Genomic DNA, 115,155 nt, shown 5'->3' with positions numbered 1-115,155 from the left:
CATTTTATTGAAGACACCTTTTAATGGAACTGCTGGTAAGACCTCCACCATTTTATTGAAGACACCTTTTAATGGAACTGGTGGTAAGACCTCCACCCGCAGAGACGATAGTTACATAAAAACATATTGTACAGTGTGATGAGAACTAGGGATAATCTTAAGGAATTATAACTGGTACCCACGTCATTAAACCATCGGCATTTATTTCTGTCTTTCTACAAGAGAGCTATGTAGTGCAGGCATAGTTTCCGTCACTTTGTTCCCCTATATACACAAAGGAATCTGTTTCTGATGATAGTTAAGTGTGGGTATTTTTATACGTGACATCTGTATCTACATCTATATTTACCGCTCTATTTCGGCAGATGATAGGGCCACTGGAAGATCTTAAATTAGTGTGAAGCCGGCTGCCAACCATAGTCTTATTCTTAAAAATATCCACAAGCGGTGTGGTGTACTGTACGAGTTGCTTTACATTGTGCTTCTTAAGAATTCTATCTTTAGCAAGATCTTCAAACCATCTACAATCCACTACCTACGCCCTGGTGATCAAGGGTGCTTTAATTAGACACCACCCACACTGACTTGGGGTGGTGCGAAAACTGGAACTGGTATAACTGGAATACCCTATAATGTTTATGTTGGCGTACAGGTTTGCCGATGGTCAGGAACGTGTGCATGACATGGATGGTGCGACATCGCGCACGTCCTGTCCGAGGTCACTTACGTCATGACTATTATAATGCTGTTGGGGAGATTTATTCGTTCGGGGTGTGGGTGTGGGTGTGGGGGTGTGGGGGTGTGGGGGGATTTGGGCTCGATTCCTCACATGGGTACAATGGGTGAAGCCATTTCTAGTGTCCCCAGTACTGATATTGCTGGAACAATGCTAAAAGCGGCGTAAAACTAAACTCACTCATTATTTATTCATATACTATTCACCACCGACTGCACATATGTATGTGTTTTGAGTCACTCCTTCACTGTTGTAAGTTCCTGTAGTTTTACCTTGCAATAAATTACCCCTGCATTTTGAATACTTTATATATAATTATGAGGGTATACTTATCTTTAAAATCGGTGATGTTTGAGTCTCTATGATGTCAAAATACTGTATATAGATTCGTTTTATTACGTAAAACGTCTATTGGCATAATTGTATGATGCTTGAAAGGGTATTTTTGCTTTAATTTGTATATGTTGTTGTTGTTATGAGACTCTGAGATCGCTGCCTTGACAACGTCTGGTATAGACACGTCTGTCGCATCATTACTGCGTGATATAAACAAGTATCAACACGATCGATTTGACAAATGAAACCAGTCTGACTGAACTAATGAACCATATCTTTATCAGCTCCTGTTCATCATTAAGTCACTTTAAATTTTAATCTGCGTCTTCAGACAAATATCGATGATTTGCGAGCAACAAAACAACAAAATCTATATTCTGAGGTTTTTATCAGGCGTGTTAACATGCAAGCGTAGGGTCTGTCTCTCTGCATAATATTATGTATTTATGTGAATCAATTCAGAACGTATTGTTTAACAGTACTGCCATTCAAAATCCTTTTCATACTTTTTAATATCTCTCTCTTGGTATGGATTTCTTGGCCTTACAAACCATGGGAACGACACAATGCTGTATCCATTGACGACAATGAAAGATCTTTTCAATAGATAAAGTGTTCGGAAAATGTGCTACAATGCCATTTGTGTCTATACCAGCGTTTGGGCCAGGACTATAATTATAAGACATCAGTCATTTTTGACTGGCAAAACATACACATTATTGATGACAATACACTTGATGACAAGGACAGAGTCAGTTTTCTTATCCAGGGATTGTATAGATGAAAACTTTACCGTATACTAATGCGACCATATATTAATCATTAAGCGTAGTATTTCATGCGTGTGAAGCCAAGTGTCTATACAAACGGGACGAGTTCCCAAACGTTTCCCGACGCTAGGCTTTCCTTGAAGTGCTTAGTAGATAAAACGTACGTATGTTCATTTCTGGTGCGGGGCGGTGGGGTAGCCTAGTGGTTAAAGCGTTGGCTCGTCACGCCGAAGACCCGGGTTCGATTCCCACATGGGCACAATGTGTTAAGCCCATTTTTGGTGTCCCCCGCCTTGATATTGCTGGAATATTGCTAAAAGCGGCGTAAAACTAAACTCACTCAGTCAGTCAGTCAGTCAGTCATTTCTGGTGCACTCCGGTGATAATGCTTTAAAGAGCTGAAACAGATACAGTAACTCATACCTGGCCAGTACACTCAATTTATGATGCATAATTACAAACATTAAAAAAGCAATAGCTGACTTTGCAAATTCTCAGCTATAATTGTTACATGAACATTTAAAACACTCAATAACTCAGGAAATACATAATGTCTATTTCAAGGATTATATAGTTTTTACATTACATAAGGTGCATGCTTCAACCTTAAGGATTCTCCACAAACGTATAGCTTTGTGTAACAAGCGTTCGACCGCGTATACAGATAGCTGACTTTGCAAATTCTCAGCTATAATTGTTATATGAACATTTAAAACACTCAATAACTCAGGAAATACATAATGTCTATTTCAAGGATTATATAGTTTTTACATTACATAAGGTGCATGCTTCAACCTTAAGGATTCTCCACAAACGTATAGCTTTGTGTAACAAGCGTTCGACCGCGTATACAGATAGCTGACTTTGCAAATTCTCAGCTATAATTGTTATATGAACATTTAAAACACTCAATAACTCAGGAAATACATAATGTCTATTTCAAGGATTATATAGTTTTTACATTACATAAGGTGCATGCTTCAACCATTCTCCACAAACGTATAGCTTTGTGTAACAAGCGTTCGACCGCGTATACAGATAGCTGACTTTGCAAATTCTCAGCTATAATTGTTACATGAACATTTAAAACACTCAATAACTCAGGAAATACATAATGTCTATTTCAAGGATTATATAGTTTTTACATTACATAAGGTGCATGCTTCAACCATTCTCCACAAACGTATAGCTTTGTGTAGCAAGCGTTCGACCGCGTATACAGATAGCTGACTTTGCAGATTCTCAGCTATAATTGTTATATGAACATTTAAAACACTCAATAACTCAGGAAATACATAATGTCTATTTCAAGGATTATATAGTTTTACATTACATAAGGTGCATGCTTCAACCATTCTCCACAAACGTATAGCTTTGTGTAGCAAGCGTTCGACCGCGTATACAGATAGCTGACTTTGCAGATTCTCAGCTATAATTGTTATATGAACATTTAAAACACTCAATAACTCAGGAAATACATAATGTCTATTTCAAGGATTATATAGTTTTACATTACATAAGGTGCATGCTTCAACCATTCTCCACAAACGTATAGCTTTGTGTAACAAGCGTTCGACCGCGTATACAGATAGCTGACTTTGCAGATTCTCAGCTATAATTGTTATATGAACATTTAAAACACTCAATAACTCAGGAAATACATAATGTCTATTTCAAGGATTATATAGTTTTACATTACATAAGGTGCATGCTTCAACCTTAAGGATTCTCCACAAACGTATAGCTTTGTGTAACAAGCGTTCGACCGCGTATACAGATAGCTGACTTTGCAAATTCTCAGCTATAATTGTTATATGAACATTTAAAACACTCAATAACTCAGGAAATACATAATGTCTATTTCAAGGATTATATAGTTTTTACATTACATAAGGTGCATGCTTCAACCATTCTCCACAAACGTATAGCTTTGTGTAGCAAGCGTTCGACCGCGTATACAGATAGCTGACTTTGCAGATTCTCAGCTATAATTGTTATATGAACATTTAAAACACTCAATAACTCAGGAAATACATAATGTCTATTTCAAGGATTATATAGTTTTACATTACATAAGGTGCATGCTTCAACCATTCTCCACAAACGTATAGCTTTGTGTAACAAGCGTTCGACCGCGTATACAGATAGCTGACTTTGCAGATTCTCAGCTATAATTGTTATATGAACATTTAAAACACTCAATAACTCAGGAAATACATAATGTCTATTTCAAGGATTATATAGTTTTACATTACATAAGGTGCATGCTTCAACCTTAAGGATTCTCCACAAACGTATAGCTTTGTGTAACAAGCGTTCGACCGCGTATATACAGATAGCTGACTTTGCAGATTCTCAGCTATAATTGTTATATGAACATTTAAAACACTCAATAACTCAGGAAATACATAATGTCTATTTCAAGGATTATATAGTTTTTACATTACATAAGGTGCATGCTTCAACCATTCTCCACAAACGTATAGCTTTGTGTAACAAGCGTTCGACCGCGTATACAGATAGCTGACTTTGCAGATTCTCAGCTATAATTGTTATATGAACATTTAAAACACTCAATAACTCAGGAAATACATAATGTCTATTTCAAAGATTATATAGTTTTTACATTACATAAGGTGCATGCTTCAACCATTCTCCACAAACGTATAGCTTTGTGTAGCAAGCGTTCGACCGCGTATACAGATAGCTGACTTTGCAGATTCTCAGCTATAATTGTTACATGAACATTTAAAACACTCAATAACTCAGGAAATACATAATGTCTATTTCAAGGATTATATAGTTTTACATTACATAAGGTGCATGCTTCAACCATTCTCCACAAACGTATAGCTTTGTGTAGCAAGCGTTCGACCGCATGTATACAGATAGCTGACTTTGCAGATTCTCAGCTATAATTGTTACATGAACATTTAAAACACTCAATAACTCAGGAAATACATAATGTCTATTTCAAGGATTATATAGTTTTTACATTACATAAGGTGCATGCTTCAACCATTCTCCACAAACGTATAGCTTTGTGTAGCAAGCGTTCGACCGCGTATACAGATAGCTGACTTTGCAGATTCTCAGCTATAATTGTTACATGAACATTTAAAACACTCAATAACTCAGGAAATACATAATGTCTATTTCAAGGATTATATAGTTTTTACATTACATAAGGTGCATCATGCTTCAACCATTCTCCACAAACGTATAGCTTTGTGTAGCAAGCGTTCGACCGCGTATACAGATAGCTGACTTTGCAGATTCTCAGCTATAATTGTTATATGAACATTTAAAACACTCAATAACTCAGGAAATACAAAATGTCTATTTCAAGGATTATATAGTTTTTACATTTTACATTTAAGGTGCATGCTTCAACCATTCTCCACAAACGTATAGCTTTGTGTAACAAGCGTTCGACCGCGTATACAGATAGCTGACTTTGCAAATTCTCAGCTATAATTGTTACATGAACATTTAAAACACTCAATAACTCAGGAAATACATAATGTCTATTTCAAAGGATTATATAGTTTTACATTACATAAGGTGCATGCTTCAACCTTAAGGATTCTCCACAAACGTATAGCTTTGTGTAACAAGCGTTCGACCGCGTATACAGATAGCTGACTTTGCAAATTCTCAGCTATAATTGTTATATGAACATTTAAAACACTCAATAACTCAGGAAATACAAAATGTCTATTTCAAGGATTATATAGTTTTTACATTACATAAGGTGCATGCTTCAACCTTAAGGATTCTCCACAAACGTATAGCTTTGTGTAACAAGGCGTTCGACCGCGTATACAGATAGCTGACTTTGCAGATTCTCAGCTATAATTGTTATATGAACATTTAAAACACTCAATAACTCAGGAAATACATAATGTCTATTTCAAGGATTATATAGTTTTTACATTACATAAGGTGCATGCTTCAACCTTAAGGATTCTCCACAAACGTATAGCTTTGTGTAACAAGCGTTCGACCGCGTATACAGATAGCTGACTTTGCAGATTCTCAGCTATAATTGTTATATGAACATTTAAAACACTCAATAACTCAGGAAATACAAAATGTCTATTTCAAGGATTATATAGTTTTTACATTACATAAGGTGCATGCTTCAACCTTAAGGATTCTCCACAAACGTATAGCTTTGTGTAACAAGCGTTCGACACGCGCGTATACAGATAGCTGACTTTGCAGATTCTCAGCTATAATTGTTATATGAACATTTAAAACACTCAATAACTCAGGAAATACAAAATGTCTATTTCAAGGATTATATAGTTTTTACATTACATAAGGTGCATGCTTCAACCATTCTCCACAAACGTATAGCTTTGTGTAACAAGCGTTCGACCGCGTATACAGATAGCTGACTTTGCAAATTCTCAGCTATAATTGTTATATGAACATTTAAAACACTCAATAACTCAGGAAATACATAATGTCTATTTCATAGATGTACATAGTTTGTGCATTGCATAGCATCCTTCAGCCTTAAGTATTCATTATCTTTGCAATCGCTGTATGAAACAAGTGGTTCACCGCGTATACACAAATTCTGAACATATGGTTCTTTTGTCATGTATATAGACGATCGCTCCATGTGTTTCTTTCGACGAACTCTTATTGCTAAATTTCCAACGACAGACAGGTTCACGGCTGATAAATATCTTCATGTTTTCTCAACACTGCCTGTCAGTGCATGAAGATAGGCCATTACACATACTTCAACGGTGTGTCATACAGTGGCCTGTGTCTTCTCAATTGGTGGTACCCTGAAAAGAGCTCGAACATCGACACCCACTGCTGTTTTCATTGCCAACGAGACCATTACACAGTGAAACTAGAGTAGTTACCTTGGTGGGTGACAACCTTTGTTACACGTGTGTTGCATCAGTAGGTTTTGGGAATGTCCTATGTGTACTTTGATTTCGGCGGGTGTAACTGGTAGAGAAGGAGAGCCTTGATCCATTCATGTATTTCTACAGCTACTCTGCCTTTCCCGCCGAATAAAATCTGTCTCGGTATTAATGGAGACTGTGCATCATCTAGCCCTGTAGTTTTTAGCTTGACCTTTTTTGTGAACATATGGTTTCATTATTTATTCAGATGATATTCTACCTGTGATGATCCGGGTTAGAATTGACCTTCAGCAACCCATGCTTGTCGTAAGAGGCGACTAACGGGATCGGGTGGTCAGGCTCGCTGACTTGGTTGACACTTGTCACCGTATCCCAATTGCGCAGATCGAGCTTCATGCTATTGATCACTGGATTGTCTGGTCCAGACTCGATTATTAACAGACCGCCGCCATATAGCTTGAATATTGCTGAGTGCAGCGTAAAACTAAACTCACAAACTCGAATAATTTACCGCCGACTGCACAAAAGTATGTGTTTTAAGTCACTATCAAAGAGTGATTATATCAGGTGTTCCAGAATAGGTGAGCGTATCCTGACTCGTTAATGATTCCCGTCACAAACACATGCAAAGGCAGTTAAATTGTTCACCTGAAGAAACCCGTTATATGGTCCAAGTCAAAGTCTGAAATTGCTTTGGACATCATTTGAACAGTGACCCTACTTGTCTGAATTTAAATGTTTTGAGCGTATTTAGGACACAGTCATCAATTAGAAAGCGATATAAAATCGTCCTTTAACTTGGTCCACCTGTGATGTGTAGAATAAGTGAAAATCGGCGCTGTCTGACAGGTGACAGAACCCGTCCAATCATAGCCAACTGTAGTCGGCACATTTTCATCAGGTATCTTTACTAAGATTTCTATTACAAATCTTTCTGTAGAATTTGAAGATTTGTCTCTATTTTGTTGGAAAATGTAGTGACGATAATAGTGTAGTGAATGGGAATTTAATGTAAAAACCAATCGTACTTGCTTCATTCCTCCCATTATCAATGTTTATTTGCAAAAGTGGTGACTTCAAATTTTAAATGGCGAATGTGTCCTTCATTCCAGTAGCAAAACATGTGAACGTCTTCTCCGAAACCATACCAATCTTGATAAACTGGTGCCCACCTGACATGAACCAGAAACTCTACATGCATATCATGCAAATGCAAATGAATATATACCCCACCTGCGATATTGCTGATTGTGACATAAAACTAAATGCACTTACATATCCAAGATTTACACCAGAAAATTACCCAAAATGACGTGTCATAATCCTCAAGGTAATTGACGAAGAACTGTTTACTGTTAACCACCCCGGTGAACAATAGAGCATATGAGTGAGTGAATGAGTTCAGCTTTTACGCCGCATTTAGCAATAGCCCAGCACTATCACGGTGGGGGGACACCAGAAATGGGCTTCACACGTTGTACCCACCCATGTGAGGAATCCAGCCAGGTTTTTGTCGTAACGAGCGAACTCTTTAACTGCTAGGCTACCCATCGCCCCTACATCATATGATATGTATGACAGTTATATAATGTGCATGTCGTTTTGACTGACTAACAAGCAGTGATGACACCAGGTGTTAACGAAAAGGTGAGCGGATCCTGCTCCATCGGTGACACCACAAACAATGATTAATTCTCCACGAACAATTCAGTGAGTGATATTTTGTCCTCTAGATAAACAGTTCTTTACTACTAACAGTTGTGCTCTTATGTTTGGTATGGCGAGCCTCCGTTCAGTCTAATGATACAATACAAAGTCATGTTGGATGTAATAGGAACATTTTATTATGAAAATAGCGAAACACAAACAGGAAGTGACACAACGTTTACAGCAGTAACAGCAAAATAACCTTCTGAAAACAACTGAGATCCATTGAAATACTACATGAATAAATATTGGAATCGGTAACATGTGAAGGAACAAAATTACTATTCGATCTCGTAATTCATTTGAAGGTGAGAATGGACATAATATGCATGTGCGTTATAGCACTATCAATATAACATACATGAAATCAAGCACAATAAACAGGTAACCTAAAGACAAATCTACAGCCTTTATGGAGGCAAGAACATTTCGATCAACGATGTACTGTACAATCTAATCTCATAACAATACGACACTAATATCACGTGGAACTATTGTGGCACCAATGTCTTTCTCTCGTAGAGATCCGCAAAACAGCTTGTAGTTTCGATAAAGCAATAAGTACATATAACAAGTGTCACATGCCGCGTTTCCAATATATAACACTTGTAAATTTATATCATACGGAATGCTACTATCTATTATCACTGAGCATATGCATGCAGGAATGAAAATTAAGTGATCCTTGTTCGATCAAAGTCACACACTCAATGCACGAATGTTTCTGTGAATGTTTGTCATGTCATGGTAAGGTGCCTTAGTTCCTGTACCTTAGCAGGGGCAAGTTGGCACTGTTCCTAGTAGAAATCTGTAGGCTTACACCTATAATACCGTATCTGAAAGACAATAGAAAATATGGTAAGTGAGTGAGTGAGCGAGTTTTACGCCGCGCTCAGCAATATTCTAGCTATATGGCGGCGGTCTGTTAATAATCGAGTCTGGACCAGACAATCCAGTGATCAACAGCATGAGCAATTGGGATACGATGACATGTGTCAACCAAGTCAGCGAGCCTGACCACCCGATCCCTTTAGTCGCCTCTTACGACAAGCATGGGTTACTGAAGACCCGGATCCAATTCTAACCCGGATCATCACGGGTAAAAGAATATGGCAAGAACAAGCAAAGTGGCAGATACTGTATGAAAAGAATCCCTTGAATCAGAAATTTATTGTCATAACAATAAGACGGTGGGTGGTCTACTCTATGCAGTTTACCGCATATGGTAATATGGATCACCACGTCATAGTATTGTAGAGTAGCTATTCCAAAGATATGCCATACCGTTTAACCGTATTATTTAACAAAGGCATATTGAAATTGACATTCTTTGCCCAGTAAGGAAGGTAAAATCTGAAACAGGTGTCTATACATGAACATATGTTCCAACCAGTTTGCTATAATGACGTCATCTTGCCAACACAAACTGAAAGAGCTGACTGACCCCAACAACGGAATGTTGTGCCCCAGTACTATGAACATTACTGAAGGGTGTAGCTCTGAACATTTATATTGAATACCCTTCATGTAAAACTTCGTCATTCAGTGTCTACGAATTGAAAGGATTTCTTTCATTTCATTCAGATGTCTCGACATGACTTCCATGAATACACTGCTCCCACGACCGCAGAGTCGTACCAGTTCGTGCCTTTTTGTAAAGACTAGTGAAATGGGGGTGTATCACAAAGGTAATGTTAGACCATGTGTATACACGTGTGCGCCCTGTACCTCAGCACTGTAGGTATGTAGAAGCTAGTACTTACGTAGTCCACATCTCCTGTAAAGCCACCCGTGGCAGAGCCATCTGATCCCAAGGTGAAGCCGCACGTCAAGAGAATTGCCTCAGGAGCTGAATATAGAGCCAATGTTTGCAATATGTTTTTGTGTCATTAAAATATTTATGTTTAACCAATTGGCTGTACAATGTATACATTGATGAAATACACAACATGCCATTCAGGCTACTATGTTACATATGTTGTCCTATTGTAACCAACCATGGACATGTTGAAAGATCGTGAATGAAACAGTTAACTATCACTAAATATGTGAAAGCATTCACAAGTGGCTCAAAAGCATTCCTTCCCATTGTAGCATACATACAAAGAAGTGTAGAGTATTCGTTTGTACCGGACCTTCTGATGTATGGCTCTTTGTACGGCGTCCATTATAAATATTTAGGTCCTTACAAGTCGTTAACCCCGAAATGTGAAAGTACTGATTGTAAGTCAACCAAGTGATATCTCATCTAGAAAGACCTACCCGATTCCCTGTTTATATATTCGTAGCTGGCAGTCTTGATCACCACGGTCAAAGTAGAGCCTTCGTACAGAACTGTCACAGTCTTCCATTCACTGGTTTGGAAACCCTGTATGACAATACCAACTGGTTAAGCTTCATCATTTTCCCCAAAATACAGGTTGCACATGTTGGTTGGAAAACACACATTTTGTTCAGTTACATATACATATCGAAGGAAAACGCATTGCATATGTATATTACTATAAGAAATTCTTTGACCTTTCTGTCACGAAAATGTCGTTTATGGGCAGCATTGGTTCAGCTTGTTATTAACACGTGCTAGAATTCAAAGAATGAATCATAACAAGTGCTCATGATATTGTCGGAATACTCCAACAAACATATTTCTGATGATGTGGGGATGTTTTTGTCTCTTATTTATTATGAAACACATTTTTATATATTATTTTATATATTAATAAATATGGCTCTGTCTCACCGAGGTTGAAGCAAGAAGACGGACCACTCCTCCTCTCCAGGTAGACATCTCAACACGCACCGCCGACTGTTCTAGATATATTACAAGTGAGCTAGCATTCCTACAGTCAGCACATTCTACACTTTTTGCAAGCACTTGTCTTGATGACACGGGTACGTTCTCTCTGTACCGGAAACGGATAGCTATACTTGATGCAGCGCTGGTTCGTCTCAGGTCTTGACTGGTTGAAACAAAACTGTTTCCGTTGAACCTACCATACTGATTTACGAATATAGGAACGTTTTGAAGGGTCCAGCCGGTGGGGCTGGCAGTGTTGAACTCCACCCCGAGGGCAAGCGGGCATGCTAAAGGAGAAACATGACCCGATAAACAACTTGGTTAATACATATGTATGTATCTCAGAAAATCGCTAATACAAACAGTTAACTACACAATACTGCTTCATAATTGGAATTGATGATTTTAGTCATCTGTAGGAAACTATCTAATATGTAAATTGGGAAACACGAATCCTTCCAGTGAACTGTAAATTCTACAAAAATATACTGAAACCCGTTTCTGTCTTCAGTTATGTTTTAAAAAATGCTTTGGATTCTGAGAGGCTTATGCTAGTATCAAAGATCAAAACGCGACTTACATGGTGTTTGGGCAACACACTGGCACTTGGCAACGTCATAGACTTGACCAAATGGACAGTCGCTGTTCATCCATCCGATGGAACCAGCCTGGATGACATAGGAGGTCCTCGAGGTCCAGACAGGTCGCTTGTCGCAGGACTCTAGATTGAAATGACCAAACGTAATACATATGCACATAGTGAAAAGGCTATCATAAGTATTTTCGACGCACCTAATCCTTTATATTTCCGTCATTACGATGAAGTGATTTATTTAAGGAGAAGATGGTGATAAAAGATGCATTTGAATTTGACGTTTTGATTCACTTTCTTCAATTTGCATTCCAAAAGAAGGAATGCGTGAAAGCTTGTGTTTTGGTGAGCACACAACTTAAACGCTCCGACAGAGTGGCCTCTTACCAAGCTGTGGCATGCTGAGGTAGCTGGCACTATGACATCAGCACTATAACGGTACAAACTAACAGAATATGATAATCCGGGCTTGTGATTGACGGAGTATTATAGTAGTGTTAACGTGTGAACAGAGAAATGATTGTCACCATATGACAATCTCTGATGGTGATTAGCTCTGTGTAGAAGCTCAAGTGTCGGGTCTGTCATTGTGAGTTTGAAACCAGTAGATTTGTTCAGTATGAGTAACACATTGTGGATTTAGTGAATCTAGTTTCAGCGCTATAAAGCATTATCACCGGAGTGCACCAGAAATGACTGACTGACTGAGTTTAGTTTTACGCTGGTTTTAGCTATATTCCAGCAATATCACGGCAGGGGACACCAGAAATGGGCTTCACATGTACCCATGTGGTGAATCGAACCCGGGCCTTCAGCGTGACGAGCGAACGCTTAAACCAGTAGGCTACCGCTCCGCCCTTCACACATTGTTGAAGATATGGTTGTGGCCTTCCACGTTAACTAACCTGTGCCATCTAAGCAGGGTACAGGACAAGGGTCTGTACAGAAGGGATCCGGCATACATCCTCTCCCTGGCATAAACCTGTACCCTACGCTGCAACACTGGGCCTCTGATCTCCCGTTTGTACATGCCCAATAGGCACGGCAGCTGCCGTCCATGTCGTAGATGGGCTCGCAGTCGGAGTTGCATTTTTCTATGGAAGATGAAACGGATATCGTTAGATCATGATTATTTGTTTGTTGGTTTACGCCCCACTCAATATTCCAGCTCATATGACGGCGGTCGTAAATATATATTTATGAGAGAGTATCAAGTGATTGAGAATCGATCATGGTAGCTTGGATACGATGACATTTATCAACCTGGTCAGCGTTCCTAGTCACATAATTCTGTTATCCAGTAATCGCAACTATTGATTACTAAAATCAAATTCTAACCGTATCTTAGTGGGTAAGATTTGAAATATATTTTGTGACAGTCCCTCCAAAATCTTTTAATTCAATTTTATTTTAGTCTTTTGGAATCACTTTCAACATATGATTATAATATATTTACTGACCTATTCAAATATATATATATATTTCCTAAACTATGTTACCTAAAATATGCATATATATTAAATTCATACTCTCTTATTCTTACACACATTCTGTACATTATAAGTCAGTTTTCTATCATTGTTTTTCACATACATAACACAGCTTAGCGTTAATATATTTATATAATATAGTTTACAATTTTATAAACAATACATAATTTTATTCAACATCATGTATGTTGTAAGGATATTGTTATTTCTAACCAGCGGTCTCATTACAGATTGCTATAAAAGAATCACTTTGCCACAGTAAGTATACTGCAGTCAGCTTACCAAGGGGGCAGTTAACCTTCCAGGAGCGGTCACATCTCAGGTTGATCTGGTCCCAATAATGACCAAATGGACATGTCTTGAAGACAGCGACAACGTCTGATGTAGTGTTGTAGTAACACATGACGTATTTGTCACAGTCTTCCGGATGATAGCGGTAACCTACGCCCATGAAGTTGACTGTGTCCCGACAAATGCCTGCAAATTAGACCATGCAACGTAGTCAACATGCGTTTGTAAACAATTTGTTATAACAAAAGTATTTCATCCAAATATCGAAATAGTTCTGACAATTAAACAAATAATATTCGTTGTCTACTACTTTAAGAAAGGGATAAGGATAATACACCCCGGACATACTAATTGTAGTGTTTTCAGAATCACATATATTTATGACTCAATTATATGCAATTATAAAAGTGCAATCAAATAGTACTCACCTTCAATCAGGCCTGTAACAAAAAGAAATCAAAATACGTTAATCATTTACATAATAGACAAATGAATGACAAAGAGAAGTTATTAAGATTATAACAGTGCAAGATGATACATTCATCCATAACTAAAGAAGATGGGTCAAATCATCAGAATTTAAGATGATAATGCTATAGTGACGTTCGTGGTTGTGGAATCGATGCATAATTTTATGGACTTTGGGCACTACATATGAGTATATACGTAGGACAACAGGCACGTGCTTATAAGTATATATGTAGGACAATAGGCACGTGCCTATGTGTATATTGGTAGGAGAATGGGCACGTGCTTATGAGCATATACGTAGGACAATAGACTCGTTCCTATAATACCGTTGGAAGTATAAATTATTGTAAGGAGTTTGATCCCGTTAAACTCACAGTTATCAAATCAAAATACACCCAAATAACATCTCTTTGTAACTATTCAAGATGTCTAGTAAAGTCCCATAGTTACCACCCACAAAATCATACGGGAACAATTTCTTTCTTTCTTCCTACGACAGGTCTAAATTTATATGAGCTTGTTTTGGTTGGAATTCCTCGTGTGTCTATCCTTGAAGTAATTACAAATTTACCTGGGCAATGGTTCAAACCACAGTTGCGTTGGAACGATTCTCTGCCAGAGCCAGTACAATTTCGTCCTCCGTTTCGCGGGGATGGGTTTGAACAAGTTCGTACTCTGTACATTTCCCGTGTGACGTCAGCACCGCATGTCTGGCGACACCCTGCATCCAGCCAAGGTGTCCACGGTGTCCAGTTGCCGTCAACTGAAATGTGGGTCCCAAAATATATACAAGCTCCCCAAACACCCAGTTACAGAACACGACCTCCTGTATCAATATGGTGTATAGTAATATATGCACATTACATTTTATAACTAAACATAAATATGAAATGATAATTCTGACTGGGACTATATGAGTAATAACGTCAACACCTGAGTAATAATTGTTATAAACTCGAAAGAAACGTCACCTCGCTTTTTTAACATGTCACAAAACAACAAACTCAGATTTTGGAAATTTAACAATCATATTTGGAAAAGAAATGGATTTACAATATTCTGAATGATGAAAGTGTGAACTATAGGTATGAATAATCACTTAGTGTACGATAAAAGATAAAAAAATCATTTTGCTGACGTTTCTTTCGCCCGTTAGTTTATTAGCAAAGAACATGCTAACAGTAAAATTATATTTACCTGGACAATTGTTGAGATTACAACTAGCCTCTTTCGTAGCGATCAAAGATTCAGTGCAAAATGAGCCCCCACTCGTCGGTGCAGGATTTGTGCATGTTCGGAATCTGGTGGTTCTTCCTGTAGCCCCGGCTCCGCAGCTTACAGCACAGGCCGGAGGTCCCCACGGACCCCATTGTGTCACTCCTCCATTCACTTATAGAGAGAACGAAAAAACATTTCATCAATGAAAGAGCAAGACTTAACTCTCTAACGTCGTGAAAAGAATAAAAAGCATTTGTTGTCCATAAAACGTGTCATGTCATGTTCGTCCAACTTCGAAATACCTTTCAAGAACTTTGAAAGTCAGATATAAACACGATATGGTCCACGCTCCCTTAATAACAAGGAATTAATGCTAACAGCAGAATCAGTGGTACGATTCCGACACAATTTACAAGTTTCTGCTTATGACTCATATTATGTGATGTCGAGAACGTCAACACGATTTGTTTGATTGTGGTGATATGATACGCTAATTGCTACAATAAGACCTTTCTTTCAAAATTACGGGAAAATATTGCATATACACATTATCATGAAACTAGTCATTTGAAATTCAAGTAAAATTCCTTAGCATTCATCGAGAAAGAAAACATCAATGATAGAACACACTAATGATAGGAATGGTATTATATCTAATGTCTCCAACGTACCTGGACACAAGGAAAGTCCACAGAGTCTTGTCTGTGTCTCACTTCTAGTCTCTGAACATCCCCTGCCGCCATTTTGAGGAGCAGGATTGGTGCAGGTCCTCACTCTGACAACAGTGCGAGTACGTCCTGGGTCTCCACACGTAACCCCGCAGGCAGGTCCAGACCACTGTTCCCACGGACTGATTCCTCCATTGACTAATCACATTGAAGAAAACAATTTATATATCACCATATATTCAGCACATAGAGTATTTGTAATCCGGGCCAGGGGCTCGATTGTGGCGGGCTTAGCGCTACGGCATTTGTAAGCCTATGGTAAACTGTTACGACAGGTCGTAATGCTACGAATGCTTTGTGGATCGGGTTCAAGGTTAGTAAGAGCGTGTTAACAAAACCGCCCAGACATTTAGAGTTTTCTGTCAAAAATAATTTCGTGTTGGTTCGTTGATATTGTCGTAATTTTCACAAAATATGAATTGTTGGATATTGGAGAAAATGAATTGGATTTACGACGATGTAAGAGTAAGTACAAAACACTAACGACGGGTGGAACCAGAAACTGGCTTTACGAAATATAAGTACGTGGGGAATAGCCTAAGACGGGAAACGAATAGCCAAAAAAGTACATATTAACTGCCAAACAGCAGCAGTCCTGCCACATCGGTACACTATCTACAAACTAGACAATCACGTGATCGACTGACCAGAAAGATCCAGTTTTTACTTTCGTAATATGAGTGAGTTTAACAATATTCCGGCATTATAACGACGGTGACACCAGAAATGGGCTTCACACATTGTACCCATGTGGGGAATCGAACCAGGGTCTTCGGCGTGACAGGCGAACGCTTTAACCACTAGACTTCCCCACCGCCTATGACTACAGTGAAATATGACTACAGCGTACAAGTGCAGAGGTTGAGCGTCTTACAAGTAGAGGAAATCGTATTAAATTAATTTATTTTCCAACCCTGTGGGAGTCTGGTAATAATGTCTCGGTCCATGCATTTCTTTTGTGGTTGACCCAGCATGGAGAAATGACACTCATATAGCTTATGGTACCGTGTGCGAGTTTACTTACTTGGGCATCGAGGCAACGTGCATGGTCTGCTTTCAGTCGAACTTGAAGATCCGAGCAGGGTGCAGTCGCGCCCGCCAAACTGAGGTGATGGGTTGGTACAGACCCTCACTCTGGTAAAGATCCTGGAAGCAACTCCACATGTCCTTGAACAGACACCAGTACTCCATTGTCCCCAGGGGGAATACCCACCATTGACTGAAAAACGAAATGAAAAAATAGTAATAATATACAGTATATGAATTTTATCATCGGCGTTCAGTTCTTAAGGCATTTAGCCTTACAAACGTGTGGAATGATAGGGTCAATATGAACACATTTATGTTTATTGTAGTTTTGCAATTCTGAGTACAAAACAAGCATTTTCCCCGAGTAAATAATGGTAATTTGTTCCGGATACTGCAGAGTATCGATCCACAAAGCATTCGTAGCGCTACCTCATTCGTAAACCAATGGTAAACTATAGAGTTACGAACGCTAAGAACGTTTTATGGGTCGGGACTCATTTCTTTTGGCCCAAATTCCTTTTGTTGAATGAAGATCACTAGAATATACATGTTGGTTCTGGGAACGGTTTGAAAAGGTTCCAATGTCGCTTTTATCATTCCTGTTTCAAGGTTCGGCTCGTTGGGCAAACAGATAACACAACAGTTTGTACACTCTCATTTCACTCAATGAACATCTCTAGAATCGAAGCGATGGACAACTACAAGAAACTAATCGTTTTACTTTCTACTGACATTTCAGTTATGTAACCTCAGCATGTAGAGTAGACTATGGCCACATCGAGCAATAGAGACACGGACATATATATAGGATTAATATAGGTCCGGGCCCGATTTCTCCAAACAAACTTAAGTTTTTACTCAAATTTCAAACTGAGTTGGACAATTTGAAACAGCTGAATTTTGAACCCAGCTGCATTTTTTTAATAAAAAATCCCCAAATACTTAAGTCTTCTATTCACCAAACTCAAGTTGTCTACTATGTTTGAGTTTAATATCGATTTCAGTTCATTCTGGGAAATGCATTTTCTCAAATTTGAGTAAAAATTTGAACTTAAGTCAAAACTCAGACTTAAGTTTGTTTCGAGAAATCGGGGCCAGTGCATACTTGGGCAACTTGACAGTCTGCAGTTTGTATTTTTCGTGTCGCCCTGTGGCCCGACACAGGACGCTCCTCCCAAATGCAGGCGATGGGTTATTACACTGCCGATTTCTGGTGACCGTTTTGGTGGCTGTTACCCCACAAGTGAGTGCACAAGGTGGATCTGACCACGGAGTCCATTGGCTATATCCACCGTTAACTGAAACGAAAACATAACATTATTAGATGAGTATTTTCGCATTTAATACTCTCATTATGTGAATGCTCGCCATGCCCAAGCATAAACATGACAAATCTAAAGGGAAAATACTTCAGTGGTATGGGTTCTATTGCAGTACTGGGTCTTATTGCAAATCTATGTAACTTTCACGCAAGAATTTTCGGTTACTTTGGTCTTTGTAAAACTGGTATGCTTTAGCTGAACGAAACGTGATAAATCAGCGGGACATGTCATTCCACTCAAATGGACTCGAAAGATGAAAGAGTTACATGGGCGTGCAGACATGAATTATTTCTTATTACACAACCCACACTAATGTAAGAAACAATATTTTGAGGGTGAAACCCTTGTGAATGACAGTGAGAGCCTTTTTTACACAATACGGACATATCTGGGAGAGTGGTTTAGTGTGATACCACTGGTTTGGCAAAACCTCACCAGCCTCTCAAACGCGATTTTCTCCTAAAACGGTTTCTGTAATATGTAAAGAGACCTGCAATTTGTACAAAAAGCAACACACACAGAAAATTGTTTTCGTAAAATGAAAAACGTTGTTTCTTGTGTTATCAATGAAAAAAGAGGTGAAAATGCCCAAGGATGACAATACATTTCGAATAAAAGTAGCAACAGAGTATAAAAGGATGAATATTCAAAGAATTTTACTTGGGCATGGAGGAAGGTTGCAGGGCCTCTCAATTGTTCCAAAGGTAGATCCTACGCATTCTCTGCCTCCAAACTGTGGAACAGGCGCAGTACAAGATCTTGTTCTTATTGGCCTTTTGACTGCAGTTGTTCCACAAGTGACTGGACAGTCCGGGTTGGTCCATTGCGACCATTGTGTGAACCCACCGTTTACTGTAAGTAAGAGAACAAACACACAATGTTATATGATTTAGTTAACATTTCTCGGCTCATCTTAATTATACGGATATAATGTGACGGTCACTCATTAATAGCAGCACACCTTTAAACAAATACATTTTGTGTGAAATATTTTCGTACAAAACAAAACCTTTTAAGGGTAATTAATGTACATTTCTTGCACAAGCTCTAATAATTTTGAGCCATGTGTTCGACATATGCATGAATAATTTGTTTGTTGTTGTTTTACACCGGGCACAGCAATGCTTGAGCTTTTCTAATACAAAGACAGTCTTAAGATATTGAGCAGGGCTCCAAAATATTTTCAACATCAGGAGTACGTACTCCTTATTTTTTCAATATAGGAGTACTGGAAAAACTTAAAGAGTACATTTCGATTACAGAATGGAATTTAATGGAGTACCAGTAAGCTTCTGTTTCATTTCATATATGCACCACAACATTGCTACTCTTGTGTAAACAGGTAGGAAAAACAATAAAACAAACAAAATCCGTACACCATTGCTGTGGTGCGTATCTGCTACGTTTTCTAAATTATTTCCTACTGTAGCGTGCATATATTTTATCCGTACATACGCCGATACGGCCCTTATCTGGAGCCCTGATTGAGTCTTGACATACAATCCAGTATGGACACAATGAGTATGGATCTAAACTTCTGGGATAGGATGGCATATATCACCAGAGTCATCAAACACCATCCGATATCGTTAGTCGATATTTACAACAAACATCGGGCACTAAAGACCAATTCTCACCAGGATCTTCATGGGTTAGCAATATCAATGACCTGTGAAGATCCGTGCTAGAATTGTTCTTCAGTAACCCATGCTTGTCGTAAGAGGCGACTAACGGGATGGGATGGTCAGGCTCGCTGACTTGGTTGACACATTTCATCGTATCCCAATTGCTCATGCTGTTGATCACTGGATTGTCTGGTCCAGATTTGATTATTTACAGAACACCGCCATATAGCTGGAAGTGCGCCGTAGCAACAAGTCAACGGCATAGGAATTATGATGACTTACTGGGGCATGGACTGAGGTTGCAGCTTCTTGTGTCAAACTCAACTGAAGGGCCAGTGCAGTTTGCCCCACCGTTACTTGGGAAAGGATTGTTGCAGACCCTATTTCGGACAAACGTCCTGGTGATGCCTGATCCACAAGTGGCAGAGCATGATGGATTGTTCCATGGAGACCAGTTAGAGTATCCGCCATCAGCTGAATAAGAAAGATACAATTACCACTATTCACATTTGTTGTATTATAAGCGCTGATAAACGTTAAAAATGTACGTTTAGTAAGGCAATCAGTTACATTCTGTAAATATATCATTTAAAACTGAAATGACATTTAAGCAATCTCAGTAACATGAACACGGATATGCTTACTTGGACACGGTGCTAAACCACAGTTCCGTGTGGAATCCTCTTGTAAAGGCTGAGTACAAAATAATCCTCCATTTGACTGTCGAGGGTTGGTACAGTTTCGTATTCTGACGACAGGAGCTGTGGCGCCAGATCCACAGCTCACAGTGCACTGAGGAACACTCCATTGCCCCCACTGGGTTACGCCACCATTCACTGAATCATACAACAACCATTTGAGATCATGTTCTGAATGAATCCTAAAGAACTGTTCAAAGCTGTGAGGCTACACCAATAAGAGGACAAAATCATGCCATCTTCATTAGAAGTCTTAATTAGCTGAAGAAGAATCCATTGTGCCCGTTCCATCTTTTAAGAGCATGCGTTTATGTCTCATTGTCACATAGAAATGAAACGGAATGTTTAAAATTGGCCAAAATATTTTATAAACATTTTGTTTGCATCTACCCAGACAGCGATATTATTTTGAGCTGTGAGTGATAATACTGTGTTTAAGTTGTCTGATATTGATCATTAAGGACGAAATTATCATATTTTTGCATTCTAGGTCGTGTAATCACTAAAATCCAGAATTTCTTTCACCTATGACTATAATTGTATTTGAAAATCCTGGGGACCTTCAGTGTTATGCACCCTATTGGCGTGCGCTTAAGAGTCACTGTAAAATCATACATTTTAATCATTCTTAAAGATATAAGGTACTGTTCGTGTAAATTGCACAGCTCTGAATATTTATATGCAAAACTTAGTTTCTAAAATGTTTGCTGAACCTCTCAAACTCTCCACATATTAGGGTTTCCCACATAGCCAAAGCTCCCGTCACCGACTGCAATAACTCACAAACAACTACTACACCCATTTTAATTCCGCCAGGAAGGTTAATATTGGAGTGAGTGAGTGAGTGAGTTGAGTTGAGTTTAACGCTGCACTCAGCAATATTCCAGCGACTAACGGGATCGGGTGGTTAGGCTCGTTGACTTGGTTGACACATGTCATCATATCCCTGTTGCGTAGATCGATGTTCATGCTGTTGATCAGTGGATTGTCTGGTCGAAACTCGATTATTTACAGACAACCGCCGTACAGCTGGAATATTGCTGAGTGCGGCGTAAAACTAAACTCACTCACTAAGAAGACAATCCAGTATGATTCCTACCTGGACAAGCGCTTAGGAAACATGGGACATTTGCCTGAACGCTGATAAAAGGCCCAGTGCAGTTACGACCACCGAACCTAGGTACTGGATTAGTGCATGTCCTCTCCCTAGAAAGACTTCTTGTTCCCGGTCCACAGGTTCTTGAACACTCAGGATTTGTCCACTGCGACCACAGAGTCAGGCCTCCATTGACTGATCAGCGAAACAAACAAGTAATGCAAGTCTTTTTATGTGATTTCTTATAAGGTAATACATTTCACAGATAATCATTATCTAATGTCACAATGACATATCTGACGACCACCGTAAACTCCCTAAAGAACCATTGAACCCGACAGAATATAAGTTTTAAATAGTGCTTACAATACAATATTTCACTTATACTGACTATTTCAATACTAAAGGGAGAGGCATGTGTATAAAACTAAACTTACTTGGGCAGTTTTGAAGACCGCAGGATCTGACCTCTGTGTCTCTGTACAGACCAGTGCAGTTGGCACCACCACGTTGAGGAGATGGATTGGTACATGTTCGTGAACGGGCCAAAGTTCTGATAGCTGTTGGACCACAGGTAGCGCCACAGGGAGGATTGTCCCACGCCGACCAGGGAGAAAAGCCACCATCAACTACAAAAACAAGTTACAATAAATCTTCTGCGTGGTATGAAACTTCTCGTAATTGATATGATATGCTGAGATAGTTAACCTGTTCGTGTACGATTAAGCTAACGATTGTTACTCACGTGGACACGGTGGAAGGCCACAACTCCTCACTAAAGCCTGAAACCTATCTGTCTCTGTACACTCAAGACCATTAAAACGCGGTACAGGATTAGTGCAGGTTCGTTCTCTGTTGACATTCTTGGTCTCTCCAATGCCACATGTTAGTGTGCAAGGAGGGTTTGTCCACTGCGTCCATTCCGAAATACCCCCGTTGACTGAAAAATAAAATGAAAAAAGATGAAAAAAACCCATGACACGAAAAACGGATTGATTTCATTTAAGCATGCGTGTCGTTCTTTGAGGATTTATATATATATATATATATATATATATTAAAATAATATTTAAATACAAATTGTATCATGCATAGATCTAACTTATGTTTGCAAATATACTTGTATAAGACCCACCTTGACACGAAAAACAGGACTGATTTCATTAATACAAGTGTGTCTGTCTTTGAGGGCTTTTTAGAATAAAATATAATATTTAAATACAATATATTGTATACATTTACTTACGTTTGCAAATATATGAGTTACTAGTACTCTTGTAAAGTTATTAATTTCTCTTTTGTCTTGTTACACAGATTGATTTGAACGGTAACAATTGCAAATATGATTCTTTAGTTTCATACTTGGGCACAATGGGAGCGAACAGACTCGAACGTCGGTTTGTAAGCTTTCAGCGAGGCAGTTTAACCCTCCAAATGCTGGTGTTGGGTTATTGCACTGTCTTGTCCGGAGGAACGTGCGTGTAACGTTGGTTCCACAGGTTCTCGGACAGGACGGAGTACTCCAAGGCGACCACTCGTTATATCCACCGTTTACTGTATAAAAAAACCAGAATATAAGCTACTATAAACGAACAACTAAAAGGTAAATAGTACCAAAATGGATAGGAAGTAACATGTATCATCATCAATAAAGGAATACACAAAAAGAAATAATATCTTACTTGGACATGGGTTGTTGTTGCAGCTTGTTGTATTGTATTCTAAACGGTCCCCTTGACAGTCCCGACCGTTATTGCTTGGTACTGGGACTGTACAAGTCCTTCTTCGTATGATAAGCTTCGTAGCGTCACCACATGTGATAGAGCAGGCGGGTATAGTCCATGCAGTCCATTGGGTAAAGCCACCGTCAACTTAAAGCATATGAACATTACATTTGAAACATATCACATGCCCTAAATGAAATTATGAATATTAAATAGTTATTGTTGACCGGGATGGACATGATGGATCTTTTCTAACTTGTCTGACTGGTAACCTACATCACCTTACCAGATCTGTGGAAAAAACATCTGGCCCCTCTCCGTATTCACTTGTTTCGGACTAACGGACTATTGATCATGCCTGTCACATATAACTCTCCATTGTGACGTATTTGATTGACCCATCACTTTGTGCTTCAGAACTAAATGTTCCAAAATATACAAAAACGTGAAGTTATAAAAATTTGAAGTTTATATGCAACTCGTCTTACATAGTGCATCAGCATCTTTTTCCTATTGTTGCATCGCTTAATGTTACAGAATCATATGCTTTTGATACCAGTTACACGCCAGTGTCGAGGTGGCATTCTGGCGGTTTATTGATTTCTATATTTATTGCAGATATCTGCAAACTATTCTGGGGATCAGTCAAATGTATCATAACGGACTTTACATCATTTCACCGTCAGCTCATAGATGACCTTTGTAACATATAATGACTATATGTTTTCTCAGACGCACGTTGCACAAACCAATAACAGAATACAACCACAGCGGTTGATGAAGATCCGTAGGTATGCACTACGAGCAAATGCAACATATTATCATATATGGAATTACTACAGAATTTTAAGCAGAATTTATACGGCCATTTTGTTATAAATATGTCTATGTGTCATATGTACACGTAAGTAAAAGTCGTTTTAACATGAATTGATAATTATACAATAGTTAGGTGTTTCGCTTGCACATACCTGGGCAACTGTTACCAGTGCACGTCTGAAACTCGGATTGTGTTCTTGACTCGGTGCAGTTGTTGCCTCCATTCTGAGGAGCAGGGCTGTTGCAGAATCTGTTTCGAATTCTGATTCTGTTTCCAGGACCGCACGTGGCGGAGCATTGAGGTTCTTCCCATGGGCCCCAGAGAGATATGCCGCCATCAACTGTGGATCACAGTAAAACATCACACATGCTGTTCTTGGGGTATAAGGTGGAAACGGCAAGGTTGAGGGTTGGACCCTTGGTTTTATCAGATATTTCAAATCCACAATGGCACAACCCACAAAGTAATACTTTAAGTTTGATGAAATACAACTGAACCTAAAAATATATTAGCTACATTGTGAGTGAGTGTGGTTTTCGCTGCTTTTAACAATATTCCAGCAATATCACGGCAGGGGACAGCAGAAATGGGCTTCACACTTTGTACCCATGTAGGGTATCCAACCCGGGTCTTCGGCGTGACGAGTGAACAATTAAACCACTGGACTACCCCACTGTCCCACTCACTCAAGGAAGGACACGGGACGAAAAGAGGGGAAGATATTAAATCAGGACTATAGCTAGTCTCACATGATAGCTACAATGGCACGTCTTACCCCTACACACTGGAAGGAAGCAACTCTGGGTTCGTGTCTCTACGTCATCTCCAACACAGTTCAATCCACCAGGAGTTGGTGCTGGGCTGGTGCAAGTCCTTCGTCGCGTTCCACTTCTAAAGGCAGTACCACACGTGACGCGACAGGGACTGTCTACCCAAGTTCCCCACTGTGTAAAACCTCCATTAACTGAAAAAAAAAATGTACAGATAATTTCAAACTCAAGGCTTATTGTCGCACTGCATAGCTTCATATGGTGACCCTACAAACTGTTTAATCAATAATCAAATGCACGCAGCAGAAAATGGATACCTGTCGCGATAAGTTATGTAACTATAACCTTCTAGCGCCTAACAGGCAGCTTGGGTTATCCGGGGTAATAATGTGCTGTGCTTTGATTGTTAGCGCTATGAGCATACCTAGTGTGGAGTTTGGCGCTATATAAATGGACACATTATTATTATTATTAACGGAGATGCAGAACTGATCAAAGCTTAGCTTAGTCCTTGTTCGCCTCACCTGGACACGGTTGAATAATGCAAGGTCGTTGGATTGTTTCAGTTCTTGATTGTGTGCAGTTAGCGCCTCCAAACTGAGGAGATGGACTTGTACAGGTTCTTCGTCTCGTAACAAACTTCACGGCTGAAGTTCCACATGTGACGCTACAGGCCGGGCTGTCCCATTGACTCCACTGGGTAATTCCTCCGTTAACTAGTAACATAAACAAGAAATTATATTATCATGTGCCTTGGGCCTATTAAATAGCTGAATGTATGTCAAAGTGATTGTCCAAAGACAGGATAGCCAACACACAGTTGTCGGAACCTACATATCTACTGAGGGAAACAAATAAGGGAACACCACTTCATGGCAGTGTTCCTTTGTTATTATTTTTCTAAGATTTCCTCCTACAGCGCTATTCAAAGCTGGTGAGGAAAACTGGAAAATATTAAAGGAACACTTGAATTTTCCTATGTTCATTTATTTGTTTCTCTCAGTATATATTCACTTCTATAGCATAGTGAATAGTGATGAATTGAGAGACTATATGCTCATTCGCAAATATACTTTTAACATGCATCAAAATCTAGGTAGGTATTGTGTGTATAATGGATAACATAAAACTAATGAAATCATAAAACTATGCATGATTTGAAGGTGCCTAAATATACTTGACAAAATTTGTTAGGGATATTGGTATTTTTATCATTGATATTTTATCAGTATGTCAATGAATAAATAGATCATTATTCATAATTTTCAAAATGTACATGTATCCCTAACTATATTTGTCCAGTATATAAAACGTCATTACACAAGAACACCCAGCTTCCATTTGGTGTAAAGGTCAAAACAGCTCTGAAAATTATACGAATGGATCCCAGAAAAACATTGAGGACACCAGGTGTTCGCGATGAGTGTAAGCATCACCTTCCTACCCCTAACACCCTCTATTCTCAGTATTTGCCCAAAAACTAGACGCCACACAGCAGTACTCTAACCAGTGGCTTGTGAACGCACCAGGCAATTAAGTGAACGATGAACCAGAATGTTCAGTTGTTATTGTCAATTTACGACTACTGTGAAGAAGTGCAATTTGGGAACGATGAATATTTTACTGATGAATCACTGTCGCCTGATATTGAATCTAAATTTCTGAATCGCTATGTAAACAGCTATTATGAAACCACGCAACCACTCTGTATACGTATAAAAGAAAACACCTACACACACCTAGGCAGTTGGCGCATGGAACATGTCATACTATACTTAAAAGGCATGAATGGGAGAAGAGCTGGTGAAACCGGTTGATCCTGTTTTACAAGCTGTATCACAAGATTCCACAGCAATAATTCCCCATGAAAAGAACTACCTACATAGCTATATCCAACAAATATGCATCTGTTGGATCGTTAGAATAAGAAATTTGGACAGAATAAATTGTCTTTATGATCTATTCCATACAACATTGCATTCTAAAACTATAACGTTAACCGAATTAAATGAAATAATACGATGCCAGTAGATGTCTGCAACTACTCAATCTGCACATTGAATGGGTGGTGCCGCATAGTGCTTGTATTGTCTCGCTGGCATCATATAATGAATGAGTGAGTTGAAATAGGTTTGACACACTGAATCCATGCGGGGAATCGAACACGGGCCGTCGGCGTGACAGCGTTACCCCACCGCCCCCATAGAAAAATAACTAGGTCTGAGGGGTTACTGGTGTTTATCGCTTGGGTAGACCAACCGGTCGTATATCTACATTTATCGCAGTCCTGTGTCACAGTATGTATGTCACACCTGTCCTCCAGCTTTGTTCTTTAAATCGAACCGACCTTTGTCCAGTATCTTTGCTAGGGCTGTGTATTGGCAAATAAATTGTATTGCAATATATACTAGTACCCGTATTCCGCTACGCATTGCGATATATTGGGAGCTTTTAGGGTTGGACAGTGAGTGATATTGATTGTACATTCACAGCCTATTTTCGACATACTAAAGCCCTAAACATAAATGTTATGGTTATGATAACGGAAATCTCGGATAGAGATTTGATTTTAAGGGAATCAATGTATTTTTCATAACATTTATTGCATGTAAAGTAGACTGGTTTGTCGATTAATTACAACGGAAAACTTCAGTGTAAATATAATATGTGTAGATTTTAACTTAAACCATAGAGATAATCACAAAACATATATTTTTATTACTCAATATGTAGTCATGGAGCCGATTATATTTAAATACACCTGATAAATATTATATCAGCAAACTAACACTTCTTGAGGTCATATGTGTATTGGAGCAAGAGAAATAGTGGAAGGTTTGACGCTGGTTTTAGCTATATCTTTGGACACTAGAAATGGGCTTCACATATTGTACTCATTCATCATAACGAGCAAACGCTTGATCACTAGGCTACCTCACCGCCCCAGACGTAGGTGACAGGTGTCGTAACATTAATATACTTGTAGGTTAACAATGCTTTCTTACTTGGGCAAACTGGCAGGTTACAGTCCCTGGTTTCTTGCTCAACCCCGCTGCCTGTACAAGTGGCACCTGATAGGGATGGCCGTGGGTTTGTGCAGGTTCTTGTTCGTGAGGCAGTAGTGGTTTCATTGCGTCCACAGGTCCTAGGACAGTTGGGCTGAGCCCATTGGGTCCATACTGTCCATCCACCGTTAACTAGAGAACAAATGAATTACGTAATGACATTTCTTAACTAATAGTGTCTCATCCAGAACGATGGTTTAAGTTTAACTAACATTACGTAAATAATCCAGAAGACTGATGCACTATCGATAGCGGTGTCTTATAACAGTACATATTTGTTAGATGCGTTTAATAGATATCAACAAAATGTAACAGAAAACGTCCAGGGAATCACAAGTGGTTAAGCACCGTAACTGATTCTGAGAGTGTAAGGTTAAACAGAGATGAAAGTTATATGAGATCACAGATCATGGATGACAGATCATAGATCACAGATTATAGATCACAGATCATAGATCACTGAGCACCGTGCACTCAGACCTCCTGTTCCATCATGAACAACAACATTGCTGTTTACATTTTCCTAAACACTCGGCGTCTGAATTACAACATAATCTACAAAATATAGAACATGTTCGAACTGAAGACCATTGAAATGGCTTGTCAAAAAAGACGCTTGACTTACTTGGGCAGGCGGGAAGCAAGCAGCTTCTGACCAAAGTCTCATTCCGAGATTCCGTACAGTCCAGACCATTATTTTGCGGGAAGGGGGCAGAGCACGTCCGGAACCTGTACACTGGCCTGTTGAGTGTTGGGCCACATGTCGCAGAACAAGGAACCTCAACCCACTGATTCCACTGACTGATGCCACCATTAACTATTCAATACAAAGAGAAACCAATTGAATATGTTGAAGTTCATAGCTTATATAAACTTAATTTCTTATCGTTTATTTTTAAGGAGGGTCATATCATAAGGTATTGATGTTTTTCCAAACTTGAAATGTTAAATTCATATCTTACACACATGAATATCTGGCTTCAGAGTATGGAAGCACGAATCTACAGTGATCTTGAACATGTACCATTTTACCGTACTGCCGTAGTTCCTATGAATACGTACCAGGGCAGTCCTCGAGATTGCAGTTTCTTGATTCTGTTCCAGAGGAAGGGCCTACACACGGTCTGCCACTGCTGCCTGGTGATGGGTTTGTGCAGGTTCTGGTTCTGGACACAAGTTTTGTAGCATCTCGACCACACGTGCGACCACAAGGAGGGTTAGACCACAATGTCCACTGCGTATATCCCCCATCGACTGAAAAAAAACCCATTAATCAATACACACCCTACATCTGGGATACAAGGGACAATAAGTTGACAGTATCTCATCCATAACCTTCCACACTCTCATTTCGATTAAGTGTCGTTCAACTTACTCACGGCCTTATATCTTATATCGCTCCTTACTTTCTTCTGTCATACTGGCATTCTCCGTCTCATGCTCTGAGATATGTTAAACACAGCCATTTCATTTATTTAAATATTTTGCATTTCTCTATAATATTTCCAATTGGTCTGTATGTCTTTGGTTCTTTCCACCTCTCATCCAGCTTCCTCTCATGTCTTTTCCTCTGTCAGTTATAGTGAGCTTGTTGCATCGATACTGCTTCGGTGGATTCCAGCTTAGAATAGATACCCAGCATGTAATGTGTTTAGGTAGAGGATACCTGGCGGTCAGGTGAGTTTGTTGTATGACATCGTGGTTCGATGTTCTCAATATCAATCACTGGATTGTCTTCTCCAGCCTCGAAATCTTGAAAGTTTTTCAAATCTGTTGTCACATAGTTGGACTTAGTGCTTCGTTATACAACAAACACAGTTGTTTACTGAATGACAGGGGTGACTTTTGAGGGGGAAATAACTATTGCGATAGTGATAGTCTACTGAGACATAAAATTGAGATAGCGATAGTCTATTGCGACCAACTATTGCAATACTATTGCAATGTTTTTCCTTGAATTGTCTCATTTGAAATCATTTCCCAAATGAATGTATTGTTTATATGAAACCAAAAATAGGTTGATGTAGTTTCAGTCTCTTTTAGTAACTGACAAGAAACTTGAAACACAGATCAAGTAAACAGTTAAAACATAAACTCAATGAAGCTGCAAGTCTGCACCCAAACATCCTGTATTTCGCGCTGGGCATTTATCAACGGAAGTCAGTTCCTAAACTATCGATACTCACACATACTATAGATAGTTTTTCGTTTCTACCATAGATTAATTGCTATCGGAGACTAAACAATTGCAACCCATCGATAGTTCGATGTATCGTTACAACAGTACTGAATGATAGACAAGCAACAGAAACTCACTTGGACACGCAGGTAGACTGCAAGCCAGGACGTTCGTATCAAGTCTGCTCCCGAAACAGTCTAGGCCCCCGAATGCTCTCGGTGGATTGTTGCAACTCCTGAATCGATACCGACGTTGAGACGCAGTTCCACATGTGAGAGGACAGGAAGTTAAGGTCCACTCTGACCATGGCGTATAGCCACCATTGACTGAAGCAACAGACGAATAGTTCAGCACATTTCTCTATTCCAAGAACATCACATTTACGAAAAACATTCAATCTCTCTTTCGAATTTTTTTAAAAGAATTAGCAACATTGGATATTTCATTTGAAATTTCAGATAAATGGTTATAAAAGTATTAGTGACATTGGTGATAGTGCTGATAGTATCATATCATAATGTCTGTGCAGTATTGTGTACACGAGACGTTACACACCTATACATCCTGGGTTGTTGCAGATGTCGGTTGTTGTGTCCACTTGTAATCCCGAACAGGCGGCTCCCCCAAATGCTGGGCGAGGGTTAGTACACGTCCTGAATCTGTTGAGGACCCTGGTGGCATTGCCGCATGTAGGTGAACACGGGGGATTGGTCCAGTCGGTCCAGGGTGTGAAACCACCATCGACTGGAAAGTAATTTTGTTGTGCAGTAAGTGGTAAAGGTTAGTAAGTAAACACTTTTAACACAGAGGGCATTTGGCAAGTGATCTGAAACACTGGCCACGGAATGAAAAAGCCAAATATCATTGTTACCAAGGGCATGAAACGAAGCGGATAATGTAATATACATTGTATATGTATAAATGCCATTCTAATGGTTCAAAGATGAGTAGATATTACTATGAAGTGGAAGTGCATAATATATATAACACATGTCTGAAAACAGGTATGACACACGACACTATTTTAACATTTCAACCGGTTTTCCCCCCTCTAGTGAATATATACATATATATACCTGGGCAGTTTCGGTCAATGCAGTTGACAACGTCGGCATCTGTCAGCAGTTGTGAGCAAGACTTTCCACCAAATGCTGGTGTTGGGTTGGTGCATGTTCTGCTTCGTGTCCTGGATCTTAGTCCTGGTCCGCAGGTTCTTGAACAAGCAGGGTTGTTCCACTGTGTCCATAGTGTCACTCCGCCATCAACTGTTACATGACACGACACACTTGTAACACATTGTCATTCTGAGTCAATGCATTTATCGATTTAGAAGGTAGTCATTAAAATGTATTCTTTAAAACACACTCACGAGCGACAGTTTAATAAGTGAGTGAGTAAGTATGGTTTTACGCCACACTTAGCAAAATTCCAGCAATATCAGGGCGGGGGACACCAGAAATGGGCTTCACACATTGTACCCATGTGGGGAATCGAACCCGTGTCTTCAGCGTGATGAGCGAACGCTTTAACCACTTTCGTTTAATAAGTGGTAACCTGAGACAATGATAAATATTTTCTGTGAAGGGTAATTAATTATTAGGACAAAAGAACGACATACAAGTATTTAGTTCTTCTACTTTAAATAGGGTGGTAGTATTTCCTTGATGCCCAGGTGCACCGGAAGATGATTGCTTCAGTCTTATTGACATTAACGTCTATTTAACGTGTTAGTTTAGCTTCACACAACGTCAATATCAGATCGTAAATAACATACTTGGGCATTGTGGAAGGCTACAGCTTATCCTCTGAGTTTCTACGAGAGGATCTAAACATCCGTTACCACCATTGACAGGTGGAGGGTTGGTGCAGGATCTTGATCGTGTTCTTGCTCTGGTGACAGCAGGTCCACAAGTCTCTGCACATGGCTCGTCGACCCATTGAGCCCAGAGAGTTACATTTCCATCAACTGATCGTGGAATAAACACAGGTTCACTCTTTCTGAACATTATTTCACGTTTGGTTATGTGAATAGATGGTGATACCAGAGAATAGTTAGTCCCCATGAGGACGCAAAGGCAAAACAATAATGAAACATATATGAATAGATTCCTTAAAATGCCTGATACCAACCACTCGGGCAATAGAGCAATGAACTTAGTGAACGATAAACAATTCATATATTTGAACAGACATGATGTTCCAAAGGTATTCCTGCTTTGATTTTGCATTTATGTAGGATAAATGAGATAGTTTACCTGGGCAATTAGTGACATCGCAGTTTCTTGTCACTGTGTCGATCATCGATTCAGAGCAAAGTCGTCCACCATTACTCGGTACTGGGTTTGTACAGGTCCTGGTCCTTGACAAACTTCTGGTGCTCCCAACAAAACAGTTACAAGCAGGACCTGCCCACTCCGTCCAAGGCGTGACACCTCCATCAACTGTACAGCACAAGCAATGGTCAATTTCAGACAATTTCATTAACACCTGTATCATCCATGTCGAGAAAGTAGGAAATTGTACATGATTATCAGTTGTTGCTTTATTAACAAAGATATTATAACTTCTACAACTATTAACACCAGGAGAACTCACTAGGGCAACTGGGTACAATACAGTTGAATACCGTTGTCTCCAACAGTGGAGCGACGCAGAATCTTCCATTAACACTAGGGGGAGGATTTGTACAAGTCCGGGTCCTTTGAAGAGTCCTTGTTGTGTTTAATCCACAAGTGCCAATACAATTGGGCGTTGACCAAGTTGTCCAAGGAGTGACATTTCCGTCCCCTGAAAGCATTTTAACATTAGTATGACTACAATGTATAGGCAGTTCCTAATCTTAGATTAATCACTTTAAAAGTTCTTGACAGTCATAGTCAGTAAACCACAAACAATCAATATTCGAGAAAGAACAACAATTTTGGGACAATTTTATGAAAACAATTCTAAAGCTGGATGTTTTACAGTCATATTCGATTTTGTTCTAAAAGGAAATGTATCAAACAACCATCTGGCCCCGATTTCTCGAAACAAACTTAAGTCTGAATTTTGACTTAAGTTAGTTTTTACTCAAATTTGAGAAAATGCATTTCCCAGAATGAACTGAAATCAATATTACACTCAAACATAGTAGACGATTTGAGTTTGGTGAATAGATTACTTAAACTGTTTGGACTTTTTCATTTTAAAAATGCAGCTGTGTTAAAAAAATCAGCAGTTTCAAATTGTCAAACTCAGTTTAAATTTGAGTAAAAATTAAAGTTTGTTTCGAGAAATCGAGACTTTAAGTCACTTGTATTTGGATGATGATAGAAAACTTTCTGAAAGCATGATGTTTTGTCATTACTCACTCGGACAAGGGTCGGTTCCACATGCAACGGTTCCTGATTCTTGCGTAGGTCCAACACAGGGTGCTCCGCCACCAGCAGGCGAGGGGTTGTTGCAGAATCTCTGTCGAGTGCGTGATAGTGAGCCTCCGCCACACGAGACGGAGCATGCAGATGGAGACCAAGGACCCCAGTTCGAAAAACCCCCATTGACTGTAAACCAGGACAAGATAATTGAAATAGTTTTGTGTATAATACCTGGTTTGCACATCTATGGAGTACATCATTAATACAATATCCTTGATGTCACTGGGAAGGCTTAAACTCTAATTACGGTTCTCAGCTCCCTGCATTCACTTCAATGCGAAACTAATATAGAAATTTGTTATGTGGGTAATTCATCTCACATCTCTGTGGCAAAGCTAGTTCTACTTAAATATTACTCAAAATGAGCTAAATTGTCAACTTGATATTTTATTACCATACATTTATAAAATATCAATATGCATTATCATATTTATAATATGCTAAAATGGGAATATCATGTTATTGAAGGTGTCATGTGAACTGTCAGCTATCTGGAACACTCTACTTACTTGGGCAAAGAGTATTAATGCAGATGACGGATCTGTCCTCGAACCTTGTTTCAGGACAATCTCGTCCACCAAACTGTGGAGCCGGATTTATGCAGTCTCTTGTTCTTATGTCCACCTTTGATGCCTGTCCACACGTAGCAAGGCACGGAGAATTGGTCCATTGAGTCCAAAGAGATATCCCTCCATCCACTAGAAGAAAGCATGTGTTCACAGTCAGGATAGAAATGTTTGTGAAGCCAAATCCAAATTTGAGATGTGATATATGACTAGCATACGCATGCTGGTGCGAACTGGAGTAGGTCTCAGACGCTTAACGCTCTTGTGAAACCAGCAATCACAGTTATGTCATTGCATGTGTAACCAAGGTGATGATGCACGTGCAACCTGGGTTACTTGACAGGAAACCAAGGCGACTTTACATGTTTAGCCAGGGGCTGAATTTATATGTGTAACCAAGGTGACTTTACATGTGTAACAAGGTTCTATTTACATGTGTAACCAGGGTGGTGATGAACGTGCAACCTGGGTTACTTGATAGACAAACAAGGTGAGACTTTACATGTATAGCCAGGCTGTATTTACATGTGTAACCAAGGTGTATTTACATGCGTACCCAATGTGACTCTACGAATGTAACCAGCATGATCTTACATGTAAGGCCAGGATGATGTTTATATATCTAGGTCGACTTTACACGTGTAACTATGGTATAGTTACATGTCTGACAAAGGAAAGGCAAATTATCATATGCACGTCAAAACGAATGTACACGTTTAAGCGAGATGGGCTTTGGCAAAGGAAAAGTACAAAGGAAACGTTTAGCGCTTTGAGCAAGATATTCATCCTGGAATGGCGCTATGTAAGTGGCGTGTTGTCAAGGCGTGTTGACTCTACATGCCAGTCCCAAGGTGACTTTACACGTGTGACACAGGGCACAGGGAAGTGTAACATGAATTATCATTACCTGATAAAAGTATCGCTGTACACATGTATGACATACCTGGACAATTTGTATTGTTGCAGGGCCGCGTCTCAGTGTCTGACGTTGGTCCATTACAGGCTGCGCCATTGAACTGTGGAGGTGGATTTGTACAGGTTCTTCTTCTGGTCAGGGTTTTGAAGGAAGTTCCGCAGGTTCCTGGACATTCGGGCTCTGACCACTGCGTCCACTGAGTAAAGCCGCCATTGACTAAAACATACGACGGCTATCAATATCAGTTTCACCATTACATAACACTGAGATTTGTCATACACTCACCAAAGAGTGGCTTGCACAGGTGCGATCGGCATTTCAGCGATACAGGTGAGGTGAGGTCAGGTAAAATGGGGTTTAACGTCGTACTTCAGAATATTTCGCTCACATGACGACGTGCATGCGTGTGTATGTGTGGCTGCTTGTTCTAGCCCAGACTTGTGCTGGTTATATAGTACTAGCTCACTGAGATACCATGCCTCAGTAAAGCATGAATACCCCACTCAGACACATACTGACTCCGAGCCGACCAGTCCTTGTTGTACCCATTAATGCCGAGCGCCAGGTAGGGACCAACAAGTACCATATTTTCACGTCTTTTGGTATGACGCGGCCGGGGATCGAACCCGCGACCTTCCGCTCTCCGGGCGGACGCTCTAACCACTTCACCACGGAGGCGGCTTCAGCAATACAAAAATAGGTTATTGCAACGAGTGAGTGGGATAATTAGGTCAAGTGGGAACTTACTTGGGCAAGGTGAGAGTCTGCAGTTTGTAACTCTTGAGGCAAAAAGATTCTCAGTGCAGGAACTTCCGCCAAATGCGGCCGAGGGATTGTTGCATTGTCTGGTCCTTGTCTGTGTTCTTGTTGCACTGACCCCACAGGTAGCTGTGCATTGCGGCACGGTCCATTCCGTCCACGGGCCGGGTTGTCCATTCACTGATATCGTAAGCAGTATTTATAAATAATGCTACCAACTATTTCCAATATTCACTTGTTCGGTCCATGGAGTGAACTATGGGTCAGGCAAACTAGTTCCAAAGTTCTGTGGATAGTCAACTTCTTTATTTTATGAGTGCGACATTTCGGTGTAGGTTAACACCATTATCAAGCAAGTGATGAAGTACAAACTAGAACTTGTTTGACGAAGAACTTAATGAAATTGAAGGTAGAATAGAAACAAGTTGTACTGAAATCTCCTGTCCAGAATGTTTGGAGAAATCTTATACATCATATAAAACATTACGATCTATGACCAACAGGATGCAACCCTTGTATCACAATAGCCAAACAGTTTTCACTAAACAGGTATTTAATGTTTGTGTTTATTTAGTCCCGTACCTGGACATCTTGGTAAATTGCAGGCCTGACTACGGGATTCAACGCGCTGCCCGACGCATGATGCTCCTCCATTAGTCGGTTCTATGCATGTTCTGGTCCTACTTTCCGCCTTCGTCAGTGACGCAGGGCCACAGGTTACTGTGCAGGTCCCAGTCCATTCAGTCCATTCTGTAAATCTTCCGGCGACTGTAGCAACAGAAAATCACACGAATTAAATGACGAATGTCATACTAACATCAAAGTTTCTTATTCTGAGCATTTGATTTTTTTGCTGTGACAGCTATGATAATAACATCACATTACAAGATGATAGTAATCTCTTCACAGGTGTAAAATATCCCTTTCATTTGATCACTGATGTTTCCCTATTATCCATTGTTGATACAGGGTTAGGGGTGGTGGGGTGGTGGTGTCCCGTTTTGCCGGACGATTTTGTTCTAGATAAAAATTCACTGATGCGCGATAATCCTTAAACAATAGGGGATTAACTTATAGTCTTTTTCGGCTATATGTACACACTATAACTTCATCTTCATACATACATACATATAAACAATACACACACACACACACACACACACACACACACACACACACATACATACACACATACATACATACATACATACACACACATCACATCACATCACATACATGTAGAGATAGTACATAGAAAAACTAGTAAGTTAAATTTAATGCGTTAAAATTATTTACAGTTTTCTTGAAAGGATTTTTTGTGGAACATACTTTGCAAACTTTTGGCTAGTTCCTATTGGATATCATCATTTGACAACAACCAGCAAAACTTATCATATAATTGGAGGTCCATAAAGCTTGAGTTTAGTTGGTTACATTTATGAAAGGTCTCATTCTGATGTCGGAGTAGAAGCTACACTCCATCATGAAGTGCACCTCATCTTCTACTGCGTGGCCGTCACACAGTGAACACAGTCTATTTTGAAGGGGGGTCACAGGCTTGGTATACCGTCCTTTCTCAATATTGAGGGGCAGGCTTCCACTACGAAAAGAAGCAAGCAGGCTTCTTTGCTGTCTAGTTATATTTATTCTTGTGTAGTGACAGACACATATTTCTTGTTTATACAGTCTATATGTTCTGAGTTTGTTGACATTGGGTTTGTTATGATCATTGAACAAATCGTGGAGCCACAGATCACTGTCTCTTTGGTCTAAAGTGTCAAGGGCTTTTTGTAGTAGCTCAGTTCTGGTAATATTTAAGCAAAAGACATTAATATTTTCCTGTCCATGTATGTTGAGTTTTTTAATGAAGTCTTGGGTCAAGGCTGCCGTCCGAATCAACCGCGTTTCACTTTGTGTGTGATACCAGTGAAGATCCGGGTTAGAATTGATCTTCAGCAACCCATGCTTGTCGTAACAGGCGACTAACGGGATCGGTGGTTAGGATTGCTGATTTGGTTGACACATGTCATCGTATTCCAATTGCGTTGACCGATGCTCATGGTGTTGACATGACGGTCTGGTCCAAACTCCATTATTTACAGACCGCCACCATATAGCTGGAATATTGCTGAGTGCGGCGTAAAACAACAAACCAACCAACTGTGTATGTGTGGGAGTCAGCGGTACTTTACCTGGACAGACAGGTCCTGTGCATGGTCTGTTGATAGACTCTTGCCTGGTTTCAGTACAGTTACGGCCCAGATAGCGAGGTGACGGTTGTGTGCATGTTCTGTACCTGTTTGCCGTCAGGAGCCCAGGACCGCATGTTACCGGACATGGGTCATTAATCCACTGACTCCATGGAGATATTCCACCATCAACTGTATGAAAATGATCAATATGTTATGAAAATGAATCTTTAAAATAATCAACAATTTTTATGGGATAGTACACTTAAACATTCATGTTTTGAATTAGTTCCATTGTACACTTCAAGAAAGGGCATGCACGTTCAAGATATGTGTCAATATCATATTTACATAAAGTAAGTAAAAGTAAGCAAAACAAGCAAAATGCTTTATGTTGGTTAAATGTTATGAACATAATAATACTATGTTCAATTTATATATACCCGTAGGGATCCGGGTTAGAATTGGTCTTCAGCAACCCACTCTTGTCGTAAGAGGCGACTAACGGGATCGGGTGGTCAGGTTTCCTGTCTTGGTTGACACATGTTATCATATCCCACTTGTGTAGGTCGATGCTCACTGGATTGTCTGGTCCAGACTCGGTTATTTACAGACCGCCACCATATAGCTGTAATATTGCTGAGTGTGGCATCAATCAATCAATCAATCAATCAATCAATCAATCAATCAACATGTTATACAAACTGGTGTAAGTTTTACTCACTTGGACATCTAGGAACATTACAAGCCGTTCTGTTAAACTGAGATGGAGATCCGACACAGTCTAACCCTCCATTAGATGGAGCTGGGTTGGTACAATTCCTGAATCTTGAGCTTTCCTGAAACACATCTTCCCCACAGGTGCGACCGCAGGGTGTTCTTATCCATTGAGTCCATGGGGTATATCCTCCATTGACTGAAACAATAAGATTCTAAATGTTAATATATATCCTAAACAGTATGTCTGTCATACGTGAAGAGTTAGTGGTATGACTGATAAAGGGCATCCGTTTTCTAATCCATACCTGGTTACAATCTATGAAGTTCATTCTTGGTATCCAAGACGACAGTATTGGAATATTGCCACAAGTTGTAAGCATCAATCTTAATCTAAATCTGCTTCTTTAACCACTAAAAAAATAATTCTTCAACTACACCGACTTCTGTTTCTGATTTATTATATCGAGGAAAGTCTTCAGCAGACTACTACTACTACTATTACTACTACTACTACTACTACTACTACTACTAGTACTATCATCAGACCATAGTAGTAGTAGTGGTGGTAGTAGTAGAAGTAGTGGTAGTAGTGTAGTGGTGGTAGTAGTAGTAGTAGTGGTAGTAGTAGTAGTAGTAGTAGTAGTGGTAGTAGTAGTAGTAGTAGTAGTAGTAGTAGTAGTAGTAGTAGTGGTAGTGGTAGTAGTAGTAGTAGTAGTGGTAGTGGTGGTGGTAGTATTAGTAGTCATTGGAGTAGTAGTGGTACATCATTTTTGTGAGTGGGTGAATATGGTTTTACACCGCTCTTAGCAATATTCCAGCAACATCACGGGGACACCAGAAAAGGGCTTCACACATTGTACCCATGTGGGGAATCGAACCCGAGCCTTCGGCGTGACTAGCGAACGCTTTAACCACTACCCCACTGTCCCTTTTCTGTGAATGACATTGCTACTTACCTGGGCATGGAGGATGAACACAGATAAATGTTTGAGGTTGAAAAGTGGTCCCGATACAACCTTGTCCGCCAAATTGAGGAGTTGGGTTGTTGCACTCTCGAGTTCTTGATATTGTTACTGACGTGCTACTTCCACACTGGTCAGGGCAGTTAGGTGAGGACCACTGTGACCACGGCGAGTAACCACCATTGACTGAAATCAAAATATGAAAATGAATTGAGGGATATATTTATAGTAAACGTGGGGATCAGCCCTGGGCCCGAACCACAAAGCATTCGTTACGGTACGAGCTGTCGTAATTCTATAGTTTATCATAGGCTTGCCAATGTAGCGCTACGAACGCTTTGTGGATCGGGATCCTGATGAGTGTAGGAAGTAAGTACAACCATAGAGAAACTCACTGAAGAAACACTTTTGCTGATGATACAACAGCAAATAGAACCATCAAGGAGTACAACTTCCACTGCAGTTAGTCGTGTCTTATGTACAGCTTCCTCTAAGGTTAGTCGTATCTTATGTACATCTTCCTCTGCGGTTAGTCGTATTTTATGTACAACTTTCTCTGCAGTTAGTCGTATTTTATGTACACCTTCCTCTGCAGTTAGTCGTATTTTATGTACACCTTCCTCTGCAGTTAGTCGTATTTTATGTACAACTTCCTCTGCAGTTAGTCGTATCTTATGCACAATTTCCTCGGTGGCTGGTCTTATTTTATGTACAACTTCCTCTGATTGCGGTTAAGACTTGTAAGTGATGACCTGTGTATTACTATAGTTCTTACTTGGACAGTTGGGAAGGTTACAACTTCTAATCAAGGTCTGGTCGGCTGGCCCTTCACAAGGTCTTCCGCCGTTCGTGGGCTGAATGCAAGTTCTCCTTCTGGTGCTGTTCGTTGTCAAGGCGATGCCGCATGTTGGGCCGCAGGGTGCATCAGCCCATTGAGACCATTGGAGGTAAACTCCATCACCTATTTACATAAAAAAACCCATTGTAGTAACCTGTATCAATAGCAATTTAAAGGCAGCTTAGATGGTTGGTTGGGTGGTTTGTTGGTTGGTTTTACGCCGCACTCAGCAATATTACAGCTGTGTGGCGGCGGTCTGTAAATAACTGAGTACCAGACAATCCAGTGATCAGCAGTATGATCATCGATCTACACAACTGGGATACGATGACATGTGTCAACCAAGTCAGCCAGTCTGACCACCCGATCCCGTTAGTCGCCTTTTACGTCAAGCATGGATTACTGAAGATCCAGCCCGGATCTTCAGGGTTAACAAGCAGCTTAGTAACCATGGATAGTTTGTAAAATGTTTTGGCTAGAATGTGCAATTTGCTAGTTACCTGGGCAGTTGGGCAGATTGCAGCTCCTGAGCTCCGATGTTGAGGATTCGCCTGAGCAAGGGGCACCACCAAACTGAGGCGGAGGTTGGGTGCAAAATCGTCTTCTGGAAAATCTTCTGTTGGCTGAGGGTCCGCATGTTGCACTGCATGCACCAATTGACCACGGTTCCCATTGAGTGTATCCGCCATCGACTAAAATATAAACACATAGACCGTGATTAATGAGTAAGTGAGTGGGTGAGTATGGTTTTACGCCGCTTTCAGCAATATTCCGGCAATATAACGGCGGAGAACACCAGAAATGGGCTTCACACATTGTACCCATGTGGGGAATCGAACCGAGGCCTTAGGCCGGACGAGCGAACGCTTTACCACTAGGCTACCACGCCGCCCGCCGTGGTTAGTGTGGAGACACCACTTTAAACAAAATTAAATGATAGCATATCAAAAGGTATGTTATCAATAGACAAGCAGAGACACGATTCATAAATGTTATGTATCTTGTGAGTACCATTTGTATTAATTGCACGTTGCATACCATAAGACGTAAAACGCTTGTAACGTGTGAACCAAAGAAGCTATCTTTCTGCCTTTGGGTGATTACTACTTGTTTGATATGTATCGGAAGATTTCGGTTAACAGTCAAAACACTATTTTTGGACAACAGTAATCAGACTGGCAAATCTGCCCGCACCTCATGCCTCTCTAATCTTCTGACAATACCAGGTGTGATTAAGATCGGTAACTTACTCGGACAAGCAGTAAAATTACAGCTTCTAATCTCCAGAGACACGAAGTCTCCGGTACAGTTTCTTCCATTGAACTGTGGGAAGGGGCTGTTGCACTGCCTTGTTCTCCTTAAAGTCCTTGTGGCAGAGACACCACAAGTTACAAGGCAAGACGGGTTATCCCATGGCGTCCACTGGCTGAAACCGCCATCAACTGAAAAAGATAGGAGAATGACTGTAGCTGAAGAAAACCAACTAAAAAATTCAACAATGTTATACACATGTACGTCTACCCGAGAGTTCACACAAGCGTAAATAACAACTCACTTGGACATCTTGGAATAAGGCAATTTCTTGCTTCTGTCTCCACGCGAGTTTCTCTACAATCGGCCCCGCCATTAGCCGGGACGGGGTTGGTGCAGGTTCGTGTTCTTGATGCACGTGTGGTTATTCCCAATCCACAAGTAACTGGACATGGCTCCACGTTCCACTGGGCCCATTGTGTTATGCCCCCGTCAACTGAAATATATGTGCAATAAAGCATTGTGAAACAAACTAAAATTGTTTTCACCTGTATGTTTTGTAACAGGCTGTTTTATGCTTGCACCATGTGCATGTTTACAAATCAGCTTATGCAGTGTACATCCAACATACATTGGATAAATAATACATTCTGCTTGATATAACTTTCAGTGAGTGAGTGAGTATTGTTTTACGCTGCTCTTAGCAATATCACGGCAGGGGACACCAGAAATGGGCTTCACACATTGTACCCATGTAAGGGAATCGGACCTGGGTCTTCGGCGTGATGAGCGAACGCTTTAACCATTAGGCTATCACACCACCCCTATACGTTTCAACGCCGATATATGTGTAAGATGGTGTTTGTAAGTGGATCTTTGAATTCCATCATTGAATACCATTTGATCAAATTTTTACCAATCATATACCAGATTATATTCGTTAAGGATATCCTGATTCAGAATGATTCGTCCGAAATATAGTTCAGTGAAATGCTTCCTTGTATATTTAATTTGGGACACGTACTCGGGCATACGTTGAGATTACAGTTGACCATGTTGTTCTCTTGTGGACTCCCGACACATGGAGCGCCACCATCGGACGGGGCAGGGCTGTTGCAGAATCTTTCTCTAGAGATCTGCTTCACTGCCTGCGGTCCACAGGTAACACTACAAGGAGGGTTGGTCCACGGACTCCATGCACTGTAGCCGCCATCAGCTGTTACAAACAATACACATTGATCAATAACCATATGACGTAAAGTCGCATAATATCAGACCGAGGATATGAGTATCGAGATACACGGAACTTTCAACCCTTGTACTTGATTCTTTGTTAGTTTAAATCCGCATTCAGCAATATTCCAGCTGTATGACGGCGGTCTGCAAAAAAAATAATCGAGTCTGGACCAGACAATCCAGTATTCAATGGCATGAGCATCGATCTACGTAACTGGGATACGATGACATGTGTCAACCAAGTCAGTGAGTCTGACCACCCGATCCCGTTAGTGACGGGCTGAATTGGCTGAAGACCAATTCGTACCCGGTTCCTCACGGGTTCTCACCCTTGTAAACAGCAATACACATAATGGTAGTTGTATTAAAGGGTGAAGCAGGCAATTCAAAATACTGTGAATTTGTGTGGTTGTTTGTTTTTGTAACGCAGCAACGTGTCTGGGCCATGTCAATAAATCCTTGACAAGACATTGCGGTGACTGGCACCATTAGCATTGAAACTTCGATAAGATGACAATTTAAGTATCGACCAGGTCTTGGATCCTGACCTATTTCAGGGAAAAACACTGTTTCGAGAAACCAAAGAAACTGATTCCACTATCACATCAGGGGGAACACGATAAAGAGAAAGTGAAGAAATTCAAGCAGATTTGTGACAGACTGCAAGCTGTTTTTCGACCTGTATCAATGTCAATACACAGTTTCCTTCATAATCTGATCCAAATAATTAATGAAGGTGTTATACTTGAAGCTAGATTAACTTCACGAAACCAAGACTATGGATTTGACCGTATGTCGTAATGCACTTGTTTCTCTTCCCACCGTCAGGGTAGATTGTAACTCTCAGTGAGTGAGTGAGTGAGTGAGTTAAAATTTATAGTCACTTTGGCAATATTACAGCCAGTTTGTGACTAACAACAGATCATACTTAACAAATTTATAATGTCATGTTATAAACATCTGTCGCCAAAGGACAGTAAAACAACTAGAATATCACAGTTAGAGATATAAAACTAGCATGCAACTTAACATTATATACTTTAAAGGACATTACAACATAAAAATGGTCTATAGACTGAACAGCAACTGAAGGTAGATGACCATACAAGGGACCATGGGGACTTACAGCACTTTTGCTACCTGCATGGACCTAGCTGGATTTACACCATCCCTTCAGTCACTGGCGTAACTCTCAGGACCAACACATCGAATTAAGACTGTAATATCTGTGTGAACACAAGACAAGTCACTATCACAACCTACTTGGGCAAGGGGGAAGTCCACAGCTCCTGACTTCGGTTTCGGACACACCACCCACGCATGACGCACCGCCGAACTGAGGTGCTGGGTTAGTGCAAGTCCTGCTCCTGTCGACGGTTCTGGTGACAAAAGTACCGCACGTTCTGGCACATGCAGGGATGTTCCATTGTGCCCACGGTGTGAAGCCTCCATTGACTGAAAGTAGGAAACATGAGCAGACCTTTACCACCACTGGTAGCAGATATATCATGTTATATGCAAGAGGCACTTTATATTGTCATGGTAATTTAACCTGACATGATCCGGATAAACGCTGCTAATTTCTTTCCATTGTGTCACCGGGTCCAAACACCAGTCTATCCAAGTGCTCTCTCACTTAATTGTCTATCTTTTGTTGCCTTACAGTGAAACCCGGCGGTTGTAATTATCCAATTGTAAGAGACTTTTGGACCACCAAATAGAACTGTGACGGTATATCGTAGTTTCGATAATCGTGATACTTTATCTGACGATAAATATATCGATACTATTTTTCGTATCGTGATATGTATCGTTGACCTTAAAATTGTTAATTTTCACCAGAAATTGACGGTTATGTCAAAATTTACACTGTTACTTGCTATCAAAATATACTTTTTGAAAGAAAATAACTGAAGATAGCATATCGTGATATCGTATCGAATGGTATCGTTCCAGATATCGCGATAGGTATCGTATCGTGAAATTTCTGTATCGTCACACCTCTACCAACATATTTTATGCTCTGGCTGTATAATCGTAGTTCACGGCTTGACATGTATTTGCTACCTTAATCATCTATTGAAAACGTTTTGGTAAGTTTGGCTTTCACTCATTAGCACTCATTTCTCATGTGTCTATGGTTGTTGTGTCTCCCCAATAACTACACACATCTAAATGTATATATTTTTGGGTGCCGTTGGGACGTTTATGATCAACGCTTTAATTTGATGCCTACATTTTCCGTAATGGTCTCGTAAATGTTTCGGGGTTTCCCTATGTTAAGAGAAATACTACTTTACCAGGATATAGCGCATACTCCGGCTGACCAAAACGGGTTGCCCTCAGTTTTCACAATATTTTTGTTTAATGACAGCCTGGTTTCAAGAGCACAGCGCCGAGACACATGGCAAAATTATATTCATATGACTGACTGACTGAGTTGAGTTTTACGCCGCTTTTAGCAATATTCCAGCAATATCACGGCGGGGGACACCAGAAATGGGCTTAACACATTGTGCCCATGTGGGGAATCGAACCCGGGTCCTCGGCGTGACGAGCCAACGCTTTAACCACTAGGCTACCCCACCGCCCCTATATTCATATGAAACGGTAGGCTATGGAATGACGTTTCCTAAAAGACTGATCAAAGCATATCTTAGCGTTATCGCTAATTGTTTAATGTATAATATTGTTGGACAGTTGCAGTACTTGTACAATATGACGAAGAGTATATTTACTCACTTGGACAACGTGGTAGAGTACAAAGCCTTTCTGCGGTTTGTGTCGAAGGCCCAAGTAGGTCGCAGTTGCGGCCTCCGAAGGAAGGAGTTGGGTTGTTACAGAGTCTTGATCTGGAAACTGTTCTGGTGTACGATAAGCCACAGGTACCTGTACATGGAACGCCACTCCAGGGACTCCATAGGGAGTAACCTCCATCCGCTAAAACAAAGCAGTGTGAAACATCACTAAAACAACAGTGTCAAGCATCACTAAAATAAAACCGTGTCAAGCATTACTAAAACAAAACCGTGTCAAGCATTACTAAAACAAAACCGTGTCAAGCATTACTAAAATAAAATCGTGTCAGCATCACTAAAACAAAACAGTGTCAAGCATCACTAAAACAAAACAGTGTCAAGCAACACTAAAAGTCCAAATGAAATAGATTAGCAAATGACAAAAGTGCTTTTTCATATATATTTTTGCTGTGTCCATCATCTCACAAGTGTCCAAACGAAGAAGAAGATGTTTATGATTGTGTCAAATGTTATTTATTGTACGTCATAAGGGTGGAGTTCAAGTATCGAGTATTGGAAATTGGAAATCATTTCTTTGTCTGTACAGCCTTCTCATTTGGAAATACAACCGTAATCTTGGCCCCGTTTCACAAAGCTATTGTAGCGCTACGACTGCAGTAAGTTATGTTACAGTATAGGAGGTACGACAGTCGTAGCGCTACGTTAGCTTTGTGAAACGAGGCCCTGAATTCTTTCATATTAACTGTCTGTATGTTGTTTTTGTTTGTTTGTTGTTTAACGCCGCTCTCAACGATATTCCAGCTGTATGACGGAGTTCTGTACATCGAGTCAGGACCGGACCATACAGTGTACAACACAATAAGAAAACGATGATATGTGTCAAGTCAAGGAGCATGACTTCCCTATTCCGTCAGTCGCCTCTTACGACAAGCAAGGGTTGCTGAAGACCAACTGTAACCCGGATGTTCACGGGTAATGGTCGGTATGATTGATGGTATTATAATATGTATGACACAACCATATTCATATGAAGAAATATATGCTAAAGGCAGACTTTATAGTACAAAGTACTATGTGTTTATCTCTACGAAGTATGTGTTAATGAAACACTATCAGACAGTGATGTCCTCTCTACCGATACCATAAGAGTCTTGACATTCAATCGTATGTAAAGCAAATTATTTTGAATGGAGTCCTATATTTACTCATATATATTAAATGTTTACTCACAAGGACATGGATTAAGTTGGCAAGACACTTCCCTAGTTTCCACAGGTGGCCCAGCGCAGTTTAATCCACCGAACTGTGGGCGGATGCAGGTTCGTACTCTTGTCTCAATCTTTCTTGCCGCCTGTCCGCATGTCACATTGCACAGCGGGCTGCTCCACTGACTCCACGGTGTATACGTGCCGTCAACTATAAAGGAAGAATGAATGAGGTTTTAGTAATGTCCTAGCAATAGTCACGACGGGGACACCAGAAATAGACTTCACACATTGTACCCATGTAGGGGATCGAACCTGGGTCTTCGGCGTGACGAGCGAACGCTTTAACCACTGGGCTACCCCACCGTCCCTTCAAAGACATGAAGGAAGGTGAGGAACTGTGGTTAGTTGGTTGTTGTTTAACGCCGAAAAATGTCCCAGTTATATGGTGGCGGTATATAAAAACCCGACAATCCCGTGATTGAAAACATGAGCATCGATCTACGCAATTGGGATACAATGACATGTGTCAACCAAGTCAGTGAGCCTGACCACCGGTACTCGCCTCTTACAGCAAGCATGGGTTGCTGGAGACCAATTCTAACCGGGATCCTCACGGGTTGAACCGTGTGCAACTACACAAACGGATACACATAAAACATCAGGTTAATCATCTATTGTCCTGACGGTTACAACATGTGAGACAATTTTGTGAATTCGTTGTAGGAGTGTGTGGTTACAGGGAAGGGCTTATTACTTACCGGGACAACTCGGAAGTCCACAGTTTCTTGTAACTTGTTCAAATGAACTGCCGAGTAGAGTACAGTCGCGACCACCAAAAGCAGGCGATGGGTTAATACAGGATCTGCTTCTGGTCGCATTTGTAGTGGCTGCACCACATGTCACCCCACATGCAGGTACGTTCCATTGGGTCCATTGATTGTAACCTCCGTTAACTAAAGAAACACAATAATAATTCTACATCCAGGTTAATATGATATTGTCTATAAGACGATATCTCAAATTAAACATTACATTATAATATCTTTTGTTAAAAAACTATAAAATATACGCATCAGCCCGAGTAGGTTCACGTGTACTCAACACTGAAATGAGCATAAAACATCAGTACATAGGAATACCGAGTCTTGACTATCCTCAGAAACAGAACAACAAAATAGTTGTGAAGTCATATGAATGTACCACGGAAACTTAGTGATAACACCAGGTGTTCACGAAAAGGGTAAACATGTCCTGCACTCACAGTTCACACAAAGTAAGTATATGTCATTTGTGCCCTGCAGGGGTAGTCTTGCTATGGGACGCTTACCCTTCATAAACCAGACAATCCAGTGATCGATAGACCAGAGTAAGTGCATGGGTGTGGTTTAACGCCGATTTGAGCAATATTCCAGCAATATCACGGCGGGGAACACCAGATACGAGCTTCACACATTGTACCCATGTGGGAAATCGAACGCGTGACGAGCGAACGCTTTAACCGCAAGGCTACACCACCAAGCCGATGGACCAGAAATAAACAGCTGTTGATTTTGGAATTACCACAACTAAAAAGGGGCGATTCCACTGCTTAGGGATAAAGGAAAATGTGTTGGAAATACTATGCTTTTACGACTCATTGGTGTCAGTGTCTCGGTCCAAACACTTTTGTTGACTCAACTAAGATTCATGCTACTAAACTTATGATAAAGCTCGGGGACTTCAGTATATCAGCATAAACATCGACCCAGATCAAGCTAATATCAAACCTCAACAAATACTACAAAAACAACTCACTTGGACAGTTTGGAAGTCCACAGAGCCTGGTGGCAGAGTCGTTTGGTGGTCCGAGCAAAGAACAATCTCTGCCTCCATTTTGTGGTGAGGGGTTGGTGCATGTCCTGAATCTAGACACTGACCCACTTTCATTTGGACCACATGTCACAGTACATACAGGTTGTGTCCACAACGACCACTGAGTGTAACCTCCATCAACTGAAAAGCAATGTGGAAATGTTATTTGTACGTAAGTAAACTCTGTACAAAATAGTATTGATTTTGTTCGAATGTTCACAGATGTATTGCCAACTAATAGGAAATATTACAAAGTATTGACTCAATTGGAATTTTGCGTTCTCTTGGAAAATATATACAGTATATTAGTAAACATAATATCGTATTTCAACCTCATTCTGGACCTGAACAATCAAAGGTACCATTGATGTTTATCGCAGACGCGATTATTTACATATAGCTGGCATATTGCTGAGTGCGGATTTAAACAACAAATGAACAAAGAAACAAACTTGGGCAATCAGGAAGACCACAGGATGTACGTCTGTTTTCGGAACGGATTGTTTCAGGACAGTCAGCTCCATTAAATGCTGGGACAGGATTTGTACAGGTTCTGAACCGTTCCTGAAATCTAGTAGCCAGACGTCCACAGGTTTCTGGACAGGCGGGAATGGTCCATTGGCTCCACTGCGTGATGCCCCCATTAACTGAAAATATGGATTGTGTATTATGAGACAGATTGTTTCTCAAACAAAAACACGGAGAGATGTGGAACATGCGAATCATGTTCAGGGCGTATTATATACTGGAGGACTCGAAAGAAGGGAAACATAATATTTTCTTTTATATTCCTTTCCAGGGCTTTTCGTAAGCTTTGTATTGCCCTGCCCTGATTATCTGGAAATGTATAAAAGAACACTTGTACATTAATGTGTTCCATTATCCTTTTCCTTTTGGATACCTCTTGACCATGGCAATACATTTTATCATGAGAATACGCGAATATGAATGTGTTGTATAGTCTCTATATGCTAACATTCAGTCATACATAATTAAGTTTTCACTTTAATATCTTTCTTTGACTTTGACACTTTAACGGCCAAATTGCATTTGCCTGAATGTATTTTGGTGATTTCAGATAAAAAAAGAGTTCCGCTGAGTTTAAGAATATTCATGAGGAATATATTATATCAGCTGACTTCTGCATGCCTCACCAGGACAGTTAGGAAGACCACAGCTCAATGTTCGAACGCCAAATGTGGATCCAAGTAGTGAACAGTCGCGTCCACCGTTCGCAGGCGTTGGGTCGGTGCACGATCTAGTTCTTGTTTCCGTCCTGTTGAATGAAGGACCACATGTCTGGGTGCATCCAGGACCACTCCACGGACTCCACTGAGATAGACCCCCATCACCTGGAATATATCAGAGCTGGAATATATCAGATGTTCAATGCTCTCTGTTATGTACTTTATCAACATACACAATACGTGTTTTTCAATGGAAAATATACAACGTCAAAGTAAGAGTGAGTGAGTGAGTTTAGTTTTACGCCGTATTAGCAATATTCCAGCAATATCACTTCGGGAGACACCAGAAATGGGCATCACACATTGTACCCATGTGGGGAATCGAACCTTGCTCTCCGGAGCAATCAGCAAAGGCTTTGACCACTAGGCTACCCTACCTCCCCTTCAAAATAAGAGGCCAACCAGCATCGATTAACCACCGAAACATAATCCATCGTACGCAAATTGCAAAACAGTTATAGAAATAGAAGCGTCAAAATCCTTAACACATCCCTAAGAAACAGCTAACAGCAGAGTCGATTGTACAAGTCTGACTATACCATGAGTATGTATTTGTTTCAGCAGTATAAGTAAGCAGTAAGACATGAAATACTTCGACATGTTAACTAAAGTACTCACGTGGACAGGGTTGAACGGCGCAGTTTACAAATCTGAGTTCTTCAAAAGCCCCGGTACAGTTTCTACCACCATCGGATGGGGCAGGGCTGTTACAAAACCTCCTTTGCCTGACTTGTCTCGTAGAAACAGGGCCACAAGTAGGATTACATGGTGTGACGTTTTCCCATGATGTCCATACACTGAAACCCCCATCGACTGTAAGGCAAGAGTGATCAATACATTAAGCTGTACATGGAAATAAAGAGAAACATATTTCAAGATAAAATACTAAGTAACTAACGCTTACAGGTTAATGTCTTTTTAGTAATGTTAACGTTTTCCGACAGCTTGGTGTCATGACCGAGTTCCAGTGATCCATTCACAAATATCGCATCTTTTTCAACCTTACCAGATATTGGAATCTGTTTCTGAGAATAGTCAAGACTCAACGATGGTTATTATTTGATCTTGTATATTTATACATATTTTCTCGAAATGTATTCTTCCCAGAGAGATATCGCAGTGTATGACAAGTGAAGATGCAATTACCAACGTATGGGGTAAAAAAACGTGTACATACAGAACGTCACACCCAAAAATTTGCCTTTTTTGTGTATATATGTTGTTTACTGCCGCATTCAGCAATATTCCAGCTGTATGGCGGTAGTCTGTAAATAATCGAGTCTGGACCAGACAATCCAGTGATGAACATCATGAGCATCGATCTACGCAATTGGGATAAGATGACACGTGTCAACCAAGTCAGCGAGCCTGACCACCCGATCCCATCAGTCGCCTCTTACGAAAAGCATGGGTTGCTGAAGATCAATTGAATTTCTAACCCAGATCTTCACGGGTCGAACATTGGTAATCAAACAAGAACGTACTTGGGCAACGAGGAAGACCACAGGGTACTACAAGAGTTTCGACGTATGCGCCGGTACAGTTTCTTCCTCCATTCTGGACAGGTGGGTTAGTGCAGGTCCTCCTCCTATTGATTGTAGCGGTCTCAGCGGAGCCGCATGTTCTAGAACACACGACCGGGCTCCACGCACTCCAGGGAGTAAATCCACCGTCAACTGTGGTTGAAAAGCAATTCTTGGTAACACTAGTCTTCTGCGATTTAGGCCTTTAGCTACTTAAAAGAGAACAGCTTCGTGTACTGTTTAGATAGCAGAGAGTGAATGTCTGTAAAAAGCTATAACACATGCGTCGTGTTCAGTACAGGTTATACACAAAGGTAATATTTTGTACATAAAGGTATATAAAATGTAAATAAATATAAATCGTTATCCGGGGTTAAGTCCTGAATATATATGTATGAAAGCAAGCGTATGAATAGCAAGTTTTTTATTGCAGTTTTAAGAACAAACGCAATGATAGGGTGGTGTTATATACCACATGGAATTATGACATTGGATAAAGGAGCCAAGCTGGAAGCATATGGACGAATGTATAAGTGGAAGCAGATACAAGAACGTATAACACATTTTAACATCAACTTTACAAAACGATCCGATTTACTGAAACTGTTCAAATCGTGGAAATTCAGCAACCTTTAAAATGGAAACTTTTAAGCATAAAACAGAGCAGTTTATTCAATACTCTTTCGTAAGTTATATGTATATAAGAAGATTTGTATTACAAGCAAACCGATGTGAACTGCTCACTCACTCGGACAAAGAGGAAGACCAGTGCATGGAATGTTCCCAGTTTCTTGCAGTGGTTCAGTGCAATCTCTCCCACCATCTGTTGGTGAGGGGTTAGTGCATTGCCGCTGACGAACAGAAAATCCCAGGACACCCACACCACATGTTGCTGTACACGCAGGGGGGGACCATTGTCCCCAAGGAGATACCCCACCATCAACTGAACAGTGCGTAAGACGAAAGGCAAATATTAGAGGTTAAAGCGACGAAAACAGTGAAGATATAGGTTAGGACATTCACCGGGATGGATTCTAGCAAATTGAAACTATTTTAGAATCCAGTATTGCAAGCTGAGGTATTACAGCTGAGACAATCATTTTGCTGATCATGAAGACATTTATACATAATTCAGTCAATTCATGAGGCGTCTTAAAGGCGATTTCGTCGTTAACAGTAGTATAATTTCAGCTTTTTGTATGACATGTTCCGAAATACAACTTTACGTGTATCTGTACACCTCAACATGATTACTTTGATATAAGTTTAATTCATTTAATATTTACACCCTGAGAATAACATTAAGTTCGACCAGAAAACCTTTCCATGGCAGGCAATAGTGCAGTTAAGACATGTTCAGTTGTGTAATAGGGTTGAATGAATGAATGAATGAATGAATGAATGAATGCATGGATGAATGAATGAATGAATGTCATCCAGATAGGTCCGAAGATCCTCAAAACATCATGGTAATGTAATTATATAACTGAGTAACAGAATACTCAACAAACACACACAAACACACATATATACATGTACATACATAGAATATGGGAAAATTTCCTAAATATATTCAGGTTATTAACAGCCATGTATTGGTTAGATTATTACCACAGGTGATTGAGGATATCCTTTAGTTTATAAAAACACTTTGAGAATTCTATAATAGTGAAATGCCTTGTTATTTCATCAATATAATTGTTATTGGCCCCAAGAAACAATGCTAGCATGTCATGCTCTTCCATTTTCTATATTTTGACATACATTTCAACATCAAGATTATCGATTAGAGTTGAAAAGAATGTACCTCTGTCTGAAAGTACATATCTACAGTTTAGGATGACATGGTGATAGTAACCAATCGCAAAGGTATTACATCTTTGTGCATTCAACAGTGTTGTATAACTGATATAATTATAAAAAATTAAACTTTTTGCCGAAGAAAGACATTCGCTTTTCAAACAGTAAACTTTCCTGGTAAGCTTTAGTTTCATATGATCATGCCCTTTGCGAAAATTATCTTGACAATTATCAAACTGAATTCGGAGTCAGTAGCATCTAGACTATGAGCAACCTTACTTGGACATGCAGGGAGAAGGCAGTTTACATTCCTAATTTCCTCATACGGGTCTGTGCAGTTTCTGCCGCCACCAGATGGCGGAGGGTTGGTGCAAGTCCTAGTTCTGGAGCTCACTTTAGTGGCGGCTGTGTTGCAAGTCACGTCACAGGGAGGGTTGCTCCACAGAGTCCATTGAGTGAACCCACCATCAACTGCAAAAGAGAACACAGGGTGCTATAACAAGATGGTCAGTGGCGGAATGACTGACTGCCAATTTACTGCACGGTATTACCATGGCAACATCATGTTTCCAATATCATTGATCACCTTATACTACGGAGATATATGAGTAAGAACAACATGGTTGGAAGTGATGAAAAGACAAGAGTTTGGATCGGGCAAGATGTGAATTTACTGCACGCTATTACCATGACAACATAATTTTTTCCAATACGTTTAATCGACTTATACTACGGAGATATATATGTAATAACAGCATTGTGGGAAGTGATACAAATGAGTTTGAATAGTCCAAAGATAGTGATGTGTACACAAATACAAAGTATCAAATCGAAATTGACAAGGCTGTATTATATGCATGATATCAGTATATGGGATACATATTTGTTGCACTGCTTACAGCTTTAATTGCGCGGAACGCTATAAAACCGACCTCTTCAAGAACACCTATTACAATTTTATAACTCTTCAAACCCACAATGTATATTTTGGAGTATATTATGTTATTGTAGTGCCATGAGCATGTACAGGTGTGTGGATACAGGCGCATAATACATGTCCATTATTAGTACTTATTATCATTAAACAACACGGATATGGGGCTTGCTACAAATATGAAGATAATGTAGAATCCTACCAGCGCATGATGGTAAACTGCATATTGAGAATCTCGTCTGAAGACTTTCGCCGAAACACCGCCTTCCACCATCAGTAGGTTCAACACAGCCTCTCTCTCTCTGTTGTATTCCTCTAACGCCTACACCACATGTAGCGAGGCAAGTTTCAGACCAACCTTGCCAGGTCAGCCATACTCCATCAGCTAAAATAAAAACAGGGTAGCATGTTGACAATGTATTTTGAAAAATGTGAGCTTGAGACAGGCTTGATACACGGGTATATGCATACATATGGAACATCAATTCCATGTATAAAAATATCATTTAAATTATTCTATGGTTCTTGAAATGGTAGCTATTACTGAAGAACAATCATTTGTAAACATTCGACCATGCGTTTCAACCCAAATGCATCATTCTGAAATAAAGCTCACCATTAATATTCATAAAGCCTCCCCGCTAACATAATACCCATTTATGTGAGAAAACTTTAAATATCTTAGTCCGGACAAATAACCGCACAGCGTACATTACAAAAGTTGGTGAATTCGTTGATCGTCTCCTCACACAAGCAACCACTGGTTTACCTGGCTTGAGCCTTCATTTGACTTTGAGCAACTCACCCGACGTTGACACAACACTTGATAATTCAGATTTTGTTTATTATACGCATGAGTATAATAATATTATTCCATGAATAGAGGTCTCACCTATACCAGGAAGTGTTGGTGAGGCAGGTCCCAGAGTTCGTGCAATCGGTTTATGCTTATAGTATTTAAAAGAGTTTAGTTGTACGCCATATTCCAGCACTATCACCGGAAATGGGCTTCACACATTGTACCCATGTGGGGATTCGAACCCGGATCTTCTGCGTGACGAGCGAACGCTCTAACCACCAGGCTACCCCGTGGCCCCTTCATAGAGATCGAGTTGGCGTTGTCTTGAATTGTTTTTAGTTAAACAATAATAATATAACCACTTACTTCGTTTGGGAATATATACAGTTAGTAACGATCTGTAAACACACGCAGTTTTATAGTCGAGATAATAGTGCATGGTAATTCAGAGAATGCCTGGACGAAAGTTGGTCGCATGTGCAGCGACAATATACGACATGGATAGTTTCATAGTTTAGTATAACTGACACTAATGAGCATTCGTTGAGTACAGACTGATATTACAAACTGGGATTTGATACATCCAAAGCTTCCATTTGGACCGTAATGTCTGAATGTTAAGAAGAGAATTAGGCTTCACACACGGTATTCATATGGCAATTCGAACCATGGCCTTCGAACGCCTAAACCAAAGCTTAACCGACCGACCCCAAAGGTAAATGAATACATATCGAAAGGTGTCTAGATGTACGGCAACTTACTTGCACAATTGCCCAATCCACAATTGACGATTATGGTCTCGGTGGTGGACCCAACACAGGGAGCTCCACCACCTGATGGAGCAGGGGAGTCACAGCGTCGACTTCGTGTCTGGCTCTTTGTAGCCGTACTCCCGCACGTTACCGGGCACGGACCGGTCCACTGGCTCCATTGGGAAAATCCTCCATTAACACTCGTTTCTATACAAGAAATTGGGAAATTACTTAATGGTCAATGTCATATCCCGATTAATGATTATAAGTACCACTCAGCTGAAGTTAAGGACAATGTGATACATATTACTACGGTTCATCTGTCAATATTAGTATGTACAGAGGTGGTGTTTTTTTTATTGTTTAACGCCGCACTCAGCAATATTCAAGCTATATGGCGGCGGTCTGTAAATAAGCGAGTCTGGACCAGACAATCCAGTGATCAACAACATGAGCATCGATCTACGCAATCGGGATACGATGACATGTGTCAACCAAGTCAGCGAGTCTGACCACCCGACCGCGTGAGTCGTCTTTTACGACAAGCATGGGTTGCTGAAGACCAATTCTAACCCGGATCTTCACGGGTATGTACACAGGTGAAAATTTACATACCCCTCACTGTCAGATATCCTTTTGACTCAACGGTATTGACGACATAGACATACTCTCCAGCATCGCCTGCTTGAATGTTATTTACAGTGAGGCGCCGGACAGGACCTGAGTTCTGTGTGATGGCATACTTGGCACCATTGCTAAGCAGGACACCGTTTCTAAACCAAGCTCCACCTGCAGTTCCAGGCGATACGTTCACAATATAGCTTTGCTGCTCCCCCACATTTCTCGTAAAATTATCCAGTGGTCCTGAAACAAAGTAGATATCGAATTACAAAGTGGCTTGAGTACATAAATACGGATGTCCTTGATTCCAGTCAATGTCAGCTTAAACACGAGTGTTGAGGTCTATTAACGTTAAATGTGTGATTCTTGAACATGATTTGGGTATCTTTATATTCCTGAACATTATTTGAGCTCACTGACAGATTTAGTCAGGACAATTGTATTAAAAATGGGAGTATTTATATAGCGCTGGTCAAAGCGCTGACAAGCCACAGTTCATATGTACAAGAAAATACACGGATTTATGAAACAACGTTGAAACAGGTGTGTTTTGAATCTGTTTTTGAAGAGTGGCAGAGTTGGTACTAGTTTTAGATCAAGAGGAAGAGAGTTTCAAAGGGTAGCAGCTGCATACTGAAAGGACGTAGCACCAAACGATTTGAGTTTATTAGGATTCTTACTATAATTATCGCAAACCACGGATACTTACCTATAACCGTGAGAGTGGCCTGTGAGGTAGATCCATCAACACTGTATGTGTATAGACCTCCATCAGCGTTCTGAGCATTTGGTATCCTCAATGACTGTAGAGCACCGACTGTGTTTCTGGTATATCTGCCGTTGTTTGTCACGTCAACCGAATCCTTTGTCCAAACGCCGTTAGTGACACCAGCAAGACTGACAAATGCTACAAATTGTGGGCTTGCTCCAGCAAGGACAGTTATATCTCGCAAGTTATTTGTAATAACAGCTGAAACAAACACGAGTGAGTGAGTGAGTTTAGTTTACGCCGTATTAGCAATATTCCAGCAATATCACGGCGGGGGACACCAGAAATGGGCTTCACACATTGTACCCATGTGGGGAATCTAACCCGGGTTTTCGGCGTGATGAGCGAACGCTTTAACTACTAGGCTACCCCACCGCCCGTAAACAAACAGCTCAGTGTAAACCTCAAACAACAAATATCCAACCTGTGAAAGTACTGTACTATGGAAAAGTGCACATCATGGTTTGTTTTTTTTGTTTATTGTTTTACTCCGCCCTCAGCAATATTACAGGTTTTTGGCGGCGGCCTGTAAATAATCGAGTCTGGACCTGACAATCCAGTGATCGACAACATGAGCATCGATCTACGCTATGGGAATACGCTGACATGTGCCAAATAAGTCACCGAGCCTGACCATCCGATCCCGTTAGTTGCCTCCCAGAACAAGCATGGGTTACTGAAGACCAATTCTAAGCCGGATCGTCACGGGTGCACATCATGTGAATGGACGACCAATCAACAACAAAATGTAACTATGATTATTCATGCAAATAGTTACAAATTACTTCTTGTCCCAACCCATTATCATACAATTTTATCGTTCAGATAAAACCAATAAGTTGATCATAAACTGAAACATTGGCAAAAAACGTACAATTCACAATGAATCATGAAAAGAAATATACCTGGGACTGTGAGATAACCGTCCGTTGTGACTCCGTTTAGGCTAAAGGTATATCGGCCTTGATCACCGCTTGCAACATTATTCACAACCAGACTCCGTCCGGTAGCTGTCCTCGTGATGGTATATTTCGCGGAACCCGCAGTCAAAGGCACACCATCTTTCAACCAGAAACCGTCAGCTGCCTCGGTTGGGGTGACCTGCGTGGTAAATGTGGTTGGCTGTCCAACTGATCCTGTTTGGTTGGTTAAAGGAGCTGAAACGAAAAATGTTTAGTTGATAAACAAACGAGCACTGTATTATATTGCGAAGGATCGTTTATACAAACTAAACAATATTTAGTGAGGGTGTGAGTTAGTGAATTTAGTCTTACGCCGCACTTAGCAATATTCCAGCAATATCACGGCGGGGGACACCAGAAATGGGCTTCACACATTGGGCCGATGTGGGGGATCCAACCTAGGTCTTCGGTGTGACGAGCGAACGCTTTAACCATTCGGCTACCCCACCGTCCCTAAACAGTACTTAGATACGTATATAAAATATATAAAACTCCTAAGTGTGTTATCAGATAATATGTGTTTTAAATTTGTTAAAAGAATGATCATGCTATGACGTCATTAATCCCATTCCCAACTATTAAATGACATTCAAAGAATGTACTTACTCAATACAGTTAACATGGCTTGTGGATTGAGGCTGCCGACCGAATATGCATATGTTCCTCCATCTCCGAGCGTTACGCCGGGTACAGTCAATGTCCTCTCTAAATTGGTGCCACCTTTTATGAATCTGTTATCACTTGTCAGGTCGGCTCGTGAAGGTGTTAATCTTTGCCAGGAACCGCCCGTTGGCTGTCGGTTGAAGCCCACTGTAAATGACGCTGTCCCACCAACCAAGAGTGTGATGCTGATTGGGCGATTGACGACAGACACTGAAACACATATTACAAGTGAGTGAGTGAGTTACAAGTTTACATCGCATCGGCAATACTGCAGCCATATAACGATGAGTGAGCGAGTGAGTATGGTTTTACGCCGCATTTAGCAATATCACGGCGGGGGTCGCCAGAAATGGGCTTCACAAATTGTACCCATGTGTGGAATCGAACCCGGGTCTTCGGCGTGACGAGCGAACGCTCTAACCACTAGGCTACTCCACCGCCCCCATATAGCGATGAGAACCAGCTAATTACGACTACATATCTGCCATCAAAGGAAGTAAAACAATAAGTTAAGTGTCACAGTTATTTCAACAAACCATTTCAGCTACTAAAATAGTCTACTCAACACATACATCAGAACATTTAATAATATTAATACACGAGCTATTACATATTACAAAGGATAGATACATTGAATCTCTTTGCAATATTTTATAATGCAAGACATCGGGAAGAACATCAAATATCGTTTGTATATATTGCAAATCTGAGTGTTCATGGTTATCTGTGATGCCTTTGCTACCATACAAAAGAAATATTAGACACATCTAGACCTTCCTTTATCACCAGGCAATGCACAATTTACTTAACTCAAATAATTTTAATACTATTTTGACAAAAGCTATCGTCATCAAACACGTTTTTCTAAGAGCTGTTGATTCAGCAAATGTTTTATCAGTCACGTAACTTGAACTGTGTTTTGTTTACTTCGTTCTACTCTGGGCCACGTGGCCGAAATACTGAATAAACTCTTTATTTGTTTTGTGTATCTGATTAAAGTTTAAAATACTTACCAATTTCATTGCACAAGTTTCCAGCAATGATTCCGACAGTGCCGGCTAAATTCTCGAAGTTTTCGATTTGAATTGCTGTGGAATTCTCCGAGGCAATATCGACCAACTCTTGTTCGTAACGCCGCTTGTATGGTGAAGATGGGAAGTTCAGCAAAGGATTAACGCCCACAGCAAAGACTCTTATCCCAGAGCTCTTGGCCTCTGCAGCTGCTGCCCTCGTATCATTTGGATAGTTTGACAACCCGTCGGTCATCACAATCATGATATGAGGGTTTCCAGAAAGGTCCAAGTCTAAAAGTTCCCTCGCTCTTCTTATACCAAGATGTGTGAATGTTCCTGCTTTTGGATGAATAACCACCCGTATTGCATTCACTAGTGAGGTGATGTCCGAGGATGCGTTGATGACAGCAGACACATTATTGCTGTACACCACGACTCCAACACGGGTAAGGCCGTTGTTTGTGATACTTTGATTAACAAACGTTATCAATGCTCGCCTAACTTCTTCAAAATTGGCGGTACTGATGCTCTCCGATCCATCGACGACAAAGTAAGCTGTGTACGCCCCAGTGCAACCTGTTGATTAAATTAAGCGATCATTGGGAACGAATATGTAAACACTTCAGAGTGAATAGGAATTTCTTTCAATCAGTCCAAAGCATCCCCACCTCCCTGATATACTTACCTATGGTCTGTGGTGTGGTCTGTGGTGAGGAATAGTTGATACAGATCAAGACCACCAACGTTGTGGTTAACGTCCACGTTGTAAGCCTCATGATTACCTAGAACACAAAAAAATAGTACGGATATTTTAAAATGGCATAGATGAATATGGGTATGAATTAAGAAGCACTACAGTGCAGTGGGTTATGCGTTTGAACAGATTGGATTCTGAAGTATAATAATGATGATAACGGTCTACAATCATATATCGAGGTTATTGCATTTGTAATAATGATAGCTACAGGGATATCTTCAGTTTACAAGTACAGAATGGTTGCTTGGCGATGCTGTGTGACTTGTGTGGGCTGAAGTGAGTGAGTGAGTGAGTAGGCTTGGGTGAGTGAGTGAGTGAGTTTAGGTTTACGTCGTTTTCAGCAATATTCCAGCAATATCGCGGCGGGGGGACACCAGAAATGGGCCTGAAGCGAGGACACTGATGTAGCCTAGATGTTACAGCGTTCCCTCTTTACGCCGACAGCCCGGGTTCGATTCCCAAAAGTGTATAATGTGTGAAGCCCATTTCTGGTGGTTTACACGGTGACTTGTGCTAAAAGCGGCATACTACTTTACTCACTCGCTTACACACGTCAGAATTTTTCTGAGATGAGCAAATCTCTAAACTGGAGCGACCAAATGGATATTATAGCTCTAACGTGAGTAGATGATCGTGCGGTTGGTGACTGGATTGTCTGGTCCACACTCGATTATTTCCAGACCACCGCCATGTAGCTGGAATATTGCTGAGTGCGGCGTTAAACAACCAACCAAGCAGCCAACTACAATTCGACGGTAAAACGCTTATTGTTTCACTTTTATTCTAATTCTGAACGGGGGCGGTGGGTAGCCTATAGGTTAAAGCGTTCGCTCGTCACGTCGAAGACCCGGGTTAGATTCCTCACATGGGTACAATGTGTGAAGCCCATTTCTGGTGTCCCCCTCCGTGATATTGCTGGAATATTGCTAAAAGCCGCGTAAAACTAAACTCACTGACTCACTAATTCTGAACGAAGAAACGCATCAAGCAAGCCAAAATAGGAATTTGAATTAATGTTGTCACCGACTCATATCCCTAAATGTCATCCACATGTCATTAAAACCATTCAAATGAGACCATAGAGAAGAAACGCTGTTTTTTTAGGATGAATATATACATCCACAGTCCTGTAAACATATATTTTCACTGAACACTGCATTCGCCACTTTACACGTAACAAGAAAAGCAAATGAATACCTTGGCCTATGTCTATTACTTGGTTCGCGAGGTGGTAAGATTGCACTGAAAGTTGTCAGTTTTACATTCAACAGTAGTCATAGCTGCCTCTTCTAAGGATCGGTGTGCTCCTCGTTATGATCACGCCGCATTGAAAAATCTGCATACAGTAAGCGGTTTTCGTCTATGCGTTAACTTCAATAAAATGCAAATGCATTGATTGTTGGATAAACCAAGACTATAAAAGCCAGTTGAAATAGCTTTGCAATGCATTCATATACCTTGACTGACAATCACTCAACACACATACCAGGAAGTCCTGACAAATTAAACATTCACCGTACTAGCACTGATAAAACAGGTTAAGTCAAAGTGACAGTTGGTAAAGCGTTGTTTGATGACATTTCATAATTGGGTATTTTTTTTAAAATGGAAACCATATATGGCGTTTATTTTTGTTTCTTTGGATAAGATTGAAATCACGGATTAATGTGAAATTATATATAATTATCGGATGTCCCATTTTTAGCAATATTTCATCAGGGGGCGGTGGGGTAGCCTAGTGGTTAAAGCGTCACGCTGAACACCCAGGGTCGACTCCTCATATGGGTACGTATACAATGTGTGAAGCCCATTTCTGGTGTCCCCCGCCGTGATATTGCTGGAATATTGCTAAAACCGGCGTAAAATTCATACTCACTCACTCGCTCACACTCCCACACTAGAGAAATACATATCACTGCACTAATAAAATTTAACATGGGTGGTATCGGACCGTTGCACAAGCGTCACGATTGAGTAATTCTGAACACCGCTCCCGACGAGCAACAACTCCAGATTGTCAAGAATCCTGTACTAAAGATGGGCATATTTATAGACAGAGTGTTAAGATTAGATAGCTTGAGGCCTTCTCGGGTATGCACTACGTGATGCCACAGACACAAAATCAGTGATGCAGTACGAAGTAGAGACGTTTGTGATAGATATATTTAGATATACACTTTACGTTCCTTGTACAACAGAGCATGTATAGTTTGAGGTAATGCATCAATTCACTCTTATTCAAGTTTTTATGCCGCTCTAGCGCATTGTCTTAAACATTAGTCTGACACCTAGCTATTTACGAGACTCTGTCAACTGAAAAACACACATTAACGCACGCGATGAAAATGTCACGTGTAAAATCGTTCAAGTAAGCATAACAAATAAGAATAAAACAGAAGTATCGCTCGCTCTCACTCACTCACTCACACACACACACACACACGCGCGCGCGCGCGCGCACGCACATTCATGAGCTGAAAAATGCATGAAACAAATTAAATAATATAGTGAGTATCGCCACGTCTCCAGACATACACCTGTCACTGAAACACGTGGTAATTGATTTTATGCCTATAACCTGGGTCAAGCGTGCAATCGAACTCTTTTCGAAGCTCTATAAGTACAGGTTTGGTCATTGGTTTCAGGGTAGGTTACCAACCAACGTATTCATAAACCAAATATCTTTTGACCACCCGGTGTGCCCTAAACCACACCTACTGCTGGTGTGGGTGAGTATAGTTTTACTCCGCTTTTAGCAATATTCCATCAATATCACGGCGAGGGACACCAGATATGGGCTTCACACATTGTACCCATGTGAGGAAGAGAACCGGGATGAGCACACACTTCAATCACTAGGCCACTAGGCTAGCCAACCACCCCAGTGCAGGTGTGAAAGCATTTCCTTGTTATGGAAAATATGAATTTGAGTTGCGGATTATACATGTGTTGTCTGGACCAGAGAATCTAGTGGGTGACATGAATTTCGGAATTGACCTTCATCAGCCATGTCGGCAGCCTGTCAATAAGATCCATTACATCTTACCAAGCATGGTTTGCGGAAGACTTGGACCAGTTATACAGAAATGTAATAGCTATTTTTCAGGACGATCCCGGCGAAATCGTCGGAATAAATCAATGTCCGGCTACCTGGTCAAAATTGTGGCTACCTGGTAATATCAGTTATCATTATTTCCTCAAATCATCATCACTAGGCGTTTCCTAAATTAATTGCAGAACAACTACGCTTCACTGTATAAAAACATCGACAGCCAGGAATGACGTAAACGGGTTATTGGGAGAGTCTTGGGTGTTTCTTTTCATGACACTCGGTACCCGTTAAGATCCGGGTTAGAATTGATCTTCAGTAACCTATGCTTGTCGTATAACGGGATCGGGTGGTCAGGCTCCGTAACTTGGTTTACACATGTCATTGTATCTCAATTGCGTAGATCGATGCACATGTTGTTGATCACACGATTGTCTGGTCCAGACTCCATTATTTACAGACCGCGGCCATATAGTTGGAATATTGCTGAGTGCGGCCTAAAACTAAACTTACTCACTCACTCATAACATTCTGAGGTATAATCGAGCATTAAAGAGCCCCATATGACCCTTGAACACGATATTTGATCAGGGTTACAGCACCCAAGGCATAAATAAAGCTTACATGGTAGACATGGGCAGAATACGTCCACATTGGACGCATCAGGGACATAAAGGCCTTACTTTATCTTGCACTATGTATTCCCATGTTTGTTTAAGGTAATATCTATCCTTTGCAAATGATGACGTGCTGCCGGTTTGATATGCACACAGTTTTCGCGAACACCTGTATTCATCTCTCCTTGACAGTGGTTCACAAAGACATTCTCTTGACATAGCCAGGATCGTACAATGAAGATTTCCATGATTATGGAATTGATTTTGTCGCTTTTACTGACAATCATGATGAATGAATACACAACAGCGATACTACAAGGATAAAATAACAGTCGTTTCCCGGTCACTTTCGTTGATTCCTTTGACTCTTATGCGATAAAGTAAGCGTGAGAGTTACATGGCTACATCGATACATGCTTTTTAAATTAATTTATGATGAGAAAAGTGTTTCAAACAAGCCAAGTACATCACTTCTCCACCTGAGAATGTGTTCAGTTATATGACTGGGTGTTCACTGCTCTCTCAGCTCACAGACATAAAGCCAGTTACATTCACGCCTAAACAAAAATAGATTCCCCGTTTATTAACAATGGCCGAGAAGAACATGTACCGGTATTTCTAGTCATAGTACATGCTGAGACACCCGCCTTGCGAATCGTGCCCAAACCGGCTTCGGGTGGGGTCATTGAATAACACAGTTACCGCCAAACCTTGCTTTTGACGCTTTAAGCATATTAAAGGTGTAATTGTAGTAAGCATTTTCAAACACATAACGAAGATAACATATTAATTCATTGGAATGTCAAAGTAAATATTAAATGCAAATGCCAGTTTCAGCCCGGTCGAAGAACGGTAAAAGTGATGTTATATTTCACGTTCATTTATCAAATGGAGTTTCTGTATAAAGATATCTAATGACACACACATTACGACAAACCTGGGTACAATTAGACACATGTTCATATTACTATACCACAGGGGTACTTAAGGTGCATGAGTTATGATAAAATGTGTTATTACCTTACAAAGCTACACTATCTTCTAACAGCATTCTTCAGAACGAAAATCCAAAAGTTTCCAGAAGGCTCACGACTGAAATTGAACACAGAATCTTAAATAGGTAGTGCCCACACGGACGGACTGCCAGTATACGACTAAAGCGTGTGACCGATCATGAAGCAGTAGCGATATCGACACACACGGGTGACCCTTCTTGCAGCAACCGTCTTACATCATGCCAATAGCAATGAGAAGCCCATGGAGATGAGCCTGTTCAATACTGATGCATGTGCTCACAGACCCGTGAACGGCTCAAGTAAGGCAGTGGGACAAGGTTGCCTTTCAATCCGTCAAACACACCATTTGTCCAATTTCGTACTTTCAGGTTACTAATACATCACCAACAAGATCGACCGATTCAACAGAAATCATCCAAAACCTTATCGATTACAGAAATATATTATTAATGTCTACCTGCTAATATACGAGCTAAGGATAAGATAGATAAATCATGGTGGCTAGAAAACACAATAATAAATAATTACCTTTCTTAATTAAATCCAGTGATCATGAACATGCGGGTATCCTAAAGTCGTGAAACATTTTAGAATGGGGAAACAGTTACGAAACTCTCCGAAGAATTAGCGTGGAGTGTCCGCTGTGGTGTACTGGGCGAGGTGACTCCCTTCCCAGTGTTATTATAATTACCAACCTCCACACAAAATACCCGTCGCTCAACAGGGGCTCCCCGGTTACCCTTCACGCTTAACGCAGAGTAGGAATTGAGGTGGCTGCGAAAGGATTGTCGCTTCAATATTGCAACCAGTTGGATGAACATTTATGGAAGGCTATAAATACATTGCACTTCTTGAAATGCGAACAGGCACCAGTCATGCCTGAGACCCGATATGAATGGGTAAGGGCGCGCCATTTTGTGGTTTTATTTGACAGTATTGCTCAGGCATTTGAAATTTACATAAAGGCGACAGGGATTGATCACTGATAGTAATGCTACAGGCGTGTTTTTTTCTTCTTCGAAAACCGGTTTGGGATTGGGTAAGCCTATAGGAGTATGCTTTAATGTAGCCTCCCACACAAGCTAAACAAGGCCACATGCATTCTGTATTTTGTAGACTGCAGACTCTTCAAGTATTTTATATATAATGGTATATACATATGAAAACATACATATTAGGTAAGTATGGCGTTATATATTGATAGAAAACGTTAAGTGGTCTGCTCCAGGGCATTGGTGTATATACGTATCAACTGATTAGTGAATGTATGCTATTTATCACAGGTGACGTTTCAGTATTGTGAGTCACACGGGGCGTCGAGACAAAGATTCTTTGGTTGGTGTGGCCAGTGGTGCAAAGTTGAATATATTTTAATACATGGCACATGTACTGATATCACGAAGTATTAGGTAATGTGTTTGTCAATATACCTATAGTATGATTGAACGCATGTTCTGTTGTCATAACATGGAATATCTACAGATAGTGATTCGTGTTGATTCCAAACAGATTCAACACTCGGAAGGATCTTTCCAGGAATATATAAGTTACGTTGAACATATTTGCAAGTTTCTTGAAGATAATCTTGAAACCTATTAGAACACTATGCGTAGGCGGGTGTACATGTGTGTGTGTGTTGGGGGTGGGGGTGGGGTTGAGCTGGGGTGATCAGAAAGCCGTATCAGTCCCTGGAGCATTATGTCACTCAATGAGTATGTTTTCAGTTTCCTGTTTCGGCACATGTAACGGGGAGAGATTGATACATAGGTCGAGGGTCTTATATATGTAATACAAAACTGACAGCAATGGAAAATATTGCTGGGTTGAAATCAACCGATATCTCCTGGCTGAGTGGCTACAATACAATGATTTGCACACCATTGTGACGTCATCTGTTAGCATGACGTCACAGTAATCGACATCACCATTCCATCTGACACTGAAGCTGATTAGTTGTACCTTTAACACACAAGCACTTGTTAAAGCCTTTTACAAACTCAAAACACGGAAGAATAATTTTGGCTTAGAACCGAATTTCACCCCTCCCCCACCCCCCTTGCCTTCTAAACGTTCTAAATAATTAACACAGTTAGAATCTTGTCTTGATATATTTGATCACAGAAACCACTCGGGTGAGATCCTGGAAGTAGAGAAAGTGGACAGTTGACGTGGGCAGACTTGCCACCCGGGCCGTTTTAGTTTTACGCCGCATTTAGCAATATTCCAGCAACATCACGGCGGGGACACCATAAATGGGATTCACACATTGTGGGGAATCGAACCCTGGTCTTCGGCGTTACCACAAACGGTTTAACAATACATATATTGTATACATGGTCACTCTGAAGTACCTCCTAAAATCTGAACACTTTCATTCTCGCGTACTCTCCTCTATCTATGTACATACACACACATACTATAACATGAAAATTCGTGCAAGTAACCTTTACATTTGTCTCTGCTGAGTCTTCATACTTCTCAAGAACATAATCACACAGTTTTAATGATAACGGTCACACAATTGCTTCTGACAAAAAAGACAAACCAGATTACATTTGGTGCCCTTGACAAAGCATTAAGAATGGTTCGTCAGGACTTCAACTTGTTGCTTTTAGACGTAAAGCCTCTCAGTTACAAACTAATATCAAACAATTCTTGAGATCGGTATCCGAGTAGATCTAGTCTATGTTGGAAAGATTTTATGAGTGTTTTCTTTAGCCGATCATTTAACAAATACTTTCATCTTTGTTGACATATTCAGCCTGTAACGTTGATGTGCATTATGAAAGGGCGAATGAGGTGGACTCAACCCTCTTTGAACGGTATTTCAGTTATATCATCTTGACGACTAATACAGTTCAACGGAAGACGTTAACCCACATGCACGGACGAACTGTTGGTCACTATCATGGGATTTCATTCGTTTAGAACCCACGATCCTGGCACGGCAAAGGGGCTTAACTCTGTACAGGGAATCACGGCGCTTTAGACACCCGGGCCACTCTGACTCCATGATTGTAAGCAGAGCTATTGAAGTTGATCTTTGCATACATAATTATCCGTAACCACGTAACTGTCAGTCAATATATTTATGTAAACGTCCGGTTCGCTTTTATAACATCTACAAACATTTCTAGTCAAACGTGAAAACATGTCAATATATGCTAGAAAATAACAATATGTTTTATAACATGTATGGTCAATCACATTACACAGTTGAACTCCCATGTAAGTAAGGAATAAAGCTATGTAAATTCTTTTGGGGCGAAATCACGATATACACTTATCCTACACACAAATGTACACAAATAAAGGTCGTTGATGTTATACCCTCTTGAAAAAAATTAATAACCGTGACTGTTAGGATGGCAATGACCTTTCATGCAACAAGGTTGGCAAAAGGTCTTTCATATCGTGTGTGGTACTCAGAATCTGGGCGTATCCGAATAGATATTTAATGCTTGTCACCCGATTATACATTTACTCCGGAGCCATTTTCATAGTGCCATTGGAACCCACTCACCTCTATGATCAGTTCTATTCATTAATGAAGCGATACATCCCATGAAATGGAGACATACCCAGATATTTCTCCGTCACGCTCCATTTGCTGTCAGGCTGAAACGGAGCAACTGTTATGGAAATGTCCAATAGGTGTTCAATGGCTGAATGAATAATCCCCAACCTGTGGGATAATGACGGTTTTGTCCTCATTCTCTGAGGTCAATTGACACTCAATGACATTCAGAACCATATCGGGTGTTTTCGCCGCACGATCACCCATGTGTAGATTGAGTTCCCATGACCTGTCTTGTTTCAACAATCATATATAACCAACCTTGAATGATATTTGCGGACGCCGCGGACCTTTAGAGCTGGCTATCGATGTAGATCATAGAGATGGACAATCGTTACCTAAATATCGATCGATTATCGATAAATATCGGAGACGTAAATTTGAGCAAAAAAGCCAAGAAAGTCTCAAAGAAACGAATATATTGCACATCACTCACGGCGGGGAGTAGTGACATGTAGTGCATGGACTTCTAACAAAACTGCGTCCTGAACTTAATTTAAAAGCTGACCATGAATAAAGTCCTAAATTTATATGTTGTGTTGGAAAATTCAAACTTGTTTCTGTCACTAAAGTTAATGTACGATATTGTCGATAGCACACTCTCGAGGATATTTCCGATTATCGACCATATAGATTACAAATACGAAGAGACATACATTTGTAGTTCTATCACCTCATAAATGAATGTTTACATAAATCAGTGATGCGATTTATGCTAATTACAAAGTATATATCGAAGTTAAAAGTGGGACAGTAATGACCGGTTTATCCCGTCCAAACACGTGGTGCTGCGGTTGTTGACATTTCATAATGAGTGTTTGGTATATGCTGCATTGATACATTGTTGAAAGTTAACCTTCAAGATTTCTTAAATAAATGTATAATATATCATTTTTACTTTCGCTTGTCATTATTATTGTATAACTTGTCGGTGTTACGTGTATAAACATACTGCACAAGTATGATTGTATACGGCGCAAGAGCTACTTTTGCATTGGAGTGTTTTATCCAGAAAAGATTAACATCTACTACGCCATAAAATATATACAGAATGTAATATTGTAATTATTATGACTGGTGTAAATTGACCTTCTTCCCTTGAAACTTATGTAATTAGATATGACAAATGGTAAAAGCGCGTACATTTGTCTGCAGATTATTAGATATGGGCCCGACTGTCCACTGACTGACATCCTGATATTAGCATACAGTACGTGGACGTATGACCTAGGGAAATTCACATATAAAGTATAGTAATCACATAATTACAGCAAATTCGAAAGGATTTTAACTAACCATAATATACATGTTCTTTACTGTTCCATTCCCGGTTGATAATTAGTATAGTATTCTCGTATATCTTCAAAATATTAGTCTCCATGACTTCATCTAATCATCAACAATTTCTGTCAACACAATCCGTTCATTAGACCCGTTAATTGTTTTTATTTGCGGGTTTGCGCCTTGTTTCTTGCTTACTTTCTGCTTCACATTTGACAAATGTGTCACATTAAACAACATAAAGCCTTATTACCCATCTTAGTCCGCTGCATAAGAGAGTCAAATCAAATCTCTACTTTACTGAGTTGAGCTTTCACATTTTGCAGGTACAATAATTACTTACAGATTTTTATTTAAAGGTCTGAGTGATCGATTGTTGGTTCACAGAGAGTGTAGAACAAGCAAGCCATTGTATACAGACCGAAGCGTAATGTTGACACAGGAATCGAAACTAACCGAGTCAAAATACAACCTATGAGGTTAAAATGGTAGTGAATTTACACACGGCGCTGTGCAAATATATACGTTTTAAAAACAACGTCGTCGTCCCGCCGGGTTGGTTCTGTGGGGTATGTAAGATGGAGGTTTTATTGCTTGTAGGCCTCATGCAATTCCCTACTTACTTTGATATGGTTGAATTTGACAGTGGTATTCGCCAGCGATAAACTACCATAACTAATTCTGCCCACGGCCAGAGACCACTGAATGGAGCATAGAAATGCCTGACAAATACCACACATTGTATGCCCCAGTACGAACCAACACTGCCTGTTTATGGAGATGGGAGTGTAGAAAAGAAGGCGGGAGGGCGTTTTTCCCATACACTCAATATCAATAAGCAAACCAAGATATAAAGGCCTGTGTGACTACATTGTGAAAAACACGTTCTGTTAAGGGTAATGTATACATACTATTTCATCACTCCCGATCGCAATGCTGAGCAAATATAAATGTTTAAACTATACTATATGTGGGTGTTTGTTACATGAATTACTTTGAGGTGTAAACATTTACTATTCAAAGAACGACAGATGCCCAATTATATTTCTACACTGAACGCAAACCCAGGGTGTTTCAGCCGCAGTAATACGCCGGAAAATAAATAAAGGTATATTTGTAAATATGTACATCATAATGATCTTGACGACGAAGAAATATCTTTTGCTTCGGCTAGATGTTTCCTTCTGTTGTTGGAACTGTTATGAAATAAACTGATTGCCGCTGTTGGTTTGCATGACATTGAAGCATAAACAAATAATGTATTGACTACTACCAAGTGTTCCTAATCTTAAAATGTCATAAAATAAGCTACACAATACGTAAAACACTTATATTGATTTGTACATTTTCAAACACTACTGTATTTCTTTTCTTGCCTGACCTCCCTCTTGCTGTTTGAGGTTGGAAGGTACAAAGTCACCACACATATAATGATAGTTTGGTACTACTCACAATGTCTGCGTTATTCTTACATTGTACATTTAAAGACGGTAAATGACATATTCAACAGAGACATTTGTTTCTTATTTCGCAATTTCTCTTACAAATATTGTAATTTCATTTGTATCACAACCTTTGTGAGTTTTTCACAAAACGCTGTTTTACTGACCTGTTGAAACATCGAAAAGGTTTTGTACAAACTTACATTTTAACCTTGAAAGTTACAGATGTTTGGGGTATTGTTAGAAAGGGTCATGACCCCCATCCCCAGCTACTGACTCATACGGCCTGGGGGGTAGGCTCGACCGGTAGGCGAACCCTCACCACAACAGGCAAATGGCACCCCCTGGTCCGATATGGCGGATACGTGGGTCATTCTGGTAACGGCTCATTTGGCCCATGAGTAGTTAGATTAATGTGATAGCGAGCTCCCAGCTCCGTGTACCTTCGTAAGAACCCCATGCCCCACCCCTCCCTCCCACCCACACCAAGACATTACTTCCAGCATTTGTGTCCTCTGGTGAATGACAAACTAGAATATATTTTATGGGCGCTTCGTCGCGCTAACTCAAGTTCAGCTAGTCTCCGAAGGTGTGTGCTTTGAGTCAAATTCGAGTTTCGACGAGTATTTCGACGGGTTCGACGTGGTAATGAAACATACAGGTTAAGGTCCTTAAAAAGACTTTGAAATACAAATAACCTTGTACACTGAAAATGGAGACACGTGACAAAACAGGTCGAGGTGATCGTGATCACCATGACGTGAGCTGTTATATAGGAGTGTATTGTTATATTCTGTTGCACTCGTATTACAGCGTGTCTCATGGGGTTCAGTAGAAGTTAATAAGATGGTATTGTGACAATAATTGGTTGTCAGGAACGTATTATGATAGCAGTGGTTCTTGTGATCTATTTAGAGTCAGCAATAGACTGATCCAGCGTATCATGTAATTTCTAGATTATTTATCTATGTTATACAATTCGGTTACCACGTGCATCTGTTATCTCATATTACAAGAAAGTCAGCGGTTGTTTGACGGTCATATTTTGAAAGCCGTTCGTTGTAGATTTTGGGCAGGATGCTAGCAACGTAAAAATATGACACTTCATGAACCAAACGCTTTAAATAAGGAACAACTCTAAACCACGAAGTTCTGTATCTACTCAACAATCATATTTGTGGTTTTAAACACAAGTTTTGTCTGAGGAAAACTAACCTTGGATTTAAAATGATACAAGTTCGTCCTTCGCATGAACATGTGCCTCGTTTAGTCACCTGATCTACCCGTGAAGATCCGGGTTAGGATTGGTCTTCAGCAACCCATGATTGTCGTAAAAGGCAAATAACGGGATCGGGTGGTCAGGCTCGCTGGCTTGGTTGGCACATGTCATCGGTTCCCAATTGCGTAGATCGATGCTTATACCGTTGATCATTGGATTGTCCGGTCCAGACCGCCGCCATATTGCTAAGTATGTCTTTAAACAACAAACAAACCAACCTACCAACCAATCGAGCTGACCAGTGACAGCCATCGCTTTTGGATAGTGAACCTGGTAAGTATATTTGCTTGTTATCTCAGCAATATTCCCGCAGTATGACAGCGTTATGTACATTAGAAAGTATGGACCAGATAACCAATTGATTGTCTTCATGAGCATCGATCTGCACAAATACGGATACAGTGACATTTGTCTACCAAGTCGACGAGACTGACCGCCATGTCCCATTAGTCGCCTCTTACAACAAGCATGGGTTGGTGACGATCCTCACTGTTGTACACTGAAGTGTAGGGAATTGGTTGAAATCTCACAATTGATGATTGTTTCATTACCAACAAACAATCATCGCAAAAAATTGGTTAGCGTCATTTTTCAGATTTTCCTACCAAGGTTGTTATTGTAGATATGTATAACATGATGCAACTTGCCACTTTAAAGTGATGAGTAATATATCATGAACATAAACTTTCTGGAGTCTTCAAGAAATATTCAGTCATGACTTTTCAGTTAGTGAAGTGACTTTTCTAAGAATTAAACAAGTTTTCAGGCCCTGACAACTTCGAAGATATGTTCCATCGTCTAGTGTTTCAAACACTAAAACAGCAGTTCCAAAATCGTTTCGATTATGAGAAAATGTGATCGATTGCTTGGTCGTTTGGTCACTTCGACCAATCTTCGATTATTTCAATTAATCGGAACACCACTAGCACTCTGGCAAGTATATGATGTGGAAATATCATTCGAAGACCACTGTTTTAGGATTACATGTATGTGCTGCAGTTCCGGTTTGGTTATCACGGAAAGAATCACGAAAGCAGTAGATCGGTCGTAACAGTGTGATATCTTAATATCTTGATATGTCAAGATGCCGTATTCATCACAGGTTAATGCAAGCCAAAGGACGTCATTAGAAATCGTCACCGAAAGGGTCGGAATATCGAATACACGAATGCAGTGACAATGACCATACAAGGTTATCAGAAAGAGTGTGATAACCAACGGGTTATAATCCAAAAGCTTAATCACTTGTTTTGGGGAGATTTGTAGATTTGATACGCTTTTCACTTACAGTTGAGGACGCGTGGTCGGGTGGATATGTTCGGAGTTAGAATTCACTGGGTTCGATCCCCGGCCTCGTCATACCAAAAGGTTTTAAAACATGATTGTCACCCTGCCTGGCGCTCGACATTAAGGCGATAAAGGAATGAATAGTCGTCCCGAAGTCAATATTCTGTATCTGAGTGGAGTATCTATGTTAAATAGCGACAGGATATATATCAATGTATTGGCACCACAAAACCGTCATTAACCTAGACTAGAAAAGCAACCACACACATATGTGTACGTCGCTATATAATTTGAACGCTACCATTTCACCTCACCTCCATTTAACTGGGGTTTAAACTGATGACACCATCACTGCATTCTGGCTTGGATATTTGAGAGCAGACGATTCGTCTGACATCTTGCGCGTAACATGGTAGACAACTCTTACCGACCTGATGAAAACTCCTTGCCGGTCTGATGTAGACAACTGCTGTTATGGAGTTCTAACTCGTCCTAAGTACACCATTGTGAGTGGTGGGGACGGCATTAAAGCCATCTGGATACTGAGAGGGAGGAAAACCCGAAGTAATGCAAGATATATATTACTTTGTTGTGGCCAAACCAAAGGACCATATTCAAGGCGAATCTTAGATTTTTACAATACAAGCGTGGTTATGTAAATAAATACATGCGTTGACCTGAAACAAATTCTATTTGAAAAATACTATTAAAGACTGTTTTCTAATGTGTAAAGATCATCTTGAATCAGTTTATGTTACTTTGTTGGTAGTTACTGATAATGGTAGATTCCATCACTTCATCTGTCGACATTGAGCTGACAGTGCCGTAACTTTGATGCTGTTTTGGGTGGCGTTTTACCCAAACTCATTCACTCCACAAAAACATTATCCAAAAATATAAACTTGCGCATTTATATATTGATCCATTCGCAGCAGCGTCTTATCGATTCTCGATGCTTTTCTGTGCACATTCAGATCATGATATGTTGCCTGAGTAAGTGAGTGAGTTTAGTTCCACGCCGCTTTTAGCAATATTCCAGTAATATCAGGGTTTCACACATTGTACCCATGTGATGAATCGAACCCGGGTCTGTCGGCATGACAAGCGAACACTTTCACCACCCGGCTACCCCACCGCCCCATATGTTAAGTGAACGATAATTTAAATCATCTCGAGAAAATAGCCGTTCTCGTTTATCCGCCGAAACACATTAGGCTTAAAAGGTGAAATAGAGGTGGAAGTAATGGATCATTGAAAATCAATGCTGACACCGCGCTTATGTGCGTTACAATGCCACGACCGCTTGATGGAACGCTTGGACATATTTAAAACAGGTCTGATTGATTTGAGTTATGTACTGAGTTAAATGCCAGTTTAAACAAGAGTTACTGATGTGTAGGTATAACTAACCAGGTTCTTACCCGTTGAACACTCTCTACGAGCATATAACGGGCATGTCCCAAGCTGTTTAAACGACTCAATTCCAGCGAATAATAAGGTAAATATTTTAAGTAAATATTGTTGCACAGGCTTTTTACAACGTATAACATGTATTTTGCTCGAAGGATATAACAGGTTTCTGATGTCATCAAATGAAGATGCTCCAGTGAACTTGTGAACTTATGCTAAACATCCCTACACGTGAAGGTCAGCCTGGCGTCATGGCGTTAGAAATGCAATTTAATGGGATACATTAATGATGTCATGGAAATCTGAAGTTCCACCACATGGACATTGTTAAGAATTCTATCTTGTGTGAAAGTGCAGCGGGGTTTCGTGACTAGCTGTCTTTATTGTCGGGCTTGCTTGATTTATTTCGGTGACCTGTCTTTAGAATGTATTTGCAAGACAAATGAGGATTACCTGCGCGAAAGTGAATGCTGTGTCACTCGTTTGTGTGCATTACGTCAGTGTCAAAGGTGAAGGTCAACGTGAGAACAGCGTCTCTTCCAATACTCACGTCGCCAACGAAAGAAGTAAAGAGGCTTTTATTGCCTTGTATAGTCCCCACATAAATGTTGGTTTCCTCGCGTTATATGAAAGAGTTGTATTATCCTCTTGTCTGAGTGGTTTTGTGTCCTGAGTAAATTGACAAGTCAAGCCGCAAGATAACTTCAGACGTCATGTTTTTCCTGTCTTTGATCTTTGACGCATTGCTGTTTTCAGGCCAAATTTCTTGATACAAGTTGTAACCTTAGCAAACCTTTTAACCTTTTGTGTTCGACATAACAGGATATTGTTTTTGTAAATACTATGACTATGAATTAATTGCGAGACAACCATAACTCTAAACATCTAGCTCCATGCCACCACCACGTCCAGCCCCACCCCCAATAAAAAATAAATAATAAAATAATTAAATAAATAAAAACATACAAAATAAAAAAAATTAATAAAAAAATGGAAACACGCGTGATCAAAGTCACTGCTATTTTATTTGAATGCCTTTCAGCTTTATTAAAGTCAGTGTAACAGTCTTTTCCATGGTGGTTTCCTTCAACAGTAGTGATTACATACCTGTGTGACATCGTGAAACAACAACTACAGGTATGATCTTTACAGTACCCAGGCTCGAAAGTAGCCATGGTATGCGACTCTAACTTGAGTGTTGATACTCTTGTGTTTCAAGTCTGTTGGTTCGTCGCTGTGAGTATTGGAAATGGGTGTGTTACGAATAACATATTAAGAGAATACATTCGAAAGAAGTAAATTATAATGTTGATTTGCCTTTGTGTTGTTGTCAGGGATTAGTTGTACACTCCATACTACTCTATGGGTGCATTATATAATCATATGAGTCTTTTGGAATCAACAGGAATACCGGGATCCTTAATAGGCAAGAAGGTTGACCAAGATGAGAGCTGCCAACAGTGGAGTTTGAAATACCATATTGCTGGATCCATTCACTGAAATTAAACAAGTGGTTAACCTCTGAAACACCATGCGCAGATAGTTGCAATAACATTTCAACGCTCTTTGAAGTGTGGTTAACTTTAGAATATTAACGTTAGAGTTCGACTACAGTCTGTTTGACTAGAAAGTGTCCCCATGAATTGCTAAATACATGTATATCAGTTATAAATATATAAGGTAGTTAATAAATGTTACGAGGCAAGATGTTCATGAATAGCCTATGTTGAGTATTCGACTAAACAGATTCCACATGGTGTAAATGTCTAAATAGCGAATGCTTCACTGAAGCTCAGTAATGACACCAGGTGAAGAGGTCTATCACCCTCAACAATCTGCATAAACTGGCGCCCCACAACAATAACCGTGACATGCAACCTGTTCACAAGCTGTACAATACTGTTATGCTAATTTTGAATGATTTTATTACATCTACCGATAGTAAATGCAGAAATTCTGCCGCGTTTAACTAATAACGCACGTTTTAGAAATATGTTCGTTTTGCAATACAGTTGAGGGTGGTTAAATATTCCATCTACTCATATCCCAAATTTGTTAACCCTACTTGTGAGTGAGTGAGTTAATATTTAACGTCACATCGGCAATATTTCAGCCATATCGTGACGAGAACATATGTGACATTGAAATGGAAGATATGTATATTATAAAAACCTGTCGACGAAGGACAGTAAAACAACTAGAATATCACAATTAGAATTAAAACTAGCGTGGAAAGTTAAAACTAATAGCACTTTTTGGACAATACAATATAAAAACAGGCTATAGATCGCCAACAACTGAAGGTAGATCACCATACTAGGAACCATGGTAACCCTACTTGTGGGGCGAAGGGGTAGCCTAGTAATTAAGGCGTTTGCTCGTCACGCCGAAGACCCTAGTTCGATTCCCCATATGGGTACAATGTCTGAAGCCCATTTCTGGTGTTCCCCTCCGTGATATTGCTGGAATATTGCTAAAAGCGGCGTAAAACTATACTTACTCACTCACTCACTCACTAACCCTACCTGTGCATGCTGGTACTTTACACTGTGTCACCTCGGTCTGGTTGTTTGGACCTTGACATCCAGTTCCAGATGTGCTGTTGCAGGTTCTCGTTCTGGACTTCATTCCCGTGACGCTGTTACCACACGTTGCTGGACATGTGGGTGTCCAAGCCTCCCAATATGTCCAGTTGTCCTCTGAATAAAAATATTTATATAAAATAATTAGAGTTAGCTATCGACATAGCTTATAGAGATCGATAATCGTTAAAATGATATCGATCCGATAAATATCGGAGACGTAAAAATACCAAAACTGTCTGAAAGAGAATAAATTTCACTGGTGAGTTGTGAAATGTTTATGTGTGGATGATTACAACAGCGTCCTGAACATAATTTAGGAGAGTGAGTGAGTGAGTGAGTTTAGTTTTACGTCGCTTTTAGCAATATTCCAGCAATATCACAGCGGAGGACACCAGAAATGGGCTTCGCACATTGTGCCCATCTGCGGAATCGAACCCGGGTCTTCAGCGTGACGTGTACACGACGTGTACTGTATTGTGTACACGAGAAGTACACACCTATACATCCTGGGTTGTTGCAGATGTCGGTTGTTGTGTCCATTGGTGATCCCGAACAGAAGGCTCCCCCAAATGCTGGGCTAGGGTTAGTACACGTCCTGAATCTCTTGAAGACCCTGGTGGCATTGCATGTAGGTGAACACGGGGGATTGGTCCAGTCGGTCCACTGTGTGAAACCACCATCGACTGGAAAGTGATTTTGTTGTGCAGTAAGTGGTAAAGGTTAGTAAGTAAACACTTTTAACACAGAGGGCATTTGGCAAGTGATCTGAAACACTGGCAGCGGAATGAAAAAGCCAAATATCATTGTTACCAAGGGCATGAAACGAAGCGGATAATGTAATATATGTAGTTTTACGTCGCTTTTAGCAATATTCCAGCAACATCACGGCGGAGGACACCAGAAATGGGCTTCACACATTGTGCCCATCTGCGGAATCGAACTCGGGTCTTCAGCGTGACGATCGGACCCCTTAACAACTCGGCTACCCCACCGCCCCAAATTTAGGAGAGACCATGAATAAAGTCCTAAATTGTATATTGTGTGTGAAAATTAAAAATAAATCTGTCACAAAAGTTAATGTACGATATTATCGATAACACAATTTTCATATCAATAATGATAAATACTTTTTCCTTTCGATGATATTTCCGATTATCGATCATTTTAACCAGACTAAAATATTCTAACCAACTTTCATATTCTCTGAAGGCAAAAGTTAAAGATTTGGGAAAGGGAAAGAGAGTGGGTCAAGAAATTCATCAAACGAAATGAAGATTTCAGAACTGATGAACCACAATTTACAAGCGATTGTTAATACAACCAAAGGTACTGATGAGAAAAGACACTCTATGGATTCCAGTGAAAGGTTTCGGAAACAGTTGTGGCCTATACCCAACAGCTACTACCTTGATTAATCATGGGAAGAGGAGTACAAAGGTAGTGTACATAACAAGATGCGATCGCCACTGGTGTGTTCAATCACATCTGTTTGCATGAAACAAGTAATTAAAAGTCCGATTCTTATACGACGCCAGGGCCTGATGGTTTTCGAAACCGGTATTGGAAATTTGAAAACTCAATTCAATTTCAATTCTCTCTTTCATACAAAATGTGCAAAGATCGAGCAAAACTTCTTCCCAAAAAGTGATCTGCCGTACCCTATTGTATGTCTGAATACACAGAACAAAATATTCACAGGTTGTCTTACAGTGATTACTTGTGATACTGCACCCCCCAAAGGTATTATTTATATGCCTTGTTATTCACGCTTCCCTTTGTTTAAAACGCCATCTCTTTTTACAAAATATGTATTTCTGTATGTATCTGAAGTCTGTGACGATAATTGCTTATGACAAAGAAACGCCCAACGTCAAATGTTGCATTGGTATTAACACTTTCGTCTTTTAAGAGGGGCGGTGGGGTAGCCTAGTGGTTAAAGCGTTGGCTCGTCACGCCGAAGACCCGGGTTTGAATCCCCACATGGGTACAACGTGTGAAGCCCATTTCTGGTGTCCTCCGCCGTGATGTTGCTGGAATATTGCTAAAAGCGGCGTAAAACCAAACTCAGTCAGTCAGTCGTCTTTTAAGCAAATGCATTCGACTAATATCGCTGTAATTTACCATGAAAAGATACATATTTACAACCCTGAGTAAATTGTCATATCTCCAGTCTAAGTAAAGTTAGTCTCAGTATTATCCGATACACTGCTATACTGAGTCTAACAAACCCTAGCAGAACGCTTCAACCACTAGGCTACTCCACCGCCCCCAGAATAGTAAAATGTTCATTCGGCAGGAGACCGAGTTCGATCCCCCCCTCACGATTACAGTATGTCAAACTACCGTGTTAATGCTGGAGTACAGTTAAAAGCGATATTGCTAAAACCAAACTCTGATGTTCCATCAGGTAAAGAGCAGCGACATGGACTTCCCGAAAAAGGAAAGTATATACCTGATAACTGGATGTAACCAAAAAAGTGCAAAGGTTTTTTGTGCCAAAAACAGTACAGTACGTGTAGCACATCACAGTTAAGACCAAAAACATGACCATAATTCGAAATACAGCACACTCAAGAAAAACGTTTCTCGTTTGTAATGATGACAACATCTTCTTTAAAGATAGTGTTCATGCATACTTCGTTATCATTCCTTACCACTCGGGGTAGCCTAGTGGTTAAAGCGTTCGCTCGTCACGTCGAAGACCCTGGTTCGATTCCCCACATGGGTACAATGTGTGAAGCCCATTTCTGTTGTCCCCCGCCGTGATATTGCTGGAATATTGCTAAAAAGCGGCGTAAAACCATACTCACTCACTCACTCCTTACTACTCCAACTATGCCTCTCGCAGAAGGTTTTAGTTTGCTCTTATTTAGCCACCATCATAGTGTGGTGTAGGCTGAAATTTGGACGGTAGTTCGGAACTCAGCTTACCGGGGCATGCTGGCACGTTGCACACTGACATTCTAGTTTGAATCTTTTCCCCTGTACATCGTGTTGTTGTGGTGCAGTTCCTTTCTCGTGACTGTATGCCTCTGACGACAGAGCCACACGTGTGCTGACAAGTTTCAACCCAGTTTCCCCAGGTACTCCAGCCAGTAGCTGAAACATTGCAAGTATGTCAAACAGAAATGTTTTTAATCAGTGGTTCCAGTACAAAATCCTACACCATATCCCACCAACTAATATGCGTTTACAAAGAATGGGCAATATCAGATCAGATAGATGTGACTTTTGTTCCCACAAAACAGATACATTGCAGCATATATTTTGGGAATGTGATCTTGTACGGCCATTGTGGACCAAACTGGAAGGTTGGCTAAAAGAAAAAGCTCAAATAGAAATTCATTTTAATAAAGAAGGGATACTCATTGGTTTTCCAGAGAGAAACAATGACCCACTAATTATAATCATCTTGATTTTCAAAACGACTATATTTGACTATAAACAGAAACAATTGCCAACCTTCCATACATTAATATACAAAGTCCGGGATTATTTTAATATCACTAAGTGTGCAGCTGAAACGTCAAATAGAGTCGATATGTTTCACAAATTCTGGTCTCCTTGTCATTCTGTGTTCATGTAAATGTATTGTGTGATTAATACCTGTCTATATACTTTGAAATAAAAGCTTAAATATAACAATCCTTTTAATAGTTCCATTCAAATAAAATAATTAGACATTGCCATTAAGATGTTTCAAAAGAGGATTTTACAAAATCGGTGTCCTGGGGATTAGTATTATTTTTTTTAAATGAATATTTGTAATAGTTCGTTTTCATCTCTATAGGTTGGTTGGTTTTATAGTTTAAGGCAACGTGGGCCAATAAGAGTCCTACTTGCGCCCAACACATTGACTTGAGTTAATAAAAAAACATAGATAATTTCATCTCCAAAAGGAATCGTTTAGTTAACATAAAAGAACCGACAACACTATTAATATTCAATTGGATAGACGTATACATATATCGAATAACCTCTGCTTCGTGTTACAGATTAAAAACCTAAAGTAATCCCTTCCATTTCTGAAACATGAAGTACTCATTCATTAAAAAAGCAGTATATTATGATGACAGAAGGTTAAAATGATTTAAAATCACAGAACTAGATGTAAAGCCACTTCAGAGCCTGTCTAGATTACATCATATTACATCGATATAGTATTTATGACAGTTATCGCCCTTTCGTTTTGTTTACATGCGGCATCGTCTGCTTGATGTTCGGTTCTTTGAATACACTGTTTTCCCGTATTGTGTGTAATAAATAGATCACAAAACTCATGTTAAACATGGTAAATATTCCAGCTCAATATTTGTTAACGTTTTGGTGTATAAATAAATGAAAACGTGTAAACAAATCTCGTTGGAATATTTTCCATATTGAACATCCACCCGTTTAGTAAACGGGCAGTGGGGTAGCCTTGTGGTTAAAGCGTTGGCTCGTCACGCCGAAGACCCGGGTTCGATCACCACATGGGTACAATGAGTGAAGCCCATTTCTGGTGTCCCCCGCCGTGATATTGCTGGAATATTGCTAAAAGCGGCGTAAAACCAAACTCAGTCAGTCGTGTAGTAATCTCTCTATATAATGTTGAAATGAAAGGTTTGTATGACATTTCTCCCACATCAAGCTCCCATATCCAAATCGGCATCCAGTCCGTTACATTCATTCAATGAAGCTAAACTTAATACGTAAAATCGTAAAGGACATCGTCGCTACATCATCTAAGATGTTGTTGTAGGCATTTACCGAATTATTTTTATCAATACATTATATATATACAGTACCTGCTTCTTGAGATGAAGCGTTTGAAACAACTAATAGCATAATCCATGCTGCTGCCAAGCCCTTACGTATCCACATTTTCCTTTATGGGTATAGATCTACAACATGCAAGTAGTTTTTAACGATCAAAGAAATCAAGACATATTAGCCAAACTACAAAACCAAAATGATTACACAAAACGTAATGTAAACCTCAATATAGAAACATGTCAATTCATTATCAATTGCCTACATAACGAATTCCGCCAAAATTCAAATTACTAACGATTCATTAATGATATTGATGAATACTGACACGCAATGCTGGTATGCCATATTATACCAAGTACTGCCATATTTACCTGACACACCTTGCTGTCACGCTCCTTCAATGCGTCTACTGTGCCCTCATGTCATCATCTTGCGTAAGCTTCGACGTTCCCACCGAGTTTGAATGCGCTGATGTGAATGAAAAAAAACTGTTCTAAAATAAACCTGAATCACGAGCAGGTTTCATACATAGCGTGAACTGAAGCGATCACACACTGCATGAGTAATATGTGCATATGTAGTTTACAAAACAATCAAATGCACAACACCTTTTATTCTTGCTATGCATGTACATGTTTAACAATTTAAATCACCCTTCAATTATGATACAAATTGACATCTTAAACATGAAGAACATCATAGCAGCTAGGTCATCAGGTTGGCAGTGTCGCAAATCTAAATATACTGTACAGCAAAAGACGCGCAACAGTGTTATTTGTTTCAAGGTGTAAGAATGTCAGTTCACACATTTATAATGAGTATGTGAGTCTCAGAGCTGAAGATGGTTGGGGCACTGGTATTACAGAAGTGTGCAATATTCCAGCAATTTCAACTTTGGAGACACCAGAAACGAGCTTCACACATTGTACCCATGTGGGGAATCGAACCCGGGTCTTCGGCGTGACGAGCGAACGCTTTTACCACTAGGCTACCCCATCGTCGCAGGGAACACAGAAAGTCAAAGAGAAATACGGTCCATAGTGAAAATGACAAGAGTGTCCACAGCAGGGACATATGGCCGCCTCTGTAGAGCTTCGCAACTCATAGGGCTTACAGTGGTTAAAGCGTTCACTCGTCACGCCGAAGACCCGGGTTCGATTCCCCACATGGGCACAATGCGTGAAACCCATTTCTGGTATCCCACGCTGTGATATTTCTGGAATATTGCTAAAAGCGGCGTAAAAACTAAACTCACTCAGTCACTTGTATGCTTCATCTTGAAATGCTGGGAAAGTGGCCAGGTATAAGGCCCCGCGTGAGTCATGTACTGCATGCCAAAGGGAAGACTTCGGGACAATGTAAGTCGTGATTTGCACGTATATATAAATGGGACATTGATACAAATAGTTATATCCATCCGACCATGACAAAACGCCATGAAAGCGAAAACGTATCTACAGCGTCAGCCAATGTTACGTAAGTTTGTAAGGCTTTTCAGTTACCTGAAGGAGAGGTCTGGACAATACACCTCCTTCAACAGTAACTGCTTTACAATGTCTGAACAAATTGCACCTACCTTGTCATGACATACCTGGCAACACGCTTGGGTACCTATGACAGGCCAACGCGCACTAAGTACCACGTGTTGGTTGTCATCACAATTAAAAATTCATATGTTCAACCAAATGCACGCCTCAGTCATACAGCCACCCAAAAGAGAGTACACATTTGAAAGAATGGATTTGACAAACACAATGTTGCTACCCTAAACTGTTAAAGATGCTCATTGACATGGTAAATGCTAGTATATTTCCAATGATTTCCGTATCTCATACATCACCTACAAATAATTATTATGTTTCTTTCATGTACAGTATATCCATGAACGGATGCTTTCTTTTGTCAACCATGTTAAAGGAATACCTCTAGAGTGTAAGATGATATCCCCGTAAATATATTTTTTATTATTATTATTATTATAGGATATTTATATAGCGCACATATCCACGCACTAGTGCATGCTCAAGGCGCTGGTATTTTTTCCCCTCGATCATTGGATGTCAATCTCAACAGCACATCGCATTATCAATCTCAACTACCTGGGGAGTATACAACTCTTGCAGCCACTAGGCGCACCGAGTTATTGTATCTTTCTCATCCGACCAAGGTACGATGTCAGGGTATATCAAGATATGGATCCATGATCAACAGATCCCGTGGAGCTATTGGAGCCGCGACGGCGTAAATCACTCAGCCAGCTGTGCACGTATCAGGTGAAGTTTGATTTATGTGCATACTGAACTTCTGAATAGTGTTATAAGCTGTAAATATAATATAACACATCACAATTTGAAAAAATATCTTTTTCAAAACTCGTTCAGAATTCATGATTAGGAAGTTGCAAATGAATGAAAGTATGTTTATATGTATCATAACACAAAGTTTAACTCATTGTGACTTAATTCGGCTAATTTAGAGCAATATTAAAATATCTCGCCCATGGGCGAAAAACAAGTTGGCCCATGGGCAAAAATGTCTACTTTTGCTAAAGATTCATGTTTTTTCAGGTTTGGAGGTTCTAAATGAATGAAAGTATGTTCGTGTTTGTTTGTTTTGTGTCAAACAGTCTAATCGAGTGGGGCGCTCGAACAATATTCGAGCTTTGGCATTGACTTGATCCGTCACAGCGATTGACAACTTTTTAAATCTTTAGGTTGTCGGGAGCTTGGTTTACAGGTCTGTTTACAGGTCAAGTTCCGTCACACACTGCAGTGGTCAACACTCGCATCACAAAGAAATATACTATCAGCCGACTGGTCAGAAAACATCAGCAAACTAATCAAGTTAAGGACCTCCAGGTGGACCACGAGTGACAACTGTTGGGGAGGATACACCATTCTCCTAAGCAGAAGACGTCATCCGTTCATGTCAAGTGGCGTCTTATAAACAGGGTGGATTCAACATCGTCTTTTGTCCAACAGAACCGTCCGGAATCGCCTGAAACTGGCCGGGTATGGAGCCAGACGACTATCAGAAGTCCTTTGTTATGAGTGAGTGAGTGAGTTTGGTTTTACGCCGCTTTTAGCAATATTCCAGCAATATCACGGCGGGGGACACCAGAAATGGGCTTCACACATTGTACCCATGTGGGCAATCGAACCCGGGTCTTCGGCGTGACGAGCGAACGCTTTAACCACTAGGCTACCCCACCGCCCCCCTTTGTTATGGACTGAATTGACAGCAGTACATCACTGACATCCTAGACAGAGTTGTTGTACCACATCTCGATGACCATCCTCTGAACACAAGGCTGGTTTTCATGGAGGACAATGCTAGGCCACATCGTGGACGCGCCGTTGGTGATTCCTCACACCAAGAGGCGGTAGCAACTTCACATTGGCGGAGTCCAGACCCCAATCTGTTTGGGAGATACTTGGTCGAACAATAAGTCAGAGAGATCCCCTAGAACAAAACCTTGATGCATTGGAACAATGCCCCCATCATGAATTGAGCGCAATACCTCAACGTCAAAGTCAACATGATACAGTCAAAGGGAGCAGATGTTACTCCGATTTCTCGAAACAAAGGAGTTTTACTCAAATCTTGAGTTTATTGCAGTTGGCATTTTTAAAATAAAAAGATGTTACACCAGATATTGATATTGTGCATGAAATGCATTTTTCAAATTTGAATACTCAATGTGATATCGAGAAATCGGGGCCTGATGTTGACATTGGTGGATGTGATATTTGATTGTTTGAATCTTGAAAATGGCCGCACTTGTTCAGGCCATACGTCCACAGTGATCAGCGTGACCAGTGTTTGCTTCTATTCATTCCGTGAGGGTCAGTGTATCCAGGTAAAGGTAAACTGACATTTGGATAAGTTCCCTTGCTATGGTAATGGTAACACATTGATACTATGTTGCGGTATCTTTTTCCATGTGTATATGATAGACGTTACAAGGACATTCTCGATATTGTGCGAAACCGCTTGAGTCACGAATGCTCCCCTACCCCAGCAGTGTACACCAGGGCCTAGACTTTCGAATCTCTCTTAGCGCTAAGATAGTCGTAAGTGCCATTCATTAACATTAACTTACGATTATCTTAGCGCTAAGAGAGCTTGAAATTCTAGGCCCAGACTCCGATTACTCACTTTCGCAGTCACATTTGACAATGGATATATTTGGTTGCTTAATAGGGTAGCATAATGGGTTAGCGTCTGTGCGCTCTGCTACTATTCCTCAGCTGAATACGATCCGTGAAAATCGTTCTTGGTGGAACGTCCGTGATCCGGCTGGTACACTGGTAATGGTTGCGTAAAAGATAAACCCTGATGAAATATCTTCTTTGAGTGGCATTTTAGAAGTTGGGAAGTACAATATAGAGTGGTCTGACATCACCATTCTCTCTAACAAACAAACGGACTTCACTAAACGCAAGCTCACCGAAGCCACTACATCAAACGCCAAAAGCCCACCATCAACCGAGACCAAGGATACTTCATTCCATCCGCTTATGATGCACTCATCCACCAAGCCCAATCTACTGTATAAACTCTGCTGTATAAACATCTCATTATTATTTGTACATCATTGGCTTCAACGCCTGTCCTTTGTCTACTCTCTGGCTTCATCAGCTTTCTGCCTAGCCAATTACGTTAATTATGTTGTTTTCTTTGTTACATTGTTACATCCAGTATATATACACTTCCCCCTTCTTCATGTTCCATTATGCTTGACAACGGTACAAGAATCCGTATCGAAACGTCGCACTTACGAATAAAAAGAAGTTGTTATCCATAAAGTTTGTTCTATACTGATAAAATATGTTTCTCGGCATGAGAACTTCTTTCAGTGGCAGTTAGATGCTGGCAGGGTGAAGGAGGACAGTTTTTATGGATAGACTTCTTTATTGCAATATGTCGGTGTTAGGATCTCTACGAAACGTCGCATCTATTACAATTAAGAAGTTGTCTATCCATAAAAAGTGTTCCTCTTCCGTTATCTTTCCTTTGTTTTCACCAGTAATCTTGAGATTCTGGATATTCAGAAACATTCTTTGTAGGAAAGTATATTGATTGGCAGAACTGATTATTAACTAATCGTTTCGAATACAGAACACAAGAAAAAAAAAGAAAAAATAAATACCCCACCCACACACTTCCCTAAATCTCCCCCAGGCTTATATCGCTCTGGCGGACAATACATCACAGATTATGACTTTTCTACTCTCGTCGCTCAGTAAAACTGGTGTGAGTGGAGCATGATTTCAGCCATATATTCAATAATTCTGTTAAACAGGTTCTCACCCCTGAACCCTTATTCCCCGTGATGACTTTTTTTGTCATTGAAGATCGATATATATGAAGGCAAGTTTAGCATAACGTAAACATATCTGTCTTTGATATGAATAGGGGACATGACGCATGAGAGATTAATTATAGGCGTTTACCTCAAGTCCCGTGGTGGAGACAGGATTGTCCATATATAATGTGGGAGGTATCGCGTGTATTGAAAACTCACACAATACAGATATTGACATGAGCGCATCGACATCACGTTATGATTGTATAATTTGCTCGGTTTTTGTAACTTTAATACGTTATTCGCTACAGTGACAATAGACAGGAAATGATTCACAAGAAGTCGGGATGCACAAATCACGAGTCCAAAGAGGCCAAACCAGAACCTGCGAAATTTTTCCTGAGAGAGAGAGAGAGAGAGAGAGAGAGAGAGAGAGAGAGAGAGAGAGAGAGAGAGAGAGAGAGAGAGAGAGAGAGAGAGAGAGAGAGAGAGAGAGAGAGAGAGAGAGAGTCATGTGTAAGCCCCTGCCCGCCCATTCGGTTCAGAGAGAGAGAGAGAGACTAGAACTACTACTACTACTACTACTACTATATGGAACACGTTTTTATGGATAACAACTTCTTTATTTCGTGAGTGCGACGTTTCGATACAGATTCTTGTACCGTTGTCAAGCAAGAGTGATACATGAAGTGGAGGAGCTGCATATATATACTGTATATAACAATGAAACAACATACATTGTAATTGACAAAGGAAACAACATAATTGCCATAATTGGTTAAGCAGTAAGCTGATGAAGCCAGTGAGTACACAAAGGATGGTGAATGGAATCCAGAGATGTATAAATACAGGAGTAGTTACAATGAAGGAGATGTTTATACGATAGGTGCGATGTTTATACAATAGATTGGGCTTGGTGGAGGAGTGGATCATAAGCTGATGGAATGAAGTATCCTTGGTCACGGTTGATGGTGGGCTTATGGCGTTTTATGTGAATGGCTTCGGTGAGCTTGCGTTTAGTGAAGTCCGTTTGGTTGTTGGCGAGAATGGTGAAGTCGGACCACTCTATTTGATAATAATACTAATACTACTACTGCGACTATTACTACTGACAAAAAACTACTGCTATTGCTACTATACTAAGGTGTTTGCCAGCGTGAAATATGCATTTATAACAGGCTAAAAGTTCATTAATGTCCCCAACGGGATAGATTTAACGGCCGCTTCAATGAGGAGTGTTCATTTTCAGAGCCTGTCCAGACCGACCGAAATCACTTTGAAGCTCTGTTGAAGTCTCTAAGTAACACCAATGTCAACCGTTGGTCATTAAAACGCAAGTACATAACAGTTTGACCACTGCATGAGGTTCACATGAGCCATTTGTCATTTCTGAACAGATCTTCAGTTGAACTTTCCTACTCTCCATCTCACTTTTTTATCAAACGTTCTTAGTTAATAAAACAATTTACACTACAACAACGAAAATGTGTTTGTATTCTCGAGGGTGATGGGTAGCCCAGTAGTTCATGCGATATCTCGTCCCGCCAAAGACTGGAGTTCGATTCCCCACATTAAACAGTTTCTGGTGTGATGTTGTCAACAATGTAGCGGTATAAAATCATCCTTCACTTGCGTCTCTCAGTCTCATGACATTAAACTGGCTTAATGTCGCAAGTATTTGACGGTTCTATTGATTAAACCTTGGTTTCAAATTTCTGAGTTTCAGCATGCACATTTTCACGAAGATTTCAAAGACCGTCATCTATATCTTACGCCACGGTTGTTTGATAATAACATGCAAGGCCTCAGAAAAGGTTGTGGATGAAGTTTTCGAATTTGCATCAAATGCAAATCTCTATTCTTGATTGTAGTACATGTTTTTATGTTTTGGTGACGAATTCTTGTTTGACTTGTCGTTGCATGTGTTTGTGACCATGGGGCAACACACGCTCTCCTTGTCGCCAGCTTCAAGTATCATAACATTTTCGTAGTGATTCAGAAACATGATAATGACATGGTCGTAATCGTACAAAAGACTTTGCATCCCCAACATATAGATTTGGCTCGTCTAGTGAAGGTTGCTACTATGGCCATCTGTGAACCTGCAAATCTCCCAGCTGAGATAAACCACATCAGAGCAACATTTGTCAACCTCAACGGCTACCCCCAAACATCTAGTAGAAAGAACTATAACCACAACTCTCCAGCAGCAACAAGATGAACGCCCTCCCAAACCTGAACCTTCTCCTATCAGAATCAACATACCCTTCCATGGCCAGATCAGTCACCACATCAGCCGTCTCATAAAGAAAACTACCAGCATCGACGTGACATTCCACTCTGATAAGACCCTGAAAACCATCCTGAAAGCCAATGGACGAGTTTCCTCTACTAAGACCCCAAATAGACTCAGGGGATGCATATACAAACTGCACTGTGATTGTGGCTCTACATACATAGGTGAAACATCCCGCCCATTTGAGATACGACTGAAGGAGCACAAAACATCTGTACAACAAAAAATGGACCAAAACATCAGCCCTCTCAGAGCACATCGTCAAAAACCTTCCTCACTCCATTGACTGGCAACAACCAACCATATTAACCACTAATGCCCATGATTGGCGCCAGCGCAATCTATTAGAGTTTTAAACGATAAGATAAATTACAACCGCAGCTGAACAGGGATCAAGGAGTGTATCTGGGTGGAGGGTGACCATGGTGACCATGGCAGGACCATGTGGAACCACTTCGCCACCGAAGGCCCCCGCACTACTAATCATGTTGAGGGCTGGCACAGGAAGCTTTCCTGTTTAGAAAACCATCCCAATATCTTCAAGATTATTGAATTCTTGAAAAAAAGAACAATCTTACGTAGAGGCATCATGTATGCAATTAAGAGGAGGTGCCAAACCTCCTCGCAAGAAAGTTAAATATGTCAATTTAACAAACAGATTATGTAACATCAAACAGCAATTCTTGGCTGGCCATATGGATGTATATGCATATTGGGATGCAGTATCCCATTTAACAGGCTATTGAGGATTGTCATAGATATTGAATGTATTGTTAATTTTGATATTGTATGTATTGTTGAAATAAAAAAAAATGTAGAAAGACTTACTTTTTTACTACTACATTCAAGGGGGGATCTTATTTCACAGGGAACAAAATTTCAGAGACATCTATTGTCTTGAGGATTATTCCGCTTCAGTGACTTGTCCACCTAGAACAATAGGTGGTGGATAAACGAGAAGACCCCTATCTCCCCAGTGCCTGGGACGTCAATTAGCTCATTACTGGCTGCTACCCACATCTGCTAATCACTTGTATAAACTCTTCTCTTGTATAAACAATGCCCTTTATCTGTACATCTCACTCTTTCATCTCCTGTTTCTTATCCAGTTTATTGTACATACATTCAACACTGGCTTCTTGTACATTTAGTATATATACCCATTGATGTATCTTGTTGGTTAAACACCAACCACTAAACTACTAAAGCACCAAATCTACCTTCCCCCAAATTCATGCCCCACGCCATGGCCTTTATTAAACTCCTATTCCAAATTACAGTAACCATGGCACTTATACAGTGGAACTGCAACAGTCTCCGAGCGCATGGGCATGAGCTCAAGGCACTCATCGCCCACAACAAAATTTCCCCCGACATTATAGCTCTGCAAGAAACCAGACTATCACCCAAAAACGCCTTCAAAATACCAGGCTACAATTTCATTCGGAAAGATAGACCTCGGCCACATAATTACCCAGGCCCCCCTGGTGGGGGTGGGGGTGGGGGTGGTGGGCATTTACATCGCAGAGAAGTTAAATTATACCATTTTGCAAATTCCCGTAACCAATCTAGAAGTCCTGGCTATCAACACTAAACTAAACAACAAAGAAATCACAATTATTAACGTTTACAGAAGCCCTACTATCAAAATCACCCCCCAAGATTTGGCAATACTGTTTAAATTCATAGCTCCCAGTACCATTTTACTCGGAGACTTTAACGCACATCACCCACTGTGGGGCACAAGACCCCACACTGATATTAACGGAACCCGCCTCGCCGACTGGCTAGACCAACATTCCCTAACTTCCTTAAATGACAATCAACCCACCCGTTACCCCCTCTCCCACCTCCAAACACCCACAGCCATAGACATCACATTCACCACCCCCAACCTAACACAAGCTTGTATCTGGGAGGTACACACCGACACCTGGGGCAGCGACCACTGCCCCATCAAAATCACCATTACCTCATGCTCACACATTCCCACCCATGCAACCACCACTCCCCCCACCCACACCCACAGAAACCAGATACAACATTAACAAAGCAGACTGGGAAAAATTCAAAACATTATGCAAGCAAGTAAATACCTCAGCCATCTACAGCCCCGACATAAACACATTTAACAGCAATCTTACAAACATAATTCTAAATATCACAGACAAATGCATCCCTACTTTTCGGCCCAACCCCGCACAAAAAACAGTCCCGTGGTGGAGCCATGAAATTATAAACGCCAGAAAGGCTAGAAAAAAGGCCCTAAATCAATCAAAAAGGGACCGCTCAAAATTACATTTAGCTAAACAACTACGTAACAAAACTAAACAAATTATCAAGGCAGCAAAAATCACCCATTGGAGAAATTTCTGTTCTACCCTCAGGCAATCTCATCGAAGGCCCCGGACCTTGTGGAATAAATTTAAAGCCATAAAGGGCATTTCCAAAAAAAAACCATTTCACCTAACTGTCCGGACCAACCCACAAACAAAGACAAAGCAAATGCATTTGCTGCCCACTTCTCGGCTACAAGCAGCTCCACCAACTACCCACCCACCTTCCAAAACACTATTAAAAACCACCCCCCCTACACCCCACAACCTCCCCACACAGACAAACCCAAAAATAAAATAATCAACATACATGAACTCAAATCTGCACTCAAAAACAAACAATCAGCCTCAGCCCCAGGTCCAGATACCATCACATACACAATACTAAATAAACTACCTCCCAACATGCTTAACCTCACACTCACCCTCTTCAACCATATCTGGACCACAGGAACTATCCCCAACAGCTGGAAAACAGCCAGAGTGGTACCAATCCTCAAACCAGGGAAACCCAAGAACGAGCCTGATTCATACCGCCCCATCTCACTTACCTCCCACCTCTGTAAAACCCTTGAAACAATTATAAACAACAGGCTCAAACACCTTATTTTAACCAACAACTTACTTAAGGAGGACCAGAGCGGCTTTACTCCAAATCGACAAACTTTAGACCACATTCTACATTTAGAACAAGATGTTAAAGTAGCACAAGCACAGAAACAATACACTATGGCCATTTTTATTGACTTCAGCAAGGCATTCGACATGGTTTGGCATAACGGCCTTCTACAAAAACTTCAAAAACATGCCATTCACGGTCGAATACTAAATTTCATTCACTCTTTTCTAAACGAGAGACATATAACAATCAAATCTCACAACACCATCTCGGACCCATACCCTCTAGAAAATGGAACCCCCCAGGGGAGCATATTATCCCCAACTTTATTCAACTTTATGATTAATGACATTTTTCCAGATAAATGGCCTGAAATCACTACAGCCAAATTCGCAGACGATATTTCATTTTGGACTTCCTCAACCTCAGTTAAACAGGCATCACTCAAAATTCAAAAAATGCTAAATGCCATTCAAAATTGGGCCCCAAAATGGGGGTTCCACATCAACGTTAAAAAAACCGTGGGCATATTATTCAAACGACAGCATATGCAAAATTATACCCCCAAACTACACTTAAACAACCAAGAAATTGAATTAAAAAAAGAAGCGAAATTTCTAGGAGTAACTTTCGACCACCACATGACATGGACACCCCACATTAATAATTTGGTCAATTCATGTCAAAAAGATCTTAACTTAATGCGAGCCATCAGCGGCACAAATTGGGGTGCCGACAAACATACCCTCATTAATATATACAAAACTCTCATATTATCGAGATTGGACTACGCCGCACCGGTTCTCCACTACCTCCCCTCCCATAATCTTCAAAAACTTAATTCCATCCAATTTAAAGCCCTTAAACTAGCCCTCGGCGCGAGGAGTGGTACCTCTCTTAACACACTACTTCTTCTCACAGGCACCTCTTCAATCACACAAAGAATAAACCAAACCACACTCACTTACTGGGCTGGGGCCCAACACAACCCCATATTTAGATTAATCACAAACAAATATAAAAACATTAAAAAATCTACACTTAAAAAATTCAAATCAAACCCACTTAAAGCATCATGCCTTACCCACCTATACAGTCTGCTACATGCACAACAGCTAATCACCTTACAACACACACCTCCCATTACAAGCTACATTCACGACAAACCCCCACCCATCACAGACATGTCCCTTGACACAATCCTCAAACAACTACCTAAAAACACCCGTCAAACCATCATAACTAATATCACAAACAACTACTTAAATACAAACTACCCCAATCACACACACATATATACAGATGCATCAGTCAGCACTAACAAACCCACAGGCCTAGGCATACACGTTCAACAAACCCCTCCCATCACAACAAATTTTCACTACACCAACTACACCACAATAAACACTGCCGAACTCACTGCCATTCTCACTGCACTACACCTAATACCCTCCCTTCCCCAAACAAACTTCCTTATACTATCCGATTCACTCAATTCTATCAAACAACTTCACAACATGCATTCTAAATCGCGCCCAGACCTCATACACAATATAATAATCCAAACAGACTCACTCACACGCTCAAACAAAAATATCACATTCACATGGATACCCAGCCACTCAAACATCACAGGAAATGACACCGCCGATACAGCAGCCAAACTCGCCACATCCCATATATCACCAAACCTCAACTTCCACACATCCAAATCAGAAATAAAAAACTCATTAAAACAAACATATCAAATACCAACTTTCAACACAACATCAGCACAAACAAATCAACCTGGGTCACATCCATTATTAAATCCCCAATAAGAAAAATTCCCACATATTCAAACATCAAAAACATTGACACGGCAATAACCAGACTAATCACAGGCATCACTAACTTAAACTACACACTCTATAAACAAAACAGACATCCAGACGGATTATGCACACACTGCAACACTCAGGAAGACATAAACCGCATATTCACACACTGCCAGCTGCAACAAACAAACATTAAGCAATTACACAACAACATTCCCACGAAATACCACAATAACATACACCTCCTTCTCAACCCCCACAACCCACCCATTATATTCCATGCCATAGCCACCTTCCTTGAAAACTCTAACCTACTCCAAAAAATTTAGAACCTCCCAAACAAACCCTCTCATTACCACTCACTTCTAGCTTATATATTTAGATCAGGCGTCAAAATTCAATTTACCCATACTATCACTCTATCACCAGCACGTGCCTACACATTTAGACCTGGGAGTCAATTTCATTCATCTATAGTGCTCTAAACCCGCTGCGAGGTCCGCGCCCATCCCCTAGCCAATCACAGTCCACTAAAACATAAACAAAGCAGCTCAACCCCTCTAACGCAAGGTCAATGCCATCCACCCAAGCCAGCTTACCTGCAATCTTTACCGACAGCCACGGCCCCTTACCCACAGCCTTCTTCGCTCCCTTACCCCCAATCCCCACCCCCCACCAACTTAACCCATTTTTCTGTCCTTATTAAATCCCCTTATATAAATCATGCAGCTTACCTGCATTCCTATACATGCCCCACTATGCTATACTTCCTTATCATCTCCTCCCCCCCCTACCCCCACCCCCACCACCATAGGCCCAACATTTTCACCATTACTATTTAGTTATAACTCTATCTCTTACCACTAATAAATTCAAGTGTATTGCTTTTTCTTTTTCTCTCCCTTTCCCTTCATAATATCGGCTTTTTATTTATTTTTTCTCATGTTTTTAAAGTTTTTCACTTCAAAATCCCACTTAGGTTAATGCCCCATCATTTATATTTTTTTGGGTACGGTGGTTTACTCCTTATTTTAAACCTATTTATTATTATCCTACCAAAAACCTACCCCGTCGGCGACATTGGCTACAGCTAAAAGCCGACGTTAAACCCCAAATCATCATGTTGGTTTCAATTCACCTGACGAAGGGGCAAGGAATAGCCCAGAAACATTGTGATATACAATAAAGAAGAGGTTGTCATCCATGATATTGCGTTTTACTTGAAAACCAACTTCTAAATGCCTCTTAGGAACCTGACCATATAATAAAACTGAGATTTTAAAATGAAAAGCTTCTAACTTCTTGTCTCGGGACTGGCATGGTAACGTTGTAAGAAGCGGCCATAAAAGGTCTTACTTCGGACGTTCAATAAACAGTTGCAGTTTCTGTCAGTTAAAAGAACGTAATAGATGAGGGTGGGATGGCTAGTGAAATTCACCGTGATATATAAGTGAGTGTTGAATACAGCAATAAAGTTCTATACACGATTAAAATAGGTATCTGCTGAAAGTAGTGTCCGTTGTAAGATTCCGACTATATCACAAGCATGTGCCCTGTGAAGATCCGGGCTATTTCTAAAAAGATCATTAAATGTTTTGATATTCACAGGATTCTATGTTCGACCGACAAACTGTTGTCGTCCATCTGCAACAATGCAATTGTTGCAACTGCACAAGAAACGTCCACATAGTTACAGATGCACAAACAATGTGCCAAATAATTCACCATTACTAAACGATTATACCTGCTACTATAAAGTTCACCTTAGATACGATTGTGTTCATCTTTTACATATGGTGGCTGATTAGGGCCATCGCTTTCTCGCCTTAAAATCCACCATATTTACATACATAACTGTGTTGTCTTTAGCAACAAAATAATGCGTTATATAACACTTACGTTTCCGTAGAATCATGTTCGAGTGGCAGTAACTTCCAGGGTTAAAATTAGTCTTCAGCAACCCCTGCTTTTGGTCAAGTGACTTGGTTGACAAATGTCATCGTTCCCCAATTGCGTAGATCGATGCTCATGCTGTTGATCACTGGATTTTCAGGTCTAGACGCGATTATTTACAGACCGCCGCCATCTAGCTGGAATACTGCTGAGTACAGCGTAAAACTAAACTCACTTTCAAGCAAGTGTGTAATAATCAAAATGAAAAGAAAACCAGTCACAGATGTGGTCTCCGTGGTGCCGACGTGAAACTTCATCACGATCTCGACTTCCGAAACAAACAAAACATGCATCACGGGCACGAATGTGATATCACACAAATTCCAGATTATTCAATTTACTTAATTATAATACTAACTTATTTGGGAAATTTCTTATTGTGATGATTTGTTTGATTGGCTTTCAGAAGTTAATGAATTGTAAGAAAACATTATTCTTTATGGACGACGATGGTTTTTATCACATTATGATGCGACGTTTCGGTATAGGTTCTACTATCGTTGTCAAGCAAGAGCTACCGTTGCACTCTTGCACTCTTACTTGACAACGGTATAGAACTTATACGTCACAATCCATACAAAGTTATCATTCTAGCAGTACCAAATCTAGAAGCAGTACAAATTCAGAGCCAGCATAATACAACAACAGGTATTGTTGCAATAGAGACAATGGTGGTAATGTCCAAATCTCTGCAACAGTCATCCAACTTGTACGCATACTCCTAGGCTAGGTATATATCAATCATAACATGTAATGCTGGTAACTTGAGACTTAGTGTGAGATGAGAGGCATTAGCTAGTTATTATGCCAAAATACTTTCCTAGAAAATTTTATGACATCCTGTGGAAGCCTCTAGAACTGTGTCGAAATATAGCGCAAGCCTAACTATAGTACACCACTGCCCCTTACTGAATTCACAGGCACAATGTATAACAGTTGAAACACTGTGGCGCTACGTTTAACACTGCATATAACAGTACTAACAGTATGAGGCTTACGTAAGAGAGTCACGTTTAGTTCCCCATCTATTCCATTTCAATAGTCACGTTCAGTTCCATATCAATTCCATTACAACAGAGACACGTTTGTTTCCAAATCTATTGCGATTTTCATTTCAATACAGTCACGTTTAGTTCCCCATCTATTCCATTACAACAGAGTCACGTTTGTTTCCCATCTATTCCATTACAACAGAGTCACGTTTGTTTCCTCATCTATTCTATTACAACAGAGTCACGTTTGTTTCCCCATCTATTCTATTACAACAGAGTCACGTTTGTTTCCCAATCTATTCAAATTCAATACAGTCACGTTCAGTTCCCTATCTAGTCCATTACAACAGAGTCACGTTTGTTTCCCCATCTATTCCATTTCAATAGATTCACATTTATTTACACATTTATATGTAATCCCAAATATAAGATATGTTGCATTGAGTAATCATTTATATGTGGAGTTTGAGGGATGGTACGTAGACGCCCTATCGTCGTCTCCCACCACACGACAAACGTTATATTTTCCTTTCTAAATTTGTAAAAAAAAAGTTTGCTATCTGCTTCAAGATGCTGAATGTTGTTGGAGCACTGGCAAAACGGTCGCGAAGGGAGATAACTCGATAAGTGAGCATAATTCTACCAGTTATCATAATCTTGACACGACACGAGCTCACCCGTCCTCTCGTCTCCATGGTAACGACTGATGCCGTTATTACTTACCTGTCACCACACAGGCCGATGAGGTGTAATCAGGAAGACAAAGTGATTGATAAATAAACTCCAGAGACTGCATGAGATTATCGCCTCTTGTCGATGCTCATGGGGCAATCAGGTGTGAACAGCACTCACTCGCGGATGACGTCATAATAAACGTCACGGCTTGTCATACGTCGCGCGTCTGATTACCGGTGAGCGAACTCACGAGCCTTAGCACTAGTAGGTGCGGATTATAAAAATGCGATAATCAACTTGTAGGTCATATATTTGCAGGCAGCAGAAAGAGTGCACAGAACTCTGCGACTAACAGAAATCTGATCCTTTACCGATGGAGTCAAACAACGCCAAGTACGAGAATAATTTTTCTGTGGATACTTCAGAATCCCGAGGTAAGATTTATGTTGTTCACATCAAGTTCCAGTGTAATTGCAGATGTATTTATGATACAATAATCGGTCTGTAGCACTCCATATTATGTTTATAGAGGCGAACAATGGAGTAATTGTAACTCGCGGTTACGCCAGAAAATAGAAAGTTGCTGAATGCGACAACAAGCAAACAAACAATATATGATCCTCAAATTTCCTTCACATTTTTTTATACAAAAAACCCCGGTATCCTCGCCGTTTCATTACAATTCATCATATTGCCATATCGAAATGTTGGGCTTATATTTCAGATTCCAGAGACCGGCGCCATATTGCTTTTGTGAACGATGCTTACTCATCTGATGAATCAGAAACAGACGGTAAGACTTTGTTTTTAACCTTAAGAGGGAGTAGGTTTGGGGAATTGACCCGTCAAATATTTTCTTTCTCAAACGAGAAACTGTAAGACAACCAAGAACAAATATCTGTTCGGATTCCTGGATCTGGGTCGATCATAATGATCCAAATATCTATCATTAATCCAGTTTAAAGAAAAGCCATTTGTCCTTTAGGTTCATCAGCAACGTCTGGCTATAGTTCCCGAGCTAGCAGTCCCCATGATCTGAGCGACGGTGAGGATGGAGTGGTGTATGAGAGTACGAAGCCGCTCATCCACACGCTGGAGTACATCCTCTGCGTGAAGGAAATGTGTGACGTCACATTCCTTGCTGGCAAAACGAAGGAACCTGTTTACGGACTGCAGGCAGTCATGGGCTCAAGGTCAAGGTAAGTGTCAAGAAAGATGTAGAAGAAAGAAATCCCTGAGTGGACAAATGTACTGATCAGCGTTTGAATTTGACGTCGGTCCTTAGGCTCGAAACGGACTGAAAGCCACTCGGACCCAACGCTTTCTGCAGGTCCTTTTTCGTCCCCAATAACTAAGAGCATTATTTCTATATTGAAATATCGGGCCTACACATTCTGATCAGGACCCACCACTTTTTATGATTCTGGGTCCTTAGAGCCTGTAGCCTTTCAGGGTTAAGGGCAATCACTGGTACTGTTGTATCATCCTCCAGAACATCATTATTTTTATCAATACTGGTAATACTGACAGAAATAACCATTGTTTTGTTTAACATTTATTTTTGTTGTTACAGATACTTCTATCAATTATTTCTATCAAAACGGAAAACACACGCGAGAAAGTCCAGCAAGGTTAAGAGGGGAATTTTCTCCTTCTTCAAGAAAAAGTCAAAGAAAACAAGCCCTGAAGACACTGGAGCATGTGACACCGGAGACAACCACGTCACCATTCCTGTTCCCGACTACGACCACGACGTGGTCAGGAAAGTTGTCACATTCGTTCACCTTGGTCACGTGGCCATGACAACAGATAGTGTCATAGGTAAGTATTGGGGGTTGGGTATCTACCAGTGGAAAATCTACATATGTGGAATCGCAATGTGGTTATGTAGAGGTTGGTTGTAGTGTCATACATATATTATCATGCGTATCATAATGTGATGCTCATATATAGACGGGTATAAAAAGTGATGTATAAGGCGAAATTGCTACCAGGTCTAACTTCAATAGTCAGCTCCCTTCCAGTCGAGCAATATTCCAGAAACTTTCTGTCAACGTTTCACATTTCTGTAGGGAAATGGTCTTCCTATAAGAGCTTGTTGGCCAGTCCAGTTAATGTACTTTTCATGAAATAAATATGTTCAAACAATTTCTGTTGGGGAATGGGACATTGTCTTTCAACCAAGATGTCAAAGAGAGCCATACGACACTTATTGTTTAAGTAAAACTTAAAATCCTTTCGTGGTAGATATGGATCCCATTTCCAAATATGACGCGTCATTGACAACTTATGTGTTCCCTGTTCTGTAGTACCCATGTGTTTCAGGTGAGAAAATATGCCTTTGCATGTGTGTGAGTGATGGGTGTCGATGGTGGGGCACGCTACGCTCACCTTTTCATTAACACCTGGTATTATCACTCTCTGGTGATTCACAAACAGAGATTCAAATGCTCATGATAATCGCACGATCGACTTCGCGTTTAGAAGTGGGGGCTAATATGGAAAGGGTTTACCGTCTTTATCTAGAAACCACATGACTATATTATAAAACAGAGCCATGCGTTTCCCTACCCGAGCTTGTGGGGAACAAGGGTTTGCATCGATGTGTGGCAATAGTTCCCATTGGTGACGTGTTGAGCATTTGTATATTTATAAATGGAATGGTTATAACATAGATACATAAACTTTCCTTCAGGACTGATATGTGCCTCGACTGAATACCAGCTGGAAGACCTGCGCCAGGCGTGCTGGGAGTTCGTAGCCAGATGTTCAACATCCGAAACTCTGCCAGAGCTTCTCAAGTCTGGTGCTCTGTACAGAACAAGGCCACATGTGAAACTATTCCTTCAGATGGTGAGTTACCTATATCTGATACAACCACTAAAGAAAATGAACCGAAATAAGCAAATATTTCCTATGCCTTCAGCTTTTGGTGTTTACATTTCACCACTTTTGAGGTACAACCGAAAAGTGCTCTTTTATCAGGATTTAAAAGAGCGTCATGCCACTCTTGCTCAGAAGTTACAAGGTTACAACATTCAAGGCCTCAGTAAAGCTTTCAAGACGTTTTATGGAAGACATATGGAGGAAATTTCCAAATTTGATGCATCATTTTGACTTGTACCTTACGTTCCCGATTTCAGATGAAAAATTGACTAGGCTTAGTATAACTCATGGTGACAATCACTGTATTGTCTTGTCAAGATTCGAGATGTTTAGTTTACGAACAACATCGTACATCTGTAATACTGCTTATGTATGTATGTATGTATGTATGTATGTATGTATGTATGTATGTATGTATGTATGTATGTATGTATGTATGTATGTATGTATGTATGTATGTATGTATGTATGTATGTATGTATGTATGTATGTATGTATGTATGTATGTATGTATGTATGTATGTATGTATGTATGTATGTATGTATGTATGTATGTATGTATGTATGTATGTATGTATGTATGTATGTATGTATGTATGTATGTATGTATGTATGTATGTATGTATGTATGTATGTATGTATGTATGTATGTATGTATGTATGTATGTATGTATGTATGTATGTATGTATGTATGTATGTATGTATGTATGTATGTATGTATGTATGTATGTATGTATGTATGTATGTATGTATGTATGTATGTATGTATGTACTCATGACAGAGTCACCTTCGTATAATGTACTCTGTAATGTAACAGAGATTTCTTATGGATGTGGAAAGGTTCTATCTATTTCCAAGTTTGTGCAAACTTTCACCAATTCTTTTGTTTTGCAGATATCCAGGATGCCATAGTAGACTCGACAGAGGATTCCTATGCTGTGCTACATCTCGCGTGACTCAAGTCACGCAGTGCTCAAATTGTACATATTACTGAACGAAAATAAATGTAAACCTCACGATGTCATACATTTCGAGTACCTTGTATATAAGTTGATCATGTTGACTGATAGTAAATGACATGAACCTGAAGTATATCGTAAACGTTACTGCTGGTATACGATACTGAATTATTTCACTATGATGTTGATAGACCAAGGTTCATGACTTGCATGACTCCTTCCTGGTTTAAATAATTGATACAAATCAGCAGCATCATAGCGATATTATATACTATCTTTTTCATACCCATATTTATGCACACAAATTGATAAAACATGCACGAAATGAATATACATGTACATATAAGTTAAACAATGTAATGGCATAACATTCAAGGAAGTACACCTTCTATTGTTATTCCATAAACCCAGCAAAATCTGTTACGTATTCATGAGAACTTGGATATCTTTCCGTGTAGCCACATAACGTCATTTAATGGAACAGGTGACGCATGTACGTTTCATACATCGACATTTTTCAGTAGGTCATTCTGTGCAGATGACATCTGTAAACATCACAAAGGTTAAGAGCTAGTGCTGTTTGGAGGCTATATTCGAAGCTCCCTGGACACTGCAATTGTGTCGAACTATGCTGCTGAACATATAGTTTTCTCGAAGTGAACGTTCATACATATTCCTTCATTAAGCACAGCTGTTCGGTTGTGACGAACTTTGGATTACTCGAACTATTTGTCTTCAACTGTTTGCATCCTTCAAAACCGCAGTTTATGTGTAGCTACCTTACAAAGGTAAGGTCAGTAATGATGATACACCATAAATTTTGCCTTGAATGAATTCGAACCCAGACTTTCGGTGGGCGAACGAACGCTTTAATCACCTGGCTGCTGTGCCACCCACATGAATGCTATCTGCAGATACTTACTCTAGGTGAATTATATCAGTGACAAAAGTTTAGTAATGGTTATCAATCCTATGGAGAAGGCTGCATTGATATCTCGCAATGTCTCCTTGAAATGGTCAAAACCTGATATGTACGGACTTGAAGAAAACTGAAGTGTTTATTCTCTGCCATAACAACCGACAACAATTACAGATTTCACTATCGCAGTGCAGCCACCAACTCCGACAGGTTTATTATATGATACTACTTGATCTTGAAGTTTATGCTATATTTTCCGGAGTGTCAAAGTAAATAGTTTACAGCTTCACAAAACTAATCTTTGATAGTGACGTTCGAGATTATTCTTCGGTAAACATGATAATAGTTCATAGGAAACACGTAGTTTTCCTTGTATCGACATTAATATCAAAGTCATTTGCACTTCAATGCTGTTCGTCTTGTATCATTTCTATAAGCGAATTAGCCTAACATTTAATATCGATTGTCCATCTTCATTATTGTCGGAGTGACCCGTGAACATCCGGGTCTTCGGTAGCCGATGCTTGCGGTAAGAGGCGACTACGGGGATCGGGGGTCAGGATCCTTGACTTCATTGACACATGTCATTGTATCTCAAAACTCATGACATCAATCACAGGATTCTCTTGTCCAAACTCGATCATTTCAGTTCAATTCATTTATTCTGAAAAGGAACCACCGTCGGCGGTTCATGAGAAAGGTATTGTTAACATGAAAATAATTAGTGCTTTACAAGATGTCGGTTGTATTGTACAGCATTTTGCTTTGGCAAGACACTGTAAAAGTGCTGATAGCTTCCTCCACCTGATGAAGGGGCAAGAAGTAGCCCAGAAACGTCGTGTTGTAAACATTAAAGAAGTTGTAAATCCATACCATTACTTTTTGTGGGGTTTCATTTCCTACTTCAAATGTTCTATTCCACGAAATGAATAAACCTCAATCCCGTGGTGGAGACAGGTTTGTCCATATATAATGTAGGAGGTATCGTGTGTATTGAAAACTCACACAATACAGATATTGACATGAGCGCATCGAAGTCTCTTCGTCAGTGAGTCAACTCACTAGCCTTGACACGGTAATGTGGTTTTGTTGAGAGAGAGAGAGAGAGAGAGAGAGAGAGAGAGAGAGAGAGAGAGAGAGACAAAGAGAGAAACAATTCTTAGAGAGAGAGAGAGAGAGAGAGAGAGAGAGAGAGAGAGAGAGAGAGAGAGAGAGAGAGAGAGAGAGAGAGAGAGAGAGAGAGAGAGAGAGAGAGAGAGAGAGAGAGAGAGACGTTCTTAGTTAATAAAACAATTTACACTACAAAAACGAAAATGTGTTTGTATTCTCGAGGGTGATGGGTAGCCTAGTAGTTACGATATGATTGTATAATTTGCTCGGTTTTTGTAACTTTAAAACGTGATTCGCTACTGTAACAATAGACAGGAAGTGATTCACAAGAAGTCGGGATGCACAAATCACGAGTGTCTTCGTCAGTGAGTTAACTCACTAAGCCATGACACTGTAATGTGGTTTCGTTAAATGTTTAGATGAGACCAAAGCAGAACCTACGCATTTTCCTCGTCCCACCAAAGACTGGAGTTCGATTCCCCACATTAATCAGTTTCTGGTGTGATGTTGTCAAAAATATAGCGGTATAAAATCATCCTTTGCTTGCGTCTTTCAGTCTCATGACATTAAACTGGCTTAATGTCGCAAGTATTTGACGGTTCTATTGATTAAACCTTGGTTTCAAATTTCTGAGTTTCAGCATGCACATTTTCACGACGATTTCAAAGACCGTCATCTATTTCTTACGCTAAGGTTGTTTGATAATAACATGCAAGGCCTCAGAAAAGGTTGTGGATGAAGTTTTCGAATTTGCATCAAATGCAAATCTCCATCTTCTTGATTGTAGTACATGTTTTTTATGTTTTGGTGACGAATTCTTTCTCCTTGTCGCCAGCTTCAAGTATCATAACAGTTTCGTAGTGATTCAGAAACATGATAATGACATGGTCGTAATCGTACAAAAGACTTTGCTTTCCCAACAGATGGATTTGGCTCGTCTAGTGGAGGTTGCTACTATGACCATCTGTGACCCTGCACGTCTCCCAGCTGAAATAAACCACCTCAGAGCAACATTTGTATATATATGTATATATCAATCATAACATATAATGCTGGTAACTTGAGACTTAGTGTGAGATGAGAGGCATTAGCTAGTTCCCTTTATGCCAAAATACTTTCCTAGAAAATTCTATAACATCCTGTGGAAGCCTCTAGAACTATGTCGAAATATAGCGCAAGCCTAACTATAGTACACCACTGCCCCTTACTGAATTCACAGGCACAATGTATAACAGTTGAAACACTGTGGCGCTACGTTTAACACTGCATATAACAGTACTAACAGTACGGGGCATACGTAAGAGAGTCACGTTTAGTTCCCCATCTGTTCCATGTCAATAGTCACGTTCAGTTCCATATCTATTCCATTACAACAGAGACACGTTTGTTTCCAAATCTATTGAGATTTCCATTTCAATACAGTCACGTTTTGTGCCCCATCTATTCCATTACGACAGTCACGTTTCTTTCCCCATCTATTCAATTTCAATACAGTCACGTTTGTTTCCCCATCTAGTCCATTACAACAGAATCACGTTTGTTTCCCTATCTATTCTATTACAACAGAGTCACGTTTAGTTCCCCATCTATTCCATTTCAATAGATTCACATTTATTTACACATTTATATGTAATCCCAAATATAACATATGTTGCATTGAGTAATCATTTATATGTGGAGTTGGAGAGATGGTACGTGGACGCCCGATCGTCGTCTCCCACCACACCACAAACGTTATATTTTCCTTTCTAAATTTGTAAAAAAAGTTTGTCATCTGCTTCAAGATGCTGAATGTTGTTGGAGAACTGGTAATACGGTCGTGAAGGGAGATAACTCGATAAGTGAGCATAATCCTACCAGTTATCATAATCTTGACACGACACGAGCTCACCCGTCCTCTCGTCTCCATGGTAACGACTGATACCGTTATTACTTACCTGTCACCACACAGGCCGATGAGATGTAATCAGGAAGACAAAGTGATTGATAAATAAACTCCAGAGACTGCATGAGATTATCGCCTCTTGTCGATGCTCATGGGGCAATCAGGTGTGAACAGCACTCACTCGCGGATGACGTCATAATAAACGTCACGGCTTGTCATACGTCGCGCGTCTCATTACCGGTGAGCGAACTCACGAGCCTTAGTACTAGCAGGTGCGGATTATAAAAATGCGATAATCAACTGAAGGTCATATATTTGCAGGCAGCAGAAAGAGTGCACAGAACTCTGCGACTTACAGAAATCTGATCCTTTACCGATGGAGTCAAACAACGCCAAGTACGAGAATAATATTTCTGTGGATACTTCAGAATCCCGAGGTAAGATTTATGTTGTTCACATCAAGTTCCAGTGTAATTGCAGATGTATTTATGATACAGTAATCGGTCTGTAGCACTCTATATTATGTTTATAGAGGCGAACAATGGAGTAATTGTAACTCACGGTTACGCCTAAAAATAAAGTTGCTGAATGTGACAACAAGCAAACAAACGATATATCATCCTCAAGTTTCCTTCACATTTTTTTACACAAAAGACAACGGTATCCTCGCCGTTTCGGTTTCATTACAATTTATCATATTGCCATATCGAAATGTTGGGTTTATATTTCAGATTCCAGACACCGGCGCCATATTGCTTTTGTGAACGATGCTTACTCATCTGATGAATCAGAAACAGACGGTAAGAGACTTTATTTTTAACCTTAAGAGGGAGTAGGTTTGGGGAATTGACCCGTCAAATATTTTCTTTCTCACACGAGAAACTGTAAGACAACCAAGAAGAATTATCTGTTCGGATTCCTGGATCTGGGTCGATCATAATGAATTTCTTAAATAGACATCGTACGAATCAAAATATCTATCATTAATCCAGTTTAATGAAAAGCCATTTGTCCTTTAGGTTCATCAGCAACGTCTGGCTATAGTTCCCGAGCTAGCAGTCCCCATGATCTGAGCGACGGTGAGGATGGAGTGGTGTATGAGAGTACGAAGCCGCTCATCCACACGCTGGAGTACATCCTCTGCGTGAAGGAAATGTGTGACGTCACATTCCTTGCTGGCAAAACGAAGGAACCTGTTTACGGACTGCAGGCAGTCATGGGCTCAAGGTCAAGGTAAATGTCAAGAAAGATGTAGAAGAAAAAAATCCCTGAGTGGACAAATGTACTGATCAGCGTTTGAATTTGACGTCGGTCCTTAGGCTCGAAACGGACTGATAGCCACTCGGACCCAACGCTTTCTGCAGGTCCTTTTTCATCCCCAATAACATTATTTCCATATTGAAATTCGGGCCTACACATTCTGATCAGGACTCACCATTTTTTATGATTCTGGGTCCTTAGAGCCTGTAGCCTTTCAGGGTTAAGGGCAACCACTGGTACTGTTGTATCCTCCTCCAGAACATCATTATTTTTATCAATACAGGTAATACTGACAGAAATAACCATTGTTTTGCTTAATATTTATTTTTGTTGTTACAGATACTTCTATCAATTATTTCTATCAAAACGGAAAACACACACGAGAAAGTCCAGCAAGGTTAAGAGGGGATTTTTCTCCTTCTTCAAGAAAAAGTCAAAGAAAACAAGCCCTGAAGCAACTGGAGCATGTGACACCGGAGACAACCACATCACCATTCCTGTTCCCGACTACGACCACGACGTGGTCAGGAAAGTTGTCACATTCGTTCACCTTGGTCACGTGGCCATGACAACAGATAGTGTCATAGGTAAGTATTGGGGGTTGGGTATCTACCAGTGGAAAATCTACATATGTGGAATCGCAATGTGGTTATGTAGAGATTGATTGTAGTGTCATACATATATTATCATGCGTATCATAATGTGATGCTCATATATAGACGGGTATAAAAAGTGATGTATAAGGCGAAATTGCTACCAGGTCTAACTTCAATAGTCAGCTCCCTTCCAGTCGAGCAATATTCCAGAATCTTTCTGTCAACGTTTCACATTTCTGTAGGGAAATGGTCTTCCTATAAGTTCCTTTGAGCTTGTTGGCCAGTCCAGTTAATGTACTTTTCATGAAATAAATATGTTCAAACATTTTCTGTTTGGGAATGGGACATTGTCTTTCAACCAAGATGTCAAAGAGAGCCATACGACACTTATTGTTTCGTGGTAGATATGGATCGCATTGTCAAATATGACGCGTCATTGACAACTTATGTGTTCCCTGTTCTGTAGTACCCATGTGTTTCAGGTGAGAAAATATGCCTTTGCATGTGTGTGAGTGATGGGTGTCGATGGTGGGGCACGCTACGCTCACCTTTTCATTAACACCTGGTATTATCACTCTCTGGTGATTCACAAACAGTAATAGAGATTCAAATGCTCATGATAATCGCACGATCGACTTCGCGTTTAGAAGTGGGGGCTAATATGGAAAGGGGTTTACCGTCTTTATTTAGAAACCACATATGACTATATTATAAAACAGAGCCATGCGTTATCCTATCCGAGCTTGTGGGGAACGAGGGTTTGCATCGATGTGTGGCAATAGTTCCCGTTGGTGACGTGTTGAGCATTTGTATATTTATAAATGGAATGGTTGTAACATAGATACATAAATTTTCCTTCAGGACTGATATGTGCCTCGACTGAATACCAGCTGGAAGACCTGCGCCAGGCGTGCTGGGAGTTCGTAGCCAGATGTTCAACATCCGAAACTCTGCCAGAGCTTCTCAAGTCTGGTGCTCTGTACAGAACAAGGCCACATGTGAAACTATTCCTTCAGATGGTGAGTTACCTATATCTGATACAACCACTAAAGAATATGAACCGAAATAAGCAAATATTTCCTATGCCTTCAGCTTTTGGTGTTTACATTTCACCACTTTTGAGGTACAACCGAAAAGTGCTCTTTTATCAGGATTTAAAAGAGCGTCATGCCACTCTTGCTCAGAAGTTACAAGGTTACAACATTCAAGGCCTCAGTAAAGCTTTCAAGAAGTTTTATGGAAGACATATGGAGGAAATTTCCAAATTTGATGCATCATTTTGACTTGTACCTTACGTTCCCGATTTCAGATGAAAAATTGACTAGGCTTAGCATAACTCATGGTGACAATCACTGTATTGTCTTGTCAAGATTCGAGATGTTTAGTTTACAAACAACATCGTACATCTGTAATACTGCTGTTGTATGTATGTATGTATGTATGTATGTATGTATGTATGTATGTATGTATGTATGTATGTATGTATGTATGTATGTATGTATGTATGTATGTATGTATGTATGTATGTATGTATGTATGTATGTATATGTATGTATGTATGTATGTATGTATGTATGTATGTATGTATGTATGTATGTATGTATGTATGTATGTATGTATGTATGTATGTATGTATGTATGTATGTATGTATGTATGTATGTATGTATGTATGTACTCATGACAGAGTCACCTTCGTATAATGTACTCTGTAATGTAACAGAGATTTCTTATGGATGTGGAAAGGTTCTATCTATTTCCAAGTTTGTGCAAACTTTCACCAATTCTTTTGTTTTGCAGATATCCAGGATGCCATAGTAGACTCGACAGAGGATTCCTATGCTGTGCTACATCTCGCGTGACTCAAGTCACGCAGTGCTCAAATTGTACATATTACTGAACGAAAATAAATGTAAACCTCACGATGTCATACATTTCGAGTACCTTGTATATAAGTTGATCCTGTTGACTGATAGTAAATGACATGAACCTGAAGTATATCGTAAACGTTACTGCTGGTATACGATACTGAATTATTTCACTATGATGTTGATAGACCAAGGCTCATGGCTTGCATGACTCCTTCCTGGTTTAAATAATTGATACAAATCAGCAGCATCATAGCGATATTATATACTATCGTTTTCATACCCATATTTATGCACACAAATTGATAAAACATGCACGAAATGAATATACATGTACATATAAGTTAAACAATGTAATGGCATAACATTCAAGGAAGTACACCTTCTATTGTTATTCCATAAACCCAGCAAAATCTGTTACGTATTCATGAGAACTTGGATATCTTTCCGTGTAGCCACATAACGTCATTTAATGGAACAGGTGACGCATGTACGTTTCATACATCGACATTTGTCAGTAGGTCATACTGTGCAGATGACATCTGTAAACAGCACAAAGGCCAAGAGCTAGGGCTGTTTGGAGGCTATACTCGAAGCTCCCTGGACACTGCAATTGTGTCGAACTATGCTGCTGAACATATAGTTTTCTCGAAGTGAACGTTCATACATATTCCTTCATTAAGCACAGCTGTTCGGTTGTGACGAACTTTGGATTACTCGAACTATTTGTCTTCAACTGTTTGCATCCTTCAAAACCGCATCCTACTGAGTTTATGTGTAGCTACCTTACAAACGTAAGGTCAGTAATGATGATACACCATAAATTTTGGCTTGAAGGAATTCGAACCCAGACTTTCGGCGTGGCGAACGAACGCTTTAATCACCTGGCTGCTGTACCACCCACATGAATGCTATCTGCAGATACTCAATCTAGGTGAATTATACCAGTGACAAAAGTTTAGTAATAGTCATCAATCATATGGAGAAGGCTGCATTGATATCTCGCAATATCTCCTTGAAATGGTCAAAACCTTATGTGTACGGGCTTGAAGAAAACTGAAGTGTCCCAGCCATAACAACCGACAACAATTACAGTTTTTACTATCGCAGTGCAGCCACCAACTCCGACAGTTTTATTATATGATACTACTTGATCTTGAAGTTTATGCTATATTTTCCGGAGTGTCGAAGTAAATAGTTTACAGCTTCACAAAACTAATCTTTGATAGTGACGTTCGAGATTATTCTTCGGTAAACATGATAATAGTTCATAGGAAACACGTAGTCTTCCTTGTATCGACATTAATATCAAAGTCATTTGCACTTCAATGCTGTTCGTCTTGTATCATTTCTATAAGCGAATTAACCTAACATTTAATATCGATTGTCCATCTTCATTATTGTCGGAGTGACCCGTGAACATCCGGGCCTGCGGTAGCCTATGCTTGCGGTAAGAGGCGACTACGGGGATCGGGGGTCAGGATCCTTGACTTCATTGACACATGTCATTGTATCTCAAAACTCATGACATCAATCACAGGATTGTCTTGTCCAAACTCGATCATTTCAGTTCAATTCATTTATTCTAAAAGGAACCACCGTCGGCGGTTCATGAGAAAAGTACTGTTAACATGAAAATAATTAGTACTTTACAAGATGTCGGTTATATTGTACAAAACAATGTACAGCATTTTGCTTTGGCAAGACGCTGTAAAAGTGCGTAAATAAACAGGTACGACTACCAGAGAGTAGATCAGCTCACAGATACGACATCATAGAAGAACGATTACAAACGATACAAAAGGATAATTGGTATGGACGCGTATGGACCCTCATTCTGTACGAAACATCACCTACTTCCTGATAGCTAAATGTTTATATAATGTTTATATAATTTTATTCTAAATAAGAAGAAAACATCGCTGTTGCAGGGTTATGCATTTACAAACCAATGTAGGGATCCGTATTCATGTTACACACACACACACACACACACACACACACACACACACACACACACACACACACACACACACACACACACACACACACACACACACACACACACACACACACACACACACAGACACAGACACACACACACACACATGATGTCGTGAAAGTTTCTCCTATGGTGGTATATTTTATGGAATGTAGCAGTATTACGAATCCATATATTGGTTTGTAAATACATACATAACTTATTCTTTCTTACCAACACAGGGGCTGAAATCCCGTGTTTGTATTGCGTAGGGAAGTAGGGAAAGTATATTCTATCAAATTATATTTTTTTGAATTACGTTTTGTGTGTTTTCATTTCCTACTTCAAATGTTCTATTCCACGAAATGAATAAACCCAACGCATGTTGATAATACACTGTTTTTAAAAGACTACACACTTGAAAATTACTTTCGAAAAACGTACAACAGTTCGTAAACAGTTGAACAAAAATGTTTACTTAACGTCCAAATACATCACGGTCTAAAAAGTATTTCTTCCTGGTGTATTGTTTGTCACGACCAAGCGTTGAGGCGAGATACTAGGTGAATCTTATCAATAACACTCGTCTAGGCTATATTTGCTTAACAGACAACGCTTTCCTGTGATGCAGCGTTAACCGGGTGCACCCGTGCAACACTTAATCAGCACACAGTGTCACGTGACAAGTTGGAGTCATAGTGTGGTATTATGAAGTCAACCCCACCCCCCATCTCCATAAATTCCACTCTTGGTTGATCATCACCAAGGATAGAATCACACCCTCTAGGATGACATCACCTTTCAGTATGAAAATACTCTCTCTGGCATAAACCCAATTCCCCAGGAGCAAAATACACCCCGGAACAAAATGAAATGATCCTGGGCTGAAATCACCCTTCAGTATCAAAATACTTTATTCGGGATAAAACCAGTCCTCATAGGAGCAAAACACACCCCTGGAACAAAATGAAATTATCCTGGGATGAATTCCCTTTTCAGTATCAAAATACCCCCCTTCGGGATACAATCAATGCCCTTAGGATCAAAATACACCACCTGAACTTAATGGATAATTACATGTCAATATTTTAACACAATAATATAACTCAGCTATTAATGCCACGGAAAATATCTACAGGTCGTTAACGGGTGTGAGTGGTATTACATGTTGACAAATAATATTTTCCTTATATGAAACACAATGTTTTTTTTAATTTAGAACTTTCAAAGACACTGCATATGACTGTCGCTATCATCAACTGGACAAAAACTATTGGTGAATTGAAGCCTTAATTTATTTCTTCCATATCCATATTCATCATAAATATAAATAATTCGGAAGAAGAAGAAGAAAATTAGTGTAGTACCGTGTCACATACTTTCCAGATATATATAAATGTACATTTCGCCGACCAGTTGAAGAAATATTCGGCCTTTCAGGCCTACGAGACACGACTGTACATTAACATTGCGTTAAAATATATAAAATGTAAAACTCATAAAAAATATTCTAGCAATATTACCAAGGTTATGATACATGACATACAAAACAATTGTACAGAACAATTACACCTTGTGGACGGATAAATCGCTTTATAGATAGAATTTGTTGTTACCGTGAAACAATTATGTTACCGCTAACTGAGCTCCTGTTACCGACTTGTAGGATTCATGATGACAAGCATTGAAAACATGCATTGAAAACATGCATTGAAAACATCCATATAATATAACTTTCACTGCTGTTTTTACGGATAATCCGGCCTAGTTGTTTTCGACGTTGATGTTTTATATGATATTTGTCAACGAAAATCTATTCGCGCCTTAATCTATAGATTACATAAGTTAAGGTCACACAAACTTATCTCTAGGCGTTATGAAAGGTCACTATGACGTCTCGTTTCTACTCAATACCTCAGTGGATGGAGAGTTTGTATTATGTGGGAATGTTTTATCGTGCACGGTCCGGTAGGAAGCGGAACATTATCAGCGGAACGTGTGCACGTACACGCATAAAGCTAGCCCATTGAGATACCATGCACAAGTGTAATATGGATAGCCCACTGTGCAATGACGAAACTGGGGTGGTGGGGTAGCCTAGTGGTTAAAAAGTTCTCTCGTCACGCCGAAGACCCGGGTTCGATTCCCCACATGGGTACGACGAGTGAAGCCCATTTCTGGTATCCCACGCCGTGATATTGCTGGAAGATTGCTAAAAGCCTCGTAAAACTAAACTCACTCACTAACTAGCTCTTGAAACTAATCCTTGTACACACATAATGGCGTGTATCAGGCAGGGTAACAAAAAGTAACATTTAAACTTTGGTATGAAGTGACCGTTGATCGAACCATCGACCTGTACCCTGGGCAGACCCTCTGTCTACAAGTGCCTGAAGACCAAGTGCCTGAAGACCAACACTGCTCCATCTTACTTGTCATCTCTTCTAAACAACCATAGACCAACAAGAACCCTTAGATCACAAGATAAAGATCTGCTTATCACCAGGCCATCCAGGACCAAATACGGGGACCG

The 115,155-nt window shown here is 40.2% G+C and overlaps 4 protein-coding genes across 4 annotated transcripts; 2 read left to right on the top strand and 2 right to left on the bottom strand.

The window, feature by feature from the left end:
- Nucleotides 1-8,560: 8,560 nt before the first annotated feature.
- LOC124264564 (SCO-spondin-like) lies at nt 8,561-66,289 on the bottom strand. Its single transcript, XM_046699315.1, is given in 68 exon segments — nt 8,561-9,277; nt 10,205-10,290; nt 10,704-10,809; nt 11,182-11,525; nt 11,819-11,959; nt 12,736-12,924; nt 13,603-13,797; nt 14,040-14,051; nt 14,654-14,845; nt 15,280-15,471; nt 15,972-16,166; nt 17,053-17,247; nt 18,163-18,232; nt 18,234-18,355; nt 19,040-19,231; nt 20,287-20,478; nt 20,649-20,840; nt 21,802-21,993; nt 22,236-22,427; nt 22,544-22,738; nt 23,161-23,352; nt 23,481-23,669; nt 24,494-24,682; nt 25,118-25,306; nt 25,637-25,828; nt 28,118-28,309; nt 28,803-28,994; nt 29,240-29,431; nt 30,494-30,682; nt 30,912-31,100; nt 31,433-31,621; nt 32,131-32,322; nt 32,612-32,797; nt 32,952-33,143; nt 33,707-33,895; nt 34,279-34,467; nt 35,279-35,467; nt 35,999-36,190; nt 36,593-36,778; nt 38,203-38,391; nt 38,924-39,115; nt 39,876-40,067; nt 40,657-40,842; nt 41,220-41,411; nt 41,970-42,161; nt 42,275-42,466; nt 42,995-43,186; nt 44,470-44,661; nt 45,949-46,146; nt 47,196-47,381; nt 47,932-48,126; nt 48,968-49,165; nt 49,477-49,671; nt 50,179-50,376; nt 50,890-51,084; nt 51,756-51,947; nt 52,543-52,737; nt 53,874-54,065; nt 54,731-54,913; nt 56,089-56,286; nt 56,695-56,943; nt 57,410-57,670; nt 58,375-58,626; nt 59,038-59,304; nt 60,108-60,683; nt 60,793-60,889; nt 65,551-65,622; nt 66,075-66,289. Coding segments are annotated over 66 exon segments (12,582 nt in total). The 5' UTR covers nt 60,884-60,889; nt 65,551-65,622; nt 66,075-66,289; the 3' UTR covers nt 8,561-9,238.
- A 10,552-nt stretch (nt 66,290-76,841) lies between these two features.
- On the bottom strand, nt 76,842-84,518 carry LOC124264535 (mucin-like protein). The gene is made up of 7 exons (XM_046699278.1): nt 84,418-84,518; nt 83,534-83,630; nt 83,195-83,290; nt 81,339-81,506; nt 78,905-79,090; nt 78,348-78,521; nt 76,842-77,318 (listed from the first exon to the last, which is right to left on the bottom strand). Exons 3-7 carry the CDS (start codon nt 83,268-83,270, stop codon nt 77,242-77,244), a joined length of 681 nt encoding a protein of 226 aa, XP_046555234.1. The 5' UTR covers nt 83,271-83,290; nt 83,534-83,630; nt 84,418-84,518; the 3' UTR covers nt 76,842-77,241.
- Nucleotides 84,519-99,531: 15,013 nt separating this feature from the next.
- Nucleotides 99,532-101,487, top strand: LOC124264563 (serine-enriched protein-like). The gene is made up of 5 exons (XM_046699314.1): nt 99,532-99,592; nt 99,883-99,951; nt 100,144-100,357; nt 100,732-100,979; nt 101,468-101,487. The coding sequence occupies exons 1-5, from the start codon at nt 99,532-99,534 to the stop codon at nt 101,485-101,487; spliced, it is 612 nt and encodes a 203-aa protein (XP_046555270.1).
- Nucleotides 101,488-107,295: 5,808 nt separating this feature from the next.
- Nucleotides 107,296-109,261, top strand: LOC124264562 (serine-enriched protein-like). Its single transcript, XM_046699313.1, has 5 exons — nt 107,296-107,356; nt 107,651-107,719; nt 107,939-108,152; nt 108,519-108,766; nt 109,242-109,261. Exons 1-5 carry the CDS (start codon nt 107,296-107,298, stop codon nt 109,259-109,261), a joined length of 612 nt encoding a protein of 203 aa, XP_046555269.1.
- Nucleotides 109,262-115,155: the final 5,894 nt, after the last annotated feature.

This window comes from Haliotis rubra, unplaced genomic scaffold (assembly GCF_003918875.1).
Source record: "Haliotis rubra isolate DU_JTF1 unplaced genomic scaffold, ASM391887v1 Scf93, whole genome shotgun sequence".
Lineage (NCBI taxonomy): Eukaryota > Metazoa > Mollusca > Gastropoda > Lepetellida > Haliotidae > Haliotis > Haliotis rubra.
Note: the sequence above shows the minus strand (reverse complement) of the source record. Positions and strands in the feature narration are given on the sequence as shown.

What these genes read in the sequence shown, in the direction of transcription:
- LOC124264562 (XM_046699313.1), top strand. Translation starts at nt 107,296, where the DNA reads ATGGAGTCAAACAACGCCAAGTACGAGAATAATATTTCTGTGGATACT. An exon ending in GGATACTTCAGAATCCCGAG is followed by an intron (nt 107,357 to 107,650) that starts GTAAGATTTATG and finishes TTTATATTTCAG; the next exon opens with ATTCCAGACACCGGCGCCAT. An exon ending in GTCATGGGCTCAAGGTCAAG is followed by an intron (nt 108,153 to 108,518) that starts GTAAATGTCAAG and finishes TTGTTGTTACAG; the next exon opens with ATACTTCTATCAATTATTTC.
- LOC124264535 (XM_046699278.1), bottom strand. Translation starts at nt 83,270, where the DNA reads ATGTGGATACGTAAGGGCTTGGCAGCAGCATGGATTATGCTATTAGTT. An exon ending in CAACGTGCCAGCATGCCCCG is followed by an intron (nt 79,091 to 81,338) that starts GTAAGCTGAGTT and finishes ATCACTTTCCAG; the next exon opens with TCGATGGTGGTTTCACACAG. An exon ending in TAAAGTACCAGCATGCACAG is followed by an intron (nt 77,319 to 78,347) that starts GTAGGGTTAGTG and finishes GTTTAATTTCAG; the next exon opens with TGAATGGATCCAGCAATATG.
- LOC124264563 (XM_046699314.1), top strand. Translation starts at nt 99,532, where the DNA reads ATGGAGTCAAACAACGCCAAGTACGAGAATAATTTTTCTGTGGATACT. An exon ending in GGATACTTCAGAATCCCGAG is followed by an intron (nt 99,593 to 99,882) that starts GTAAGATTTATG and finishes CTTATATTTCAG; the next exon opens with ATTCCAGAGACCGGCGCCAT. An exon ending in GTCATGGGCTCAAGGTCAAG is followed by an intron (nt 100,358 to 100,731) that starts GTAAGTGTCAAG and finishes TTGTTGTTACAG; the next exon opens with ATACTTCTATCAATTATTTC.